General features: G+C 41.7%; 2 protein-coding genes and 2 pseudogenes across 8 annotated transcripts; 3 read left to right on the forward strand and 1 right to left on the reverse strand.

Moving 5' to 3' along the window:
• Window positions 1-10,519: 10,519 nt before the first annotated feature.
• On the reverse strand, window positions 10,520-15,931 carry LOC102143690 (heat shock cognate 71 kDa protein pseudogene; annotated as a pseudogene).
• Window positions 15,932-45,691: 29,760 nt separating this feature from the next.
• LOC102144076 (uncharacterized) lies at window positions 45,692-68,689 on the forward strand. Of its 7 annotated transcripts, none has more exons than XM_015430275.4 (5): window positions 45,692-45,849; window positions 54,388-54,529; window positions 56,504-56,630; window positions 57,165-57,260; window positions 65,050-68,689. In XM_015430275.4, the coding sequence occupies exons 2-5, from the start codon at window positions 54,515-54,517 to the stop codon at window positions 66,084-66,086; spliced, it is 1,275 nt and encodes a 424-aa protein (XP_015285761.2). In that variant the 5' UTR covers window positions 45,692-45,849; window positions 54,388-54,514; the 3' UTR covers window positions 66,087-68,689. The 7 variants fall into 7 exon arrangements, with proteins under 7 accessions (XP_015285761.2, XP_015285793.2, XP_073884558.1 ...); XM_015430307.4 differs by having other exon boundaries at window positions 54,432-54,529; XM_074028457.1 differs by adding an exon at window positions 56,735-56,793 and having other exon boundaries at window positions 54,450-56,630.
• Window positions 68,690-68,875: 186 nt separating this feature from the next.
• LOC102145193 (peroxisomal targeting signal 1 receptor-like) lies at window positions 68,876-82,648 on the forward strand (annotated as a pseudogene).
• A 2,698-nt stretch (window positions 82,649-85,346) lies between these two features.
• ZNF124 (zinc finger protein 124) lies at window positions 85,347-109,170 on the forward strand. Its single transcript, XM_065534471.2, is given in 5 exon segments — window positions 85,347-85,518; window positions 104,604-104,730; window positions 105,350-105,410; window positions 106,988-107,004; window positions 107,007-109,170. Coding segments are annotated over 5 exon segments (1,053 nt in total). The 5' UTR covers window positions 85,347-85,488; the 3' UTR covers window positions 107,825-109,170.
• Window positions 109,171-121,896: the final 12,726 nt, after the last annotated feature.

Consider the following 121,896-nt stretch of genomic DNA (forward strand, 5'->3'; position numbering starts at 1 on the left):
ATATTTAAAGGGGATGCAGAGCATAACAGTTTGGAAAATTTGCAGCATGGTCATGTGGTAAACAAGAAAAGCCCCAAAACTGGCTAGCCATATGCAGAAAACTGAAACTGGACCCCTTCCTTACACCTTATATAAAAATTAACTCAAGATGGATTAAAGACTTACATGTAAAACCCAAAACCAGAAAAACCCTAAAAAAAAACCATTTAGGACATAGGCATGGGCAAAGACTTCATGACTAAAACACCAAAAACAATTGCAACAAGAGCCAAAATTTACAAATGGGATCTAATTAAACTAAACAGCTTCTGCACAGCAAAAGAAACTATCATCAGAGTGAACAGACATCTTACAGAATGGGAGAAGATTTTTGCAATCTACCCACCTGACAAAGGTTTAATATCCAGAATCTACAAGGAGCTTAAACAAATCTACAAGAAAAAAACAAGCCCATCAAAAAGTGGGCAAAGCATATGAACAGACACTTCTCAAAAGAAGACATTTATGTGGCCAACAAACAAGGAAAGCTCAACATCACTGATCATCAGAGAAATGCAAATCAAAACCATAATGAGATACCATCTCATGCCAGTCAGAATGGCAATTTTTAAAAAGTCAGGAAACAACGGATGTCGTAGAGGATGTGGAGAAATAGGAACAGTTTTACACTGTTGGTGGGAGTGTAAATTAGCTCAACCATTATGAAAAACAGTATGGTGATTCCTCAAGGATGCAGAACCAGAAATACCATTTGACCCAGCAATCCCATTACTGGGTATATACCCAAAGGAATATAAATCACTGTACTATAAAGACACATGCACACATATGCTTATTGCAGCACTGTTTACAATAGCAAAGACATAGATCAAACCCAAATGCCCATCAATGATAGACTGGATAAAGAAAATGTGGCACATATACACCATAGAATACTGTGCTGCCATAAAAAGGAATGAGATAATGTCCTTTGCAGGGACATGGATGAAGCTGGAAGCCATCATCCTCAGCAAACTGACACACAGGAAGAGAAAACCAAACACTGCATGTTCTCACTCATAAGTGGGAGTTGAACAATGAGAACACATGGACACAGAGTGGACACACACCAGGGCCTGCTGGGGGCTGTGGGGTGAGGGGAGGGAACTTAGAAGATGGGTCAATAGGTGCAGCAAACCACCATGACACACGTATATCTATGTAACAAACCTGCACATTCTGCATGTGTATTCCTTTTTTTTTTTTTTTAAAGAAGAAATCAAAACAGAAAAGTCCATTTTCATGGGAGAAATTCAAGCATGCTATAGAAATTTGCATAAGTAAAAATGAGTCAAGTGCTGATAGCTAAGACGATAGGGAAAAGGCCTCAAAAGCATTTCAGAGACTTGGCAAGAGGCTCTCCCATCACAGGCCCAGAGGCCTAGGAGGGAAAAATGATTTTATGGACCATGACCAGGGCTCACCCTGCACAGCCTTGAAACACAACTCCCTGCATCCCAGCCATTCCAGCTCTAGCCTTGGCTCAAAAAGGCCCAGGCACAGTTCAGGCCACTGCTTCAGAGGGTGCAAGCTGTAAGTCTGGTGGCTTCCACGTGGTGTTAAGCCTGTTGGTGTACAGAATACAAGAGTTGAGGCCTGGAAGCCTCCGCCCAGATTTCAGAGAATATATGGGAAAGCCTGGGTATTTAGGTAGAAGCCTGCTACAGAGGCAGATCCCACATGGGGAACCTCTACTAGGGCAGTGTGGAGGGGAAATGTGCAGCCCCCACACAGAGTCCCCTCCAGGGCACTGCCTAGTGGAGTTGTAAGAAGGGGGCCACCGTCCTGTAGACCCTGGAATGGTAGATCCACTGGCAGCTTGCTCCCTGCATCTGGAAAAGCTGCAGGCAATCAACACCAGTTCATGAGATCAGCCACTGGGGGCAAACCCTGCAAAGTCACAGGTGGAGCTGCCCAGGGTCTTGGGAGCCCATCCGTTGCACCAGTGTGCTACGGATTTGAGACATAAAGTCAAAAGACATTATTTTGGAGCTTTAAGATTTATGACTGCCCTGCTGGGTTTCAAACTTGCATGGGGCAAGGAGCCCCTTTCTTTTGGCCAATGTCTCCCTTTTACAAAAGGAGTATTTACCCAATGCCTATATCCCCATTGTATCTTGGGAGTAACTAACTTCTTTTTGATTTTACAAGTTCATAGGTGGAAGAGGCTTGCTTTGTCACAGATGAGAATTTGGACTTTGGACTTTTGAGTTAATGCTGGGATGAGTTTAGACTTTGGGGCACTGTTGGGAAGGCATGATTATGTTTTGCAATGTAAGAATAAATTAACACAGATGGCATTTCTGGATGTGCCCTGGACCAGAGGGGAGCCTGTTGCCCTGAAGGGTGAGTCTAGGTCAGGCAAAATTTACCACAAGCTGAATGGAGAGCCCTTGGGCCTTCAGGGAACATCAGTGGCAGTCTTGCAGTACTGCCCATAGGCCAGTGGCAGTGGCCATGGGGTGAGGCTCCTCTGCCTTTGGAAAAGAGAGGAAGAGTGGGAAGGACTACATCTTGTGGCTGGAGTGCTAGCTCAGCTGCAGAACAATTTCACACTAGGTAGTCTTCTAAGGTTTTTGACATTAGTTCCTGCCTCCCAGACAGCACCTCTGGACATGTCCCTGGCCTGGAGGAGCTCACCACGCTGAAGGAACAAACACAGGCTTGGCTGATGTTGCCACATGCTGATTGTGGAGCCCCAGAGCTTTGAGCAGACAAAGGCTGTAGCAAGAAAGGGGTTACAGCAGGCCTTGGGTAAGACCCAGTTGTGGGCTTGTTTTGGGACTGACCGAGCACAGCTTTAGAAGTGGTGGCCATAGGGGTACTTGTGTCACTTCGCTGCCAGCTCCAGGTGGCTCAGAACAGAGAGAGACTGTTTAGAAGAAAGTAAGAAAAGAAAACCAGAGTCTTTGCCTGGTAAATCAGAGAATTCTTCCAGATCTCGTGCAAGACCATCAAGGCAGTACTTCCATGAGTCTGCAAGAACCACAGCATTAGTGGGCTTAGGGTGCCCCCTAAAGCAGATACAACTTAGATCATAACACCCAAGTCCTTTTGAATATCTGAAAAGCCTTCCCAAGAAGAATGGGAACAAACAAGCCCAGACTATAAAGATTACAATAAATACCTAATTATTTAATGTCTAGGCACAGACAAACATTTACAAGTATCAAGATCATCCAGGAAAACATGACCTCACCAAATGAACTAAGTAAGGCAACAGAGATCAATCCTGGAGAAACAGAGATATGTGGCCTTTCAGACAGAGAATTCAAAATAGATGTGTTAAAGGAATGCAAAGAAATTCAAGATAATACAGAAAAGGAATTCAGAATTCTATCAGATAAATTTAATAAAGCGGTTGAAATAATTAAAAAGAATCAAGCAGAAATCCTAGAAGTGAAAAATGCACTTGGCATACTAAAACATGCATTAGAGTTTGTTAATAGCAGAATTGATCAAGCAGAAGAAAGAATTAGTGAGCATAAAGACAGGCTGTTTTAAAATATGCAGTCAGAGAAGACTAAAGAAAAAAAGAATAAAAAAGAATGAGGCACGTCTGTAAGATCTAGAAAATAGCCTCAAAAAGGCAAATCTGAGAATTGTTGGCTATAAAGAGGAGGTAGAGAAAGATAGAGGTAGAAAGTTTATACAGAGAAACAACACAGAACTCCCCAAACCTAGAGAAACATATCAGTATCCAACTAAAGAAGGTTACGTATTAGAACATCAAGCAGACTTAACCCAAAGAAGACTACCTCAAAGCATTTAATAATCAAACTCCCAAAGGTCAACAATAAAGAAAGGATCCTAAAAGAAGCAAGAGAAAAGAAACAACACTCAATAGAGCTTCAATATGTCTGGCAGCAGACTTTTTAGTGGAAATCTTATAAGCCAGAAGAGAATGGCATGATTTATTTAATGTGCTGAACAAGAAGGGGAAAAAAAAAAAAGACTTTTATCCCAGAGTAGTATATCTGGCAAAGATATCCTTCAAATATCTGAAGAATATTTGGGAGGGAGAAATACGACTTTCCCAGACAAACAAAAGCTAAGAGATTTCATCAACACCAGAACTGTCCTCCAAGAAATGCCAAAGGGATTACTTCAATCAGAAAGAAAAGAATGTGGCCGGGCACAGTGGCTCACACCTGGGAGGCCAAGGTGAGTGGATCACCTGAAGTCAGGAGTTCAAGACTAGCCTGGCCAACATGGTGAAACCCCATCTCTACTAAAAATACAAAAAGTAGCTGGATGTGGTGGTGGGCACCTGTAATCCCAGCTACTCTGGAGGCTGAGGCGGGAGAATTGCTTGAACCCAGGAGGTGGAGGAGGTTGCAGTGAGCAGAGATCATACCACAAAGAAGGAAGGAAGGAAGGGAGGGAGGGAGGGAGGGAGGGAGGGAGGAAGGAAGGTAGGTTAAGGGGCAATAAGAAATCATCTGAAGGCACAAAACTTAATAGTAAATACACAAAGAAGCACAGAATATTATAACACTGTTACTGTGGTGTGTAAATTACTATTTTTAAACATTTATTTATTTTTACTAGAAAGTCAAGAACAATGTGTAAATTATTCTTAAGAAGAAAAATTAAATGATGTCCCAGCACCTACATAGCACCAGCCTCTCCCCAACAGTCTCCCCAGCAAAAAGGGCCTCCCAGACCATACTATTGTTGGTGAGTTGTTTTGTCTTCATATATAGGATGGACTTCATATTCTCATTTTCAGTGGTTGTAACATGGATAAACAACCCTCTATTGGTATGGTTCCATATGCTTGTGTTCAATAGCTATGCCACAATTAGTCCTTTAGTCTTAATCTATGCTGATAAGCAAATATTCAAGATTGTTTAGACTCTTTGGAGGAGAATAATTAAGGTTTATCAAAAGTGATGAAAATTTACAACTAGAAATGCATTTGATAGTCCCTCAAATAGTTTTACATGTTGCATAGGGTATTTCTCTGAATACATTCATTCAAGGTTATTACTAACCCTGTGTTGTATCAATTATAACAATCTTTGTAATATGATTAATATGATTAGCAAATGGAATTGAGTAAATTGTGCACATCAATCATATGTCTATAAGGATTTTGTTTCTTTGCTTTCTTTCTTTTTTTTTTTTGAGACGGAGTCTTGCTCTGTCACCCAGGCTGGAGTGCGGTGGCTCCATCTCGGCTCACTGCAAGCTCCACCTCCCGGGTTCCCACCATTCTCCTGCCTCAGCCTCCCGAGTAGCTGGGACTACAGGCACCCGCCACCACACTCGGCTAGTTTTTTGTATTTTTAGTAGAGACAGGGTTTCACTGTATTAGCCAGGATGGTCTCGATGTCCTGACCTCATGATCCACCCGCCTCGGCCTCCCAAAGTTCTAGGATTACAGACATGAGCCACCGCGACTGGCCACACTATTCTCGATTGTATATAAATATCCCGTTTTATTTGTCACACTTTTTTGATCTCCCATATGTATCTCTAATTCCCAACTTTGTTATTTCTTTGTTTTTATTTTTACTTATATATATATATATATTTTTTTTTTTTTTTTTTTTTTGAGACAGGATTTCTCTCTGTGCCCCAGCCTGGGGTGCAGTGGCACAATCATGTCTCACTGCTCCCTCGACCTCCTGGACTCAAATGGTCCTCCCACCTCAGCCTTTGAATAGCTGGGATTACAGGCACACACCACCACACCTGGCTAATTAAAAACATTTTTTTGTAGAGACAGGGTCTCACTATGTTGCTGAGGCTGGTCTCAAACTCCTCGGGCTCAAGTACTCCTCCTGCCTCGGCCTCTCAAAGTGTTGGATTATAGGTATGAGCCATCCTTCCTGATCTGATTTTATCATTTCTATAAAATTCAAAGTCTTTATTTCAAATATTGTATCTTTGTTTTCCCTCTTCTCTACTTTTGAATTTTCAACATGATTTAAATTAGACCTGCTCATTTGATTATTTGTATCTCCTAATCTCTTTCATATATTTTAGATCTCTCTGCTTTCTCAGCTGCATTCTAAATATTTTATTCAGCCAAGTAGCTTAGTTATCATTTTACCTGAAGTCTGTATCAACTGCCATTTAACAATTCAATTTATTTTCATGGCTTTGATGCCAGTTTATTTCTTTTTTATATTTTTATGTTGATACATAATATGTGTACATATTTATGTCATATGTATAATATTTTGTTATATGCATACAATGTATAATGATCAAGTTGGTGTATAGGGTATTCATCAACTCAAATTTTTATTTTTAATTTTACAAAAATTTTTTGGAGATAGGTTTTTGGAGATAGGTTTTTTGGAGATAGGAGATAGAGTGAAACCCTATCTGGAGTTTCACTCCAGATAGTGGAGCCTGCACTCAAGGCTGGAGTGCAGTGGTGTAATCATGGCTCACTGTAGTCTCAACCACCTGGGCTGAAGAAATTTTCCCACCTCAGCCTCCTAAGTAACTGGGACTGCAGGCGCATACCACCACACCTGGCTGATTATTTTTTTTTTTTGTAGAGTTGGGATATCACTCTTGCTCAGGCTAGTCTCAAAATCCTGGCCTCAAATATCCCACTCCCTTGACCTCCCAGAGTGCTGGGATTACAGGAATGAGCTAGAGTGTCCAGCCTGTTTATTATTTCTATGTGTTGGAAACCTTTCAGTTCTCTATTCAAGCTATTTTGAAATATACAATACATTGTAATATATAGTCAGTCACTCTGCTATCAAATAATAAAACATTTCTTTTATCTAACTGTATGTTTGTGCCCATTAACAACCTCTCTTCTTCCATCAGCACCCATCTACACATACTTCTCAGTCTCTGGTAGCTATCATTTTTCTCTCTATCTCCATGAGATCAACTTTTTTTGCTCCCACATATAAGTGAAACTATTCAATATTTGTCCTTCTGTGCCTGGCATATATCACTTAACATAATGACATCCATTTATATCCATGTTGCTGCAAATAACAAAATTTCATTTTTTTTAAAGGCATAATAGTAGTGTATTGTGCACATACACTACATTTTCATTCATTGATGGACAATTTGGTTGATCTCATGTCTTTGCTATTGTAAATACTGTTGTGATAAACATGCAAATGTAGGCATCCCTTTGATATATGGATTTCCTTTTCTTTCAATAAATACCCAGTAGTGGGATTGCTAGATGCTATGGTAGTTTTCTTTTTTTTTTTTTTTTTCTTTTTTTTTTTTTTTTTTTTGTAGAAATCTCTATACTCTTTCTCCATAGTGGCTGTACTGACTTACATTGTCACCAACAGTATATAAGTTTTATTTTCTCCACATTCTTGCTAACATCTCTTATGTTTTCCTTTTAATAATAGTCATTTTAACTGGGGTAAGATGATATCTCATTCTGGTTTTGATTTATATTTCCCTTGTGACTGGTAATGTTGAGCATTAAAAAAAAAACCTGTGGCCGGGCGCGGTGGCTCAAGCCTGTAATCCCAGCACTTTGGGAGGCCGAGACGGGCAGATCACGAGGTCAGGAGATCGAGACCATCCTGGCTAACACGGTGAAACCCCGTCTCTACTAAAAATACAAAAAACTAGCCGGGCGAGGTGGCGGGCGCCTGTAGTCCCAGCTACTCGGGAGGCTGAGGCAGGAGAATGGCGTAAACCCGGGAGGCGGAGCTTGCAGTGAGCTGAGAACCGGCCACTGCACTCCAGCCTGAACGGCAGAGCGAGACTCCGTCTCAAAAAAAAAAAAAAAAAAAAAAAAAACCTGTTAGCCATTTGCACTTCTTCTTTTGAAAAATGTCTATTTATGTTCTTTGTGCACTTTTTAATGTGATTGATTTTTACTATTTGAGTATATTTTGGATGTTAGTTCTTTGTCAGATGAATAGTTTGCGAATATTTTCTCCCATTCAACAAGTTGTTTCTTTGCTACATTGATTGTTTTCTCTGCTTTGTAGGTTTTTTATTTAATAATATTTTCCCATTTGTCTGCTTTTGTTTTTGTTTTCATTGTGTGTGTTTTTGATGTCTTAGCCATAAAATATTTGCCTAAACTAATGTTCTGAAGTGTTTTCTGTGTATTTTTATCTAATAGTTTTATAGTTTCAGGTCTTATGTATAAGTTCATAATTCATCTTCAGTTGATTTTTGTTTATGGTGAGAAATAGGGGTCCAGTGTCATACTTTTGCATGTAGATATCCAGTTTTCCCAGCACCATTAATTGAAAATAATGTCCAACACCCAGTGTATGTTCTTGGAGCCTTTGTAGAAAACCAGTTGGCTGTAAATACATGGATTTATTTCTCAGTTCTATAGTCTGTTCCATTGGACTATGTGTCTCTTTTAAACTCAATACCATGCTATTGTTGTTACTTTTGCCTTTTAATATATTTTATTTACTTTTCTTTTTCTCTTTTTCTTTTGCTTTTAATTTTTGTGGGTACATAGTAGGTATACATATTTATGGGGTACATGAGATGGGGTGTGATACAGGCATGCAATGTGAAATAATCACAGCATAGAGAACGGGGCATCCGTCCCCTCAAGCATTTATCCTTTGAATCACAAACAACCCAATTACACCCTTTAAATTATTTTAAAATGTACAATTAAATTATTATTGACTATAGCCACCCTGTTGTGGCATCAAATAGTAGGTCTTATTCATTGCTTCTAATTATTTTTTGTATCCATTAACAATCCTCACCTCCCCCCAACACACATCCCTCAGTGACCCTTCCAGTCTCTGGAAACCATCCTTCGACTCTCTATCTCCATGGATTCAATTGTTGTGATTTTTAGATTGCACAAATAAGTGAGAACATATGACATTTAGCTCTCTGTGCCTGGATTATTTAATTAAACATAATGATGTCCAGTTCCATTCATGTTGTTGCAAAGGACTGGATCTCATTCTTTTTTTTTTTTTTTTTTTTTTTTTGGTTAATAATACTCCATTGTGTATATGTACCATGTTTTTTAAAATTTATTTTTTATTTCAGTATGCCTTTGGGGAACAGGTGGTGTTTGGTTACATGAATAAATTCTTTGGTGGTGATTCGAAGATTTTGGTATACCCATCACACAATTAGTATACACTGTGCCCAATGTGTAGTCATTTATCCCTCACCCTCCTTCCACCCTTTCCCCCAAGTTCCCGAAGTCCATTGTATCATTCTTATGCCTTTGTGTTCTCATAGCTTAGCTCCCACTTATGAGTGAGAACATACGATGTTTGGTTGTCCGTTCCTTAGTTACTTTACTTGGAATAATAGTCTCCAATTCCATTCAGGTTGCTGCAAATGCCATTATTTCATTCCTTTTTTATGGCTGAAGTAATATTCCATGGTATTTATGTACCACATTTTCTTTATCCATTCGTTGGTTGATGGGACATTTTTTTCTGCAGTTGCAAATTGTGCTGCTATAAACATGCATGTGCAAGTATCTTTTTCATATAATGACTTCTTTTCCCCTGGGTAGATACCCAGTAGGATTGCTGGATCAAATGGTAGATCTACTTTTAGTTCTTTAAGGAATCTCCACGTTGTTTTCCATCCTGGTTGTACTAGTTTACATTCCCATCAGCCATGTAAAAGTGTTCCCATTTCACCACATCCACGCCATATATTATTTTTTGATTTTTTTATTATGGCCATTCTTGCAGGAGTGGGGTGATATTGCATTGCAGTTTTGATCTCCATTTCCCTAATAATTAGTGATGTTGAGCATTTTTCCATAGCTTCTTGGCCATTTGTCGATCTGTTTTTGAGAATTCATGTCCTTAGCCCACATTTTGATGGGATTATTTGTTTTGTTCTTGCTGATTTCTTTGTAGATTCTGGATATTAGTCTTTTGTCAGATGTAGAGATTGTGAAAATTTTCTCCCACTCTGTAAGTTGTCTGTTAACTCTGCTGATTCTTTTGCTCTGCCAAAACTTTTTAGTTTAATTAAGTCCCAACTATTTATCTTTGTTTTTGTTGCATTTGCTTTTGGGTTCTTGGTCATGAAGTTTTTGCCTAAGTCAATGTCTAGAAGGGTTTTTCTTTTTTTTATGGTGCCAATTTTAAACAGTTTTTATTTAAGACACTGATTTTCTGGTTAAAATACAGTATTTTAAAGTGCAATGTTTTTTCCTTCCCCTGTGCATATGCTCCATATTCAAGTATTGAGAATGCCAGGCCGGGCGCGGTGGCTCAAGCCTGTAATCCCAGCACTTTGGGAGGCCGAGACGGGTGGATCACTAGGTCAGGAGATCGAGACCATCCTGGCTAACACGGTGAAACCCCGTCTCTACTAATACAAAAAACTAGCCGGGCGAGGTGGCGGGCGCCTGTAGTCCCAGCTACTCTGGAGGCTGAGGCCAGAGAATGGCGTGAACCCGGGAGGCGGAGCTTGCAGTGAGCTGAGATCCGGCCACTGCACTCCAGCCTGGGCTACAGAGCGAGACTCCGTCTCAAAAAAAAAAAAAAAAAAAAAAAAAGAGAATGCCAAGTAACTTACTATAGTAGCTGGACTTTTAAAAACTGCCACAGAATTTGCTACAAATTTAGGTCCTTCAGTGTTTTAAAATGTGTGGAACAATGCTACATCTATACTTAGCTTAATCAACCTCTTCAATGGTGGGCCAGGAAGCACCATCAGAGGGAGGAGCTCCACCACCAGGGATTCCCCCAGGCATTCCTCCTGGCATGCCTCCTGCACTCCGGTACACTTGGTAATGATGGAGTTACGGACTTTCTCCAGCTCTTTCTGCTGATGTTCAAATTCTTCCTTCTCGGCAGTCTGATTCTTATCGAGCCAGTTGATAATTTTATTACACTTGTCCAGAATCTTCTGTTTGTCTTCATCATTAATCTTGCCTTGAAGTTTCTCATCTTCGACAGTTGCTTTCACGTTGAATACATATGACTCAAGTGAATTCTTAGATGATACTTCATCCCTCTGCTTCTCATCTTCAGCTTTGTACTTCTCAGCTTCCTGGACCATACAGTCAATGTCTTCCTTGCTTGAACGGCCGTTGTCATTAGTGATAGTAATCTTGTTCTCTTTTCCTGTACTCTTGTCCACAGCAGAGACATTGAGGATGCCATTGGCATCAATGTCAAAAGTGACTTCAATCTGAGGAACATCACAGGGTGCAGGAAGTATGCCTGTGAGTTCACACTTGCCAAGCAGGTTATCCCTGGTCGTGGCACGCTCACCTTCATAAACCTGAATAAGCACACCAGGCTGGTTGTCAGAATAGGTAGTGAAGGTCTGTGTCTGCTTGGTAGGAATGGTAGTATTACGCTTGATGAGGACAGTGATGACTCCACCAGCAGTTCCAATACCGAGGGAAAGAAGAGAGACATCTAAGAGCACCAAATCTTGGACATTTTCAGACTTGTCTCCAGATAGGATGGCTACCTGGACAGCTGCACCATAAGCAAGAACTTCATCAGGATTGATGCTCTTATTTGGTTCTTTTCCATTGATGAAGTCTTGGAGAAGCTTCTGAATATTGGGGATATGAGTAGAACTACCAAACAGGACAATATCATGAATCTGTGACTTATCCAGTTTGGCATCTTGAAGGGCTTTCTCTGTGGGGTCTAGGGTACTATGGAACAGGTCGGCATTCCGTTCTTCAAATTGGGCATGGGCACTGGACGTATAGAAGTCGATTCCTTCACAGAGAGAATCAATCTCAATACTGGCCTGGGTGCTGGAAGAGAGAGTATGCTTAGCATGTTCACAAGCAGTATGGAGGCATCTTACAGCTCTCTTGTTCTCACTGATGTTCTTCTTATGCTTGCACTTGAACTCAGCAATCAAATGGTTGACATTCAGTTGTCAAAGTTTTCTCCATCCAAGTGGGTGTTTCTGACAGTAGATTTGACCTCAAAGATTCCATCCTCAATAGTGAGGACTGACACATCAAAAGAGTCACCTCTCAGGTCAAAGATCAGCACGTTTCTTTCAGCTCCAACCTTTTTGTCTAAGTCATAAGCAATAGCAGCAGTAGTTGGCTCATTGATAATTCTAAGTACATTGAGACCAGCAATAGTTCCAGCATCTTTGGAACCTGACGCTGAGAGTCATTAAAGTAAGCTGGCACTGTGACCATAGCATTGCTAACAGTATTGCCAAGGTATGCTTCTGCAATGTCCTTCATCGTTATTGGAGCCATAGAGGGCACCTCCTCTGGGTAGAAGCTTTTGGTCTCTGCCTTGTATTCCACTTGGACCTTGGGCCCACCAGCATCATTCAACATGAGGGGGCAATGCTTCATATCAGACTGGATAACAGCATCATCAAATCTGCATCCAATCAGACATTTGGCATCAAAAACCATGTTGGTGGGGTTCATTGCAACTTGATTCTTTGTGGCACCACGGATCAATCATTCTGTGTCTGTAAAGGCGACATAGCTTGGAGTGGTTCCGTTTCCCTGATCATTGGCAATTATCTCTACTTTTCTGTGCTGGAAAACACCCACACAAAAGTAGGTGGTGCCAATATCAATATCAACTGCAGGTCCCTTCGACATGGCTGCTGGTGTGTAGACCTGGCTCCAACTACAAAGAAAGACACAGAAACCCTGAGAGCTGCAGGTGAGTTCAGTGACAGAAGAGTTTTTTCTGATGTCATCTTGTAGAAGCTTTATGGTGTCAGGTCTTAGATTTAAGTCTTTGATCCATCGTGGATTGACTTTTTTTATAAGGGGAGAGGTGAGGATCCAGTTTCATTCTTCTACATGTGACTTGCCAGTTATCCCAGCACCATTTGTTGAATAGGGTGTCCTTTCCTCACTTTATGTTTTTGTTTGGTTTTTTGAAGATCAGTTGGCTGTAAGTATTTTGTTTTACTTCTTGGTTCTCTATACTCTTCCATTGGTCTATGTGCCTATTTTTATACGAGTACCTTGCTGTTTTGGTGACTATGGCCTTACAGTATAGTTTGAAGTTGGGTAATGTGATGCTTCCAGATTTGTCCTTTTTGCTTCATCTTGCTTTGGCTATGCAGGCCCTTTCTTGGTTCTCAAGTGATCCTCCTGCCTTGGCCTCCCAAAGTTCTTGGATTACAGACATGAACCACTGCACCCAGCATTTGCCCACTTTTAAATGAGGTTTTGGGGGGTTTTTGTTGTTGTAAATTTGTTTGAGTTCTTTATAGATGCTGAATATTAGACATTTGTCAGATGCATAGTTCACAAATATTCCCTCCCATTCTGTAGATTGTCTCTTCACTCTGTTGATAGTTTATTTTGATAGACAGAAGCTCATAAGTTTAATTAGATCCCATTTGTCAATTTTTGCTTTTGTTGTGATTGCTTTTGGCATCTTCATCATAAAAATTTTGCTCATTCTTATGTCCAGAATAGTATTGCCTAGGTTGTCTTCCAGGGATTTTATAGTTTGGGTTTTACATTTAAGTTTTTAATCAATCTTGAGTTAATTTTTTTATATCTTGTAAAAAAAAAGAGGTCCAGTTTCAGTCTTCTACATGTGGCTACCAGTTATTCAAACACAATTTATTCAATAGGGAGTTCTTTCCCTGTTGCTTGTTTTTGTCAGCTTTGTTGAAGATCAGATGCTTGTAGGTGTGTGGCCTTATTTCTGGGCTCTCTATTCAGTTCCACTGGTATGTCTGTCTATTTTTGTACCAATACTGTGCTGTTTTGATTAATGTAGCCCTCTACTATAAAGTTGAGTGGTTTGATCCCTCCAGCTTTGTTCTTTTTGCTTAAGATTGCCTTAGCTATTCTAGTTCATTTATGGTTCTATATGAATTTTAAAACAGATTTTGTTCTAGTTCTGTGGAGAATGTCATTGTTAGTTTAATAAGAATAGCATTGAACCTGTAAATAGCTTTTGGCAACATGGCCATTTTAGTGATACTGATTCTTCTTATCCATGAGCAGGGAATTGTTACTGTTGAGGGTTGTTGTCCAGATTCTTGGCATTTTGAACAAATAATTGGACAAAACACACAAACACAACAAGGCAACAAAAGCAGATTTATTTTAAATGAAAGTACACTCCACAGAGTCAGGGGAGGCTCAAGCAAGCAGCTCAAGAGCATTGGTTACAGAATATTTTGGGGTTTAAACGCCCTCTAGAGGTTTCCCATTGGTTCACTCTATGCAAATAAAGTAGTGGGCCATGACCAGTCTGATTGGTTGTGGGAAGGGACCAATCAGAGGCACTTATATTTTCCAACTGCCACGCAGCAACTGCCACAAAGAAAAAGGAGGAATTGAAAGCGGAATAGCCTGTGATGTCCAGTCAGCATGAATCAGCCTTAGGTTCCCTGCCTCCAGACCCTATTCTCCTGCCTCAGAATGTTTTCCCGTTTGTTTGTGTCATCTCTGATTTCTTTGAACAGAGCCAAACCATATCACGTGGGGTGCATGATTGTTCTTGGTGTCCATTGATTTTTTTTTTCCAATGCATCTGCTGGTGCAATTTTCACATTACCCTGTGATAACAGCTTGGATCTTGTAAGCTAACACCAAGAACAACCATGCACCCCATGTGATATGGTTGGGCTCTGTGTCCCCACCCAAATCTTATCTCCAATTGTAATCCCCACATGTCAAGGGAGGGATTACAATTGGGCAGAGGGATCATTGAATCATGGGGGTGGTTTCCCCCATGCTGCTCCTGTGATAGTGAGTGAGTTCTCACAAGATCTAATGGTTTTATAAGTGTTGGAAGTTCCTCCTTCACTCCTTTCTCTCTCCTGCTGCCATGTAAGACATGCCTGCTTCCCCTTCCACGATGATTGTAAGTTTTCTGAGGCCTTCCCAGCCATGTGGAACTGTGAGTCAATTAAACTTTTTCTCTTATAAATGACCCAGTCTTGGGTAATTCTTTCTAGCAGTGTGAAAATGGACTAATACCACACGTGAGTATTTGGGACCTCACAAGCACACCTGGTGAGGGCTCAAAGCCAGATGGTTTCATTTCCTCTCTCTTGTGCTTCTCTCTGACTGGTAGAAAATTGGTGAATCACAAAAACATATTTAAAATGGCAACTATGTGAGGCTTGCAAATATGGGGAGGTGAACAAAAAAAGTAATATTTAAAAAGTAGAACACAAAAGAGTTTGCACAGTCTTATTTAAGCTGTGCCATACATGTTCATAAACAAGTTTGCAAGATAATTTGAAAATTATTACAATTTTCAAATACAACGTATTCTTTCAGTTTAAGTTTAAAAGCATGCATTTAGAAACAAATCGATACTAAAAAAAAAAAAAAAAAAAAAAAAAAAACTTAGCCATCCAAAATCTTCAAATATCCCGAACAAGTCTTTTTGTAAAGGTGTCTATAAGTCAGATTTTACTATACTTTGAAAACTTGTAATAAATAATGCAGTTGACAAAATAATCTACACCGACATAGAAATAATCAATTTATTTTTATTATTATTATTATACTTTAAGTTCTGGGGTACATGTGCACAATGTGCAGGTTTGTTACATAGGTATACATGTGCCATGTTGGCTTGCTGCACCCATCAACTTGTCATTTACATTAGGTAATTGTCATAATACTATATATATAAAATCACTCATAGTTATATAATATTGTACATATTATTACATAGGTATGCAGGTCCTCAACTAATGTTATTTTGTTCAGTGTCATTTAGTTATGTGGATGAGAAAAAAAAATCAATTCCTGGCCAAGGCCACTGTCTGTGTAGAGTTTACAGGTTCTCTCTTTGTCTCTTTGTGCGTGTTTTCTCCAGGTATTCCAGTTTTCCCCTACAACCCAAAGATGTGCACATTCGGTTAACTGGCGCATCTACATTGTCCCAGTAAGAGTGAGTGTCGGCCAGGCATGGTGGCTCACACCTATAATCCCAGCACTTTGAGAGGTCCAGGCAGATGGATCACCTGAGGTCAGGAGTTCGAGACCAGCCTGGCCAACATGGTGAAATCCCATCTCTATTAAGAATATAAAAAGTAGCTGGGCACAGTGGTGTGCACCTGTAGTCCCAGCTACTGGGGAGGCTGAGGCAGGAGAATCGCTTGAACCCAGGAGGTGGAGGTTGTAGTGAGCTGAGATCATGCCATTGTAGTCCAGCTTGGGTGACAGAGTGAGACTCCATCTCAAAAAAAAAAAAAAAAAAAGAATGAGTGTGGGTGAGGGTGTGAGTGTGCCTTACAATGAAATGCAGTCCTGTCCAGGATTGGTTCCTACCTTGCACCCTGAGCTGCTGGGATAGCCTCTGGCTACTTGTGACCCTGAATTAGAATTGGTAAGGTGGGAAATGAATGAATGAATTTATAAAACATATTATAACATCAATATGTGTAAAGTGCTTAATAACCATGCAAATACACAACAATGAACAATGCAGTAATGGAGTATAGACGCGCTCGACAAGGCTGACATTTTTTTTATTTTGAACCCTGAGGTGGTAGGAGGTGCTCTTTGCAATGTTTGGTTTCCAAACATGTATTCGTTGATTTAACCCATCACCACTATGACCACCATCACTTACTGACTAAGAATTGGGTAAGTAATTATCTTACATGTTCATAGTGGCATGTTCATAGCTCACTGTAACCTCGAACTCCTAGGCTCAAGAGATCCTCCTGCCTGAGCTGCACAAGTAGCTGTATTAACCTTTCTTAAATGTCTCCATAGCTCTCATTTATTTCAATGTTTAATATGAGAAGTGTTTTGGATCTTTATTTAGAAACTTGGTGATGTTTTTGTGACCAGAAATATGCTATAGGAACTTAACTCTTTTCAATATCAATTAGCTTTCAGTAAAATTGGTTTAATGATACACATTTTTGCTTAAAGTCCCAGTTTCTGAGAACCTACTGATGATTTAAGTAAGAACTTACTGTACCACGGAACATCTACAATGAGTCAGGCATTGCTACAAGCACTTTTCATCCATTACCTTTCAAGAATTCTCTCTGAGGTAGGTTTTAGTGTCTTCAATTTAGAGGGTTAAATCATAAACAATATATAGAATTAAATAAGAAACTAAACCATCCAAAACTACAATGTTGAATTAAAAAGGAAGTTAACAGTAGCATAGATAGTGGACACCTTTGTAGAAAATTTTAAAACTTAAAAGGCTAAACAAGGCATTATTTAGGGATACCTACATAAGTAGCAAAATTATGATGAAAGTCAAAGGTATTATGATTTTTCAGAATTTAAAATGAACGATGATTCTTTTTGGAGAGGCAAAGAGTTATACTTGGGAAGGGCAATAGAGTGGGAAAGTTGCATTAAGCAGATGTTGGTTTTATTTTTCACATATTTATGAAAAATAAATATATGCAATTGACCCTCTGTGTCTGTGGTTTCCACATCAATGAATTCAGCCAACCTTGGATCAAATATGTAGTTAGGCTTATAATGGCTGTGTCTGTACTGAACATACACAAGCTTCTTTTTGTCATTACAAAAGATACAGTACAAAAATTATTCACATAGCATTCTAAATGTATAGGTAATCTAGAGATAATCTACAGTGTGCAGGAAAATGTTCATAGGTTATATGCAAATACTACATCATTTAATATAGACCCTTTGGCATCCAGAATTTTGATATCTGGGGGGAATTCTAGAAGCAATTCCCTGTGAATACCAAGATGATTGTATGTGTGCATTTGTATGTATAAAATAGTTTGTAATAATTTTTTAATTTTTTTAAATAAAAAACTTTGAGATGTAATTCGTATACATTTATTATTCAAAGTGTAGAATGTAAAGTTTTTAATATGCTCACATACATGTGCAAGCAACACCAGTCATTTTAGAATTTTTTTATCACATTATATGTACCCTTTAACTATCACCCTTCTATTTTTCCCACACACCTTCCCTTGAGCTAAGCAACTGGTAACCCACTTTGTATCTAGATGTCTCTGTGCTGAACATTTCATATAAATAAAATCATATACGTGGATGTTTGTGATGGGATTCTTTTACTTAGCATAATGTCTTCAAGTTTCCTCCAAATCATACCACAAATCCATACTTCATTCCTCTTTATAGCTATCATAATAATTTTTAAAAATTATTTTGAATACTGGTGTAAGAAAAAATAGCTTAATTAAATTAGAAGAAAGTGAGAAAGACAAATATTTCTCTGAAATTCCTAAAGAATCTTCAGCTACTTTCAACATTAATGGAGACGAGTGGTGCTGGTTCTCTTTCCAAAATGTCACTTTTCCCAAAACTAGAAATGCTAAACAGTGGGGGGTATATTTGGTTCCCAAGTGAATGTGAATATGGTACATAGTGGAATTGTTATTTTATTGAGGAAAGGAAAAAAGAAACAACAAAAAAGACATAGTAAGAGTAGGAGGAAATAAAGGAGGAAGGAAGTACAGCTTGTTAAAGTGGATAAACAGACCTCTGAGCAGAGAGAGGTAAAATAAAAGGCATCAGGACAGCTTGGGAACAGACTGAGAGTAAGGTGGCATATTTTTCATTTATTTGTATCTTCTTTAATTTCTTACAGGAATGTTTTGTAGTTTTCAGTCATTTGCCTTCTTGGTTAATTCCTAAATGTTTTATTCTTTTTGATGTTATTAAGGTAATATTTTTTTCTTCTTCTTCTTTTCTTGAGACAGGGTCGCACTCTCACCTAGGCTGGACTGCAAATGGTGTAATTATAGTTCACCGCAACCTTGAATACCTGGGTTCAAGCTATTCTCTCACGTCAACCTCTGAGCAGCTAAGACCACAGGCATATGCCACCTGACCTCGTCATTTTTTAAAATTTTTTGTAGAGATGGGGTCTTGCTATATTGCCTAGGCTGATCTTGAACTCCTGGGCTCACCTCAGCCTCTCCTCAAGCGTAGGGATTATAGGAATAAAGGAATAAGCCAGCATGCCTGGCCTGCTTTTTATTTTTATTTTTGAGATGAAGCCTTGCTTTGTCGCCCAGGCTGGAGTGCAGTGGTGTGATCTCGGCTCACTGCAAGCTCCGCCTCCCGGGTTCACGCCATTCTCCTGCCTCAGCCTCCTGAGTAGCTGGGACTACAGGCACACGCCACCAAGCCCAGCTAATTTTTTTTTTTTTTTTTTTTGTATTTTTAGTAGAGACGGGGTTTTGCCATGTTGGCCAAGATGGTCTCCATCTCCTGACCTCGCTATCAGCCCGCCTCGGCCTCCCAAAGTCCTGGGATTACAGGCGTGAGCCATTGCGCCCAGCTACTGACCTGTTTTCTTAATGTCTTTTTCAGATTAGTAATTGTTAGTATATTGAAATGGAATTGATTTTTATGTTCATTTATCCTACAAGTTTGCTGAATTCATTTATTAATCCAAATAGTGTGTGTGTGTAATCATTAGCATTTTCTACATGTAAGACAATATCACAAGATCATATCAGCTGCAAATTAAGATAAATTTATTTCTTCCTTGACAATTTGGATGCCTTGTATTTCTTCTAGCCTAATTGCTCTGACTAGGTCTTCTAATACAATGTTGAATGGAGGTAGTGAAAAGCCCCCGACAGGCCCCAGTGTGTGTTTTTTTCTCTCCCTGTGTCCATGGGTTCTCATTTTCAGTTCCCGCTTATAAGTGAGAACATGGGGTATTTTGTTTTCTGTTCCTGTGATAGTTTGCTGAGGATAATGGCTTCCAGATCCATCCATGTCCCTGCAAAGAACATGATCTTGTGCCTTTTTATGGGTGCGTAGTATTCCACAGTGTATATGTACCACATTTTCTTTATCCAGTCTATCATTTATAGGCATTTGTGTTGATTACATGTTTTTGCTATTGTGAATAGTGCTGCAGTGAACATGTGTGTGCATATATCTTTATAATAGAATGATTTATATTCCTTTGGGTATATACCCAGTAATGGGATTGCTGGGTCAAATGGGCAAATTGCATTTCTCTAATGATCAATGATGTTGAGCTGTTTTTCATGTTTGTTGGGTACATAAATGTCTTCTTTTGAGAAGTGTCTTCTTTTGAGAAGTTCATATCCTTTGCCCACTTTTTGATAGAATTGTTTCTTTTTTTTTTCTTGTAAATTTAAGTTCCTTGTAGATTCTGGATATTAGAGCTTTGTCAGATGGATTGATTGCAAAATTTTTCTCCCATTCTGTAGGTTTTTCTGTTCACTCTGAAGATAGTTTCTTTAGCTGTGCAGAAGCTCTTTAGTTTAATGAGATCCCATTTGTCAGTCTTTCCTTTTTTGCAATTGCTTTTGATGTTTTTATCATGAAATCTTTGCCTGTGTTTATGTCCTGAATAGTATTGTATAGATTTTCTTCTACGGTTTTTATTGTTTTGGGTTTTACATTTAAGTCTGTAATCCATCTTGAGTTAATTTTTGTATAAGGTGTAAGGAGGAGGCCTAGTTTCAATTTTCTGCATATGGCTAGTCAGTTCTCCCAGCATCATTTATTAAATAGGGATTCTTTTCCCCATTACCTGTTTTTGTCAGGTTTGTCAAAGATCAGATGGATGTAGGTGTGTAGTCTTATATTGGAGTTCTCTATTCTATTTCATTGGTCTATGTGTCTGTTTTTGTATCAGTACCTTGCTGTTTGGCCTTGTAGTATATTTTGAAGTCAAGTAGCGTGATGCTCCAACTTTGTTCTTTTTGCTTAGAATTGTCTTGGCTATTCGGGCTCTTTTTTGCTTCCATATGAATTCTTTTTTTTTTTTTTTTTTTTGAGACGGAGTCTTGCTCTGTCACCCAGGCTGGAGTGCAGTGGCCGGATCTCAGCTCACTGCAAGCTCCTCCTCTCGGGTTCACGCCATTCTCCTGCCTCAGCCTCCCCAGTAGCTAGGACTACAGGCACCCGCCACTTCACCCGGCTAGTTTTTTGTATTTTTTAGTAGAGACGGGGTTTCACCGTGTTAGCCAGGATGGTCTCGATCTCCTGACCTCATGATCCGCCCGTCTCGGCCTCCCAAAGTGCTGGGATTACAGGCTTGAGCCACCGCGCCTGGCCCATATGAATTCTAAAATAGTTTTTTTTTTAATTCTATGAAGAATGTCAATGGTAGTTTCATGGAAAAAGAATTTAATATATAAATTACTTTGGGCACTATGGACATTTTCATAATATTGATTCATCCTATCCATGAGCATGGAATGTTTTTCTATTCGTTTGTGTCCTCTCTGATTTCTTTTAGCAGTAGTTTGTAGTTCTCCTTAAAAAGGTTCTTCACTTACCTTGTTAGTGTATTCCTAGATATTTTATTCTCTTTGTAACAATTTTGGACAGGAGTTCATTCATAATTTGGCTCTCTGCTTGCCTGTTGTTGTATAGGAATGCTAGTGATTTTTGCACACTGATTTTGTATCCTGAGACTTTGCGAAGTTGCTTATCAGTTTAAGAGGCTTTTGGGCTGAGATGATGGGGTTTTCTAGATATAGAACCATGTCATCTACAAACAAAAATAATATGACTTCCTCCCTTCTTATTTGAATACACTTCATTTCTTTCTTTTACCTAATTGCCTTGGCCAGAACATTCAATACTATGTTGAATAAGAGTAGTGAGAGAGGGCATTATTGTCTTATGCCAGTTTTCAAGGGGAATGCTTCCAGCTTTTGCTCATTCAGTGTGATATTGGCTGAGGGTTTGTCATATATGGCTCTTATTATGTTGAGGTATGTTCTTTCAGTACCTTGTTTATTAAGAGTTTTTAACACAAAGTGATATTGAATTTTATTGAAGGTCTTTTCTGCATTTTTTTAATCATGTGGTTTTTGTCTTTGGTTTTGTTTATGTCATAAATAACATTTATTGATTTGCATATGTTTAACCAACCTTGCATCCTGGGGATGAAGCCAACTTGATTATTGTGGATAATCTTTTTGATGTGCTGCTGGATTCAATTTGCCAGTGTTTTATTGAGGATTTTTGCACTGATGTTCATCAGGGATATTGGCCTGAAATTTTCTTTTTGTTGTTGTTGTATCGGTCCCTCCTGCACCTGGAGGTATCACCAGTGAAGTTGTCTCCTTTGGCTGGGGTTGGGGGCTCCGCTGGCTCTGTACTGCTCCTGGGTCGGCTATTGCCCCACCCTGCTTTTCCTTACTCTCTGTGGGTTGAGCCAACTTCCTAGTCAGTCCTGGATACCTCAGTTGAAGGTGGAGAATTCACTCACTGTTTCACGAGATCCATGGACCACAGCTGCTTCTAATCAGCCCTCATGACTATTTCCCAGCCAACAGTAGAGTTTATCTGAGCAAAACATGATTCAGGAATTAGTCAACACTCACAACCAACATGTTCAGAGAGCTCAGAAGTAAAGTGTGAAAATAACTGGATTGATTACAGTAAGGTGTATGCCTCATTTAGATATGCTCTGATCTGCTGGCTGCCTGAAATTGGCTGAAGCTCAGTGCTTGTGACTAGCTCTTAACTATCTATATCAAAAAATATACTCCTAAGTTGGGTTTTTGTTTGTTTGCACACTAAGTTAGGTTGTAGTTTATTACACAGGAACTGAAAGACTAGGCCTTATAAAACTTAGAAACTAGGTCTCATATAAAAAAAAAAATTAACACCAGGTGGCTCTGGATAGGGTCCCACCCTGCCTCGATAGGGACCCACCCTGATAGGGTCCCACCCTGCCAATTCCGGGAAACAACCTCATGGGGTCCCACCCTGCCAATTCCGGGGGTCCCACCCTGCCTCGAAGTTCCCGGAATCAACAACTCCAGGAAAAAACCTCATAAGGTCCTGCTCTAACCAATTAGAACAAGACACCTTGCTCAGGCCATAGCTAGACCCAATTACCACGCGCCTTAAGCTTTGTTTGAATTTCGCGCCATAAGCTGTGTTTAAACTTGTGTTTGCCTATATAAACAGCCTGTAACAAGCAGTCGGGGTCCCAGGGCCAACTTAGAGCTTGGGACCCTAGCGCGCTAGTAATAAATAACTCTCTGCTGTGAATCTCGTGTCGGTGATCCTTCGCGGCGACCCCTGCCCAGGAGGGAATCGACAGTTCGGTTCCAACATTTGGTGCGTTGGCCGGGAAGTGGGGTCGTCCGAGGACCCCCGACCCATCCGGCGGAGACCCATCTGGCCCGGGCCACGGACTGCTGACTGAACGGACCCACCAGGTACTTTCGTTTTGTTCTGTCTGTCTTGCCGGCTAACTCTGAACTCTGGGGAGTACTCCTTCTGAATTAAGTGGGGAAGGGGGACAGACGTGTCTGGCACCTTCCCACTTACGCCCCGGGGGACACCCTGGCGGTAGTCTGGGAGAAGGCTGACGACTCAGTCAGCCTCCTTAAATCTGTAGGCAGGTCGCCCCTGCCGTCTGAATATTTTGTGATCTTGTGGCGCCACTCTCTGGCCGCGCAGCTTCTCCTTACTTGTCTGGTCTTTATTTTTGTTACTTTCATTTTGTCCTTATTATACGTGGATGAAATGGGACAGACGTTGACGACTCCTTTGTCTCTAACCCTGACTCACTTCCCTGACGTCCGGGCTCGAGCCCAACACCTCTCTGTAGAAGTCCGTAAGGGACAATGGAAAACATTCTGCTCGTCCGAATGGCCAACCCTCCATGGGGAGTGGCCCCGGGATGGAACATTTAACCTCTCAATTATCTTGCAGGTTAAAGCAAAAGTGATGGATCCTGGGCCACTCGGACACCTGGACCAGGTGGCCTACATAATTATTTGGGAGGATCTGGTCCGAAATCCTCCCTCTTGGGTGAAACCCTTCCTCCATTCCCCTTCCCCATCCCAATCTACCCTCCTTGCCTTAGAAGCCCCAAAGAATCGGAATCCGGACCCGCCTAAGCCAGTCCTCCCAGATGAACCCCAGAGGGATCTCCTCCTTCTTGACCCCCTGCCTCCTCCACCTCAAAACCCCCTTCTGGGACCTCCACCTTACGCTTCACCCTTGCCCCCTGTCTTGTCCCCAGCTCTTTCCTCTACCGCCTCGGCCCCTACCCTTTCTCCAACTTCTCCCTTGGCCCCTCCCTCCACCCCGTCTCCTTCTCCAGCCCCACCCAAGCTCACCCCTCGGACGCCGCCACCGACACCTCCACGTCTCCGCTTGCGGCGGACTGAGGACCCAGATGGCCCTTCCACTTGGCAATCCTCCCTTTTTCCCCTCCGTACTGTCAATCGCACGGTCCAGTACTGGCCCTTCTCTGCCTCTGACCTCTACAACTGGAAAACCCATAACCCTTCCTTTTCCCAAGACCCCCAGGCCCTAACCTCGTTGATAGAATCCATTCTCCTCACTCACCAGCCCACTTGGGATGATTGCCAGCAACTCTTGCAGGTCCTCCTAACCACTGAAGAAAGGCAGCGAGTCCTCCTGGAGGCCCGGAAAAATGTGCCAGGACCAGGAGGCCTCCCAACCCAACTTCCCAATGAAATAGACGAGGGATTTCCCCTCACCCGCCCAGACTGGGACTATGAAACGGTACCAGGTAGGGAGAGTCTCTGAATCTATCGCCAGGCTCTGTTGGTGGGTCTCAAAGGGGCAGGAAAGCGCCCCACAAATTTGGCCAAGGTAAGGACCATAACTCAGGAAAGGGATGAAAGCCCGGCAGCCTTCATAGAAAGGCTTCTGGAAGGGTTCCGAATGTATACCCCATTCAACCCAGAGGCCCTAGAACATAAGTCTACCGTAGCTATGGCATTCATAAACCAAACTGCATTAGATATCAAAGGAAAACTCCAAAGACTAGATGGAATCCAAACCTATGGATTACAGGAATTGGTTAGGGAGGCAGAAAAAGTGTATAATAAAAGAGAAACCCCTGAGGAAAGGGAAGCCAGGTTAGCGAAGGAACAGATGGAGCGACAGGATCGTAGGGACCGAGTGAGGGATAAGCATTTAACAAAAATCCTGGTGGCAGTTGTGAGAGAGAAAGGACCAGGGAGAGAGGGAGAGAAGCGGAGGCGGCCAAAAGTGGAAAAAAACCAGTGTGCCTACTGCAAAGAATGGGGACATTGGATCAAAGATTGCCCCAAGCGTCCTAAAGACCAAAAGAAACCTGCCGCTGTCCTCACCCTAGGTGAAGATAGCGAATAGGGGTGTCAAGGCTCTGGAGCCCCCCCCGAGCCCCGGCTAACTCTCTCTGTAGGGGGGCACCCCACCACCTTCTTGGTGGACACAGGGGCCCAACATTCAGTTTTGACAAAGGCAGACGGGCCCCTGTCTTCCCGCACATCCTGGGTCCAGGGGGCAACAGGGGGAAAATTGCACAAGTGGACTAACCACCGGACAGTTAATCTTGGACAAGGAATGGTAACACATTCCTTCTTGGTGGTACCTGAATGCCCCTACCCCCTCCTAGGGCGAGATCTTCTGACCAAGCTCGGAGCCCAAATCCACTTCTCCGAGACTGGGGCCCAAGTATTAGATCAGGACGGTCAGCCCATCCAAATTTTAACTGTGTCTCTGCAAGATGAGCATCGGCTTTTTGACGCTCCGGTCATCACTAGCCTCCCCGATGTTTGGTTGCAAGACTTTCCCCAAGCTTGGGCGGAAACGGGAGGACTCGGGCTAGCTAAGTATCAAGCCCCAATCATAATTAATTTAAAGCCCATGGCGGTGCTGTGTCTATCAAGCAATATCCCATGAGCCAAGAGGCTCATATAGGAATTCAGCAGCACATTAACAAATTTCTAAAACTCGGAGTGTTGCGACCTTGTCGCTCGCCCTGGAACACTCCTCTTCTGCCAGTAAAAAAGCCCGGTACTCAGAATTACAGGCCTGTCCAAGACTTGAGAGAAATTAACAAAAGAACCATGGACATCCATCCCACGGTCCCCAATCCTTACAACTTACTCAGCACCTTAAAACCAGGCTATAACTGGTATACAGTATTAAATTTAAAAGATGCTTTCTTCTGTCTACCTATGGCCCCCCAAAGCCAAGAACTCTTTGCCTTTGAGTGGAAGGATCCTGAGAAAAGAATTTCAGGCCAATTAACCTGGACCCGGCTTCCCCAAGGATTCAAGAACTCTCCCACTCTCTTCGATGAGGCTCTTCATCGAGACCTCACCAACTTCCGGACCCAAAATCCAGAAGTAACTCTACTCCAGTATGTGGATTACCTCCTCTTGGCTGCTCCTACAAAGGAAATCTGTATACAAGGTACCAGGCATCTACTCCAGGCACTGGGTGAAAAAGAATACCGGGCATCCACCAAGAAGGCACAGCTCTGTCAGACCAAGGTAACATATCTGGGGTATATCCTGAGTGAAGGGAAAAGGTGGCTCACCCCTGGGCGCATAAAGACAGTGGCTCGCCTTCCACCACCACGAAATCCCAGGAAGGTACATAAATTCTTGGGAACTGCTGGGTTCTGTCGCTTGTGGATACCCGGTTTTGCTGAACTGGCCGCCCCCCTTTATGCACTCACCAAGGAGAGCACCCCTTTCACCTGGCAGACAGAGCATCAATTGGCTTTTGAGGCACTAAAACAAGCACTCTTGTCTGCCCCGGCCCTTGGGTTACCGGACACCTCAAAGCCCTTTACCCTCTTCCTGGACGAGAGGCAAGGGATTGCCAAAGGGGTCTTAACCCAAAAATTAGGGCCTTGGAAAAGACCGGTAGCATACCTGTCTAAAAAGCTGGACCCTGTGGCGGCCGGCTGGCCCCCGTGTCTTCGTATCATGGCAGCCACCGCTATGCTGGTCAAGGACTCTGCTAAGTTAACCCTTGGGCAGCCACTGACTGTTATTACCCCACATGCTCTAAAGGCCATAGTGCGGCAGCCCCCGAACCGGTGGATAACCAACGCACGCCTAACCCACTACCAGGCCCTCCTACTGGACACGGACCGCGTCCAGTTTGGCCCTCCGGTCACCCTAAACTCTGCTACGCTGCTGCCGGTACCAGAAGACCAACCAAGCCCACACGATTGTCGGCAAGTACTGGCTGAGACCCATGGAACACGGGAAGACCTTAAAAACCAAGAACTCCCAGACGCGGATCACACCTGGTACACAGACGGCAGCAGTTACCTTGACTCAGGTACCCAGAGGGCGGGAGCGGCGGTAGTAGATGGCCACAACACCATTTGAGCACAATCACTACCTCCTGGCACGTCTGCACAGAAGGCTGAGTTAATAGCACTAACCAAGGCCCTAGAGCTGTCCAAGGGAAAGAAAGCTAACATTTATACTGATAGCCGGTATGCCTTTGCAACGGCTCATACTCAGAAGTATCTATGAAAGAAGAGGTCTCCTAACCTCAGAAGGAAAGGAAATCAAGAACAAAGTTAAAATAATTGCCTTATTAAAAGCCCTTTTTCTTCCTCAAGAAGTGGCTATAATTCACTGCCCCGGGCATCAAAAAGGACAAGATCCAGTCGCAGTAGAAAACAGGCCGACCAAGTGGCCAGGCAAGCCGCCATGGCGGAAGTACTAACCCTAGCCACAGAACCTAACGAAACCAGCCACATAACTATTAAACATACTTATACCCCGGGAGACCAGGAAAAAGCAAAAGCCATAGGGGCTATAGAGAACAAAAACACTAAAAACTGGGAAAAAGGAGGAAAAATAGTCCTTCCTCAAAAGGAGGCCCTGGCAATAATCCAGCAGGTGCATGCCTGGACACACTTAAGTAGTCGAAAGCCAAAATTACTGATTAAAAAAACTGACTTTCTAATCCCAAAGGCAAGTACCCATGTAGAACAAGTGACATCTGCCTGTAAGGTCTGTCAGCAGGTAAACGCTGGGGCTACCCAAGTGCCAGAAGGGAAACGAACTCGTGGTAACCGCCCTGGAGTCTATTAGGAAATAGACTTCACTGAAGTAAAACCTCACTATGCTGGATATAAGTACTTACTAGTGTTTGTAAATACCTTTTCAGGATGGGTAGACGCCTACCCCACCCGGCAAGAAACGGCACACATAGTAGCCAAGAAAATTTTAAAAGAAATCTTTCCTAAATTCGGACTTCCCAAGGTAATTGGTCAAATAACGGGCCAGCCTTCGTTTCTCAGGTAAGTCAGGGGCTCGCCAGGATATTGGGGATTAATTAAAAATTACATTGTGCCTATAAACCCCAGAGCTCAAGACAGGTAAAAAAAATAAATAAAACAATAAAAAAGACCCTTACTAAATTAACCTTAAAGACTGGTTTAAAAAATTGAAAACGCCTCCTCTCCTTAGCTCTGTTAAGGGCCCAAAATACGCCTAACCGTTTTGGGCTCACTCCATATAAAATCCTCTACGGAGGACCTCCCCCTTTGTCAACCTTGCTTAACTCCTTCTCCCCCTCCAATCCTAAAACTAACCTACAAGCTCGGCTAAAAGAACTCCAAGCAGTACAGGCCCAAATCTGGGCCCCCTTGGCAGAACTGTACCAACCAGGACATCCACAGACCAGTCACCCCTTCCAGGTGGAAGACTCTGTCTACGTTAAACGGCACCGCACTCAAGGACTAGAGCCTCAGTGGAAAGGACCCTACATTGTTCTCCTGACCACGCCCACAGCCATAAAGGTTGACGGAATCTCCACTTAAATCCACGCATCCCACGCCAAGGCTACTCCAGAGACGCCCGGACCAACACCACCTGAGACATGGAGACTCCGACGCTCCGAGAACCCGCTCAAGATAAAACTCTCTCGTATCTAGCCCCTTGCTTATTACTAGCCCTCCTTCCCTGCGTCGCTGGCAGTAATAACCCCCACCAGCCATATAACCTGACCTGGCAGGTAACTGATTTTAGTACTCATGAGGTCTTAGGTAAAACCTCAAAAATTGCTCCTATGGGGACTTGGTTCCCTAACCTCTATTTCAACCTAGACAAAGTAGCAAGGATAGATGACATGGAAGGGGGAGAATGGAGAAAACAGGCTAGAAGGGTGTCCGTAAGCCGGAACGGGTTCTATGCCTGTCCCGAATTCAGGACAGGAAAAATAAAAAAAACTTGTGAAGAAATAAATGCCCTGTTTTGCGCTAGTTGGTCCTGTATAACTACTAATAATAAAAAATGAAAATAAACCACAAAACCCTGGTACATAACCATGTCCTTTGTCCAGCGCTGCACCAGAACCCAATATTCAAAAACTTGCAATCTGGTCCGCATCAAGTTTAAAAATGCAGCAAAATCTAATAACCGTTGGATATCCGGGTTAATATAGGGCCTATATTTATACCAAAAGCCACTGTATAAAATCCCTATCCAAATCAAATTAATAGTCAACCCTATCACAGCCCCTGTCGCAGTAGGACCAAACCAAGTTTTATCAAAAACAAGGAAGCCCCTGGTTCCTGCACCAAGAGAGCCCCAACCAAGAGCTCCTAAAAGCACTTCCCCACCCTCAATCTCCACCTCCTGTAAATACACACCCTCAGCCCAAAACGTCACCCGTGGGCCCCTTAACCTGGGAATGGGTGACAGGCTCCTAAATCTCATAAAGGGCTCCTATTTCGCTTTAAACCAGACAAAGCCAGAATTTACCTCCTCTTGCTGGCTATGTCTGGCAACAGGCCCCCCTTACTATAAAGGCATTGCCTCCACTAATAATTTCACTAACTCTGCCAATCCTACTGGATGCGCATGGGAACAACAAAGAAAACTAACCCTGGCTGAAGTTTCTGGGTCGGGAACCTGCATAGGCCAAGTGCCCCCTAGTCATCAGCATCTTTGTAATGTAACCTTAACAGTACCCAGCTCCAATCACTATTTGGTCCCCTCCGAGACGGACTGGTGGGCTTGCAACACTGGGCTCACCCCCTGTGTATCCACAGCCGTTTTTAGCAGTGGCACCCACTATTGCGTGTTGGTACAAGTTGTTCCCCGAGTATACTATCACTCTGAAAACTCCTTTAATCTCCGGTATGAGCAAAAAACTCATACTAGACCAAAGAGAGAACCTATCTCCCTCACCCTCGCCGTCATGTTAGGAATTGGGGTAGCAGCTGGAGTTGGGACCAGGACAGCAGCCCTAGTGCATGGAAACCATCATCTGCAACAACTTAGAATAGCCATAAATAAAAACCTTAAAGCCATAGAACAATCTATCACAAAACTTAAAAAGTCCTTAACTTCCCTATCTAAAGTTGTATTACAAAACCAACAAGGACTAGAAATTGTCTTTCTGAAAGAGGGCGGGCTCTGTGCAGCCCTGAAAAAGCAATGTTGTTTTTATGCAGATCATTCAGGAGTAGTTAAAAATTCTATGGCAAAACTAAAAAAAAAATTAAACAAGAGAAAAAAAAAAGAGAAAATCTCAACAAAGTTGGTTTAAAAATTAGTACAACCAATCCCCTTGGCTTAGCACCCTAATCTCCACCATCTTAGAACCCCTCATCCTGCTCACGCTCATCCTGACTTTCGGGCCATGCATACTCAACCGCTTACTCACCCTTATTAAAAATAGATTAAACATAGTACATGCTATGGTTCTAACCCAACAATACCAGACCCTCAGGACTGAAGAAGAGGCTCAAGATTGAGCCTCTGACACAAAAAGAGGAGGCAATAAAACTAGGCCTCATAAAACTTAGAAACTAGGCCTCATATAAAAAAAAAAAAATTAACACCAGGTGGCTCTGGATAGGGTCCCACCCTGCCTCGATAGGGACCCACCCTGATAGGGTCCCACCCTGCCAATTCCGGGAAACAACCTCATGGGGTCCCACCCTGCCAATTCCGGGGGTCCCACCCTGCCTCGAAGTTCCCGGAATCAACAACTCCAGGAAAAAACCTCATAAGGTCCTGCTCTAACCAATTAGAACAAGACACCTTGCTCAGGCCATAGCTAGACCCAATTACCACGCGCCTTAAGCTTTGTTTGAATTTCGCGCCATAAGCTGTGTTTAAACTGTGTTTGCCTATATAAACAGCCTGTAACAAGCAGTCGGGGTCCCAGGGCCAACTTAGAGCTTGGAACCCTAGCGCGCTAGTAATAAATAACTCTCTGCTGTGAATCTCGTGTCGGTAATCCTTCGCGGCGACCCCTGCCCAGGAGGGAATCGACAGTTCGGTTCCAACAAAAGTAGAAAAGCAGCATCAGAACAGTGGTCTTCCACTTACTTCATTTAACAATTTCTCCCTTGTGGTCAGCCTCTCAATTCTAAGAGACTGACAAAAACTTTGGTATTGCAACCACTCTGTGACCATCATAATAGGCTTGTTTAGTCTCAGTATGGAATTCACAGTCACAATGATAGGTTGGTCACATGATCCCTGACATTCTTCCTGTTTTAATCACAGTGACACCATTTAACAAACAATGGAGGGCTGCAAAACAACATTTAAGACACTTGAGAGAATACAGTACACAAGAAAGACTATTACGATGACTGGCAGGATGATAGTACCAATAGATTGAAGTGTACGCCTTAATGGAATCCCCACAAATGAAACCGATTAAAATTTACGAAAGAATCAAGTTCATGCAATACAGGCAATTCATCAGTATTTGAGTTCAATTGGTCATCATCTTTGTTCAAGGTTTAATGCTGATTAAGGACCATAGTTCACTGTAGCATGGTCTGATTTAATGAGGATTCCATCTTTATCTTTAGCCTGGTAACACAAGTCATAGAAGCCTGGAGACCCACTAGAAAAAACATAAATATTAAAACAACTTTTAAAGTTAAGATTGTCATCCACCATTTAGGATGCCCACAAGCAAACTGTTAGCTTTTCCTATAAACACATCCTGTATTCCTTTCTCTTGATGATTTTATTTAGTGTATTTATTATCAGTGTCTTAAGAAACAGGGATATCAGCCACCTTTTAAATTAAGCTTTCTGTAGTAGCAAATCAGGGGAAGAAAAATACAACATTCAGTTTTGTTTTGCACCATGTACAGGTGTCCAACATAGTCCAAGAGGAGATCTAAAATTGTACCATGTCTCGTTAAGTGCTTCTGCTGAACACACGCTATCATTCATCTTTTGGAGGGTGGCTTCCACCTGTCGGAAGCCCTGGTTGACCACACAATTTAAGAATTTCACCAACGTAAAACTTAGTTTCAAATTCCATACAACTGGTAACCCACTGCCAACAGGAGTGAGCTGCCAGGTTCACCTCCACTGAAGCATCTTTCTTCAGTAAAAAGTAGCTCATCTTCCATCTATTTAAAGGTAGCTACTAGGAGGTGGCTCACACCTGTAATCCCAGCACTTTGGGAGGCTGAGGCAGATGGATTACTTGAGGTCAAGAGTTCAAGACCAGCCTGGCCAACATGGTGAAACCCCATCTCTGCAAAAAATATATATATATATAAATAAATATATATTTGTAAATTTTATAAATATATACACATATTTTTGGAGTTTCACCGTGTATTAGCTGGGCATGGTGGCACACACTGGCAATCCCAGCGACTCAAGAGGCTGAGGCAGAAGAATCACTTGAACTTGGGAGATGAAGGTTACAGTGAGCTGAGATCATGCCACTGCACTCCAGCCTGGGTAACAGAGGGAGACTCTGTCTCAAAAAACAAACAAAAACAAAAACAAAACAACAAAAATTAAGATAGTCTTTATTCATTCAGTTGTTGACCAATTTAACCTGAGGGTCAATTGTCCAACAATGGACATTCTCTCTTAAAATGCCCTGGCTTTCCACACTTGTAACATCCACTCATAGTCTTAGGAGCTTTTCCCTGCATTTCCCTTCTTTCTTGGTTTGAAGTCTATTATTGCTTTGTCTCTTCTGAGGCGGATCTTGATCTAATCTTTTTCTGACTACCTCTTCCATGGTGGAAACCGTGATTTTCACTTTCTATTTCTGCTTCTCTTCCTCTGTCCTTACAAAGACCTTCTGAGCTTCCCTCAGTAATTCCTCAATTGGTTTCTCATTCCATCCATCAATCTTTTGTAATTTTTTTGTAATGTCAGGCTAGCTCTTAGTTACAAAGTTGATCTTCAAAACGCCTTGCCCTGCTGGGTAATCTGGATCTAGCCTGCAGTATTTTCTTATCTCTGAGCCTCTGCAGGAATGCAGAGGGAGTTTTCTCTTTTTCTTGTTGAATCTCAAATGCCTTTGGGACATTTTATATCCTAGGAGTGGATTGATTCCTTGAATTATTATATCCCTGAGATCCTGCATTTGGGCCTGCTCCCTGGGATCATTATTATCCCATTGGGATTGACATTTGGAAATTTTTGTTTCGCTGGCAGCACTCCCTGCCCAGGAGGGTGTTGCCTCTCCCTGATGGTCATGGCTGCTCTCCTAATCATTCCCTTCTTCTCCTGTGAACAGGATATTCATGATAGACATCATTTCAGCCCAGGTGTAAAAGCTGGGTCCTAGGAATGGGTGCAGCTGGTCTGCTAAACCTAGGGGATCTTCTAGGAGTGCCTTCATTTCCTTCTTGAAATTCCGAACTTCAGTACTTGCAAGAGGAGCATTTACAAAGCCAATCTCTCCCTGTCCCACGGGAACTTCCCGAAGAGGGAACATGCTAGATGCCTGCTGTGCTGAAGGGATAGGGAAGTTCTCAATATCCCTCTGATACTCTTCTAATTCTTTTCTTAAATTTGGATAAGGATTTAAAGGAGCAGTTGGCTTGGCTCCCCCATGGTCTCCGGGTCTTTCTTCCTCTAACCCTCCTGCTGCCCCTTGATCTTCCTGTCCCCTTTTTTGTGAGCCGTATGGAGGGGCAAGCATGATAGGGGTCCCAGGACTTTTCACTGGGTGAGGGCTCTTCACCAGGCTCTTTTTCTTCTTTTTTGAGGGGGATCATGGGGGCTAATTCCTTGATTCAGCAGAGAGTAACCTGTCTCTTCTTGTGAGGATGGGGTTTTATTATTCACATAGAGAATTAAAACTTGGCACACCCAATCCTCATCTGAGCCAAACTTAGGCGAAAGACCAAAGGCTTAGGAATGGGGTCTTTGAACCAGACAAAAAAGCAAAACTCTTTTGCTTTTCCTTGTCCCTGGTTCGAGGGTTGTTCCACCAAACCTGCAGCAATCTCCCCAAAGGACTATCCGGGGGGAGGTCAGAGGGAGTCTCTTTGGCTCCCTTTTTCCTTTGGCTCCTAGACCTAGAATTCCTGTCTCCCATTTTCTGCCAGTCTCTGTGTCTGAGTTTTTTCCTGTGTATTCAACCCCCCTTACTGGAGGTTTCTTGCAAGCCCCGAAACCTCCAAAAATGCCCCACCACCAAGGCGGTACTTACAGTCCGATTTTCCTACCTTGGCTGGTGCATGAGTTTGCCTGGTTCCCGTGGTGCCTGCTTTTCTCCCTGTGTTGCTTCTGCTGCCTCCTGAGTAACAGTCTCCGGTTTGTCTATGGCTTCTGCAGGGAGCTGGGAGGGCTGGACCAAGCGGGCCACCTAAATCTGGTGGGACACATCTCCCCTCTTGGCCAAAGTCCCACTTCACACAGGCACAGGGATCCCAGATGGGCCCCCATGTTTGTGAGAAACACACTCACCCGTCCAAACCCAAAGAACGGACTTAGAGGCCTGAAGAACAGCCAAAGGGAGACTTTTAATAATGCTCTTGCAAGATGGGGTGTCTGGTGGGCAGACACAACCAGGCAGTCACAACAGGTAATTTATCTCCCAGCACACAAGTCCCTCCCCCAGTTCCTCACTGGTTGAGTACTGTGGGGTTACAATCTTCCCAGACATTGCCCAAGTTTCATTATCTCCCTTGTAAGATTATACCGCTGTCCCCTTCCCTGCTTAAGTTTCGATTTCCCGATAATGAAACTTTCTTCCCTTTTATGGGCTGACCCCTCCTCTACATTCTGTTCACTTCTCGTGAACTTCTAGGTGCATAAGCCGTGCGGTCTGTTACATTTGCAGGCTGGCTGCCAGTGCTTAGATTTATCATGCTGAAAATGGACCATTTAAAATGTTTTCTCACAAGTCTTGCATGTACAAACATGGAAGGCAACATTCACATTCAGAAGCACAAAAAGCAAACAAACTGAGATCAACAATGCTTCATAGATTCAGTAGAGAATTGAGTTTACAGGGCAAACCACTGCTCTAAATTGGAAAGATAGAGAGACACTTTCAGACAATCATAACTTACTTGATCAGAAAACTATAATAAACCTCTGTGGGAAACAGTACAAGTGAAAGAAAATCTAAACTCTAATTGGTGAGTTGCTTAAGTTTGAGAGTTAAAATCTCCAGAGTATCCATTCTCAGGGGTCCTCACAGATGGATGAGTTCTTCTCCAGAAACACTCTCAACCCTGTCCTCATGAAGAACACAGCATTGCCTCCTGCTTCCAGCAGGAGAAAAGTAACAATTTTTAAATATGTCCAGATAATTCTGTTCTTAAAGTTCCAGCCTTCAAAAACAAACAAACAAACAAACAAAAACAAAAAAACCAACCACCTGTTTCTCAAAAGCCAAACTAACTGACATTTTGCCAGAGCCAAAATTCTTGGGTTAATGGAAATACCTAATTCTGTCTCCCTCTAACATTCTTGAGCCAACTAATGTCAGTAAAATTGACAAGTACTTATGAAAGTCATAATCCAGGGAGACACAGACTTCCCACAAAGGAGGCCAAATTATAGGTCAGTAGACCATGTCCCGTCACCTTCTACCTTACCACAACATCAACAACAGCAGAACACATACATAATCAAAGCAGAACCCATCTTAAAAGCTATATGCCTCAGACGTTGTTTAAGAGGCCTCTAAGGGTACAGCAGAGGATAACTGTAAATTGGATAACATTGATGAGGTGAACCAACGTCTATAAACACACAATATACAGAAACTGAATAATAAAGAAAAAATCTAAACAGACCAACAGTTGTGGGAGATTAATGGAGTAATTAAATGCTTCCCAACAAATAGAAACCTATGACCAAATAGTTTGACTGCTAAAATCTATCATATGTTAAATAAGAATTATCATGAATCCTCCTCAAGCTCTTCCAAAAAAACTGAAGAGAGGGGAACACTTCCAGACTTATTCTACGAGGCCAAAACTGTGCTGATGCCAGAAATGGACAAAGACGATACAAAAAAAAATGTTGATAAATGTCCTTTATAAATATTGGTGCAAAAATTCTCAAATACATACTAGCAAATCATATTTGGCAGCATATACAAGAATTACAAAACATGACTAAGTGAAATTTACCTCTAAAATGAGAGAATAGTTCAACATACAAAAACAACCAATTTAAACAGCACATTAGCAATACGCCCAAAACATTACAACAATCTCAATTAAACCCTTAAACAAGTGGAACTAATAAATGAATTCAGCAGAGTTGCAGAATACATAACCATATGCAGAAATCAATTGCACTTGTATACAATAATAACAAATAATCTGAAAAGAAAATTAAGAAAACAATTTATTGAGCAATAGCATAAAAAATAAAATACCTAGAAATTAGCCAAAAGGCAAGAAACCTGTACAATGAAAACACAAAATATCACTGAGAGAAATTTTAAAAAATACAAATAAGTGGACAGACGCCTTGTGTTCATGAGATGGACAACTTAATATTGGCAAGATGTTGATACTACCCAAAATTGTCTACAAATTCAATGCAATCCCTATAAAAATCCCAAAGTCTTGTTTCACAGAAACAGAAAGCACCATTATACAATTTATATGGAATCTCAGGAAATTCCGAATAGCCACAAATAATCTCAAAAGAGCTAAGCTGGAAGTCACACTCTTCCTGATTGTAAAACTTGCTCAGACTTACAGTAACAAAAAGGCTGGCACCAGCACAAAGACAGAAATACATACAAATGGAGCAGAACAGAGAGCCCAGAATATACCCTCACATGCATAATAAAGTGAGTTTTAACAAGGTTCCAGTATTACACCATGAAAAAAGGAAGTCTTTGGAAAAAATGGCATGGGGGAAAATAAATATTTACCATTTAGAAGTATGCAGTTGAACCCTAAACTTCACCACATACAAATGAAATCAAAATGGATTAAAGACTCAACAGCAAAAGTTAAAATTAACAACTCTTAGAAGAAAATATAGGGCAAAATTTTACAATATTGAATTTTACAACGATTTCTTGGATATGACACAACAAGCATGGAAAAGAACAATAAAACCAAAATTTGACGTCATCAAATCAAAAGCATTCATCCCTTAGGGGACATTGTCAATAGAGTGAAAAGGCAACCCATATAATTTTAGAAAATATTTACAAATCATACATCTGGGCAACGTGTTGATTTTCAAAACTCGCAATGAAAAGGCATTTAACAAAATTTAACACCCTTTAACAATAAAACACACCTCAATAATTTAGGAATAAAAGATATCTTCTTCAAGATGCCATAAGGCATCTTTAAAAACCCCATACGTAACATCGTACTTGATGATAAAAGACTGCTTTATCCCTAAAATCAGAAACAAACAAGAATTTCTGCTCCTGCCACTTCTACTCAACAAGGGAAGGGAGGTGCTATCCGGTAAATTAGGCAAAAAAAAAAAAAAAAAAAAAAAAAAAAAAAATATATATATATATATATATGCCAGTTTTATTAAAGGACAAACATACATAGTTCCCCAGACACAGATTACACAGACTTTGTTACTCACTAACCTTCAGAGACAATCACTCAAAGACACCAATAGATGCTCAGATAGACCACACAACCCAGGCCTCTGCTTTCTTTAACACTATTCTCATTTAACAGTAACTACCATCTGATACACTTGTATTCTCCTTATAGCTCTCATTTCCTGTTTTCCAGAATGTCCGCTTTAAGTGGACAAAGAGAGTGGGTCCATTTTATTCACCTCAAAACCTACTAGAAGATCTGTTACACAGGAGATAGTTTATACTTAATAAATCACTGGACACGCACGTGCGTAAGCACACACACACACAAATGGGTTTTACACAAACTTCCTCACAGGCTCACATCCACTTGATTTTTTACACAGTGAATTATTCTCAACCCATGTGGCAGAGAGCTGTCTCCTGGACTCCAAACCAATTCCCAAAGGTTAGTTTACCAAAATGAGTTGAAAATGTGTATCCACACAAAAATCTTCACAGGGGCCGGGTGCGGTGGGTGGCTCATGCCTGTAATCCCAACATTTTGGGAGGCTGAGGCGGGTGGATCACCTGAGGTGAGGAGTTCGAGAACAGCCTGGCCAACATGGTGAAACCCCATCTCTACTAAAAACACAAAATTGGGCCGGGCGCGGTGGCTCAAGCCTGTAATCCCAGCACTTTGGGAGGCCGAGACGGGCGGATCACGAGGTCAGGAGATCAAGACCATCCTGGCTAACACGGTGAAACCCCGTCTCTACTAAAAATACAAGAAAATTAGCCAGGCGAGGTGGCGGGCCCCTGTAGTCCCAGCTAAACGGGAGGATGAGGCAGGAGAATGGCGGGAACCCGGGGGGGGGGGGGGGGGGGGCGGAGCTTGCAGTGAGCCGAGATCGCGCAACTGCACTCCAGCCTGGGCGACAGAGCAAGACTCCATCTCAAAAAAAAAAAAAAAAAAAAAACCACACACAAAATTAGCCAGGCGTGGTGGCTCATGCCTGTCTGTACTCTCAGCTACTTGGGAGGCTGAGGCAGGAGAATTGCTTGAACCCAGGAGGTGGAGGTTGCAGTGAGCTGAGATCACGCCATTGCACTCCAGCCTGGGCAACAAGAGCGAAACTCTGTCTCAAATATATATATATATATTTGAAATATATATAGCTATATAAATATATATATATATTTGAGATATATATAGCTATAGATATATATATAACAGAGATATTCTTAGAAACATTCATAATATAAAACCTGACAGCAACTAAGATGAAAATGTGTTTACCAACACGAGTTACAAAATTAAAATACAAAAATCAATTTCACTTTTATACACTTGAAAAGAAATATCTAAAAATGAAATTAAGAAAAAAAGTCATTTATAATAGCATCCAAAGAATAAATACATAGGAATACATTTAATGGTAGAAGTACAAAACGTAGACTCGGAAAACTACATACCTTGTTGAAAGAAGCTAAAGCTGTAAATCAATGGAAAACAATCCCACATTTATGGATTAGTAGGCTTAATATTATTAAGATGGCAATAACTTCAAAATATCTACAGATTCAATACAATCCCTATCAGAATTCCAGGTGACTACCTTGTGAAATTTTAAAGTTGATGCTGAAATTTACATATGAAATTACAAAAAACTCAGAATATCCCAACAATCTTGAAAAAAAGCAAAGCAGAGGGACTCAAACTTCGCAATTTCAAAACGTGCATCAAAGCAACAAAAAACAAGATAATGTAGTTAGTAAAGGCACAAGGAAAAGTCGTTTAGATAAATGATACAGGATAGAAAGTCCGGAGAGAGTGACATCAGCAAAACGGCAGAGTGAGCTACTCCACACACCTGTCACTCTACAGAAACATAAACAAAAAGCACAACTAGGCCAGGCGCGGTGGCTCACGCCTGTAATCCCAGCACTTTGGGAGGCCGAGACGGGCGGATCACGAGGGCAGGAGATCGAGACCATCCTGGCTAACACGGTGAAACCCCGTCTCTACTAAAAATACAAAAAATTAGCCGGGCGAGGTGGCGGGCGCCTGTGGTCCCAGCTACTCGGGAGGCTGAGGCAGGAGAATGGCGGGAACCGGGAGGCGGAGCTTGCAGTGAGCTGAGATCGGGCCACTGCACTCCAGCCTGGGCGACAGAGCGAGACTCCGTCTCACAAAAAAAAAAAAAGGCACAACTATCAGCAACAACTTTGTCAATACTCTTGAAAACCATCAAAGCTTTACAGTGATCATGTGAATGCAGACTCAAGGAAAACAAAGAAAAATAGGAGAAAAGTACTGTAGAGTTTTTACTTGTCTTTGCCCAAACCCCTCCCTTTCTCAGGGTCAGTCTTCGGCAGCAGCTTGGGTTCCCTATGCAAGAGTCTGGATTCAGAGGGAGAAAAACAGATCTTATTTGCAAATTATTGCATTTGTATGTTACAATTTCTCTGTGTGCTGAAGAATTGAGAAAGGCCCTTGCCTGCCCAAGAAATACACATTTTCAGAAAAGACTAGAGAAGACTCATTTGCAGCAGTGGTTGATCTCTAGGCTTAGCTCAGTGGGAAGGGAAGGCTGAAGCAGAGTTTTAAACAGCTGAAGTGTGAAAGAAATACCCCTCCACAGAACCGTTTACACAAACCAGAAGAGGTAAGGCTTTTCTCTATTTCTTCTTCTCTTTTCTCATTCAAGGAGATATGTGTCAAAACACTACTGAACACAAGCAAAAAAAAATCAGACTTTAGTGACTATATACGAGTAATGCAGTCCCTGCAAAAATATTTTGGAAAAGTCACTTTAAAAAGTAGACAACTACATTCTTCCACAAACAAGAATAGCAAATACTAGAGAAGAGGGAATAATTTCCTGAGTTATCTCATTAAAATATTTAAATGTTCACTCTTCAACTACTAAAATTACAAAGCATATGAAGAAACAAGAAAATATGACTGAGGAATGAAAAAGATTATTTGAGCTAAACCATTTCTGAAAAACCCCAGACAGAGTTACTAGACAAAGACTTGAAGTCAATGTATTAAATCTTTAATATGTATATGCCTAAAACAGAAGATCAAAATATATGAGGCAAAAACTTTTAAAACTGTTAAAAAATTATTTACAATGATAGTGGCAGACACCAACACACCTCTATCAGTAATTGACAGATCAAGGAGGCAGAAAATTAGTAATAATATAGTTTAACACCACAGTATCAATCAACTGGATTTAATTAGTATTTGCAGAATATTTTAACCAACAACAGCCAAGTACACATTCTCATAGAAAATCAATGAATATTCACCAAAAGAGACCACACTCTGAGCCATAAAATGCATCTTAACAAATGTAAAAGACTAGTTAACATATAAATTATGCCCAAAAAACATATTAAAATTAAACTAGAAAGCAATAACAGAAACAGTTGTAAAGCCCTCAAATAATTGTAGACAAAACAACAAAGTTCTAAATAACACAAAAGTCAAAGAAAAATCTCTAGAGTAATTTAAATATTTTGAAAGAAATAAAATAAAACTATATCATATGAAAATTTGTGGAATACAGCACAAGCAGTGCATAGGGGGAAATTTAGTGCACTGAATGCATATGCTCGAAAGGATGAAAGATCTAAAATCTGTAACCTAACCTCCCACATTAGGAAACTAGAGAAAGAAAGTAAATCTAAATCAAGCACAGAAAATAACAATGAGAGAAGACATCAATGAAAATGCAAACAGGAAATCAATGGAGAAAATCAACATACAAAATGCTGGGTTTTCATAAACATTGATAAAATTAATAAGCCTATAGTGAGGCTAGAAAAATAGAAAAAGTATAGAAATGACTAATTAGAAATAAAAGAGGGGCCATCACTACTAATCTCATGGACATCAAAAGGCCAGTTTCATAACCAGAAAGTTGATAACTTAGTTGAAAAAAACCAGTTCTTTGAAAGATGCAATCTCCCAAAAGTCACACATGGAGAGATAAACAATATGACTAGGTCTATATGTATTAAAGAAATCGAATCAATAACTAATAATTGCTTACATAAGAAAAAGAGGTCCAGATGGTCTCACTGGTGAATTGTGCCAAATAGTGAAAAAAGAAAACAGAAAAACTGACACCAATAAGCCACAATCTCTTCCAAAAAATGGAAGTAGGGTAAATACTTTCTAAATTCACTCTATAAGGTCAACATTACCCTACTACCAAACTACATGGATACATTACAAAAAAAGAAAATTATAGACAAAGAAGTCTCATGGTCATAGATGCAAAGATTCTCAACAGATACAAGCAAAGTGAATCTAAAAATGTATTAAAAATTATACACCACAACCCACATGGGAATTATCACAGGTGGAAAAGGCTGATTCAAAATCCAAAAGTCAAGTAATATAAACCATCACATCAGAAAACTAAACAACAAAGATTATTATATTAATAGTTGTAGAAAAACCATAGGCAAAAAAAGGGAAAATATATTGAAATTAAGGAAAAAGAAATTAAACTGTCTTTGCTTTTAGATGATATGATTGTCTATGTAGACGATTCCAAATAATGAAGAAAGAACTGCTGGAATTAGTAAAAGATGATAAAAAGGTTGTAGAATATGAGGTTAATATACAAAAGTCAACCATTTTCTGTACATTGATAAAGAACAATTGGATTTGAAATTACAAACAACACCATTTTTATAGCACAAGAAAATAGACAAAATATATATATATACACATATATATATGACAAAGATCTTCATGACAAAAACTACAAGTTTCTAATGAAAAAATCAAAGATTTAAATAAATGGAGAGATGTTCCATGTCATGGAAAAGAAACCTCAATATTGTTAAGATGTTGGTTTGCCCCAATTTGAATTATATATTCAAAACAATCCCAATAAAACTCTTTATAAGTTATGTAGTCAATAATGAAAAATTGACCCTGAAAATTATATGGAAAAGCAAATGATCCAGAATGGTTAACAGAACAAGGAAGAGTAAATTTCCAGTACTCACACTACATGACTTTAAGATTCATTATAAAATTATAGTAATCAAGACAGTGTGGTATTTGGGAAAGAATAGACAAATAGGTCAATAGAACAGAATAGAAAATTCAGAAATAAACCCACAAAATACAGTCAACTGATCTCTGACAAAGGAGTAAAGGAAATTTAATGAAAACTGGTTTTTTCCAACAAATATGGCTTGACAACTACACGTCTATACGCAAAGAAATAAATGAGACAAAGACCTTGCCATTTTCACAGAGTTAATTCAAAATGAATCAAAAACTTAAACGTGAAATGCAAAATTTGAAACTTCCAGAAGATAAGACAACAGAAACTCTAGGACACCTTGGGTTTGACAATAAGTTTTCAGATGCAACACCAGAAGCATGATTCTTGAATGACAAAATTGATGAATTGGACTTTAATCTTGTTTTGCAAAAGATAATGTTAAGACAATGAAAAGACAAGCTGCTGAATGAAATGAAATAATTGCAAAAACATAGTTAATAAAGAACTGTTAGTGAAAATATATAAAGAAGTCTGAACAACCCAGATGCCAGTCACAAGCCCTGTGGGACCATCTACACTTCTGAGCTACTGCCTATAAATTGGCCAGTTTATAGGCAGTTAAAAATCTAAGGGAAACTTTAAGACATACTCAGATACTTTGCTGAATTGCAGCAGGAGAAAATGTCTTATCAGCAGACCTATCTTTACGTCACTTGCTTTCAGAATAAGAGGCTATTTCAGGCACAGCAGTTTTAGTCTGTGTTAAAAATCATAAGCGGCCTAAAAATACCCAAAAATGATGAAAAGAATTTGCAGATATACGGAATACATTATATGTTTTCAAAGTCTCCTGTGATGAAAAATAAATAATGTGTTGTTTGGCTTTGATTTCCTGAACTCATTCCTCAGCTATTTTCCAAAATATTCCATATCCTTCCGACATGCTTCTGCAGTTCCTTGAGGGGTTATGCCAATGATAAACAGTACCATATGGGCACAAATATCAAAGAATTCTGCTTCGACAGCAGAAGTATAACTCTCTAGAACCTTGTTGCATGAGTAGTATGGTCTATGGAGGTACACAGGCTTTGGAGTTACAGTTGATTGTGTATCCCAACCCAGCTGCTTAGTAGCTGTGGGGTTTTGGAAGTTTCTTGACTAGGAACACTTATATAAACCTCATCTGCAAGAAAAGGCATAATGATACTGATTGCAAAAATTCTTCATTCCTCCCTGTATACACGTACTTTGCAAAGTGCTTTTATAGCTGCTCCCTTCGAAAGGCAAAATCTGTATTTCAAAATGTTTAGAGTCTTACTTGCTCTGGTCAACAGAAAACTGAACATATAACAGTGTGCTAGTTTGGGACCTAGGCGCAAAACTTGAGTGCTTTTGTTTTTCTTTCAGAATCCTGTTATCTCTGTGATAATAAGCATATGTTAACTTGCTGGGAGATGAGATACCACATGGAGAAGAAGAAGGTGCCCCAGTTGACAGGCAACTCACCCCTAGAAACAGCTGCAATCAGCATCTGACCACACATGTCTGAAGGATCCCAGCTGAGACCAAAAGAATTGCCCAGCTGAGTTTAGCTTAAATTGCTGACCAGCTGAATCATGAGCTAGTAAGTTTCAGGTGGTTTTTATGCATCACTAACTAACTAATACACACGCCCATTACAGACAGGTTGTCAGAATTCAATGAGAGATTGATTACTAGTTACCTGCAAACAGTAGACACCCTATAGGTATTGATTTTCTTTTCCCTTTATTTAAATTTGGATCTCTTGTTAGACGGTGGTGAGTTATGTAAAGATACAGGTAGACATGTGTACATGTGATTGGTGCATAAATTCACCCAGTCTCCCACACCATAGGGGGAAAAAGACAACCAATAGCCTGTTCATTAGGGCCAAGGCCAAATACCAATATCAGAAGTTTGTTTAATCTATTTTCTCTATATCTAAACTTTGGAAGGCAAAGCTGTGGAAGACCTGAAGACTTGAGGTTAGGTCCTCCTGGGGGCTCCATTGTTCTTTTTTTCACTGTCTGATTTTTGGAAGGAAGATGGACAGCAGGCGGGGCAGCAGTGGTCCACCTGCGGACACTCTTTTTGCAGCCCTTGCTGTTTCTAGGGCCTTGTCCCTTCAGCCTTTGGCCTGGGGAGAGATGATAAGGAGGCACCGATCTTTCACTTCTGGAAGGAAATGAGGGTTCAGACCCTTCACTTCCCTCAGGGCTGCAGGTCAGTGTGACAGCCACTGGCCCTGTGTGCGTACTGAGGGCCTGAAATGTGGCTGAACTGACACGTGCTGGGAAGGTGAAATACAGAGTGAGTTTCACAGATTGACTACCGAAAATTATATAGTTCATTAATATATTGATCATACATTTAAATGATAATATTTTGAATATATTGGGTTAAATAAATTATTACAATCAGTTTCACCTGTTACTTCTAATGTTTAAAAGGTGGTTATTAGGAAATTTAAAATTCACACGTGGCTTACATTTCATTTCCTTTTTTTTTTTTTTTTTTTTTAGACGGAGTCTCGCTCTGTCGCCCAGGCTGGAGTGCAGTGGCCGGATCTCAGCTCACTGCAAGCTCCGCCTCCCGGGTTCCCGCCATTCTCCTGCCTCAGCCTCCCGAGTAGCTGGGAGTTTACAGGCGCCGCCACCTCGCCCGGCTAATTTTTTGTGTTTTTAGTAGAGACGGGGTTTCGCCGTGTTAGCCAGGATGGTCTCGATCTCCTGACCTTGTGATCCGCCCGTCTCGGCCTCCCAAAGTGCTGGGATTACAGGCTTGAGCCACCGCGCCTGGCCGCTTACATTTCATTTCTTAAAGGATTGCCTCCTTTTTGAAATTTCAGGCTGCCTGATCAAACTACCAGAGGCCAGAAAGGTCATAAAATCTGAAACGTTAAAATCATTGCCATTATATTGTTTTCATTTGTGAATAACATATATATTATTTATAAATGGATATAACCTTATACAAAATACCCCTGGGCTGGGCCACAAGCAGGAAGCCCCGCATGAAAAGCCTGCAGCCAAGAACCCGTCACTTCGTCGCCTTCAGCCCAGCGTCCGATCACGTCCTCCGTCACTCAGCGACTGAGGGGCGGGGCCTGGAGCCCTACCCAATCAGGGGCGCTGACGCAGGAACCGTCCAATCAGGCGCGCAGCCGGACAGAAGGGCGCGGCTTCCGGGATCTGGCGGGGCCTTCGTCTCTCTCTTTGCAGCACTACTGGGTCTTCTGTGCTCGGCGTGCTCGGCGCTGGGAAGCCCGGGTGGCCGCCACAGCCTCTTGCCCTTTGACCTGCAAGTATCAGGAGATCCATAGCCAAGAAGCCTGGACACCCGGGAAGCTGGGAAATGGTGAGTATGTGGGCGAGGTCCCGAGGTGGGCAGGGGGCTGATGGAAACGGGCTGGAACTGGCTGTGGCGGCCCCAGGCCTCCCCACAGCTCCCTCCGGAGTCTGCAGACTCGAGACCCCGCTGGACCCGGCCCCAGCTTCCCCTGGCCTCAGGATGTGGGCTTCCGCCAGCCTCACCCGGCGTCCGGTCCGCATCTGTGCTCGACTTCCGCCCGGCCCGGGCCCTGGCTGGCAGCTGTGCGGTGGCGGCGGCAGGGGCCTGGGGAGCGCCCGGACCCAGGAGGAGCCACTGCGTGGGAGGAGCTGTGGGGCCTGGGGTTCCAGGCCTCCCTTCTCCTGGTAAAAATGAAAAGGGAGTCAAGGTTTTAACGTTAAAGAGATTATTTGAGCAAAGAGCTGTTCATCAGTGCAGAGCGCCCAGTCATGGTTTGTGGGTGCTTGGAGCAAAGGCTTTTGTAAGGGGCATGAGGAAGCGAACCAAATTCAGAAATTACAGTGACAGTTGTGGAGTCGCCTCATTTGGACTGTCCAGGTGGAAATTTCCTGATTATGTAATGAGAGGTTAATTGGAGGTCTGCGGTTGGTTCAACCTGAATATCGTTTCCCCCTAAGGTAGTAATTTACAAGACATGTATTTGAGCTGGATTTTTTTCCTTAGGAACCAATGGTACTAGTGCTACTTCAGTCTAACTGACTGCTAGTTAATTATTTTAAACACTCCAGTGGGGGACTGGTTTTCCACTGCGTTTCCAAATGTGTGACAAGCAGGGTCTCACATCCACCATCCTGTCCCCCCAGCCTATTTGTCCCTTATTGTACATTTCACACACAGTATTTTAATCATTTTTTCACAAAGCATTGGATGGCACTTTTTTAGACATCTGTTTTCTGTTTGTAAACGTTTTATGTGAGCAGAGAAGAATCCCCTGACACACTGCTTTAAAAAAATCTTTGCGTCTCTTCTTTTATCTTCCCCAGGCACAGACACCTTATCGGAATGTCTTTGGTTTGAGGTTCTGCTTTGGAAATTGTACAAGGTCATGTGTCCTGAGCCACCCTCCTGTCTTTTTCTGTGCCTAGGTTTCATAATTGTCTGCGGGTGACCCAGGACTGTCTCAAGGCGTGTTTAGTGACCATTAGCACCTTGTTCCTTTCCTCCCAGAGGACAGCCTCAGTGATGGAGGTGGAGCCTCTTAAGGGAGCAGATGGATGCCCTGGGGCTGAGAGGAAGCTGGTTCTACCCATCAGTTACAAAGCTAACCCCTTAGGATATGCAGATTGTCTTCACCCAACTCCAGCTTCTGTTCCTTGGAGACACATTGCTGGTCAGCCAGTTGGATGCTGATATTGAGAAGATAAGACAGAAATGATTTCTGACATCTGGGTTCTCTCAGACTTGTGAAGGGGAAAAAACTGTTCCAAAGGACAAGGAAAACCCACTCCAGTGAGGGGGTGCAAGAATCTGCAGAGTCAAACCACTTGGGGCACAGTGTGGTGGCTCCTGGGCAAGGGGGGAAGGTGGTCAGTGAGCAGTTCAGGGAGCAGTATGGAAACAGAGGAATGTCCCAAGTGATAGGATGGCCTGACTTGGCGCTTGAGTCAGATTTGTCAGCATTGCCACTTCCTGGGTTTTACACCTTGACAAATTTTTTTCACTTATTTCAAGCTTAGTTTTTTTATTAACTGTCAATTGCATTTTAGCAGTAGAGCTTCAAAGGTAAGAAAATGTTTAAGAGGTGGATTTCAGAAAAGACATTAAATATATAGTCAAATATTCACTTGTTAAAAATTCTGATTTACCTTTTTCTTCACTAGAGTGAGTGTAGTGAGTTTGTCAGGCCTGTCCTTTTTTAGGGGGTGATTTTAAACAGAATCCCAGGACTTACCTGTGGGAATGCTACCAGGGAAAGTAATAGGGAAAATCCTCTTCCAGTATGGCTATAGGAAATGAATACATTTCCACAAAAAAATAGTAGATTAATTTGTGAATTACATTGATTCGTCAAAATATGAGTTCCTCTTTTTTGCAGGGTGGAGGACTTGTGGAGTTGGTATCTCTGTTATCTAGATGTCTGAGTTTAATACTGAATTTTAGAAGATAGGACTTGGCATCTCCTAGATATGCTCATATGTGATTGTTTACTGAATAATTTGAATTATTGAAATAATGTGACATGTTTATTGTCTGAAACTGATAGTTTTGCTTTTTCTATTGAGGTATACAATGTAAGTGCCTTTTAATTTTATTCTCTTAAATAAACATTCTGTTTGAGTGATTTTGCTGGATCCTTCAAACACTGGGCATTTTCTCATTTACAACTAAGTAACCCGGACTGGGAAATAGAAGTCGGAGCCTAGTGACTCTAAGCTAAGGCCAATCTTGAGCCTGCAAAAGGAGGTCATTGAAGGCCCAGTTAGTTCTTCCTGGGGAGCCTCCCCTGCAGGTGTCCCAGCCTGCACACCCCAGCATGAAAGGAGCACTTCATACCGACAGGAGCTGTATAGCCCTGGAGAGCTGGGATCCACAGGCGGATGCTGTTGGAGTCGGAATGGAAGGAGTCTGGAGGCTCTTTCTGAGGATGGAATTGTTATTGTTCTGGGACTGTTTCTAGACTTTGTCAAATAAAACAAATTCACATTTAGGTAAGAAGTTACTTAATTCTAAAGGAGTATTACAACAGAGGGAAAGCACCAAGTATGATATCTTCCAGGATCTCAAAGGGTAAGGCAGACAAGGACTTGCTTTCATTTGGAGGAACAAACCAGAGTACAAAGGTGAGAGTGAGAGGACAAGATACAGGGTGGCAAATCAGATCCTAAATCAGAGAAAGTTCAACTCCCAAATCAGCCTTAGGAGGGGCGTAAATAGGAGCTGTATGTTAGCTCAAGCAGAGGGTGGTACAAATTCAGGGGCCTGGGAGGAGAGAATCTTAAGCAGTTTGGTTAATAAGTATTTTGTTCTAACAACTGAAGACAAAATTGTTCAGCTGACTGTTTATAGGGGGAAAAAATGGGAATTTGAGAGTCTGTGCCTGGCCTCGTGATAGGTATAAGAAGGAACTTCATCGAAGTTACAATGAGAGGGGTGTTGCTTTTTATTAAGCTATTCTTGGAGAACACAGAGCTGAAGGATTTCATTAATCACAGCTGTATTTACCCGCTCCATCTTCCCCCATGACTTTCCATTGCCATATTCAGCTCTTCCATTTGACTGTTCCTGAGTTGTGTCTTTTACAGTAAACTGGTAAACATAAGTACAGTGCTTTGCTGAGTTCTGCGAATAGCTCTATCAAATTATTGAACTTGAGGAGTGGGTGATGGGAGTTTCTGATATATAGGCAGTAGCCCAAAAGTATTGGTGGGCCCCCAGGGACGTGTGACTGGCCCCTGCCGTGGGGGCAGTGTTGTGGGACTGAGTCCTGAACCTGTGGGTCCTGTGCTCACTTTGGGTGGTGTCAGAATTGAGTTTTTGGACACCCTGTTGGTGTTGGAGAATTGGTTGGTGTTCAGCAAACTCCACACATTTGGTGTCAGAAAAAAAGACATCACAGCCTGTAATCCCAGCACTTTGGGAGGCGGAGGCGGGCAGATCACGAGGTCAGGAGATTGAGACCATCCTGGCTAACATGGTGAAACCCCATGTCTACTAAAAATACAAAAAATTAGCTGGGCGTGGTGGCGGACGCCTGTAGTCCCAGTTACTTGGGAGGCTGAAGCTGGAGAATGGGTGAACCTGGGAGGCGGAGCTTGCAGTGAGCCCAGATTGCGCCACTGCACTCCAGCCTGGGCAACAGAGTGACACTCTGTCTCAAAAAAAAAAAAAAAAAAAAAAAGACAAGACATCACAGCGGCCTGGGCTGGAGGCATCTCAGGGTGTCCCAGGATTGGGAAGCTCTGTTATGCTGCACGCACATTGCACATTCTCCTGGGATTCCAGCTTTCCTCTCAGGATCAGACAGGACTGAGGACTTAGAAGCAGAGTTCTGAAGACAGACTCCCCTCTTTACTCTGCTGCCACTACACGATTTTCACCCCCTTGCAAACATACCCACTAGGCACTGACATGGCCATATCCCTCCCAGAACAAGGCTTCACCCTCAGGAATCCCGTCACAGCACCTTTGCTTCTAGTTTCCCGTAGAAAACCCACACAGGTGCCTGGAAGACTCCTGGCCTATCCCCGCCCCCAGCAACCTGGTCTCCAGCCACCCAGGCTTTTGGATGATATGACCGTCATCTCATCTGCCTGCATGGACACAGGAGTGAACCGGAGCATAGCCCCACTTGGGCCAGTACCTGTAGGCACAAACCACTTCTTCACTAACCCTGCGCTGAGTACTTAACATGGGTACTTGCTAGCACTTTTCTATTTTTTTCTTTCCTACAAACCCTCTTTGATATGCAGTTTGTCCAAGGCTAACCCTCAAGTGCCTGAATCTAGACCTACTGGAGTTCAGATATCCATGAGTCCAAGACGATGGCCCTTGACTTAGCTGTGGAAGGTCACTGAAGGCCCAGTTACTTCTTCCTGGGGAACCTGGGCTGTGGCAAGTCATTGAAAGCCCAGTTACTTCTTCCCGGGGAACCCGGGCTGTGGCAGGTCATTGAAAGCCCAGTTAGTTCTTCCCGGGGAACCTGGGCTGTGGCAGGTCATTGAAAGCCCAGTTACTTCTTCCTGGGGAGCACCCCCTGCAGGTGTCTGTACACCCCAAACATGAAAGGAGCTCTTTATACTGAGAGCAGCTAGAAATAAGAGGCTTAATTCCCCCACCAGAAAATAGGAGAATAAATTTTGCTCTTCTCCCCTTTTTTAAAGCTTTTATTTACTTTTTTTTTTTTTTTTTTTTTTTTTGAGATGGAGTCTCGCTGTGTCGCCCAGGCTGGAGTGCAGTGGCCGGATCTCAGCTCACTGCAAGCTCCGCCTCCCGGGTTTTTACGCCATACTCCTCCCGAGTAGCCGGGACTACAGGCGCCCGCCACCTCGCCTGGCTAGTTTTTTTCATATTTTTTAGTAGAGACGGGGTTTCACCGTGTTAGCCAGGATGGTCTCGAACTCCTGACCTCGTGATCCGCCCATCTCGGCCTCCCAAAGTGCTGGGATTACAGGCTTGAGCCACCGCGCCCGGCCTTATTTACTTTATTTTATTTTTTGAGACATGGTTTCATTCTTTTCACTCAGGCTAGAGTGCAGTGGCACATTCATAGCTTACTGCAGCCTCAAACTTCTGGGCTCAAGTGATCCTCCTTCCTCAACAGCGAGAACTAAAGGGACACACCACACCACATGGCAAATTTTATTTTTTATTTTTTGTAGAGGTGAGATCTCACTTCTGTGGCCCTGGATGGTCTCGAACTCCTGGCTTTATGCTGTCCTCTTGCCTTGGCCTCCCAAGTGCTGGGATTACAGGCATGAGCCACTGTGCTGACACAGACGTCTTAAAGCCCCAGTTTCAGAGTGGCACCCTTTGAGTTTTCCAAGTCCAGTGACCTGTTACAGTTGTGTAAGTAGCTCTTGGTATAAAAAGAGCCTGGTGGCCAAGGTGGGCAGATCACCTGAGGTCGGGAGTTCAAGACCAGCCTGACCAACATGGAGAAACCCCATCTCTACTAAAAATACAAAATTAGCTAGGGTGGTAGTGCATGCCTGTAATCCCAGCTACTCGGGAGGCTGAGGCAAGAGAATCGCTTGAACCCGGGAGGCAGAGGTTGCGTTGAGCCGAGATTGCGCCATTGCACTCTAGCCTGGGCAACAGGAGTGAAACTCCATTTAAAAAAAAAAAGAGCCTAGTGACAGAATCTGTAAATGTAAACAAGAACCTCAGCAGGATGAGGTTAGGGCCACAAAATAGGCAGAGCCATGGTCACAGTCACACTCACCTGTAAAGTGTCATATGGAAGCACTGTTGTCCTTTCTCTTACTCAAGATTTAGCTAATTAGGGACAGGTGATATCTCCTCTGGATTAAGAATCTGCCACTCCACCATGGCAGTTTTGTGTGTTTTTTGTTTTGTTTTGTTTTGTTTTGAGATAGAGTCTCATTCTGTCACCCAGGCTGGAGTGCAGTGGGGTGATCTCAGCTCATTGCAACCTCTGCCTCCTGAGTTAAAGCAATTCTCCTGCCTCAGCCTCCCGAGTAGCTGGGATTACAGGTGCCTGCCACCACGTCCAGCTAATTTTTTTGTATTTTAATAGAGACAGAGTTTCACCATGTTGGCCAGGATGGTCTCGAACTCCTGATCTCAGGTGATCCGCCCACCTCAGCCTCCCAAAGTGCTGGGATTACAGTTGTGAGCCACCGTGCTGGCCTGTTTTCCATTTTTGCCCCACAGAATCAGCCGAAATCTCTCTTGCCTAGATGACCACGGGGACATGAGCCCAGGGTCACTGAGGACCCTGTCACAGGTGCCAGGGGGTCTTTAAACATTAGTGCAGACTAAGGTCAGGCTGACGAAAAGGTCTAAATCTGCTTCCAGTCTATGGCCATACCACTCCGAACATGCCCAGTCTCATCTCGTCTTGGAAGCTAAGCAAGGTCAGGCCTGGGAATACTGGATGCTGTAGGCTTTTTTCCTGTTTTCTTTTTCCATTAAAAATAAATAAATAAACAAAGCTGCTTCCATCTCAGAGGAAGAGAAATGAGTCATGCATGTTTCTTCTTCCCCCCCATCACAAAAGGAATCTCTTTGATTGATATCCAGATGGGACTGGCTCCAGTTTCTTGGTATTGGGGAAAAAACAAGGAGGAGATCTCGAGACTCAAACTGATAAACCAGTTGCTTCCATTTCATATGGCCGTTACAAAAACATGACACAGTCATGGATCCTTACCAACCAGGCACTTTCAGTCTAGAGCCAGTGGATAAACGGTGGAATTCAGCCTCCTGTGGTCAGTACAAGGAAGGGAGGTAGGGAGGTATACAGGGGATTGTGGCTTCACTGGGGCCACTTCTGTTTTCTTGTTCTTTTGTGAGTTCTGGTGTTGCCATCTGAAGGGCTATCCATGGACAAAAGAGTGGTTATTATCTTTGTTTCTATTGCATTTTGCTTGCCAAGAATAAATATTTAGTTTCTAATGTATTTGTCCTAGAAAGCTCGACGGGTGTTGGTTAAATTGGTCGTTACTGCATCTTATAAAATAGACGAGGAAGTGGCTAAAATTGGTTAAAATTACACAAACTCTGGGAGTCAACTGTCTGTTGGGCAGGCTTAGGAAAAACAGAACCGATAGTACCCAGATGCATAAAGATGAGAAGCTGAGGGCCTGCTTCTTGGCCCCACTCTGCCAGATCAACCTGCTTCCCAGGCCTTCTCCCACCCTGAAATCTCCCGCACAGAATTCATTAGAGGACATCAGAGTTTTGCATGGTGGTTCCTGTGCTCTCTCCAGAGGAGGTGCTCACAATTTTCCCAAATCCAAAAGCAGATAAATGAGAACAAAGAACTGTGTGATTGAGGACCTTTGTTTTTCGTTGAGACCAGTGCTGCTGGAGACATGCCACTCAGCAACCTGTTCATTCCTGCAGATCAAATTGTTTTTCATTCCTGCAGATCCAGTAGTTCCTACTTATAAGAAAGTAAATACAAACACGACAACGAAAAATCCTTGTCAACTACATTTAACCCCTTCTTTCTGTATCTCTCCCATCTGTCTGTATTTGGCTTTTATTCTATATATTTTCTTTCTAAAACTCAGTGATGGAGAAACAGATAAAGAACAGCTGGGCCCTTCATGTAACTCCTGGGGATTATGGAACATTGCATTAATGCCGTGTCCATGTTGTTCTCCCAGTGCAGGCTGGTCTTGAACTCCCGACCTTAGGTGATCCGCCTGCCTCGGCCTCCCAAAGTGCTGGCATTACAGGCGGAAGCCACTGCGCCCGGCCAAAGCATTTCTGTTGTGATACCAGTGTTGGGTACAAGGGAGTTTGTGCTGTGTTTACCTTCTCTCGCTGAGTGCTGCTGATAAGGAGTCCGGGGGAACAGTATCAGAAGACTTGTTATAGAAGCCAATTTGCAGACCCCTTTCACACCTGCGGAAACACATTACTTAGAATGGGGCCTGGAATACCAAATTAGAATACCAGATTATTTATATGTACATTGAAGCCTGAGAGACAGTATTCAGCTATGTGGTTCTCAGCCCAGGCTTCCAATTAGAATCAAATAGCCAGTTTAGAGAACTACCATCACATGTGCCCTCTCCAAAGATCCTGTCTGTGGTCTGAATGGAAGCATAATTGTTGTTTTAAGTAAGTGCCCCCCAACGATCCTCAGGTGAGATGAGAGTCAAGCTTGAGGGCTCCCAGATACAGTCACGAGACTTGAGTTCCAAAAGGAGGTCAGAGGGCTCTACTTGGGTTGGATAGGGGTAGGTCACCAAGGTCCATATTTCCTTTGCTGTACCAGAAATTGCTAGAGTTCATGGCAGGGGAGATCACCTGAAGGCAGGAAATTTTTGGTCTTTATGTGGTAGCTCATTTTTCCTCTCTCCTGTGACAAAGAATAGGGGAGTATTCCCTTTTCTGCACTTCTACCTGTAGGTGTGCTGGTTGCAGTTGAAAGGGTTGTGCTGACACCTTTAAAGGCATATTCTCAAATGCAGGTGTGATTTGTCCAGATAATCTCACCTGAGAAGGAATCCCAGAGAAGAAGGAAGAAGAGGAAGAAATGGCTGGTTCTCAGGTGAATGTGTCTGGGTTCAGGGGATGTGTCCTCTTTTCTTCTGGGACGTTATGTGTTTAGAACTTGCAAACCTTTATTTCTGTACTTCTGATGTACCTGCCTAATGTGTTTCTTTCCAACTACTTCCCCCCCTGGCTTTTTCTTATGATTGATAATCAAGGACCTCTGTAAAATCCTTCCTCCTGTGTACCAGAACCTTCTCTCCATTGTCTCCATCCAGGCTTCTTATATGTCATGACCAAATCTTACCATTAATGTATGATGGGCAGTATTGAAATGTTCTGTGACATATCAACATGGGAAAGTGTGGATCCCCAGGATTACCCCTGGGAATGGGTCTGGGTCTTGGGGTGTCAATGAAGAAGGGGACCATGTACTGTTTAGATTTCATCCACATGCTCCATCATCTCTATGCAGAACAGAATTAAGAAAAGAGACATTTAAAGAGGATGGCATTCATTGCCTGGAATAACTTAAAGTTCTGAAAAGAGAATAATTAGAAGACACTTGCTGTCTAGGATGCTAAAGAAACACTATTGAAAAACACTATTATAGATTGAAGAACCAGGGAAATATCTATAGCTTGAACTTTGCATAAAACTGATGTTTCTGATGCAACTGGAAACCATCATTCTCAGCAAACTATCGCAAGAACAGAAAGCCAAACACCGCATGTTCTCACTCATAGGTGGGAATTGAACAATGAGATCACTTGGACACAGGAAGGGGATCATCACACACCGGGTCCTATTGATGTTTCTGGCCAGACACTGTGGCTCATACCTGTAATCCCAGCACTTTGGGAGGCCAAGATGGGCAGATCACTTGAGGTCAGGAGTTCAAGACCAGCCTGGCTACCATGGTGAAACCCCATCTCTACTAAAAATACAAAAATTAACTGGGCGTGGTGACGTGCGCCTGTAGTCCCAGCTACTTGGGAGGCTGAGGTGGGAGAATCCCTCGAACCCAGGAGGCAGAGGTTGCAGCGAGCCGAGATTGCACCATTGCACTCCAGCCTGAGCTACTGAGCAAGACTGTCTCAAAAACACAAAACAAAAAACCAGATGTTTCTACATGATTAGATTCAGATTGTAATTTACTATTTTTGTGGCCAATAATATCAGAGCAGTGATGTTGTGTCCTTGATGTCATGTGATCCTTGTATGTGATCCTTGATGTCATTTTATCCTTGACATCCTTGATGTCAATTTATCCTATTATAGTTGATGTTAATTTTGTTTACTTGTTAAGGTGCTCTCTGTCAGATTTTTGGCACTATAGAGTTATTTTTCTCATTATTATTTAATACCTTGGGGAGATTTACTGACTGATATAAATAAGCCATCACATTTAATTGGGAAGCTCTTCTTTCTTTTTAGATTCTCCTTGCTTATAGCTTGCTTTGGAAAATGAAGGCTCTCATGTTTATTGGTTAGATAAACTGAAATAACCACAGGCTCTGCCACTTCCTGCATGTTCGAAAGAATATTTTCCTTGGCCCAGACACAGTGGCATCACTGTATAGCCCACTTAGAAATTCAGAAACTCAGGCTTCACCCTAGGTCTGGATCAGAACCTGCATTTTAAGAAGAAGATCTCTAGTTTATTGTGTACACATTAAAATTTGAGGGGTACCTTCTGATGAATCTACATATGAGAAATATTTACAACTTATCCTGTGTGATGTGAATATAGCAGGAAAAAAAATATATGTGCCTGTGTTGATACCCTTAATTTTATACTGTATTATTCACGAGAGTAGAATATCTACACTGGTTATGTGGAGCTTATGCCATCCTTTTTCTTCAGAATTAAGAGAATACGTTAGAGAATATTTCTGTGTTTACAATTATTTGATCATTTCAGTCTCTTGTGTAAGTAAGAACTAGTTCTCTCTGTCTCTCTTTGTGCCTGGAATCAAATTAAGAACTCTACCCATGGCCACTTGATAAGTATGTGTTTTCTCTTTTCCAGGGACTGTTGATATTCAGGGATGTGGCCATAGAATTCTCTCCGGAGGAGTGGAGCTATCTGGACCCGGCTCAGCAGAATCTGTATAGGGACGTGATGTTAGAAAACTACAGAAACCTGGTCTCTCTGGGTGAGGATCACTTCAATGCACAATTTCTATTTTACGCTAAAGATTTTATTTCCTTTGTTGTAGAATATTTTTGGGAATTTCTGCTTTGCATGAATGAGTTTCAGATTTCTGCTTTCAAGGAAAACTTGGGGATTTGTTGGTGTAGAAGAAAATAATCTTGAAGGTATTTTATCTTGACATTATCTTTCCTTTCTTGAGGTGATGTGCATACTCTAGTGGTGGTAATTCCAGAAATTTCGTGGCATAAAATAGTGTTGCTACACCCTAAAAAATCCAGTTACTACCACCAATTTTTGATTTAGTAGCAATAGGTAGTGAAGCTAGGGACTCACAAATTTAAAATACTTTCTAAATATTCTAAAGGTTCTGTGAGGAAATAGTATTTTGGGATTAATTTTCTAGAATCTGCTATTTCCTCATTTCTCTACTGAGCACAGTACTAGGTTGGTAATTAGAGAATCCAAGCAAGAGTCATGCTACTTTTTAAAAAATAAAACAGGTCCTTTTAAAAAAAAATTTTTTTAAATAAAACAGGTATTGCTGTCTCTAAGCCAGACCTGATCACCTGTCTAGAGCAAAGGAATGAGCCGTGGAATGTGAAGAAACATGAGACAATAGGCAGACACCCAGGTAGGTGGAGTAAATGAAGTAGATGATACAGATGAGAGGTTCAAAGATCAAGGAGGAAGCCAGACCTTAAAACGTGGTTTGGGAAGCTCTGCTCCAATGGAAATGGTTTCTGAGAAGCCTGCGTTTCTTTCCCTTGCTCTCACAAAGCAACGCCTCTGTCCCATGCTCTGAAATTCTTTTAGGGCTCTGCTTTCCCTTCAGTGATCTTTCTTCAAGATGACAGTGAGAGCCAAAGTCGTCTTCATAGCTTGGAACACACCATATGATCTGATTGTTCTTCCATTGCTTTGGGGACACAGGAATATCTGTATTTTTGAAAAGCTGTGTGTTAAACTATTTTTTAAGTTCCCTTTTTGCATTATGTCTAAGGTGTGTGAGAGGAGTGGGATTTGGCTCCGAATCCCAGGAACACTAGAACAGATGTTACGTGTTTTCTGCTGTGTGATTTCCCATTCTAGAGAGGTTTTAAATGTCAGTCTATAGAAATTTATACTCCGTAATTTTATAAGAACACTAGACATCTCCCTAAATGTAAGAAACTGTTATTTTTTATTAAACATTTATTGTTTTAGTATAAACTGAGATTGGTAATTTAAACTCTGCCCAAAATTCTCAACTGTAGTATAGTTTAGTGTATCTATTCACTTCTGTATTAGTTGGTTTTCACACTGCTAACAAAGACATACCTGAAACTGGGAAGAAAAAGAGGTTTAGCCGGACTTACTATTTCCACATGGCTGGGGAGGCCTCAGAATCATGGCGGGAGGCTAAATGCATGGCAGCAGCAAGAGAAAATGAGGAAGAAGCAAAACTCCTGAGAAAGCCATCAGATCTCATGAGACTTACTATCATGAGAATAGCCCGGGAAAGACCAGCCCCCATGATTCAATTACCTCCCCCTGCATGTGGGAATTCTGGGAGATACAATTTAAGTCGAGATTTGGGTGGGAGCACAGCCAAACCATATCAACTTCCTAGATTTCTTAAATATGCTATGTATTTGGGTAGCTTAGAGCAGTGCTAAGCATATATTTAACTTCCACTTCCTACCTTAGTTTATAATAACTATAATTTTATAATTTTGTTTGCTATGATCGGAACTGTTATTCATATATATGTTGGTGTGTATACATTTGTGTATATATGTACATGTGTGTAATGTGGATTTTTTCACAAATAAAAATTGTGTAAGTGTTGTGTACAATGTGATGATTTGATGCAACTATCTTAGCAAATTTTAAGCATACAGAACACTATTATGAACTACAGTCACAATGCTATACACTAGATCCCCAAAATGTATTTATCTTATAATGGAAAGTTGTACTCTTTGAACAACAGCTCCCTATTTTCGCTGCCTCCAGCCTCTGGCAATCATCTTTGTACTCTCTGCTTCTATGAGTTCAACCCTTTTTGATTCCCCTTATAAGAGAGATTATGCAGCATTTTTCTTTCTGTGCCTGGCTTATTTCACTTAGCATAATTTCCTCCATGTTCATCCATGTTGTTGAAATGGCAGGATTTTATTATTTGTAATGACTGAATAATATTCTGGAGTGTGTGTGTGTGTGTGTGTGTGTGTGTGTGTATGTGTACTTTTATTTTTAGTGTCTGCAGACATTTGGGTTGTTTTCATATCTTGGCAATTGTGAAAAAATGTTGCAGTGAACATGAGGGTATAGTTTTTTTTTTCTTTTGAGATAATTATTTTATTTCTTTTGGTTATTTACACAGAAGTGGGATGGATGAATTATATGGTAGTTTTACTTTTTCATTTTTTAATTAAGAACCTCCATACTGGTTTTGCTAATGACTCTATCAGTTTACAGCACAGCAACAATATATGGAATTTATTTTTCTTCACACCTTTGTCAGTACTTGTACTGGCTTATTTCAGTTAACATAATATTCTCAAGCTTTATCCTTATCATACAATATTTCCTTCTTTAAGGCTAAATAATCTCAATTTTATGTATATGCCACATTTATTTTTATTCATCAGTTGGGGGACATCAGGGTTGATTCTGCATTTTGGCTTTTGTGAATAATGCTGCAATATATCTTCTAGGTTCTGAGTTGCATACTTTGAATATATACTCAGAAATGGGATTGCTGGATTATATGATAATTCCATTTTTAGTGTTTTGAGGAATCTCTATACTGGTTTTTAATAGTGGCTGTGTCATATTTTTAATAGTGACTGTTGTCATATTTTTTCATCAACAGTTCACACAGGTTTCCATTTCGCCACGTCCTTGACAGATCAGTTTCTGTTAGTCTTTTTTTTTTTTTTTCCAGACAGAGTCTTACTCTGTCACCCAGGTAGGAATGCAGTGGCGCAATCTCAGCTCACTGCAACCTCTGCTTCCTGGGTTCAAGTGATTCTTGTGCCTCAGCCTCCTGAGTAGCTGGGATTACAGGCATGCACCACCATGCCCGGTTAATTTTTGTGTTTTTGGTAGAGATGGGGTTTCACCATGTTGGCCAGACTAGTCTCGAACTCCTGGCCTCATGTGATTCACCCGCCTCAGCCTCCCAAAATGCTGGGATTACAGGTATGAGCCACTGTGCCCGGCTCTGTTCGTTTTTAATAGTGACCATTTTGATGGATGTGAGGTGATACCTCATTGTGATTTTGCTTTGCAGTTCTCTACAAATTAGTAATTTTCAGCATTCTTTCAAGTGCCTGTTGTCCATTTGAGTATTATCTTTTAAAGAAAAGTCAGTTCAATCCTTTGTCCATTTTTAAATCAAATTATTATTTTTTGGGGGGCTGAGTTTTAGGAGAGATACATTCTGTACATTAACTCCTATCAAATATCTAATAGGTAAATATTTTCATCCATTTTTAAGGTGGCATTTTCACTCCACTAGTTGTTTCCTTTAATGTTCAGAAATTCTGAAGTTTGTGTAGTTCAGTTTTTTTTGTTCTTTGTTGCTTATGCATTTGACATCATATCCAAGAAAACAGTGCAAAGACCAATGTCATGATCTCCTCTATATTTTCTCCTGAGAGTTTTGTTATATTTTCACATTTAAGCGTTGAATCCTTTTAAAATATTGTTTGCATATAATGCAAAGGAAGGGTCCAACTTAATTTTTTTCATGTAGATACTCAGTTTTCAACATGATTTGTTGAAGAGTCTCCTTTCCCTATTGTATGGTCATAGCAACCTTGTGGAAGATCATTCAATTGTATACAAAGGGTTTATATCTAGGTTCTCTCTTCTATTTCATTATTTATCAATGTTTATCTTTTTATAGCTTTGTGTAATATGTTTAAACCAGGAAGTGTAAAGCCTCCTCTTCTTTTTATTTTATAGTTTTTGTTGTTGTTGTTGTTGTTGTTTTTGTTTTAATAATAGAGGCAGGGTTCAATCTGACTTCAAACTCCTGGCCTCAAGTGATCCTCTCATGTTTACCTCCCAAAGTGCTAGAATTACAAGCGTAAGTCACCATACCCATCCTTTTCTTTTTTTGAAATGGTGTTTAGCTAGTCATAGTTTCTAAGCAAATTTTAGGATTTGGAAAATATTTCTGCAAAAAAAGTACCATTGGGATTTTGATAGAGATTACGTTGAATTTGTATATCACTGTTGGTACTGATACCTTTTTTTTTTGAGACGGAGTCTCAGTCTGTCACCCACGCTGGAGTGGAGTAGCACGATCTCGACTCACTGCAAGCTCTGCCTCCCGGGTTTACGCCATTCTCCTGCCTCAGCCTCCTGAGTAGCTGGGACTACAGGTGCCCGCCACCACACCCAGCTAATTTTTTTGTGTTTTTAGTAGAGACAGGGTTTCATCGTTTTAGTCAGGATCGTCTCCATCTCCTGACCTGACCTCGTTATCCACCCGCCTCGGCCTCCCAGAGTGCTGGGATTACAGGTGTGAGCCACCATGCCCGGCCAGTACTGATATCTTAACAAAAAATCATCTGACCCTTGAGCAAGAATATGTTCAACAGTGTGTTTAATTTCTACATATTTTGGATTTGGTTAGGAAAAAATACATTGTTTGATTTCAGTCTTAAATTTGGTAAGTTGTTATGTGTCCTAACAGAATGAATACACAATTGATAATATTGTGTATTCTGCCTTTTTTCCTGGAGAATTCTGTACATGTCTGTTAGGTCTAATTAGTCTATAATCCTTAAATTTTCTGTTTTCTTACTGATATTCTATGTGATTTTTCTATTCATTATTGAAAGTGGAATCTTGAAGTCTACAATTGTGTTGCTGTGTATTTCTTACGTCATTTCCGTCAATATTCACTTCGTATATGTGGCAGCAAATATTGCTCCATATATACACATACACACACACACATATATATATATACACATATATATATGTATGTATGTGTGTGTGTGGAGTGTGTGTATATAAAACTGTTAAAGATTTTTGGTAAATGGGCCTATTTTACCATTATATCAATCTTTGTCTTGTGTGACAGTTTTTAATTTAAAATGTATCTTGTATAATTGTGGCCACACCACCCAATTGTAGTTACTATTTTCATGGAATATATTTTTTTCATTCTTCCAGCCAATTTGACTCCTTTAGAGCTACAGTTGAGTCTGTTGTATACAGCATATTTTAGAATCTTGTTTGTTCTTAATCCATTCAGCCATTTTCTTTTCATTAAGGAATTTAATCCATTTATATTTAAAATAATTCCTAAAGGAAATGACAGTACTATTACAATCTTGTTTGTAATTGTTTTCTGTTCCTTGTAGATACGTTGTCCTTCATTTCCTCTCTCACCTCTCTCACTGCCTTCCTTTTTGTTTTGTTGACTGTGTAGTGACATGCTTTGATTCTTTTCTCATTTTCTTTTGCATTACTTCTATAAGTACTTTCTTTGTGATCACCTTGAGAAATGGACAGTTCATAAAACTTCTTAAAGTTCTGATAATCTATCTCATAACTTCCCTACAATTGAGTATGAGAATTATTTATCTTTATATCCCCCATTTGATATTAATGTCAAAAATTATATCATTTTATATTGTGCATTTATTAATAGATTTATGGAGATTTATGTTGTTTTTCACATTGTACAAAATTTTTGGTTTTATGTAACATTTGGCAATTCTATATCTGTGTATATATTTACCTTTAACAGCTTTATATTTTCATATGAATTTATGATGTTGTCCAGCATCATTTTACTGTTCAACATAATGGACTGCTTTTATCATTTCTTGTAGGACCGTACTAGTAGCAGCAAACATTCTCAGCTTTTGTTTATCTTGGAAGCCTATTTTTCACTTATTTTTGAAAGTAAATTTCTTTTAGATCAAGTATCCTTAGTAATATTTTTGGTTTTATCTCATTGAAATTTTAGAAGTTCTCAGCACCACCCCCTTTTTTAAAAAAATAACTTACCACTTTTCACCTATATCTTCTTGGTATCTTTTTATTGGTCTACTGAATAGTTTCCATTACGTCCAATATTTCATCTTCATTTTTTTCCATTTTTAAATGTTACATACAACTCAATATTTATAAATGATATGTCTTCAATTTGCTGATGTTTTTTCTGCCTCATTAAGTCTGCTGTTTTAGCTCTTTAGTAAATTTTTCAACAGAGTGTATTTTCCAGCTCAACAATTTTAGTTAGGTTTTTGTTTTTGTTTTTGTTTTTGTTTTTTTGAGACAAAGGCTTGCTCTGTTGCCCAGGCTGGAGTGCAATGGAGTGATCTCTGCTCACTGCAACCTCTGCATCCCAGGTTCAAGCAATTCTCCTGCTTCAGCCTCCCGAGTAGCTGAGATTACAGGCGCCTGCCATTATGTCTGGCTAATTTTTTTGTATTTTTAGTAGAGATGGGGTTTCACCATGTTGGCCAGACTGGTCTTGAACTCCTGACCTTGTGATTCACCTGCCTCAGCCTCCCAACATGCCGGGATTACAGGCGTGAGCCACCACACCCAGCTTAGTTGGGTTCTTTTTTATAGTTTTTTTTTTTTTAATCTCTTTGTTGATGTATTATTTTCCTCATGCATGGTTTTTCTGTTTTGTTTTGTTTTTTTTAAACAGGGTTTCACTCTGTCATCCAGGCTGGTGGTATGCAGCAGTATGATCATAGCTCACTGTAGCTTCAAACTCCTGAGCTCAAGTGATCCTTCCACCTCAGCCTTCTAAGTAGCTGGGACTATAGGCGTATACCACCATGCCTGGCTAATTAAAAAAAAAAAATTGTAGAGACAGCCTCACTGTGTTACTCAAGCTGGTCTTGAACTCTTGGTATCAAGCAGTTCTCCCACCTCAGCCTTCCAAAAGCTGGAATTCCAGGTGTGAGCCTCTGTACATAGCCAGGATTTATTTTTAAATGAATAAGCAGAGTATTTTACTTTATGTAAACCATATTGCTCTTGTCACCATGCCCAGCCTGATTTTGTATGGTTATCTATATGTGTTCTACTTTTGGTCATTGAACATGTTTAAGATGATTACTGTAAATTCTTTGTCAAAAACATGCAAAAATCTCCCTTTTTTAAGGGTCAGTTTCTAGAGATTTGTTTCTTCAAGTAGGGCAGATTTCCTATTTTCTCTGTGTGCCCTGTGATCCCATACACAAAAATTTCTGTAGTACTAGAATGATGATATATGAAACAACTATGCTCTGGTAGTCTCACAGAAGCATGCTTATAGATGACACATTGCTTTTCCCTTTCTGTATTTGAGATTCTCTTCTCATCTGTAATCTTTTGAAACTGCTTATAATGTATCTTGTTATGGGTCTGTCTGTGTTTATCGTATTTGAAATGTGTTGAGCTTCTTAATTTATTTTTTTACATTTGAGAATTTGTCAGGGTTTTTTCTTTTATTCTTCAACCTAACAATTTCTATTTCTTTTTATACTTTTCTCATTTTCTTAATTTCATGTGTTTTCCCATTTTACTCATTGGCCATTATTCAGATGGTTATCTCAAAATTTTCAGGTAACTTATATATCTCCATTTCTTTAGGGTTGATTTCTGGATATTTATTTATTTATTTATTTTTTGATTGAGCCATGTTATCCTAATGTATATGTAGCAATCTTTGGTTGAGATTTGGGCACTAAAATCCACCTGTCAAAATCTTTATAAAATGGCCTTGTCCTGGGTAGTCCGACACCAAGTGACTCAGGTTAGGGTTTCCATGAGCCTCTCAAACCTATTCTCAGGATGTATGTTCTCTGGAATTTTGTGTTTAATTTCCAGTTAAAGAGGTTTACCCTTGTTTCTTCTTTCTTTCTTTCTTCTTCTCTAATCAATTATTTGCTAAATCTGTTGTCTGTCTGTGGTACTGCAGCTTCTCTGCTGCTATAACAATTATTTACCTTTGGTCTCAGCAGAACCAACCTATAATTCAAAGGTTGGTTCTATTCTACCACTATTCCTATCAGCACTTTGGGTCATGGGAGACAGAAACTAGTCTTTGGAAATTCCATCAAAAGTATGGGCATATGTGCCACTACTGTTTCTACTGAAGGAGAAGCTAGGAGTTGGGAGTTTATTCCTGAAGTCATTATGCTGTATTGAGGGGAAGAAAGAGTTGTGGTGGGTAAATGTAACAAGCTTTCCTTCTTGTCTGTGGCTTTTAATATGGTTTCTAGAGTTCTCACAAAGACATTTTGTTCAGTATATTTTTGTTAGATTATGTTCATGAAAAAATCAGGGCCTGTAGTATTTTATTATGTTATCTCGCTAATGTGTTTAGTATAATTTCATACATTATCTTTTTAGATTATATTCACCGAAGTCCAGTAAGTTGGATAATATGTTATTTTAATTTTTTTCAGCTATTTCTTCTCATTTCACCCAAGACCTCTTGCCAGAGCATGGTATAAAAGATTCATTTCAAAAAGTGATACTGGGAAGATATGGAAGCTGTGGCACTGAGAATTTAGACTTAAAGAAAGATTGGGAAAGGGTGGGTGAATCTAAGGTGCAGAAAGAATGTTATAATGGACTTAACCAATCTTTATCAACTACTCATACAAAAATCTTTCAATTTAATAAATGCATGAACGTCTTTAGTAAACCATCAAATCTAAATAGACATAAGATAAGACATACTGGAGAGAGATCTTCCAACTGTAAAGAATGTGACAGTTCCTTTTACATATCCTCAATTCTAACTCCACTTCAGAGAATCCACACTGCAGAGAAATCCTACAAGTGTAGACAATGTGGGGAAGCCTTCAAGCACTGCTCATGCTTTATTGAACATAAGACAGTTCATAATGAAGAGAAACATTTCAAATGTAAAGAATGTGGCAAAGTCTTTAAATCCTTCACAAACCTTTCTAATCACATTATAATTCATACTGGAGAGAAACTCTATAAATGTGAAGAATGTGGCAAAGCTTTTAACCACAGTTCAAACCATGCCAAACATAAGAAAATTCACACTGGAGAGAAACCCCATAAATGTGAAGAATGTGGCAAAGCCTTTAACTGGTTCTCATACCTAACTCTACATAAAAGAATTCATACTGGAGAGAAACCCTACAAATGTGATGAATGTGGCAAAGCCTTTAACCAGTGTTCAAACCTCACTAAACATAAGAGAATTCATACTGGAGAGAAACCCTACAAATGTGAAGAATGTGGCAAAGCTTTTAACCGGTGCTCACACCTTACTGAACATAAAAGAATTCATACTGGAGAGAAGCCCTATAAATGTGAAGAATGTGGTAAAGTCTTTATATCTTGTTCAAGCCTTTCAAACCATAAGAGAATTCATGCAAGAGAGAAATGCAACAAATCTGAAGAATGTGGCAAAACCTTTAACCACTGCTCAGACCTTAATGAACATGAGAAAATTCATACCTGAGAAAAATCCTACAAATGTAAAAAATGTGGCAAAGCCTTTAATACCTGTTCATGTCTTACTCAGGATCAGAGTTCATGTTGAACTAAAGAATTATAAATATAATGACTGTCAAAACACCTTTCACAGAAAAAAATAATTTTACCACAGATTAATTTGTTCATTAATGAAACTTTAATTCTCCGTCTTTTTTTTTTTTTTGGTCTACATAAATCTATCCTTATGCCAGTACTATATTGTTTAATTACTGTAACATTGTAGTAAGAGTTTATATCAGGAGTGTAAGTTACTGAATTTTGTTATCGTTTTTCAGAATTCTTGTGTGTTTGATTTTCTTTACATGTTTATATGGATTTTAGGAAGAGCTTGTCAATTTCTATTAAAGAAAAGCTACATTGGAATTTGCATTGAATCTGTAGATAAATTTGTTGGGTATTTTGATCTTCAAATTCAGTATTGTTATCTTTGAATATTGAGTATATCTCAGTTTATTCAGCTCTTTGATTTCTTTCAGCATTTTAAATAATTTTCAGTGTATAGTATGTGCAGTTATTTTGTTAAGTTTGTTTCTAATTTTTTTTTCTAGGATACTATTAATGAAATTTTAATTTAATTCTTATTTTGTTTATTGCTATGATATAAAAGTACTATCTAACCTTGCATGTTGATCTTGTGGCATTGATGAACTTTATTAGCTCAAGTAGGTTTTTATTTATTTATTTATCTATTTATTTAATTTCTTTGTTTTTGTTTTTGAGATGGAGTCTCGCTCTGTCACCCAGGCTGGAGTGCAGTGGCCGGATCTCGGCTCACTGCAAGCTCTGCCTTCCGGGTTCACGCCATTCTCCTGCCTCAGCCTCCCGAGTAGCTGGGACTACAGGTGCCTGCCACCACGCCTGGCTAATTTTTTGTATTTTTAGTAGAGACGGCGTTTCACCATATTAGCCAGGATGGTCTCCATCTCCTGACCTTGTGATCTGCCCGCCTCGGCCTCCCAAAGTACTGGGATTACAGGCGTGAGCCACTGTGCCCAGCCTCAAGTAGGTTTTTAATGAATTTCTTATACTTTTAAAATACAACATTATGGCAATAAAAGACTATTCCACTTCTTTTCTAATCTGGAGAATTGTGTTGATTTTTCTAGTATAATTTTCTGGCTCATATCTCCAGTACAATGGTGAATAGTGGTGAAAGTAGAAATTCTTGTCCTGTTTTCAAACTTGCATATAAGGCCCCCAGTCATTCACCATTAAGTATATTAGCTTTTGGTGTGGGGTTTTCCATCTTGGCTCACTGCAGCCTCAACCTCTTAAGCTCAAGTGATATTCCCACCTTAACTGCCTGAGTAGTTGGGACAACAGGCATGCACCACCATGTCCAGATAATTTTTTTTTTTAATATTTTGTAAAGATGGGGTCTCCCTATATTGTCCAGAATGGTCTTGAACTCCTGAGTTTATGCAGTCTTTCCACCTCAGCTTCCCAAAATTCTGGGTTACAGGTGTGAGCCACTGCACCTGGCCGATTTTGGGTTTTCATAGAGGCCTTTTAGCAGGTCTCAAAAGTTTTCTTCTAATAGTTTTCTTGATGTTCTGTCATTCACAGGTGTTGAATTTATCAAGCTTTTTCTATTTAAATTATTACATTTTTACTTTGTTCAAGTAATATTGTATCATATTAAACCAACATTGCATTGTGAAAATACCCTGCTTAGTCATGGTATGTAATCACTCTTATACCTTTTTATATTCATTTTTTAAATATTTCTTGGAATTTCTGTGTCTATATTTAAAGAGGATGTTGTTTCATAGTCATCTTGTGATTCTTTTGTCTCATTTGAGTATTATGGTATTACTGGCTAATAGATGAATTAAGAAGTGTTACCTCTTCTACTGCTTGAAGTTTTTGTGAGAAATTGATGTTTGTCATTAAATGTTTATGAAATGTACAACTTAAGCAGTTTATAACAGCTAGTCTATCTAAAAAGATTTTAATTAATTTTTTGTTATATGGATATAAGTATATTCTTGTGTGTGTGTGTGTGTGTATATATATATATATGTATAATGAAACAATTCATAGGATGTTTTTTCAGTTTCCTTTGTAATCCATCCCTATCAATATTTTTTTATTTCATAGTATGTCATGAACAATTACTCTAGGCACTTGACATGGAATAATTTGAAAAAATAGAGAATGAGTCCTGTACTACAATCAACAAATAACTCAAAATTTTCTCCATTTTTAGGATGAAGAATATGAATATAGTTCTGTTACATAATATTTGTGTTTACTGTGTGAGACAAATGAGTTACTGAATGTAAAAATAATTAGTGAAACTGCCCTTTGATTTTGGAATGTATGAAACAGGCAAATGCCCTACCTTCTATTTTTATCAATATTTAGATAAGACAGAAAAATAAATTTTAATAAGATATACAGAATAATCTTGTATTTGAAGAATGCTATGAAAAAGATAATTTGGAGTAGTAGTTAGCGTATGGCTCATATAATGTGTTAGGTACTATTCTAAGCCATTAAACATTTGTATGCTTAATACCTAAGAGTTTAAAGTGAAGAAATCAAAGATTCATTGAAAAAGAAAAATTGAATTTAAAAAAAATTGTATTTTTAATTGAAAAATAGTAGTATATATCTACAGTGTAATATTTTGATATATGTTTATGTTATAAAATGATTAAATCAAGTTAATGTTTATAGCTTCATATAATTTTTGTGGTGAAAACATCGAAAATAGTCTTTATAGCAGTTTTGAAATACACATTATTTATTACAGTCACCATTCTGTGCAATTGATCACTAAATCTTATTTCTCCTAATTGAAATTTGGTACATGTTGAAGAACATTTCCCCTCTTTTTATTCACTCCATCTCCTAGCCTCTGTCACATTTTCATTCGTATTAGGTAACATTAAGGTCATTATAGAAATTAACTTTTTGGTGTCCCACAACTAAATGAACATAAATAATGTTTACTTTGTTAGTAAGTTATACTAATTAGGCATAGGAAGAAATGGCAGCTGTTTTTGCCAGTAAACAAAGGATGCCCATTATTTTAAAATATTAGATATGAGTATTTTAGGTGGTAAAGTTTTAGGCCTAAAATATGTCATTGAATTTATTATCCCAGAAACCCAGCAGGTCATATTTTCTGAACATTGTAAATAACAATAGAAATTATTGACTAAAATGTTACCAGCAAGTACTATCTCACCACATGAAAACTGCATTGAAATTTTTAAATTTGTAGTTCAAATGGAAGACTCAAACAGATTCTTTTCATGGATTCAGGGAAGTGCTCATGAGGAAGCATGGTGATTGAAGCCAAAAATCTGAATTCAGGTAAATAATTCTGCCAATATGATCTCAATGGTGTAGAAAATCAGTAGTTTTGGCCATATATAGGTACTGTTCTCTGACATAGAGTACATTTATTTCAGAAATTTGTGCTAAATGTAAAATCAGTTCCCTAGTATTAAAGTTAAACTCTACAAATTATTATTACTTTACAGTATGTTGAGGAAAGGATATGTTCTATATAAAGTAACTTGAGATTTATTGTCTATTACAAAAAAAATTGTGTGAAATATATTTCACATGTACACTGTTGACATTTGTGCTTGTTGGAAAAATACTATAGATTCTACACATTTTAAATGTAGAAAGCTAAAATCCTCAGAAAGTTACAAGAATCTTTAAACGACTGTATAGCATTGAAAGTGAAAGTAAAATATGAGAATTTTCCAACTAGAGAAGCAAACGAAAGAAATCATTTAGGAAAATAATCGACTGAGAAGTAAGCGCTCCTGTTAGATATGGGTGGTCAGAGTTGCCAAATCCATGTGGGTTGCCCAACTTGCCATAAAGCAAATTTAAAAAACAGACATAAACTGCAGATGTCTGAAATGTAATATCTCCCATAAGTGAAAAGAAAGTTAAAACTTATGTTACACACAGTTATAGGACTTATTTTTTAAATGTTTAAGTCAACACAATGAGAAAAATAGGAAAAATATATATATATTACAGAGCAAAAGACTACAAGCTTGACAAGCCATATTTGAGAAAGAGCCAAATACAAACAACCTACTTAATACACAACGTATGGGTTAAATATTAAATTAGTCTCAGCTGATGAGATTAGTGAACCAAAATACTGAGCATGATTAATGTAGTTAAATACAGTGAAAAGGGAAAACAGCCCCCGACCTCAGCAGAAGGTCTAAGGCCTGGCCCCTGCCCCCCATCCCTGCCCGGAGCCCTAACCTCTGAGGCAGTCTCCAAGCCTTTGGGAGTAGCTTCTGAAGATGAGTTGGTGGTTGAATTCCTGCAGGACCACAATGTAGCCCTTGTATCCCATGCCCCTCAGACATTCAAGATGGATGAACTGGCTGAGATGCAGCAGATTGAACAGTCAAACTTCCTCCAAGCCTCCCCAGAGAGCCCCTGGTGTGGCCGACTTGGCCTTGTCTGAGAACTGGGCCCAGAGTGTCTTGCAGCTGGAGATGCTGTGGATGTAATTAGGATTGTAATGAGACAGACTGGTCCCAATCATTAATTTCTGAAGTTACAGACCCCTTGGCTGTTTCCCCCACCTGTTGGACTGAGGCATATTTGGAGCAATCAGGGGAGAAGCTGTGGTTGGGAGAGCCTAAGGGAGCAGCAGCTGCTGATTGTTGGACCATGAATGAGAAGGATCGGCAGCACATGGCCAATGACTTTGTGGCCAAAGGGGATGACCCCAAATTGGCTAATTCTGAGTACATCAGATGCCTGGGTTGACCATTCACAAGACCAGTAAACACAACTGCCCTTGATAGGGAGTTTGAACGTGCCAAGTCAGCTATAGAGTTGCAGGCTGAGTTGGAGGAGATGGCAAAACGAGATGCTGACGCTCACCCCTGGCTTTCTGACTATGATGACCTCACATCAGCTTCCTTTGATAAGGGGTACCAGTTGGAGGAGGAGAACCCCCCGCGTGATCACCCTCAGCCTTTCAAAGAAGGGCTGCAGCGACTTCAGGAGTGGGCCCTGTTGTGGGAAGTCAGGGACCCCAAACGGAGGGACCGGCTGAAGCCACGGCAGAAGAACATAAATTGTGAAGATTTCATGAGCATTTATTAGTTTCCCAAATTAATATTTTTATAATTTCTTATGCCTGTCTTTACTGTAATCTCTGAACATAAGTTGTGAAGATTTCATGGATATTTATCACTTCCCCAATCAATATTCTTGTGATTTCCTATGCCTGTCTTTACTTCAGTCTCTTAATCCCATCATCTTCATAAGCTGAGGATGTATGTCGCCTCAGGACCCTGTGATGATTGCATTAACTGCACAAATTGTTTAAACAATATGAAATCTGGGCACCTTGAAAAAAGAACAGGATAACAGCGATCGATGTTCAGGAAACAAGGGAGATAACCATTAGGTCAGGCTGCCTGAGAGCCAGGCAGAACAGAGCCATATTTCTCTTCTTTCAAAAGCAAATAGAAATATCGCTGAATTCTTTTTCTCAGCAAGGAACAGCCGTGAGAAAGAGAATATGTTCCTAGGGGGAGGTCTCTAAAATTGTCGCTCTGAGAACGTCTGTCTTTTATGGTTGCAGATAAGGGATGAAATAAGCCCGGGTCTCCCGTAGCGCTCCCAGGCCTATTAGGATGAGGAAATTCTCACCTAATAAATTTTGGTCAGACCAGTTGTCTGCTCTCAAACCCTGTCTCCTGATAAGATGTTATCAATGATAATGCATGCCCGAAACTTCATTAGCAATTTTAATTTCGCCTGGTCCTGTGATCTCACCCTGCCTCCATTTGCCTTGTAGTATTTTATTACCTCGTGAAGCATGTGATCTCCGTGACTCACACCCTATTCGTATACTGCCTCCCCTTTTGAAAATGACTAATAAAAACTTGCTGGTTTTGTGATTTGGGGGGCATCATGGAACCTGCCAACATGTGATGCCTGCCCTGGACACCCAGCTTTAAAATTTCTCTCTTTTGTACTCTCACTTTATTTCTCAGATTGGCCGACACTTAGGGAAAATAGAAAAGTACTCATGTTGAATTATCAGGGACAGGTTCCCCCGATAGTCCCTGCCAAATGCTGTGCTGCTTTTTGAGGCAGCTATGCAGCAGAATCCTAAGAATATGGAAGCTTGGCAGTACCTGGGTACCACCCAGGCAGAGAATGAACAAGAACTGTGAGCCATCAGAGCATTGCAGAGGTGTCTGGAGCTAAAGCCAGATAACCAACAGCACTGATGGCGCTGGCTGCAAGCTTTACCAATGAGCCTCTGCAGCAGCAGGCCTGTGAAACCCTGCTACACACCAGCCTGTGCCTATCTGGTGACACCTGCTGAAGAAGGGGCTGGTGGGGCAGGACTGGGCCCCAGCAAACATATCTTGGGATCTCTGTTGTCTGACTCCCTGTTTCTTGAAATGAAGGAGCTCTTCCTTGCAACTGTGCAACTGGACCCTATATCCATTGACCCCAATGTGCAGTGTGGCTTGCAGGTCCTTTTCAACCTGAGTGGAGAGCATGACAAGGCCATGAACTGCTTCACAGCTACCCTCAGTGTTCGTCCCAATGACTATTTGCTGTGGAATAGAAACCAGAGTGAAGAAGCAGTAACTGCATACCGCCAGGCCCTTGAGCTCCAGCCTGGCTGTATCCAGTCCCACTGTAACCTGGGCATCGGCTGCATCAACCTGGGGCTCACTGGCAGGCTGCAGAGCACTTTCTGGAGGCCCTGAACATGTGGAAGAAAAGCCAGAGCCCTCAGGGTGAAGGAGGTGCCATGTCAGAGAACACTTGGAGCACCCTGCGTTTCGCATTCTGTGTTAGGGCCAGAGCGACGCCTGTGGGGTGGCTGATGCCCGGGATCTGTCCACCCTCCTAACCATGTTTGGCCTGCCCCAGTGACAGTGGGATGGGCTGCCCTGTGAGTGTCTGCCTAGACAGTTCCCCCCTCTGGATGTGATGTGAGTCCCTCTCCCCAAATGCACCTACCAAGCGGGTGGGCTGATGACCATAAGTGGTAAGGCCTTTCAGAAGCTGCCTCCACATAGGGCTGGGTAGTCCGTGTTCTAGTTCCTACATAATCATAGGAAAACACGGCTTGTTTTCTCTGCGTCCTTTCATAATTGAAGGGCTGTACATCCAGCTACGGAGCTCTCTGCTCATCATTCTTGAGGATGCTTTTTGCGGAGGACCCAATGATCTAGGCTAACTGTTGTCATCAGCTGCCATTTCTGATAGGGTCTACCGCATGTGTCATGTCTCTCCTTTCCCCACTGTTACTGGGAATTGGTAATAGTTCAGTTTAAGTAGGAGCTTCATCTGCTGTGGCCTCCAATGATGACTGGGATCAGGTGTTAGGAGTTGGCCGGTCAGATGGAATTGTTTATTTGGCTCTGCAGAGCTGAGTTTTGGTAGGGGTGCTCATAGTTCTGTCATTCTTGGACCTCTCCTGGCTGAGCTCTGATTCCCTGTGAGTACGATGCTGATGCAGAAATGCTGTGTCGTCATCCCAGCAGTCCTCAGGAGCTGCCAGGGCCAACTGTTACAGAGTGTCTGGGTGTGGGGTGGGAGGAAGGTTCACTTGTGAAATGAGGCTGGGTGGGAGTGGGGAGGGACTAGATCAGATGATATCAAGAGCTCTGTTTTGGGGCCTTGGTGGGAGAACAGAGCAAGTGGGAAGGGGGTGTGATGAACGCAGCAATCCCTCCTCCTCTTAGAAGTACCTGTGAATAGGAATTGGGCTAACTCTTCTACTAGGTTGGTTCAGAGATTGCAGTCTTGCCAAATTTCTAGCAAAGAGCAGGTTCAGTGTTACCATAAGCCTTTGCTGTACCTCTTAAAATGTTTCTAGGGGAAAGCATTGGAAAGTCCCCTTCCCCCATATTGTCTTCAGAAGGTGAAAACTGAGGGAAGATGAAGGAGCAGCTTGGATTCTTCTCAATTGTCCCCTGCATGGGGAGATACACTAACCCCCAGAAATGACTGCTAAGCCTCTTGCCTTGTCTTTAGTGGCTAATGATCCGACATATATATATATGTATATTTTAACTACCATGGTCCCAAGATTCCTTTCTGAAATTTATTTTTCTTCGTAAGAATATGTATAAATGATTTACAAATAAGACTAAAATATTTGTTTAAAAAGAAAGACAAAGAAAGAAAGACACAGAAAGAAAGAAAAAGAAAGAAAGAAAGAAAAAAGAAAAGAAAGAAAGAAAGGAAGGAAGGAAGGAAGGAAAGAAAGAAAAGAAAGAAAGAAAGCAGCCAGGCACGGTGGCTCATGCCTGTAATCCTAGCACTTTGGGAGGCCAAGGCAGGCGGATCATGAGGTCAGGAGTTCAAGGCCAGCCTGGCCAACATAGTGAAACCCTGTCTCTACTAAAAATACGAAAAATTAGCCGGGTGTGGTGGTGGGCGCCTGCAATCCCAGCTACTACAGAGGCTGAGGCAGGAGAATCACTTGAACCTGTGAGGCAGAGGTTGCAGTGAGCCAAGATTGCACCATTGCACTCCAGCCCAGGTGACACTCCAAGACTCCATCTCAAAAAAAGAAAACGTAAAACAAATACATATATCTATGAAGACTAGAATGCTAGAATGAGAAGGAATAGGACAAATTTCTTTTTTTACGGGATATATTAAAATAATTTGAATAATGCCTTTAAGAGTTGGTGGTTTGTAAGTTTCTACACTGAAAACCTGACATAAATGCTTGAATTCAGAAATGCAGTGTGTCAAAAAGTGAAAAAAAAAATTACTTAAAAGAAATAAGCTGGATAACACCAAAGAGAAGAAAAATACTAAAAATCAGTGTAATGATGAGAGCAAAATTTCTACAGCTTTTATAAATCTCAAAACATAAATAGGAATAGTGCTAAGAGAAATTATTTATTAAAGCTAGAAGTAGATACTAGGCTAAAATACCTTTAACAAAAAAGGGTAAATTAAAATATATTTTTAAAACCCTGAGTGATTTGTTTACCAATAGGAGCTTTTTAAAAGTGTACTTCAAGAAGAAAAAATAATGTTTTGTGTATAAGATTAAAAATGAAAGTGTGGCCAGACTCGGTGGCTCACACTTGTAATCCCAGCACTTTGGGAGGCTGAGGCAGGTGGATCACGAGGTCGAGATCAAGACCAGCCTGACCAACATGGTGAAACCCGTCTCTACTAAAATACAAAAATTAGCCACACATGATGGTACGCGCTTTTAATTCCAGCTACTCAGGAGGCTGAGGCAGGAGAATCGCTTGAACCCAGGAGGCAGAGGTTGCAGTGAGTGGAGATCACGCCACTGCACTCCAGCCTGGGCAACAGAACGAGACTCCATCTCAAAAAAAAAAAAAAGAAAAAAAGTGTAAGAGACTTGTTTTGGAAATATCAAACCCTGATGGACATTGAACTAAAGAAATTAGACTTTGGCAGCATCGAGTAAACTATTTAAATATAATGCAATTGCTATTTAATTGATTGCATTTAAGTCAGTTAACAAATCCTGTGCTATTTGCATAGTTTAACTGGTGGCAGAAAAATCTATTTCTCTTCGGAAGATTTTTGTCCCAGTACAACCTTGTTAAAAACGGGTGGGGCACTTTGATAGAAATATTTTTTAGGATATTGATGATTCTTCCGTCAGGACTGATTTGTACCAAAAGACAGACAGTGGCACAGAGAGTGACCAGAGGCATCTGGACATCCTGGATGACTGGGCCATGAACCCATCACGTGCTTAAGGAGGATGAAGTAATAATGTCCACTGAGTACATGACCACAGAGCAACTCACCAGAAGACACAGGCTGGTCTGCGTGGCCCTTTTCTCTGGGGAGGCTCTTGGGGAACGGCTGGTGTTGCAAAGGCTCCGGTATCACCTCTCATGCCTGAACAAGAGAATGACCACGTACATACTGGAGAGCAGCATGATTCCTACAAAGAAAATATTCTGAAATAATATTAGAATAAAAAACAGTCCCCTGAGAATGGAGCTCATTGGAGAAAGTGAGCAGAAGTCACTGACACTCGGTAAATTGAATTGGTCTGGGTCACACTGAAACAAGCTACAGTGCAGATGATCATGCTACTACTGGAAGATAATTTATGTTTTTGTTAAGTCTCACCTACCACAAGATGCTAGGGCTGACGGTGGTGGCCTGGAGCATGCTCAGGAGGCAGGTGGTGGTGACGGCCAGACCCCTCATCACCTTGTTCATGTAGAATAGTGCTTGACATTTGAGGTCCTCCCAAAAATTCAGTGACTCAAACACTGTCTAAAGAGAAAAAAATCCACTACAGTGGGGTGCGTCATTGAGTGAACAAAAGTCAAGTGACAGGTGATCAGGTCGTGCTTCGGCCTGTGATCCAGGAGTGTGAAGATGAAGAAGAAAAGGAGAAAGGTGTTGACTGGGACTGCAACGTCAGCTTGAAAATAACGTGTTCTTAATAATGAACTTTATGTATTTTTCATGTTTTACTTTTTTTTTTTTTTCAAGACAGGGTCTTGGTCTGTCACCCTGGCTGAAGTGCAGTGGTACAATAATAACTCATTGCATTCTGGACCCCCTGGGCTTAAGTGGCCGCCTGCCTCCCTCTCCCAAACAGCCAGGATTCCAGGTGAAGCTAACTGTAGTGCTGTTGGAGTCTCGCGATGCTGCCAGGCTTGTCTTGAGCTCTTGGCCTAAAGTGATTCTCTTACCTTGGCCCCCCAAAGCACTAGAATTACAGGTGTGAGCTACTTCACCTGGCCAGAAACTGGCTTTGTACATCAGAAAAATCCCAAAAGATCTCACATCATCATTGTTAATTCTGCATTAGTGAAAATTATCACAAATCACTTTTTTTTTTTTTTTTTTGAGACGGAGTCTCCCTCTGTGGCCCAGGCTGGAGTGCAGTGGCGCGATCTCAGCTCACTGCAAGCTCCGCCTCCCGGGTTCCCGCCATTCTCCTGCCTCAGCCTCCCGAGTAGCTGGGATTACAGGCACCCGCCACCACACCTGGTTAATTTTTGGTATTTTTAGTAGAGACGGGGTTTCACTATGTCAGCCAGGATGGTCTCGATCTCCTGACCTCGTGATCCACCCGCCTCGGCCTCTCAAAGTGCTGGGATTACAGGCTTGAGCCACCGCGCCCGGCCACAAATCACTTTTATTGTTTTACCCTCTTAATCTTGATAAGCCGTATCTCATATAAATTATTGATAATCCAGCCTCTGCATTATTTTCTACACCAATTAGTATATGAAATACCAACACATTTCTTATAAGATGCATACTATGTATCTGTCTATTCCCGGGTATAGTTACCCATGGTACCTGAGCATCCCTCTTTAGAAATTGTATCTTTTTTTTTTTTTTTTGAGACGGAGTCTCGCTCTGTCGCCCAGGCTGGAGTGCAGTGGCCGGATCTCAGCTCACCGCAAGCTCCGCCTCCCGGGTTCACGCCATTCTCCTGCCTCAGCCAAGAGTAGCTGGACTATAGGCGCTATAGTAGCTGGGACTACAGGCGCCGCCACCTCGCCTGGCTAGTTTTTTTTTTGTATTTTTTAGTAGAGACGGGTTTTCACCGTGTTAGCCAGGATGGTCTTGATCTCCTGACCTCGTGATCCGCCCGTCTCGGCCTCCCAAAGTGCTGGGATTACAGGCTGAGCCACCGCTCCCGGCCTAGAAATTGTATCTTTGTTCTGCATTCTCATTTTATATTTATCACATTGATGCTACAAATTAAAAAAAAAAAGACCCAATCATATGTGCACAGTGCAACTGAATAAAATGTATGCTAATAGGAAAAGAATCACCAAAACAATTGAAAAAGTAATATCTAGTTGTCTTTCTGATATGCTGACCTTTCAATGCTTTTAATTCTTTGTCTCTCACACTTTGAATCTTTGTGATTAGACGTTTGAACCTACCATAGTAATTCAGGATAGTATCCTTATTTTTCGCCAATAAATTAGCAATTTTGATCCCATGTGCAGCTTCTCATACCCATTGCCATGAAGTGTATATTTGCTGTATCTGAGAATTAGAACATGGACACCTTTGGAGGGCATTACTGTGCTTACCAAACCCTATTAGCTGTATCACATAAAAATGGCTCTGGCTCTCTTACAGTTTAGTTTCCATCTCAAAAATAAATATTCTACATCTCAACAGAGGACCCCCAATGTCCAGCTGTGAATTGTCAAGAGAATAACACTAGTTGTAATCACTTTATGACAACCATAAAGTTGCATCAAAATGATCAAATGTTGATCCTTTTCTTGAGATTCCACTTAATAGAGAGATCCCCTCTTTTGCTTTGAAAACACTTATTTCTCCAATAATAAAGGTAATTTCCCTCTAGTTTTGTTAGGATACCCATAATATCAGAACACCTGGCATAATTTCACTGAGCAATTTTGAAATTACTCTCTAATGTTATTGGCCAAGATGCAGGCATAATTGTTTTATCAAATTAGTGATTAGAACAAGTCAACTTAATGACACAAAAAATTAGAAAACCATTCCACACCACTCAGTTTTTTCTGAGATGACAGCTGTCAAAATTATATTTTAAAGGTCACTTATCACAGTGCCATCCCATGTATGTATGGAGCAATAGATGATAGATTAGATAGATGTAGATATCTCAATGCAGAAATGGCGACAATTAGTATTTTTGCCTCTTACTCAGAAATTAATGGTTAAGGTAGAAAATTTCTCTAAAACAACCTCATATGTATGAGCTAATCATTTCAACCTCATATGTTGAAATGATTGTTAATAATTCTTCAAAATCTTAGTAAAGGAACACACTTCCAGAACCAAACAACGGACAGTTCCATGAACATGCACCTTTACCCTCAGCACAACTTGATTTTGCTGTCATGATAAAACCAGGAAAAGAGCCAGGATATCATCGATTTAAAGGCTTAATGGTCTCTCTTTGGAGGAGTATAGCTCCAGTAAAAGAATACTTGGACTTGGACTATTAATATATGTGCAATTATTTATAAACTACATGTCCACATAATTTCGTTAATAAAACACATGTAAGCCATATAACAAAAAGAGATAAAATAGGAAATCTGATGTTTTATTCTCTTACCCTAAGATATATTTAGCTCACCCCACGTATTTCACACCCTTCTCTCTACAAGTAACCATCACATGCTGAAAAATACTTTATCTGCTGAATCACCAGATGGAGTCCCTCCAACAAGTCTCTTGAGGTCATTGGTGTTGAGACTACACAAGAAAGGATCACAATACTGTGGATTAGAATTGACAGCTAAAGTGTATTTATTTTCATTATTTCTTTTGGAAATTTATCTCTCAGAATCTAACTGCTGATCATTGTCAAAGACATGTGTGTGCACCCAAAAGTCATTTGTCATTTATTTAAATTTTAAAGTTCATTTTCTGTCCTATTTTTTACTTGATGAATCTGGCAACTTCACTACGAATCCCAGGATTTGCAATAATATGGTACTGACCTGGGAGAAACAATATAGAAGAACATAAGCAGAGAGCGTATCTCTAGGTGGATCACAGTGCAAAGGACTATTGGGTCTTACATGATACGTTGAAAACTGATCAATTTAATGCACATCTCAGCCCTCCCTATGGGAAGTGACAGCCATGGGTGGCTGGGTCTGAGGGTGAAGCTCCCAAGCCCTCTCAGGAAACAGATAATGCAGATCAAGTTCATCCTCACGTTGGCTTTTACCTCAGACTATTCGAAGTATTGTAAGTCCCAGGTATTTATGTAATTATGAATAATGATGGAAAAAATTTACCATTAAATGAACAAGACACAAAAGACTGATGATAAAATCTGTGAGCTTAATCGACACATCTGAAGAAAAGAGGAGCGTACTAGAATGAAAAAGCCATTTACATAAATCCAGAAGCAATTTTACATGCAACTTTTACATGCAACTAATGTGTTCTTTGAAAAAAAAAAGTTTGCTGAGAACTCTCTCCTCAACTCTATTACAATATATAATTTTTACTGTTATTTGTGATAGATGGTGTCATTTTATAAATGACTGTACAGTGATCATTGTGGTCATTTAAGAATATAATCTTTATGATAAAAGTATCCCGTGTTTTGTTTTATTAATAAAAATGTCATTGTTATTACATGCAAGTAACAGCCAGCATTTTAAAACCTATGACTGGTCATTGATAACATAAAATGATTTTAAGAATTTCACGTTAAAAGTCAAAGAGGAGATGGCTAATGCATGCTGGGCTTAATACCTAGGTGGTGGGTTGATAGGTGCATGGGCCCAGACTCCCCTTTTCTCTGTGATTGGAGTGGATGCCAACAGTGAGGAGAAGCCAGACAGTGGGAGCAGCACTTCTGAGCCTGTGGGGGTGAGGGGGACCTCCCTGGGCCCTCCAGAGTTCAGAGATGCCTGGGTCTGCCGCTGTGGCGGCTGCGCCCAGGAGGGTGGGGCTCCTGCCTGCTCCAGCTCCCAAGAGCACAGGGATGCCCAGCTCACCGATGGGTCAACCCCCAAGAACATTTATAATTTCTCTAGAATGGCATAACCCTTCTGAAAGCTGACGGGGACCTTGGGAATCTTCTTCCAGAGGGCCCTGGTCAGGGATGTTGGCCTGGCTGTGAGACAGACAACCTCCTACCCTCCCTGTGCCTCCTGGGCCAAGATATGGAAACCTCACCACGATGCCCTGCCAGTGGCAACAGGCCAAGGACGGGGTCCGCGTGGGAGGCGCAAGCGGTTCTGGGGCTCCCAGGAGAATTTAGAACTTCCTGCAGACAGATGCCTCTTTTCTTCACTTGTGGTCCAACTGATATACCGGATGGCGAGATAAACCGTACGTTTTAATTTTTACGTATTTTTTTCATTATATGCAAAATGTATATTTAAACAATCAGACACTGGATTTGAAGGGAAAAGTATTTGAGGTTCATTCTTTTCTTTCAAATGTCATTTAGTCCTGTGTATGAACAGATTCACCCTATGTGTAGCAACTATGTAGATAAAAGAGTTATGAAATTGTTTTTGGTTTTACAATGCTATATTAAAAACATTAAAATTCACCAATCAAACAATCTATGCAAGGGTATTATGTTTTTTTTGTTATTGTTGTCAAAGTCCTGAAATACAGAGATAAGAGCCGAGTGAGTAGCCACTGGTAGAGAAACAGTCTTCACAGGGCCAGTATTTTTCTGCCCCATCTCATCTGGCTGCTGATCAACACGTGTCATTTAGTACAAACAAGCACACAAAAACAGTAATATGCTTGTGTGCCTACCCCAGATGCTTTATGTGCAATAATGGAATGAGGAAGGGGAAGATAAGAGAATGGAGAAAAGGATACTGTACCAGTCAGAACGTGGAGTCAGAACGTGGTGAAATCACATGGTGGTTTTGTACACGAGAATGTCTGCTGGAGCTGTAGGAAGAAGTTCTAGGGGAAGGAGCAGGTGTGTTCTTAGAAGACCCTCCTGTCTGCTGCTGGACACATCACCTGTTATTTGTCCTCCATTTCCCGCTTTGCAGGTGTGACAGTTTCACTGAGTAACCAGTCCTAAAATCCACATCTGATTTGCTTCATGGCCAAGCCCTGCCATTCGCCAGAGGCTTCCACCCCTTCATTCAGTGATGTGTGCTTCTTCCCCTTCAACTGCACCCCAGACCCATCCTAGCCTCCACCTTCAAATGCACAGAATTGTTGTTCTGTCTTGATTCAAACGTTTTTCCTGCCGCAGCAGAGCACTGAAAGTCTCTTAAGTTACAGCTTCACAACAGAGGTCCAAAGTCTGCACAGAACCAGCAAATCTGCAGCCGCAGGAGCAGCAGCACGATGAGGCAGCAGAGCTTTATTCCACGTTTTCATCACCGTTCCTACAACAGCAGTGGCAGCAGCAACAACGGCTACTACTGCTAATTGTGGTAAAAATACTTAGAATAATGATGCATCATAATAATTGTAGTTGTCGACACTTTTGGTTTATATATGATTATTTGTTATGTTCTACAATTTACTTTTAGTAATATACACATAACTTTTGTCATCAACATCAGGACCCTAAAACACCACACCTGGTGAATGAATGTCACCTATGGACCTAAGGCCTTCACCTGCTGGTGCAGGCCCTCTCACCACTCCATCTCCAGAGGATCTGGTCCACCTTCTGAGTCAATATAGTAGCCCTGACACTCACATGATCTATTTGAAGTCTTGGAAAACAACCTTCCCTTGTTAAAAATCAAAGGATGGGCCAGGTGCGGTGGCTCACGCCTGTAATCCCAGCACTTTGAGAGGCCGATGCAGGCTGATCACAAGGTCAGGAGATGGAGACCATCCTGGCTAACATGATGAAACCGCATCTCTACTAAAAATACAAAAAACTTAGCCAGGCGTGGTGGCGGGCGCCTGTAGTCCCAGCTACTCGGGAGGCTGAGGCAGGAGAATGGCGTGAACCCAGGAAGCGGAGCTTGCAGTGAGACAAGATCGCACCACTGCACTCCAGCCTGGGCGACAGAGCGAGACTCTGTCTCAAAAAAAAAAAAATCAAAGGATGGCTTCAAATTGTATTCAGCTGTTTTGTTAAATGGCAGCAGGAAGAAATTTTTCTCAACAGGTCTATTTTTATGTCACTTGCTTTCAGAGTAAGAGGTTATTTCAGACACAGTGGTTTGATTTAGTCTTTGTTGAAAATAGCCTACAAACAACAAAAAGGGAGGAACAGAATTTGTGTTCATGTGGAGGGCATCATCTCTACTTTTAAATAAAAAATATATATCGAACGTTGGTTTCCTAAATTAGGAAATCAACCATTTCCTCAAATTATTTCAAGTTATTCCAAGATGCTTCAGAAGCATTCTCTGGAGGCAACTGTTCCAAATGGTGAAGAGTACTAGATGGATCAGAATCTCACAGGATTCTTACTTCTATTGCAGAAGATTACTTTCCAGGACTTCAAAGGTTTAGAGAAGCTGCTTGATTTGTGTGGCTTACAGAGGTGCTTGGGCTTTGGAGTCAGGAAAAGTTAATCCTGAGGCCCAGCCCAGCCTCTTAGTAGCTGTGAGGCTTTGGACAAGTTCCTTGTCTTGGAAAGTTATATAAACCTCATCTGCAAGAAAAGGCATGATACTGATTGCAAAAATGACAGCAATTCTTCATCCCTTCCTGTATTTATGTCCTTTGTGATATGCTTTTATAGCTGCTTTCATTGAGAGGCAGAATCTGGTTCCCAAACCTTGAATCTCACTGGCCTGATTTGCCCTGGCCAATAGAAAGCTGTGAATATGACCGTGTGCCAGTTTGGGGCCGAGGCACAAAGCTCTTGAATGCTTCTGCTTTTTATTTCAGAACCCTGTCATCTCCATGATAACAAGTCCCTGTTAGCCTGCTAGAGGATGAGATACTATAGGGGAGAAACCAAAGTGCCACAGTTGACAGGCAGCTCACCCTCAGAAGCAGCATTGCCTAGTCAAGCAGCAGCTGACCACACGTGCCTGAAAGGGCCCGGCTGAGACCAAAAGAATGGCTCACCTGAGCCCAGCCTAAAAGGTGGACCAGCTCAATCTAATAAGTTTTGGGGAGTTTTACTGTGAAGCAGTAGGTAATATGTACACCTAGCGCAGACAGGGTGCCAGGATTCAATGACATGTTGATGACAAGTTACGAGGCAAACACATGGCACCCTGTATGCACTGATTTCCTTTTCCCTTTATGTAAAGTTGGATCTCTGGTTAGACAGGGTTGAGCCATACAGAAGTGCATGCAGACATGCATGCATGTGATCAGTGCTTCAACTCACACACTTAAATTCCACACCACAGGAGGAAACAGAAAACCACAGCTTGCCCATTAGGGCCAAAGCCAAATTGCATAATGAGAAGTTTGTCTTGAAGGTATTCCCTCCACATCTAAAGTCCTGAGGTTAAGGCTGTGGACAAATCTGAAGACATGGGTTTTCTTCTCCTGGGGCCCCTCGTCTTTTTTCACTGTCTTATCTATAGAAGAGGCTGGGCCCCTGGCAAGAGCAGGTGGGAAATCGTAGACTCCCTCTAGATACTTCTTTATTGCAGCCTACTTCTCTCTCTGGGCACTGTCTCTGCCACCCTTGGGCCCAAGGAGAGATGTTAGCAGAAAGAGGGCGTTCCCTCACTTCTAGCAGAAAAGAGGGGTTCGGGCCCTTCACTGCCTGAGGTCAGGGGAGCCAGAGCCCTCAAAACTGCACTTCAGTGTGACAGTCACTGCCCAAGGGGTCTACATAGCGCCTAGAATGTGGCTGGTCTGAATTGGTACGTGCTGGAAGTTTAAAACGCAGAGTGACTTTGAAAGATTTAGTACCAAAAAACAAATAACGGGCGGCCGGGCGCGGTGGCTCAAGCCTGTAATCCCAGCACTTTGGGAGGCCGAGACGGGCGGATCACGAGGTCAGGAGATCGAGACCATCCTGGCGAACACGGTGAAACCCCGTCTCTACTAAAAAATACAAAAAACTAGCCGGGCGCGGTGGCGGGCGCCTGTAGTCCCAGCTACTCGGGAGGCTGAGGCAGGAGAATGGCGTAAACCCGGGGGGCGGAGCTTGCAGTGAGCTGAGATCCGGCCACTGCACTCCAGCCCGGGCGACAGAGCCAGACTCCGTCTCAAAAAAAAAAAAAACAAATAACGACTAAAAATCCTTCATTAATATTATATTGATTATATATTTAAATTATAATATTTTGTATATATTGAGTTAAAGTATTACAATCAGTTTTGCCTGTTTATTCCTCTTTTCTTTTGCTACTAGAAATTTTTAAATGACACCTGTGGCTCGCATGTGATTTCTATGGAAATTGCTGCTTTGGAGGACTGCTTCCTTTTTCAAAACTCGGGCTCCTCGGACTGCTTCCTCAGAAGACCAGAGGCCATGAAGGTTAATAAGTCTGAAATGTTAAAAGAATTATTATTATATTGTTTCCTATTTTAAATATCATATATATTATTCACAAACGAATGTAACGTTGTATACAAGGTTAAGTGTATATAAATGAATGTCCCCTAGGCATGGCTGGGTCCCAGCCCCAGAGAGGAAGCCCTCCCGGAAAAGTGCTGTTGCCAAAACGCTGCCTCATTCAGACACGCGTGGGAGCGTGTCACCTGTCACTCAGGGCCTCAGGGGGCGGGGCCTGAGACCCTACCCAATCAGGGGCACCGGGGCGGGGACTGCCTAATCAGGCGCTCGGCTAGAAAGCCCGAGGCGGCTTCCGGGTCTGCCCGGCCTTTGTCTCTCGTGTCCGCACGTGCGTGGCGCGGTCAGTAGCCGGCGCTTCTCCGTCGCTCCTCGGGTTTCAGGAGGCTGTGCCGCAGCCTGGGTCCTCCTGTGACCTGCGTGTACTGGGGGATTCGCAGGGAGGATGTCGGGACACCCCGGAAGCTGGGAAATGGTGAGTTGCGCCGCCGGGGGTCTGGAGAAGGGAAGGGGCTGTGGCGGTGCCCGGCGCCGGGCTCCCAGCGGTCGGCTCCCGAGGGAGGACCCGGGTCCCTGCTGGCGCGGCGCGGCCCCCGGTCCTTTCTGGAGCCCGGCGGGGCTGGGCGGGCAGCGGCACCCCGGGCTCCCGTCCCATCTCTGCATGGCGACTTCTGTCCTGCCCGAATCCGCTGCCTCTCCAGCCCCGCACCCGCAGCCCCGTTTCCCCGGGATCCTGCAGTGAGACCCGAGGGTCCTCAAGGGAGAGGCCCAGCGCGGGGTGCGAGCTCGCGCCTGCGAGGATCTGTGGCCACCGGCGTTTCCAGTCCCTCTTTAATCCTGTTGAAAATCAAACTGAGGTTTAATTAAAGCGTTGCAGAGTTTGAGCAAACAGCGATTCATGAGTAGGGGAGCACCCAGCCACGGTTTTTGGTTTGTGGGCCACCGGACGGTCTTGATGGAAAGGCTTTTCTAAAGTGTGTAAGGAAGCAAACCAAATTTATTTTTTCTTTTAATTATTGGGCGGGTTGGGGGGGGGTCTCTCTATGTTGCCCAGGCTGGTCTTGAACTCCTGGTCTCAGCCTCCCAAAGTGCTGGGATTACCCTGCCCAGCCCAAAGCGACCCCAATGTAATAATTGATTGGTTGTAATTATGTAGTTCTGTTATTCGGATTATTTAGGTGGATGGTTCCCGGTTATGTAATCAGAGGTAAATTGATGATTTGGAGTTGGTTAAGTTTTGGTTCCCTTCAAGTGACTTACTTTACAACGAAGGCATGAAGTTCCTTTAGGTTTTCTCGGTGAGGAACTCAGGGCACTGTAGTCACTTTAAGGGAGGAGACCACCCCTCATACTGTCTTATGCCCAGTTTCTGCCTCCAAAGAAAGAAGAAGTAAAAACTAAAAGGCAGAAATGAAATCCACAGGCAGACAGCCCGGGCGGCGCCCTGGGCCTGGTTAAAGATCGACCCCTGACCTAACCGGTTATGTTATCTACAGATTCCAGACATTGTATGGACAAGCCTTGTGAAAGTCCCTGTCCTGTTCTGTTCTATTCTGTTCTGATTACCGGTGCATGCAGCCCCCAGTCACGTACCCCCTGCTTGCTCAATCGATTACGATCCTCTCACGCGGACCCCCTTAGAGTTGTAAGCCCTTAAAAGGGATAGGAATTGGTCACTTGGGGAGCTGGGTGAGTCTTGCCAAAGCTCCCGTCGGAATAAAGCCCTTCCTTCTTTAACTGGGTGTCTGAGGGGTTTTGTCTGCAGCTTGTCCTGCTATAACTTCAGTCTAATTTCTTCCTATTTAATTATTTCCACAGGGGTACTGGTTTCCCCTGCATTTTCCAAATGTATGGCAAGCAGGGTCTCAAATCCATGACCGTATTCCCCAGCCTCTCTTCTAGAACTTGAGTAAAATTCTAAATTTCCAGTTTCTTCCTCATACTCTCAAACTCCAGCTTCCCCTCTGCAATTTACAACATTTTTAACTATTTGTTCTTTATTGTGCATTTGAACCAGATGCAGTCTTTTAATGGTTTATCATGTTTTCACTGAGCAGTGAGGAGCTGTTTCTGAGCATTTCACATGAAAACAGAGAATAATCACCTGATCTAGTCCACTAGAAAAAATTCTTTGTGCCTCTCCTCCTCTTGTCTTCCCTAGGCACACACACTTGACCAGAACGTCTTTGGATGGAGGTTTCCCTTTGTGGCGATGTGTCCTCCGCCACCCTCCTGTCTTTTCTGGGTCCTGGGTTCAAAAACTGTTTGAGGATGACCTAATGTGCCCACACTGGCCATGTCTCTTGGAGTGTCATAAATAGTGAATGTCAGCCGTTGGGTCCTCTTCTCCCAGAAGACAAGGTGAGGTTTGGGGGTAGAGCCTCTCAGGAACAGCTGGATGGCATGAATCCCCTGGAACTGAGAGGAGTCTCCTGGGATACTCTTCTATACTCTTCCTCTAAAAAGCTAATCCAGTGGGTCTTAGATTTTTTTTTCTCTCACCCCTGTTATCACTCCTTAGAGACAAAATGCTGGTCAGGCAATCAGATACTGGTATTAATGGAAGAAAGAATTTCTGCCCTCTGAATTCTCTCATACTTGTGAAGGGAGAACAGCTATTCCAAAGTGCAAGGAAACACCCTCCCCGCCCGCCACCCACTGCAGTGAGGCAGGAACCTAAAAAGCAAAATGCATTTGGGGCACAGTGGGGACACAGCGCAGCTTTTTGCGGGAGGATGGGCATTGAGTACTGTCCTGACCAGGATGGGGTGGGAGGGCACGGTGGGGACACAGCGCAGCTTTTTGCGGGAGGGTGGGCATTGAGTACTTCCCTGAGCAGGATGGGGTGGGAGGATTCAGGTGATGAGATGGTCTGACTTGACCCTTGAGTCACCCATGTCCGTGTCAGTCAGTACTGCTACTCCTTGTGTTTGTCACCTTGAAAATATTTGTTCACTTATTTTAACTTCAGTTTTTCACTGATTGAAAAATACATTTTATCAGTACAGCTTGAGAGATAAGAAAATATTTTCAAAAGGCCAAGAAAGAGGTGTATATCAGAAAAATATTAGATATCTAGTCATATATTTCATTTGTTAAAAATTCTTAAATGCTTTTTTTTCTTCCCCAGAGGGAGTGTAGTAAGTTTCACAGGTTTGCTCTTTTCTAGGGGATCGTTCCAATCCCGATTCCGGGGCTTAGCTTTGGGAATGCTGCCAGGGAAAAATAGGGACACTGTCTTCCATTGTGGCTACAGAAAAACACATTTTCACAAGAAAGTATAGTAGATAAATTAGTGAATAACACTCACTAAAGCATCAGCTCCACCTTTGTGCCGAGCGGAGATTTTGTGACAGTGGATGACTCTGTTTCCTGTTACCTGGATGTCCAAGTTTAATGGTAAATCTGTGGGTGGGGACTTGGCATTTTTAGATGTGTTAACATAGAAATAATTTCTTTATGAAATGATTTGTTATCATGGAAATAATTAAGTGACTTGTTTATTGTATGAAATAAATACTTCTGCTTTTCCTGTTGAGGTATAAAATGTAAGTGCCTTACAATTTTATTCCTTCCAACAAACATAAAAACTGAGTTTGAGTGATTTTGCTGGACTCTTCAAACACTGAGTATTTTTTCATTTAAAACAACGTGGGGGCCGGGCGCGGTGGTTCACGTCGGTAATCCCAGCACTTTGGGAGGCTGAGGTGGGCGGATCACTTGTCAAGAGTTGGAGACCAGCCTGACCAACGTGATAAAACCCCGTATCTCCTAAAAATACAAAAATTAGCCGGGTGTGATGGTGCACACCTGTAATCCCAGCTACTTGGGAGGTGGAGGCAGGAGAATCACTTGAACCTGGAAGGCAGAGGTTGCAGTGAGCAGAGATCATGGCACTGCACTCCAGCCTGGGTAACAGAGAAAGACTCCGTCTGAAAAAATAAAATAAAATATAAATAAAATATAAATAAAATGTGGGCTGGATGTGGTGACTCATGCCTGTAATCCCACCCCTTTGGGAGGCTGAGGCAAGAGGATCACTTGAGCCCAGGAGTTTGAGACCAGCCTAGGCAACATAGCAAGATTCTGTCTCTACAAAAAATAGAAAAAACGCCACGTTTGGTGGCACATGCCTGTAGTCCCAGCTACTTGGAAGGCTGAGGTGGGAGGATTGCTTGGGTCCAGGAGGCTGAGGTTGCGGTGAGCCATGATTGCACCACTGCAATCCAGTCTGGGTGATATTGAAACCCTGTCTCAAGAATAATATAATAATAAAGAATAATAACAATTCTTTTAAATCATAATCATTGTTTTTAAATCATCATATACATATTGATATATTAACAATATTATTAAATATAATTATTATTATGGTTTAAAAAATGAATAACCTTTACTGGGAGAGCAGAAACATGAGCTTAGTGACTTACAGCTAAGGTCAATCGAGCCTGTAGGAGGAGGCTATCGAAGAGCCTGTTCGTTCTTCCTGGGTAGCCTGTCCTGCTCACACCAACCATGAAAGGAGCCCTTTATACTAACAGAAGCTACAAGGCCCTGGAGAGCTGAGGATCCACAGGCAGATGTGGCTGCTCTTGGGATAGGAGGAGGGTTGTGATGCCCTTTCTAAGGGTATAATTGTTACTGTCCCGGGACTGTTGCAGTTAAATTCTATATTTCCGGTTCCTTCCTCACACTCTCAAACTCCAGCTTCCCTTCTCCTATTGACACCATTATTAACTTATTACTTATCAAATAATTTCAAATTTAGGTTAAAAGTAACTTTAAAGGAATGTTGCAATATGGAAAAGGACCAAATATAAGATCTGTAAGCCTCTCAAAGGTCAGGCAGAAAAGAGCTTGCTCTCATAGGGAGGAGCGAACATGATTAGAAAGGGGTTGGGAGGGAGAGAGCAGGATGGAGGTGGCAAAATCAGATCCTAGATCAGAGACTGTCTCACCCCGAAGTCAGCCTATTCTTAGGAAGGATGTAAAAGGGGTTATATGTTGACTGAGGCTAAGTAAGAGTCAGAGTTTGGGGGGCCTGGAGGTAGGAGAGAAAGTTAAGCAAAGTTTGGATAACAGATTTTTTTTTCTTTTTTTTTTTTTTTTTTGAGACGGAGTCTCGCTCTGTCGCCCAGGCTGGAGTGCAGTGGCGCGATCTTGGCTCACTGCAAGCTCTGCCTCCCGGGTTCACGCCATTCTCCTGCCTCAGCCTCCCGAGTAGCTGGGACTACAGGCACCGCCACCTCGCCCGGCTAGTTTTTTGTATTTTTAGTAGAGACGGGGTTTCACCGTGGTCTCGAGTATTTTTAGTAGAGACGGGGTTTCACCATGTTAGCCAGGATGGTCTCGATCTCCTGACCTTGTGATCCGCCCGCCTTGGCCTCCCAAAGTGCTGGGATTACAGGCGTGAGCCACCGCGCCCGGCCAACAGATATTTTTTTCTGACTACTGAAGAGAAAAATGTTCATCTAATTGTTTATGAAGCAAAAAAAAAAAAAAGAATTTGCGGAGTTTGTGTCTGGCTTTGTGAGAGGTAAAAAAGGAAGCATCATCTAAGTCACAATGAAAAGGATGTTTCTTTGCAGTAAGCTGCTCTTGATACATGGAAATGGTAGCGGATTTCTTTAATCACAGCTGTTTACCAGGGTTACCCACCCACCCTACCTTTCCCTGCCTCTTTTGCTCACCCTATACATTTTTTCCCTTTGACTGTTTCTGAGTTGTGTCCTTTATAATAAACTGTAAATATAAATAAAGTGATTTGCTGAGTTCTGTGAGTAGTTCTGTCCAATTATTAAACTTGAGGAGGGGGTTACGGAATTCTGTAGTTCATAGTGGCTCAGAAGTACAAATGGCCCTGGGGCTTGGGACAAGCATCTGTAGTGGGGGCAGTGTTGTGGGACTGAGCCCCAAACATGTGGAGTCTGCGCCGACCCCAGTGGTTCCGAATTGAGTTGCACGTTCAGTTGTGTTGGAGAATTGGTTGGTGTTCAGCAAACTTCACACATTTAGTGTCAGAAGAAAAGACATCACATGTCAGAACCTCAGACTGACTCCCAGTGACTGGTCAGTGGTGAGAATTGAGACCCTGGAGGAAGGAGCATTTTCACCCTGTGAGGAGGGGACAGTCAGGAGTGTGGAGCTCCCAGCATTGAATGTTGTGGCTGCTCAGATTTTCCTCATTCACTGCCTAGGAGTGAGCCACCCGGGGCTGCCTCCCCACAGTGAGTGTGAGCCCTACGCTTATGAACGTGAGTATATAAGATTTGTATTTTCTTATTTGAAAATCCAAGTTAATAGATGTGATCTGAAAAAGCAAAGATAATTATTGAAATAAATTGTTTTATGCTAAATTCAAATAATAAGAATGTGAAGAGTCATGGACTCACCACCCGGGGAATAAAGAGGCCCTGGGCAGTTCTGGTGTGTCTCCCTGATCCCACCTGTCTTCTGCCCACAGAGGTGATTGCGGTCCTGATTCTTTTTTTATTCTTTTCTTTTTTTTTTTTTTTTTGAGAGGGAGTCTTGCTCTGTCACCCAGGCTGGAGTGCAGTGGTGTGATCCACCTCCTGGGTTCAAGCAATTCACCTGCCTCAGCCTCCTGAGTAGTTTAGATTACAGGTGCCCGCCACCATGCCTGGCCAGTTTTTGTATTTTAGTAGAGACAGGGTTTCACCATGTTGGTCAGGCTGGTCTTAAACTCCTGACCTCAGGTGATCTGCCCGCCTTAGCTTCCCAAAGTGCTGGGATTACAGGTGTGAGCCACCATGCCTGCCCTCTTTTTTTATTCTTTGTGGCTTCTTTTTGTGGTTTCTTTGCCTCAATCTGTTGCACACATACTGCTGCCTGAGGGTGGAGGGGTCAACCAGTTTACTCACCCATTCTGTTGCTTACGGGACTTGAGTTGTTTCAAGTTTGTTTTTAATGTGACAATGTTATTCTTGGTTTTGTCCCCAAGTGCTAACAGTTTGTAAATGTATTACTTATTGGGAAAAAATTGCTGGGTTGTAGATGATGGATACATTCAGATTTACTAAGAACGGCCAGTGGAATGTATAGATTTGCTGCTTGACTATTCATGCCTGTGCTTTTATTCCTTTTCAATATTTATTCAGGCCAGATGTGGTGGCTCACGCCTGTAATCTCAGTGCTTTGGGAGACTGAGGCAGGAGTTTGATACCAGCCTGGCAACATAGCAAGACCCCCATCTCTACAAAAAAATTAAAAATAAACATGAGTTGGCATGGCGGCACCTGCCTAGCTACTGGGGTGGCTGAGGCAGGAGGATTGCTGGGGTCTAAGAGTTTGAGGTTGCAGTGAGCTGTAATGGAACCACTGCACTCCATCCTGGGTGACGGAGATACCTCGTCTTTAAAAAAAATTATTCTTGTTTATTTCTGTGTGGTTGTATATTGCTTCTTGCTAATTACCATTTGCTTTGAGCATTTGTGTGTGTGTGGTCTTTCATCTTCTTTGAAATAGTTTTTCATCATTTTCTCACATTTTACCTGTTTGCATGTTTATTGCTTTTGTCGTTTGTGTGTGTGTATGTTTTTGTCAAACACACTCCAAACACTAATCCATATTCGTTTGTAAAGACTGTAAATACTTTTTCCCAGGTTGCATTTTGTTTTTCACTTCATTCTACAAGTTGATGGACAGTTCTTAATTTTAGAACCGTCAAACTTGTCAGTCTTTTCTTTGGGGCTTTATTTTCTCACATAAGAACCTGATAGATAGGAGGGCTTGCTGAGCTCCCAGAGTTAACTCTTAGGGTCTCCGTGCCTCATCACCAGGGAACAGTCCCCACTGAAGTCAGAGTCTGGCTTCCAAGCATGAAATATATTTAACTTTCCAAATGTGGGTTTTCATTGTGAACTGTGGGTGAAGCAGAGTCCTCTTCTGAGCCAGTTTAAACGTTTGGTTTTCTTCTCTTTTAATTTCTGTATAGACTGTTGCTGCCATATAACTCTAGTTTTTCCATATATTTCATAAATTTAGTTCTTTGTCAGTGTCTTTTTATTTTTTATTTCTGTGGCCGAATATGAGCAGGTTGAGGAATGGGGTTTGAGGAAGCCTTGGCTATGGGCCAGCAGCCTCCTCCCAAATTAAAAGCCTGGTCCGGGCAACCATCCTTCCCTTAGGTCAGGATGGCTCTGTTGGTCACTGAGTCTGTGCTTCCCTGTGCACACGTGGGATCCTGTGTTCAGGAGGAAGAAGCAGGAAGAGTTTAAGGACTGCAGGAAGACAGCAGGGCCCACTGTGGAAAGCCAAGGCCAAGTCTGGCTTATAGGCGAATGTCCCCTGGCTGGGGCCCTTCCCTCAGCTCTCAGGTGGAAGCCCTGCCTGAGTAGAGCTGTAGCCAAAAACCTGGGGTTCAGACCTGATTTAGTCACATGATTGGTAGCATCCCCTGTCACTCACAGATGGAGGGGGCAGGGCCGGGAGTCCTGTACAGTCAGGGGCACTGAGTTGGGAACTGTCTAGTCAGCTGCACAGTCAGAGAGGAGGCAATCTGCCTGGGCCACTGTCTTTGTGCCTCCCGCTGAGCTTGTGGTCTGATCTCCGTGGCTGTTTCCTGGGCTCTGGGAAGCCCCAGGTGACTCTGCTGTGGTCTCTGTCACCTCGTGACTTGCAGGAACTGGAAGAGCCCTAGGAAGAAATTTAGGATACCCCAGAAGCCAGGAATGGGCAGAGCCAGGCCTCCCAAGAAGTGGGCGAGGTGGGGGTAAAACCTGCTAGAAACGGCTGTGGCAGGACCCAGGCCACCCTGCAGTCAGCTCCAGAGTCTGCAGCCCCTCCTGCTTGCTTGTGCAGCCTGGCCTCAGTATCCCCTGGCTGTAGGGCGGGGACGGGGTCTGCAGTGGGGACCCGGGCATCCTGCAAGGATAACAGAAGGGTCATCAGGGGAGAGTCCCTGCTTGCTGGGGAGGGGTGTTCATGTGTGGGAGGAGCTTGTGGTTCCTGGGATTCTCAGTCCCTCCTTTCTCCTGTCAAAAATTAAACACAGCACCTTTCCATTTTCAAGAGTTTATTTGAACAAACAGTGATTCATACATCAGGGAGCACCTGGCCATGGTTTGTGAGTTGAGGGTCCACCAGAGGGGCCTGATGGGAAGGCTTTTACAGAATAGCTGATTGGTTGCAGTTATGTAGTCCTCTTATTTGGACTATTCCGTAGATATTTGCAGAGATTAATTGGAGGTTTGTGGTTGGTTAAACCTGAATTTTCTTGTGAGTAATTTACAAGAGTTGCATTTGAGTTAGACTTCATTAATTCACAACATTATCCACTATTTGTCCTTTATTATACATTTCAAACACAGACATAGTTTTAATTGTTTGTTATTTTTTCACTAAATAGTAGATGTTACTTTTTAAGATTTGCTTTTTGGTTGTGAACATTGCACATGCGGGGGAAGCAGAGAATCATCTCCCACTCTTGCACTGTAAATGATCTAGTTGCCTCTCCTCTTTTTATCTTCCCTAAGTGCAGATACTTTATCAGAATGTCTTTGGGTTGAGGGTTGTTTTGGGAAACTACAACAGCGATGTGGCCTCAGCCACCCTTCTGTCTTTTCATGGTCCTGGGCTTCAGAACTGCCTGGTGATGTCCCAGGAGCCCACAGTGGCCATGACCCTGCAGCATCCAGGGAAGCCAGACCATGAGTCACCTCCAAGGACAGGTGAGTGATGGGAGTGGAGCCTCACAGGGAGGCCCTGGAGCTGCTGTGCCCTTCATTTAAGAAGCTCATATCTTAGGACAATTCGAGTGTCTCTCCTCAACCTGTTTTTTGTGTTTTTTGTTTTTTTGTTTCTTTTTAAATAAAAACTGGCAGATTTATTCCACAGGGGCCCATTTTCAAGAAGCTGAAGGTGGGAGAGAAGTTTCCTCCCCTTTTCCTTTCTCCCTCATCTTATTTTCTCCACAAGATTAAAAAAAAAAAAAAAATGGCCTGGAGCCTCAAACCTACCCCCACAAAAAACACGAAGAAACTGAGGTTCCAAAATGTTACAGCATTTTAATTTCACTTAGAAAAGGGGGAGGAGCCAGAGGGAAAGGGAGTCCCTGGAGTTGGGGGAGGTACCCCAAGCTGGTGGGACACCCCCTCCCCTTAACTAGCTGCCTCAAATGGGGCGGGCCTATAGCATTTAAAAACTCCACAGCCCATTTTATAAAACCAAACAAAAAAAATCCCTTTTTCTCTGAGACTCAAATATATATATGTAAAAAATATAATATATGTAAAAATATATATTTAAAATTATGTGTGTGTATATATATACATATATATAATTTTTAAAATTATATATGTGTGTGTATATATATGTGTGTGTGTGTGTATATATATACACACACATATATATAATTTTTTTTTCTGGGACAAAAAACAAATTTGGAAGCATTAAGCATTAAAGTGATTCTGGAACAAGAAAATGTGAAATTCCCTCCTTCCTTCCCCGTCATTGTGGGTTAACTGGTGCATCCTAAGCCAGGGACCAGCCCCCAGGTGATGGCAGAAGGGAAGGAAGCAAAGGGTGAGGAATCCCCAGCCAATCAGCAGCCAGTATGGGTGTGGGCAGCTGTGCCGGAAACCCACATGCACTTAGGGTTTTTCACGTGGAATGGGGTGTGGGGAAGATGCATTCCTGTGCGGTCTTCGGCCAGTTTCAAGTCAAGTGGAGGCAGGAAAGCGGGGTGACAGGCGGGGTGTGCAGAAAGGAGATGCGGGTCTTCTGGATCCCTGTGGTCAAGAAGAATCCCGCTTCCTCAGCTCCTGCACAAAGCCTTCAGTTACTTCCTCTTTGACTTTGTGCATTGTTCCTCACCTCTTTCAGAGTCTCCTGTTTCACTCTTTCCAGGTGTACATTATCACTGGAGCTGGGCATACAGGCTCAACCCCAGTTTTTATTCCTGGGACAGACACTGGTGTCATCCAATCCAGTGCTGGTATTTTGAGGGAAAGACAGAAATGATTCCTGCCCTCTGAATTCTTTCACACTTGTGAAGGGAGAAAAACAATCTTTAAAGAACAAGAAAATTTCTTCCCAGTGTTGCAGGAAGTCAGGGACCTGAAACAGAGGGACCAGCTGAAGCCATGGCAGAAGAACGTAAATCGTGAAGATTTCATGGACATTTATTAGTTCCCCAAATTAATACTTTTATAATTTCTTAGCGCCTGTCTTTACTGCAGTGTCTGAACATAAAGTGAAGATTTCGTGGACACTTATCACTTCCCCAATCAATATTCTTGTGATTTCCTGTGCCTGTCTTTAATCTCTTAATCCCATCATCTTTGTAAGCTGAGGATGTATGTCGCCTCAGGACCCTGTGATGATTGCATTAACTGCACAAATTGTTTAAACAATATGAAATCTGGGCACCTTGAAAAAAGAACAGGATAACAGCGATCGATGTTCAGGGAACAAGGGAGATAACCATTAGGTCTGGCTGCTTGAGAGCTGTGCGGAAGAGAGCTATATTTCTCTTTTTTCAAAAGCAAATAGGAGAAATACTGCTGAATTCTTTTTCTCAGCAAGGAACAGCCCTGAGAAAGAGAATGCGTTCCTAGGGGGAGGTCTCTAAAATGGCTGCTCTGGGAACGTCTGTCTTTTATGGTTGCAGATAAGGGATGAAATAAGCCCGGGTTTCCAGTAGCGCTCCCAGGCCTATTAGGACAAGGAAATTCCCACCTAATAAATTTTGGTCAGACTGGTTGTCAGCTGTCAAACCCTGTTTCCTGATAAGATGACAATGCGTGCCCAGTGGGACATGAAACTTCATTAGCATTTTTAATGTCATCCCAGTCCTGTGATCTTAACCTGCCTCCATTTGCCTTGTGATATTTTATTCCCTTGTGAAGCATGTGATCTCTGTGACCCACACCCTATTTGCGCACTCCCTCCCCTTTGAAAATCATTAATAAAAACTTGCTGGTTTTGCGGCTTGCGGGCATCACAGAACCTGCCAACATGTGATGTCTCCCCTGGTCACCCAGCTTTAAAATTTCTGTCTTTTGTACTCTTTCCCTTTATTTCTCAGACCGGCCAACACTTAGGGAAAATAGAATAGGACTCACGTTGAATTATCGGGGGCGGGTTCCACTGATACCCGGGAACATGACACAAAAACCTGCCAAGCAAACTGCACCTTAGGCACACAGTGGGCCACAGCACAGTGCACTGGGAAGGCGGTCCTTGAGTACCTAGTCTCCGAGGAGAATGGGACCAGAGAATCTCCTGTTTTAGACATGGTCTTTCTTGATATGTGAGTCAAACATGCCTGTGTTCCAGTTAGCACTGCTTCTTCCTGGGCTGTCCTCTTGCAAAGATTTGTTCATTTATTGGTGCCTTAGGTAAACATGAAATGTATTTCATCATTAGAGCTTTAAAGATAAAATATTTTTTTTTTTTTTTTTTTTTTTTTTTTGAGACAGAGTCTCGCTCTGTCGCCCAGGCTGGAGTGCTGTGGCTGGATCTCAGCTCACTGCAAGCTCCGCCTCCCGGGTTCACGCCATTCTCCTGCCTCAGCCTCCCGAGTAGCTGGGACTACAGGCGCCCGCCACCTCGCCCGGCTAGTTTTTTGTATTTTTAGTAGAAACGGGGTTTCACCGTGGTCTCGATCTCCTGACCTTGTGATCCGCCCGCCTTAAAGATAAAATATTTACAAAAAGGCAAAGAAAGAAGTGGATTTAAAATATCTACATTTGTATGTAGGTATTTTATATACACATATGTCAATATTTTAAATCCACTTTGTATATATATAGTTTTTCTAATTAGAAATTTTTTTTAATGTTATATCAATAAATTTGGGGTAGCAGGTGGTTTTTGGTTACAAGGATAAGCTCTTTAGTGGGGATTTCTGAGATTTTGGTCCTGTCACCTGATCAGTGTATGCTGTACCCAGTATGTAATCTTTTGTCCCTCACCCCCTCCCACCCTTGCCCCCAAATCACCAAGGTCCATTGGATCATTCTAATGCCTTTGTATCCTCATAGCTTAGCTCCCCCTTATGAGAACATAGAATAATTGGTTTTCCATTCCTGAGTTACTTCACTTAGAATAATGGCCTCCAACTCCATCCAAGTTGCTGCAAAGCCCATTATTTCATTCCTTTTTATGGCTGAGTAGTATTCCACCACATTTTCTTGATCCACTCATTGGTTGATGGGCATTTTAGGTTTGTTCCATATTTTTGCAGTTGCAAATTGTGCTGCTATAAACATGTGTGTGCAAGTGTTTTTTTCTTGCCTTCTCTTTTTTTTTTAAGTTGAGACGGAGTCTCACTCTGTCACCCAGGCTGTAGCGCGGTGGCACCATCTCAGCTCACTACAACCTTCCATCACGTGGGTTCAAGGGATTCTCATGCCTCAGCCCACCAGTAGCTGGGACTACAGGCATGCACCACCACACCCGGCTAATTTTTTTTTTTTTTTTTTTTGTATTTTTAGTAGAGACAGGATTTTGCCATGTTTGCCAGTCTGGTATCGAACTCCTGACCTCAGGTCTTCCACCCGCTTCAGCCTCCCAAGGTGCTGGGATTACAGGCGTGAGCCACTGCGCCCAGGCATGTTTTTTTCATATAATGACTTCTTTTCCTTTGGGTACATACCCAGTAGTGGGATTGCTGGATTGAATGGTAGTTCTACTTTTAGTTCTTTAAGGAATCTTCATACTGTTTTCCATAGCAGTTGTACTAGTTTACACTCCCATCAGCAGTGTAGAGGATTTTCCTTTACACCACATCCACACCAGCATCCTGGCATCTATTATTTTTTATTTTATGATTACGGCTGTTCTTACAGGAGTAAGGTGGTATCTCATTGTGGTTTTAATTTGTGTTTCCCTGATAATTAGTGATATTGAGCATTTTTTTTCATATTTATTGGCCATTTGTATACCTTCTTTTGAGAATTGTCTATTCATGTCCTTTGCCTACTTTTTTTTTTTTTTTTGAGACAGAGTCTTCCTCTGCCAGGCTGGAGTGTGTGACCTTGGCTCACTATAACCTCTACCTCCCGGGTTCAAGCCATTCTCCTGGCTCAGCCTCCCAAATAGCTGGGATTACAGGCACCCACTACCATGCCCAGCTAACTTTTGTATTTTTAATAGAGTCGGGGTTTCACCATGTTGGCCAGGATGGTCTCGATCTCCTGACCTTGTGATCCACCTGCCTTGGCCTCCCAAAGTGCTGGGGTTACAGGTGTGAGCCACTGCGCCCGGCCCTTTGCCTACTTTTTTGATGGAATTTTTTCTTGCTGATTTGTTTGAGTTTTTTGTAAGTTCTGGTTATTAGTCCTTTGTAGGATGCATAGTCTGTGAAGATTTTCTCCCACTCTGTGGGTTGTCTGTTTACTCTGCTGATGATTTCTTTTGCTGTGCAGAAGCTTTTTAATTTAATTAGGTGCCATTTGTTTATTTTTGTTTTTGTGAATTTGCTTTTGAGTCTTGGTCATGAATTCTTTGCCTAAGCCAATGTTTAGAAGAGTTTTTTTGATATATGTTATTTTCATTCCCCTGAGCATATGTAGTAATTTTTTGAGGTCTCTTCTTTTGGGTAATTTCAAATGAAATTCTAGGGCTTTTAACCAGGAATCCTACTAGGGAAGAGAAATAGGAAAAATCTCTCTTCCTTTATGGTTACAAAAAGTGAATACATTTCCACACACAAAAGTGTGATACATAAATTGGTGAATTACAAAAATTAACCAAAACATCAGTTTGTTTCTTGCAGGATGAAGAATTTGTTAGAGTGGATAAGTCTGTGCTATTTTCTGTTGCCTGTATTTGGCACATTAATGCTAAATCTGTACAACAACCTTGCCCGATCACTGTGCCCCGGATTTCCAATACTGTGTTGAATGGGAGTGATAAAAGCAGGTGTTCTCTATAGCTCTTTCCTGATCTTGGGAGAAAAGGGTTTTTTGCTTGTTTGTTTCGGTATTTCAGCATTGGTGGTGATGTTAGTGCTGGTTTTTCATATTGTAGTTTCCTTTTAGTCCTCGTTTATTGTGTTTGTATCATGAATGGGTCTTAACAATTTGCCAAATACTTTTCCTGCATCAGTTGCAATAGTTATGATATTTCAGTCACTTTGCTAATGTTATGTATTACACTGATTGATTTTTCATATATTGAACCATTTTAGGAATAAATCTCACTTGGTTTTGGTGCATAATCCTTTTACTATGATGCTAAATATGGTTAGTACTTAAGTGAGGATTTCTGCACTAAGTACTTAAATGAGGATTTCTGCGTTAGTACTTAAGTGAAGAGTTCTGAGTTAGTAGTTATAACTGTACTTCATATAACTGTATTTTATAGTTACATCTGTAGCTTTTGTAGTGTCTTTGTCCATCTTTAGTGTAAGTGTAATTTTTTGGCCTCATAGACTGAGTTTAGAAGTGTTGCTTTCTCTTCATTTTTTTTGGAAGAGTTTGAGGAGGCTTGGTGTTAATTTTTTTTTAATTTTTTTGAGATGGAGTCTTGCTCTGTCGCCCAGGCTGCAGTGCAGTGGCGCAATTTCGGCTCACTGCAACCTCCGTCTCCCAGGTTCACGCCATTCTCCTGCCTCAGCCGCCCGAGTAGCTGGGACTACAGGCGCCCGCCACCGGGCCCAGCAAATTTTTTTTTGCCTTTTTAGTAGAGACGGGGTTTCACCATGTTAGCCAGGATGGTCTTGATCTCCTGACCTCATGATCTGCCTCATGTTAGCCTCCCAAAGTGCCGGGATTACAGGCATGAGCCACCACGCCCAGGTATTAATTTTTTTAATGTTCAATAGATGTTGTCAGTAAAACAATTTGGTCTTGGGTTTTTATAATTTAGGGGTTCTGATTACCACATCAATGTCATATAACTGTGAGTCTGTTTAGATTTTCTAATTCTTCATGATTCAGTCTTGGTACTCTGTGTATTTCTAGACGTTTGTTCACCTCATCAATGTTATCCAACTTGCTGGTGTGCCCTTAGAGACTTTTGACGGAAGATTTAAGACACAGATTTCCTTTATATGTGTTTTACTCTTCTTGTCTATGTATTCTGCTTGTTTTGTAAATGTTTATTTTAGGTTCAGGGGTACAAGTACACAATAGTAAATACATGGAATCAACCTAGATGCCCATGAACAGTAGACTGGACAAAGAAAATGTGGTATATACACATTTGTGAACAATGCTGCAGTGAACCTATGCATGCGCATTTCTTTACGGTAGAATGATTTCTGTTTCTTTGGATATATACTCAGTAAATGGGATTGCTGGGTTGGTGGGAGTTCTGTTTTAATTTCTTTGAGAAATCGCCACAGTGCTTTCCAAAATGAGTGAACTGAATTCCCACCAGCAGTGTATGAGCATTCCCTTTTCTCCACAACTTTACCAGCATCTGGTTTTTTTGTTTTGTTTTGTTTTGTTTTCACTTTATTATTTTTTTAGGGGCAATGTCTTGTTCTGCCCAGGCTGGAGTGCAGTGGCATGATCTCGGCTCACTGCAGCCTCTGCCTCCTGGGCTCAAGCAGTCATCCCACCTCAGCCTCACGAGTAGCCAGGACTATGGGCATGTGCTAACAGGCCCGGCTAATTTTTTTATTGTTTCGTAGAGACAATGTCTCACTATATTGTCCAAGCTGGTCTGGAACTCCTGGCTATTTATATGTGTGGATTTGATCTTGTTATTGTGTCATTGGCTAGTTATTATGCAGACTTGTTTGTATGGTTGTTTTATAGTGTCACTAGTCGATGTACTTAAGTGTGTTTTTGTGGTGGCTGGTAATGGTCTTTCCATAGTTAGCACTCCCTTTAGGACCTCTTGTAAGGCAGAGCTAGTGGTAACAAATTATCTTAGTAGCTGCTTGTCTGAAAATGATCTTATTTCTCCTTCGCTTATGAAGCTTATTTTGGCTAGATGAGAAATTCATGGTTGGAATTGCTTTTCCTTAAGAATGCCGAATATAAACCCCGATAAGGCACAATAAATTTTCTGGACATTAGAGAAAAATTACTGGACTGTAGATTGTGATAAAGTTCAAATTACTGGCAATAGCAATGGAGTCTATCCACTGCCTTGGCCTTCATTTCTGCATGTTTATTTGGTGTGGTGATCACCACTTGAGATTGTCTAATTTTCATTCTTCTAAAGAATGTGAACTATTGTCTATATGCCATACTATTTGGCTATCTTATTACCAAGAAAATGGATCTCTTTCCATAAATGGTCTTTTATCTTGTTATGTATCTTTTGCTTATTTTTTCCCCGTTTTTAAATCATGTTTTCATTCATTTTTACTGTGCACACTAATTTATTTTATATTGCATGTATTGCAGATTTTTATTTTACTGTTTTTTGTCTTTTAATTCCCCTAATTTTAATATATTAGAATTTGTCAGTCTTGCCGGGCACGGTGGCTTAAGCCTGTAATCCCAGCACTTTGGGAGGCCGAGACGGGCGGATCACGAGGTCAGGAGATCGAGACCATCCTGGCGAACACGGTGAAACCCCGTCTCTACTAAAAAGTACAAATAAAGTAGCTGGGCGTGGTGGTGGCGCCTGTAATCCCAGCACTTTGAGAGGCTGATGCAGGCTGATCACAAGGTCAGGAGATCAAGACCATCCTGGCTAACACGATGAAACCGCATCTCTACTAAAAATACAGAAAAATTAGCTGGGCGAGGTGGCAGCGCCTGTAGTCCCAGCTGCTCAGGAGGCTGAGGCAGGAGAATGGCGTGAACCCGGGAGGCGGAGCTTGCAGTGAGCCGAGATCTGGCCACTGCACTCCAGCCTGGGCGACAGAGCGAGACACCGTCTCAAAAAAAAAAAAAATTTTGTCAGTCTCTGTTGTTTGCTCCTTTTCTCCTATTCATTTGTCAGAAAAAACCTTGTCTGTGACTTCTACAAGCGGTCTATTTGTACTTTTTACATTTGAATATACAACAAATTGATTATTGTCTACCTAACAGAGGGCAATGCAATCCATTTTTTTTTCCAATTAAATAACAGCTTTGTTCCATGTTTAAAGTGCTTGGTACTTCCTTCCCTGTCCTGCAGTGCCTCCTCTGTTCTTAGTCAGCTTTCCGTATCAGTTCCAGCTCATTAAAGACTGTGCCTTTCTCTCGGCCTAGTTCTTCATCCTCTGCTTGTACCACACTGCCCTGAATATTACATCTGAAAATCACTGATGGATGTTAGACAAGCCATCACACTGCTATTCAGAAGACTTTGACGGGTGTTAAGCACTTATTATTTCTGTAGGTTTTGAAAAGTAGTTTCTGCTGAACTGCTAGAAAGTCTGTTTCAGGCATCTACAAAATTTTACATGAATATCATTTGTGAGAGGTGACATCTAGATGACATTGAGCTTTTTTCTTTGAACGCATGCCTTTTCACTTATTCCATTCTGCGTTGACATTTTTCAATAGAAATTGTAAAATAATTATTTTTAGATTATTGAATATTGATTATTAGTGTTAATTACCTCTTGATTAAATTTGGGCTTGAGTGAACCACTTATAAGCTTCTACACGTTTTCTCTTGGTGTAACCACATGGATTGGGCTCAATTTCCCAATTAAAAAGTTGTGACATCATATATGAAATATTGTCTCCCAGGGAAGCTCATCGGATACTCAGTGCTCAGAGTGTGTTTTCGTTTGTTTATTGAGGCTGATCCCCTCAGTGAGGCACCACTGCTACAATAAAACAAAATAATAGACCTTTGGAAGGAAAACAGGAGTTCAGCAAATTCCAGATTGTTTCGATAAACTATTTAGCAACAGTGAGCCACTTTTATCACTTAGGTTGTTGGGATGCCTCTTAAAATTTAAGTGCCCTGATACCAGCAAAGTTTGAACTTTGTAGCAGGTATTTCTAAGGATAAGTAATCTTGTGACTGCTAATATTAACTCTCCTATGCACACCAGATAATAAGACTTTGTTATGATATGTGCTACAGGTATATTCTATAAAGAAAAATCATAACAGCAAATATTATTCCCTGGACCCACCAACAAGAAGGGTGTTCCTTCTCTGCGGCTGCCTTGCTGAATAATTCAACTTTAGCATAAGACCTGCTGGCTGGGCGCTGTGGCTCACGCCTTTAATCCCAGCACAGACAGGCGGATCACGAGGTCAAGAGATTGAGGCCATCCTGGCCAACATGGTGAAACCTCGTCTCTACTAACAATACAGAAATTAGCTGGGCGTGGTGACGCGCGCCTCTAGTCCCAGCTACTTGGGAGACAGAGGCAGGAGAATCAGTTGAGCCCAGGAGGCAGAGATTGCAGTGAGCTGAGATCCGGCCACTGCACTCCAGCCTGGGCGGCAGAGCGAGACTCCGTCTCAAAAAAAAAAAAAAAAAAAAAAAAAAAAAAAAAAAAAAAGAAAAAAAAAAAAAAAGGACTGCTGTGTGGGAGAAAGTAAGTGTAGACAGAGTCATAGTTCTAGGGACCACATTGTGGAATCAGTGTTCACCGCAGAATCAGGTTAACATCTTATGAATTGACTACAGATTTCCAGTGCTTTCAGTCTCATCCATCCTCTACAAAAATGTGAAATGTTTTAGAACTCGGTTGCCTTTGAGGATGTGGCTGTGAACTTCACCCAGGAGGAGTGGGCTTTGTTGGATCCTTCCCAGAAGAATCTCTATAGAGATGTGATGCAGGAAACCTTCAGGAATCTGGCTTCCATAGGTAAGAGTCACAATATTTCCTTACTTAGTCAATCAGAGAATAAGTGTTTCATGGTTTGCAGTGTCATTCCATGATTTGGAATATGCAAAGGGAACACGTTGATGAATGAATGAGGCATGGACCCAGCGTGCAGTGACTCTTGTTTCTTAGTTTGTTTTTTAATTGTTATAACAATACCTGATTCTGGGTAATTTACAAAAATAGTTTTATAATGATTTATGATTCTAGTGGCTAGAAAGTCCAGGTTTGTGTCTGGTAAGGACCTGATGCTACTTCAGCTCAGGGCATGAAGCAGAAGCGAGTGGGCATCTGCAAAGGGATCACACAGTGAGAAAATAAGAGCAGTGCTTGGCAGCTGAACTTGCTTTTGTGACAGCCTGCCCTCTGGCAACTCATTCAGTCTCGCAAGAGTAAGAGAAAACATGCATTCCCAAGCAAGGACATTAATCTGTTAATAAGGAACCTGTACCCATAACATGAACGATGTTGCCATATTGGTGACCAAATGACAGCATTCATTTTGGTGGGTACAAACCATATCCCCAACATAGCACCTAGAATCTGTAATTTTTCTATCATTTCAAATAATTTGTAATCTATTTCTGGGTCTACATTTTAGGAAACAAAGGGAAAGACCAGAGCATTGAAGATCAGTACAAAAATTCTTCAAGAAATCTAAGGTAATTTGCACTCACAAGAGGAAGCAGTCCCCTTTGGGGACAATTGTAGTATATAATCATATGTTTAAAGCAAACAAGGCCAGGCATGGTGGCTCACACCTGTAATCCCAGCACTTTGGGATGCTGAGGTGGACGGATCACCTGAGGTCAGGAGTTTGAGACCAGCCTGACCAACATGGCGAAAGCCCGTCTCTACTAAAAATACAAAATTAGCCTGGTGTGGTGGTGCATGCCTGTAATCCCTGCTGTTTGGGAGGCTGAGGCAGGAGAATTGCTTGAACCTGGGAGGCGGAGTTTACAATGAGCCAAGCTTGCGCCATTGCGCTCCAACCAGGGAAACAAGAACAAAACACCATCTCGGGGGAAAAAAAAAACCAAGCAAACAAAATAAATTAAAGACAACATCAATTTATTCCCAAAGTTTTTACCAAAAATACATACGTCAATGTAACATAGATGTTAAGTGTTTGCAAAATAGTTCACTTGAAAACAGTATTGTTTTAGTCCACTTGCATTGCTATAAAGGAATATCTAGGCTGAGTAATTTATTATGAAGAGTTTTATTTGGCTAATGGTTCTGCAGGCTTTATCAGAAGCATAGAGCCAGCATCTGCCTTTGATGAGGACCTCAGAAAGCTTCCAGTCATGGCAGAACGGGAAGGGGAGCTGACATGTCACATGGGGAGAGAAGGAGCAAGAGAGAGAGAAAGGAAGTGCCAAAGTTTTTGTTTTTTGTTGTTTTGTTTTTTTGAGACGGAGTCTCACTCTGGTATCCAGACTGGAGTGCAGTGGTACAACCTTGGCTCACTGCAACCTCCGCCTCCCAGGTCCGAGCGATTCTCTGGCCTCAGCCTCCCAAGTAGCTGGGATTATAGGCACACACCACCACACCCAGCTAATTTTTGTATTTTTAGTAGAGACAGCATTTCACCATGTTGGCCAGGCTGTTCTTGAACTCTTGACCTCAAGTGATCTGCCCACCTCAGCCTCCCAAAGTGCTGGGATTACAGGTGTGACCCACCACACCCGGCCATTTTTTTTTTTTTAAAGCAGTCGGATCTTTCCGGAACTAATAGAGTAAGAAGTCACTCCTTATGTAGAATCTGCGCCCATGACCCAGACACCTCACACCAGGTCACACCCCCAACATGAGGATCAAATTTCAGCATGAAATTGGAAGGGAGTAAATGCTCAAACTGTATTCAATACTAAGAAACTGCATATAAGAATGTTACTGTTTTGTTAATAGCTCTAGGGGAGGGAACCATGCTGTGGACTAATCAATCCATTCATGTTCAGTTTGTGTATGTTAGAAAACCTGCACTTTCTCTGATATTGGTAGCAGTGTAAGTTCAGACTTAGTAATAAAAGAAAATAACTAATAAGCCATTAATGATGGGGTTGTCGTTTTTTGTAGAAGTCATATGATAGACATACTATGTAAAATTAAGTAAGTCAGTGTAGAAAAACCTTCAGATGCCAAATTTTAATCTGAACAAAATAATTCCTACTGGAGTAAAACCACGTGAATGCAGTGCGTGTGAAAAATTCTTCGTATGTCATTCATCCCTTCATAGACACATCATATCTCACTCTGGAACAACCCATGTGGGTGTGAGGAATGCAGAAAGAAGCCATATACATGTAAACAATGTCAGAAAACTTTCCTTTCTGTCACAAGCATTCAAAGAGACACAGTAATGCACACTGGAAATGGACATTATAGTTGTACAATGTGTGAGAAAGTTTTTAATATTCCCAGTTCATTTCAGATGCATCAGAGAAATCACACTGGAGAGAAACCCTATGAATGTATGGAATGTGGGAAAGCCTTAGGTTTTTCCCGTTCTCTTAATAGACATAAAAGGATTCACACTGGAGAAAAACGCTATGAATGTAAGCAGTGTGGGAAAGCCTTCAGTCGTTCCAGTCACCTTCGAGACCATGAGAGGACTCACACTGGAGAGAAACCCTATGAATGTCAGCACTGTGGGAAAACCTTCCGTTATTCCAATTGCCTTCACTACCATGAGAGAACTCACACTGGAGAGAAACCGTACGTGTGCCTGGAATGTGGCAAAGCGTTCAGTTGTCTCAGTTCCTTGCAAGGACATATAAAGGCTCATGCTGGTGAAGAACCCTATCCATGTAAGCAATGTGGGAAAGCCTTCAGATATGCCAGTTCCCTTCAGAAACATGAGAAAACTCATATTGCACAGAAACCCTATGTATGTAACAGTTGTGGTAAAGGCTTCAGATGTTCCAGTTCCCTTCGTGACCATGAAAGGACTCATACTGGAGAGAAACCCTACGAATGTCAGAAATGTGGTAAAGCCTTTAGTCGTGCTAGTACTCTTTGGAAGCATAAAAAAACTCATACTGGAGAAAAGCCCTATAAATGTAAAAAAATATAAAGGCTTTAATCACTACAGTTTTTGTCAAAAACATGAACGATCACATACTTGAGAGAAACTCTGAATGTAAGGTGTAGGAAAGTACTTAATTTCCCCAGATTTCTTCAAATACATGAAAGGAACCAAACTGGAGATAAACCCTATGACTATAAGCAATAATGTAAAGCATTCAGTTTTCCATTTCTTTTTGAAAACTTGAAAGGACTCACTGAAGAAAATCCGTATGAATGTATAAAATGTGGCAAGGCCTGCAGTTGTCCCAGTGGTATCTGATGGTATAAAATAACTCATTCTAGAGAAAAACTTTATGAATGTATCTAATGTGGGAATGCCTTCATTTATCCTGTAACTCACTCAGAGACACATGGTAACACATACTGCAGTTTGACCTTATAAAGAAAAGAATGCCCACCAGATTGAAACCCTAGTAGTCTGGAAAATACAGAAGATTCTGAATTTTAGCAATTACTTTAAAAGTCATGTGAAAACTCCTACTGGAAATAAATCCTATAAATGTAAGTATTATGGAAAACCTTATGTAAAATAATTATAGTACAATTCTCAAGAAAATTCACTATGTGAATGAGATGTTTTAGGAGCTATGAATAAATTGAATATATCAGTTGCTAATTTTTAAAGAGAGTCTCTAGAATATAGATTTTCACTTCTTTTGAAAAAAAAAAAAACATTGAGGCAAGACATCTGTTTTTTTTTTTTTTTTTTTTTTTGAGATGGAGTCTCACTCTGTCACCCAGGCTGGAGTGCAGTGGCACAGTCTCGGCTCACAGCAAACTCCACCTCCCAGGTTCACACCATTCTTCTGCCTCAGCCTCCTGAGTAGCTGGGACTACAGGTGCCGCCACCACACCCGGCTAATATTTTGTGTTTTTAGTAGAGACAGGGTTTCACCGTGTTAGCCAGGATGGTCTTGATCTCCTGACCTCGTGATCCACCCGCCTCAGCCTCCCAAAGTTCTGGGGTTACAGGTGTGAACCACCGCACCCAGCTGAGGCGAGACTTCTGTAAGTATTCTTCAAGCAGTAGTACAAGAGTTAATATGTGTTCTTCTTTTTTAAGCTGGTAAATAAATTTCCTTTTTCTCCCCATTTTAAAGTGTGTTGGTTATATATGGGTAAATTGAAATGTATTTCTTTTCCTTTTTTTTCTTGCATAGCCATTTTTAAAAATATTTTTTAAATATTTAAAATATAAAATATTTTTTAAAAATTTTTGTGGGTTACATAGTAGATGTGTGAAATGTATTTGTAACATGTATGTAGGTTTAACTTCTGTGTAGTTTAATTGTTTTGTTATTAATTGATAAATGAGTCTTTTCTTTGCTAATAGAGTTGCTGTCAATTTGTAAGTATGTAAAGTTTATTATAGAGTATATTCTCACGTGAATTATTATTTTCATCTGTTGTTCTTTACATTGTCATTATTTTTGGCTATTTGCACCAGTCACATTGGTTTAAGGAGAGACACCTGTGATCGAACAGTGTCTTGTGTCTAATCTGGGAAAGAAAGCATCCAGTCTTACCATCATGTATGATGTTAGCTGAGGATTTTTAAAATAAATTCCTTAAAGTAGATTGAGAAAGTTTCCTGCTGTCCATTTTTTTTTTTTTTTTTTTTTTTTTTTTTTGAGATGGAGTCTGGCTCTGTTGCCCGGGCTGGAGTGCAGTGGCCGGATCTTAGCTCACTGCAAGCTCCGCCTCCCGGGTTTACGCCATTCTCCTGTCTCAGCCTCCCGAGTACCTGGGACTACAGGCGCCGCCACCTCGCCCGGCTAGTTTTTTGTATTTTTAGTAGAGACAGGGTTTCACCGTGTTCGCCAGGATGGTCTCGATCTCCTGACCTCGTGATCCGCCCGTCTCGGCCTCCCAAAGTGCTGGGATTACAGGCTTGAGCCACCGCGCCCGGCCTCCTGCTGTCCATTATTATTGACGATTTCATTGTCAAGTATTGTTGAAGTTTTTCTCATGGTTTTTGTGCATCTCTTGGAATGATCTTGTGGTTTCTGAAATTTATTCTGTTAACATGGTGTATTACATTAATTGACTTTCTGAAGTAAGAGATTGGGTCTAACTTTGTCACCCAGGCTGGTCTCAAACTCCTAGGTTCAAGTGATTCTCCTGCCTTGCCCTCTCAAAGTGTTGGGATTACAGATGTGAGCCACTGTGCCCAGCCAAATTGACATTTAGATGCAAAAACAACATTGCTTTTCTGGGGGATTAAGTCTCTCTTGGTAATGAAGTATAAGTCTTTTTATGTGTTGGTAAATTCAGTTTTGTAGTATCTTTTGAGACTTTTTGCATCTATATTGAAAGAAATTTGGGTACCCTAGCGTAGTTGATAGTGGTGTATACTATATAGCATACTATATAGTACTATATAGTATTATTTCGTATATATGTAGTTCGTTAGTTCATTCTCACGCTGCTATGAAGAAATTCCTGAGACTGGGCAATTTACAAAGGAAAGAAGTTTAATTGACTCACAGTTCAGCATGGTAGGGAGTCCTCAGGAAACTTACAATCCTGGCAGAAGGTGAAGGGGAAGCAAGGCGCCTTCACAAATTCACAAGGTGGCAGGAAGGAGAAGTACAAGCAGGGAAGATGCCAGATGCTTATAAAACCATCAGCTCTCATGAGACTCACTCACGATGAGAACAGCATGGGGGAAACCATCCCCATGATTCAGTTACCTCCACCTGGTCTTGCCCTTGACACATGGGGATTATTACATGTCAAGGTGAGATTTGGGTGGGGACACGGAGCCAAACTATATCTGTGTGTGTGTCACACGTGTGCGTGTACAAGGAGACATCCACTCTGGGGAGAATTAGGCATCTCTGACAGTTGCCTGACAAGTGATTGTTGTGTAGGAAAACTTAGTGACCTTGTGTTTTCTGTGCTGCTTTTTCTCTTGCTGCTGTTATGTGCACTCTTCTGATGAGGTGCATATGCATAGTTCCTCATGGTTTAGGTGCAGATGAGCAAAGAGAAGGGAAATAATCATTTTATATTATTCCCTCCCAAAGTATGGGAGAGTACCCTTCCCAATACTAAACTCCTAGCCAAAGTGTGGGCTTTCCTTAGCATTGCTGCTCACCAGCATTCTCCTGTGACCACAAGTCTTGATGAACTTAGACAAAATGACCTTCTTATGGACGCTAACTTCAGCAAGATATAGTAGACCTCACTGGAGGCTTAGGTGATCTTCTCCACTGTGAGTTGCCGGGCTTCTGAACTCTTTCCCTTAACCACACAGATGGTCTACACCGTTTGTTACCAGGTAGCGATAGTACCTGAAACCTGAAACCTGTAACTTTACATGAGTAGAAATCCAAAATGTTATAAGGCAATTGTTACAGCGAGAAAGGAGAAGGCTAGTTATGTGATGTGCTCACATCCAAAAATCTAACAGCAGATGACTCACCAGTCATAATAGAGCATGTCAGTTAAAGGCACTCCGTGACTTCAGTCCAGACAGGATCAAGTCCCCACTCTACTCCTGTCCAGTGTCTGAATTTAGACAAATCACTTACCGTCTGCATGTTTAAGTTCTCATCCTGATAATGGCAGCACCTACCTCATAGACTTGTGAAGAATAGAAAGTTACTACATGGCTGCTCATCATAACAGTGATGAATACATTGCAGGGACACTTTAAATGGTGTACAACAAGTAATCTATGAATTTACTAGGGTACCCACATCCTTGCCAACACATGGTATTTTCTTTTTCTTCTTCTTCTTCTTTTTTTTTTTTTTGAGACGGAGTCTCGCTCTCTCTCCCAGGCTGGAGTGCACTGGCCGGATCTCAGCTCACTGCAAGCTCCGCCTCCCGGGTTCCCGCCATTCTCCTGCCTCAGCCTCCCGAGTAGCTCGGACTACAGGCGCCCGCTACCTCGCCCGGTTAATTGTTTGTATTTTTAGTAGAGACGGGGTTTCACCGTGTTAGCCAGGATGGTCTCGATCTCCTGACCTTGTGATCCGCCCGCCTCGGCCTCCCAAAGTGCTGGGATTACAGGCGTGAGCCACCGCGCCCGGCCCAACACATGGTATTTTCTGTCATTTTCATTTAGTCTTCTGGTTGCTGTGTGATGGTCTCAGCCTTTATTTACATTTCTCTGATTGCTAACAGACTTGAACATTTCAGCACACTTTTTAGTTATTGGATAACCTCTATTTTGAAGACTTATTTTGCTCATCTCCCACTATTTTAGGGGTCTTTTTCTTCTTGATTTATAGTGGTTCTTTTTTTTTTTTTTTTTTTTTTTTTGAGGCGGAGTCTCGCTCTGTCGCCCAGGCTGGAGTGCAGTGGCCGGATCTCAGCTCACTGCAAGCTCCGCCTCCCGGGTTCCCGCCATTCTCCTGCCTCAGCCTCCCGAGTAGCTGGGGCTACAGGCGCCGCCACCTCGCCCGGCTAGATTTTTGTAGTTTTTGGTAGAGACGGGGTTTCACCGTGTTAGCCAGGATGGTCTCGATCTTCTGACCTCGTGATCCACCCGTCTCGGCCTCCCAAAGTGCTGGGATTACAGGCTTGAGCCACCGCGCCCGGCTATAGTGGTTCTTTACATGAAGCTGGGTAAGAGTCCTTTCTTTGGTATTGCTCTCACTCAGTCTCTCTGTATTTTGATAAGCTCTTAATTTTAATAAATTGTATTTGTTATTTTCCCCAGTATATTAAATACTTTTTATTTAAGAAATATTTCTCTTAAGGCCACAGAAATTTTGTTTTTTAAATGAGGATGTATATTTAAAATTTTATTTTGCAATTCATTCAGAATTGAGTGTTTTTGTGGCTAGGAATTCAATTTTTCCAGTAAACTAACAAAATTAATTTATTCTGTATTTTGATAAGTTGTTAATTTTAATAGAATGTTATTTATTCTTTCCCCCAGCATATTAATTTTTTTTGTTTTATTTAAGAAATCGTTCTCTATTTTAAGGCCACAGAAATGTTTTTGTTTTTTTAATCAGGATGTGTATTTAAAATTTGATTTAGCAGTTTATTCAGAATTGAGATTTTTTTTGTGGCCAGGAATTTTTTTCCAATAAGCTAACAAAATATAATGAATTCTTTTTTATTTGCTGTCACCTGTCATTGTCTCACCCAAGTTAGTATCATCTCACCCTCAGAGCTGGCTTTTTGGTGAAGACATATAATCCTGCTCCTTTCTTCATCTTTCAGTTCTCAGCAGCCCCACAGCACCAGAGTCAGTGGTGGTTTTGGTCAGAAATCTTCAGTGGGCCTTTTTTGCTCAATGGATAAATTATTTTCATATTTTATTTGTATGTTTAATTTTAAAATATTAGTTGACAGATAATATTGGATATATTCAAGATATCTCCAAAGACACATTGTGTGGTAATTGTTACAAAACCAATGTCTACCATGACTTACAAGTTTGTCCTCCACCTAAATTTGTGTTGAAACTTTAAACTCCAAAACAATAATATTAAGAAGTGGGGCCTTTAGCAGGTGGTGAGGTCACAAAGGCTGTGCCCTCATCATTGAGATTCATGACTTCATAAAAGAACTTGAGGGAGTGAGTTCTGCCCTTTCTGCCCTTCTGCTATCTGTGAACGTAACATTCAGGGAGTCATCTTGAAGGCAGAGAGCAAGGTCTTCACCAGAGACAATCTGCCAATGGCTGGATTTTGCACTTCCCGGCCTATATAACTGTGAGCGATGAATTTACGTCACATATAAACTACCTAGTCAGGTATTTTGTTAAAGCAGCAGGAATGGACTGAGACAACATCTGTTGCCACCCGTGCTGTACATTAGATTGCCAGAACTTATTCATCTTAAAACTGAAAGTTGGTACCTTTTGAGCCATGTCTCCCCATATCCCCTACCTTCCGGCCCCTGGAAACCACTATGTAGTCTGTTTCTATGAGTTCAATGTTTTTAAGCGCCATATAAGTAAAATCATATAACATTTGTCTTTCTGTATCTGACTTATTTTACTTAACATTCTCCAGCTTCATCCATATTTTCACAAATGACAAGACTTTATTCTTTCTTATGGCTGAATAATATTTCATTGTGTGTGTGTGTGTGTGTGTACATCTCACAATTTCTTTATCCGTTCACCTATGAATGGGCATTTAGGTTGTTTCCGTGTCTTTGACTATTGTGAAAAATGCTGCAATAAACCTGTGATTGCAGAATTCCCTCTGAGATACTGACTTTATTTCCTTTGGATGTAATACCCAGACGTGGGCTTGCTGGATAATATGGTAGTTCTATTTTAATATTGTGATGAGCCGCCTTACTGTTTTTTATAAGGACTGTATCAATATTCTCATATATGTAAGGGAATGTTGCTCCCTTTTGGGAGACAATGCTTCATGGATCTCTCACTTCATTTTCCCACATCTTGTGTAAGCGTTTCTTCCGGGCTGTCTTTTTCAGAATTTTTTTAAATGAAAGAAACAGACTTGAAGGATGTGTCTCGTCAGGTCTGTAAATAAATACTTGGACAATTGAATAAAGATTATGCCTTTCTCTGAGGCACTGGTTGGCAGGTTTTCTTTGAAACACATGTTAAAGCACTGGGATTTCTTAACCTTGAGATTCCTCAGCTGTGATCAAAATCTACTGTGCAGAAAGTATCCAGTTGGGTCTCTTGGTATCATCCCTGTCACTTGGAGTGGAATGGGGAACAAATGCAAATATGGAGCTCTTGCTTTCATTTGTGTGGTGAATCATCAAATATTTTCATCAGGCCCAGGAATCTCATGCCTTCTTTTAATATCCATGAAGTTGACAGTCTTAATTTTTTGGCTTGTAAATAGAAAAAAAAAAATCCAAGAATGTTCACATTTTTGACAGCTTGGGTGATGATGAGATTGATTCTGAGAGATCTATAACCTTATAACTTTGTATAAGAGGAAAGTAGAAAGACTCTTCACAGACCTGGCCAGGGCATATGAGAAGGCTTCCTGGAACAAGCAGCAAATTCTCTCACCCAAACGAGAGTGAAGTGAGAGTAAGATCCCTCCATTCTCCAACCTGTTAGCGAGGCTGTTGTGTGAGAGGGAGAATTGAAAGGAGCAGTCTAAATGTGCCTCATATGTTCATTCTCCTAGCCAAGGTAGGAAACAATAAGGAGTCCCCAAAGCTGATAGAAGACTTAGGATAAATAGAAAATATTGTAAGTTCTTGTGGTTTTGCTGAAAGCAGTCAACAGGCTGCTAGCAACTAAAAGAAAATGTGGGTGTTGGTACCTTGCTTATAAGCAGAGAGTCTCTCTATGTACTTGCTGATACCAAAACTCCACTGACAGGGCTTGGGCAGGGTTCACCATGAGGGCAGAAATGCCACAGAACAATGGAGGTGGGGCCTTTGGGGCTAACTCAGTGTCCTCTGTGTTTCTACACCAAACTTCACAGTTAGAATTGTGTTACCTGTGTTTGTGCTTCCCTGTCCCCTGAGTGCCGGCGGGGATTATTCCAGTCTGGGTGAGAGACAGACTTCTCCATTTGCCACAGAGGGCAGGTCAGTCTTTATCATGAGAACCTTTACATTCTGATGTCCAAAATGTTCACCCTGCATGAGCTGTTAGCTGCAAAGACAAAGGTGTCTGTCTCAGTGCTCCTGTCTAGAATGGTAATATCTCTCTGCTAGTAGATGTAGCTGATAATTGAAACCATGCTTCAGAAAGTTAAAGAAGCAGCCAGGCGCAGTGGCTCACCTGTAATCTCAGCACTTTGGGAGGCTGAGCCGCGTAGATCATGAAGTCAGGAGTTCGAGACCAGCCTGGCCAACATAGTGAAACCCCATCTCTAATAAAACCACAAAAATTAGCCAGGCGTGGTGGCACGTGCCTGTAATCCCAGCTATTCTGGAGGCTGAGGCGGCAGAATGGCTTGAACCCAGGAGGCGGAGGCTGCAGTGGGCCGAGATCAGGACACTGGACTCCAGCCTGGGCAACAGAGCAAGACTCTGTCTCAAAAAAAAAAAAAAAAAAAAGTTAAGCCAATGACTAACAGAAATCCTTGAGTTTACAGGATGGCAAATTAAAACAAAACAAAACAAAACACACACACACAACTTCTTAAAACACTGAAATTCCCTCCACTTATGGGATAAAGTAACTGGCTGAAATTGGTTTGAACAAATATGACCAATGGGACTGTGCACAGAGTGAGCTTGCTGACATCATAGCCTGAATTTCTACCACGTTTCCTACTAACTCCCCCAAAATTTGCACATATGACCCATGAGGAAGCATGAAGAACTGGGCATGCCCATGGGTGTTCCAGACCTCCCGTTATCTGCTAGTCACCTCCTAAGCTCAGAAGCTACCCCCGTACCTTTTCTAGTAGAAATTCTGCTGTGATGCCAGCAGAGGGAGACAGATTCGAGCTTGGGACTCCTGTCTCTTTGAGAGTGAACTTTCAATATAAAACTTTTCTCAAAAACAAAAAACCAATGACAACTCAATGTATTGGCCCCTAGCATATTGGGTAGTAAGCCCTGTTTTCTCAATAACAAGAAGACCTGAAAAAAACCCAGAGCTCCGCTTTCCAAATAAGGTTTAGTGAAGCTAAGTGGGCATATTTTCATAGCTCAATTCTTCCAACAGTCAAGAAAAACGTGATCACTTTGCCATTTGGAGCCTTTGACAAAAAGAGCCTGCACCTAAACATATTCTTTGGCGTGTTTGACTCATAGCCACCCTGACACTACTACAGGTTACACTAATGTGCAAGTCAGTTATAAGCTTGCTACAGAACTCCAGTCAAACTGAATCCCAACTCAAGGAGGGCTGGGGGCTGCCTAGCTTTGTATTCCAATTTTGAGGTGGGTCAATTTGAACTCTTATGAAAGACCTCAAAAGACTACTTGTTAAATATAAGTAATGTGTTCTAGAAGGAAATTGGACTGACACAGAAATAGTTCTAAAGGGAAAATCGGAGTCTCTCTGTGGTGGGAATTTTATGCCCTGCTACACTATCTGGAGCAAAGCTTCTGGCTCTGTGGGGCCCCCACCTCACTAAGTATTCCCTAAATTTCTTCCCCGGTTTACCGATAGGTCGGGGAAACTGATACCTCATGGTGTTCACTGAGCTACCGTCTACGGTGGCTTTTGAACTTCAGTGCTAGCCATGCGGAACTTGAGTGGGGTGGTCATGCCACTCAATGCTCAGAACTCAGGTTTCATTGCTCACATTCTAGCTGTTTGGTCTTTTGCATTAAAAACTACAGACTGTCTGAAAAAAGGAAATCTTTCAGGCTGCAAACTGGAAATAACCTCAGCAGCTGATTTACTGCTGTGTCAGGTCACTCATTTACAAGTTTTTGGCCGGGCGCGGTGGCTTATGCCTGTAATCCCAGCACTTTGGGAGGCTGAGGCGGGTGGATCACCTGAAGTCAGGAGTTTGAGTTGGCCAACATGGTGAAACCCTGTCTCTACTAAAAATGCAAAAATTATCCAAGCATGGTGGCAGGCATCTGTAATCCCAGCTACTCAGGAGGCTGAAGCAAGAGAATCGCTTAATCGCTTGAACCCAGGAGGCGGAGGTTGCACTAAGCCGAGAATGCACCACTGCCCTCCAGCCTGGGCGACAAGAGTGAAACTCCGTCTCAAAAAAGAAAAAAAAAAAACCCAGAAGTTTTTTTTTTTTTTTTTTTTTTTTTTTTTTTGAGACGGAGTCTCGCTCTGTCCCCCAGGCTGGAGTGCAGTGGCCGGATCTCAGCTCACTGCAAGCTCCGCCTCCCGGGTTCACGCCATTCTCCTGCCTCAGCCTCCCGAGTAGCTGGGACTACAGGCGCCTGCCACCTCGCCCGGCTAAGTTTTTGTATTTTTAGTAGAGACGGGGTTTCACTGTGTTAGTCAGGATGGTCTCGATCTCCTGACCTCGTGATCCGCCCGTCTCGGCCTCCCAAAGTGCTGGGATTACAGGCTTGAGCCACCGCGCCCGGCCATGCCCCCCCCAGAAGTTTTTAATAAGAACCTCTTCTCTGAAGAGACTGACTATAACCAGGCTGTGGGTTGAGTCTGAATCCATGTCTAATGCCGAGGGCATCACCGCGGCCAGACTTGTGGTTCTTGGTGAAAGGTGATCTTTCTATCTCACAATATGGGAGGCCCCCGACTGTTCTCAACAGAATGACTTCACCGACCTTTTGACTCACTTCGGAAAGTATTGTTAATACCTCATCACTGCGCACACCGTCAGCATAAAAACTGACTCCAGACACACCGTGTGTCCCTCAAAACTAATCTCTGTCACCTTTTCAAATTTCAGAACCATTTGCACTCTGACAATGTTGTGTCTCTTATCATCAAATCTACTAGAAATTGACTGACTGATTTTACCATCTTTTCCTTCTCCTGATCCATATGTTACAATTTGTTGATTGAATGTAATTCTTTCTAAAAAGGAATAATCTCTTTTTGACTGCCTCCAGGATAAGAATGAAATGGTTGAGGGCTGTAGAGATCTGTTTCCCAAATTTGAGATTCCACGCTGACTACTTGAAAAGATACATCTTACTGGCTGGGCATGGTGGCTCATGACCATAATCCCAGCACTTTGGGAGGCCAAGGCGGGTGGATCACAAGGTCAGGAGTTCGAGGGCAGACTAGCCAATATGGTGAAACCCCGTCTCTACTAAAAATACAAAAATTAGTCAGGCGTGGTGGTGGAGGCCTGTAGTCCCAGCTACTCAGGAGGCTGAGGCAGGAGAATTGCTTAAACTCAGGAGACAGAGGTTGCAGTGAGCCGAGATCAGGCCACTGCACTCCAGCCTGGGAGACAGAGTGTGACTGTCTGAAAAAGAAAAAAAGAAAAGAGAAAGAAGGAAAGACAGTGAAACCCTGTCTCTACCAAAAATACAAAAAAAAATTAGCCGGGCGTGGTGGTGGGCGCCTGTCGTCCCAGCTACAGGGGAGGCTGAGGCAGGAGAATGGTGTGAACCCGGGGGGCGGAGCTTGCAGTGAGCAGAGATCACGCCACTGCACTCCAGCCTGGGCGACAGAGTGAGACTCCGTCTCAAAAATAAAAAAATTAAAAAAAAAAGAAGGAAGGAGAGGAGGAAAGAGGAGAGGAAAGGGGAAAGGAAAGGAGAGGAGGGGAGGGGAGGAAGGGAGGGGAGGGGAGCAGAGGAGAGGAGAGAGGAGAAAGGAGGGGAGGGGAATGGAGGGGAGGGAAGGGGAGGAGAATACATCTTCCTTTCCCCTAAGTGCAACCCTCGCTTAGTTTGTACTAGACTAGGGTTTAGAGCTAGTCTTTTGCAGCCTTTCATAGAGTTCCAGTTGACCCACCTCAAACGTGGAATATAGAGCTACACAGCCCTCAGTCCTCCTTGGGTTAGGATTCAGCTTGACAGGAGCTCTGTAACAAGCTTTTAGCTGACTTCCACATAAGCTCTAACTAAATGCTAGCTTTCCCCTAACTGCTCCAAGCCTAGTTTGTAGCAGGCTGAGTGGCAGCCTAGCCCAAAGTGGGATTATGATACTCCAACTTAGTTGTGGTTGAGTTTTATGTGAACATTTGTGTCCCTATTTTATCTGGCTTTTCTAGATAAAATGTCTAGGAGAAGGTAGGAAGTGACCAGAATCAAGGTGAAATTCTTGGTGCTGGAATGAGATACACTAATTTTGTGGATGTAGTTGGAGAGGGATAGCTACCCGAAACCTGCAGAGTAAACAACTCAGACCTCAGGAGATACGGAGAATGGAGGGCATTAATAACTTTTTGTCTTTCTGAGTCACCCTTAGTGAGGGCCAAAGAAAAATCTGGAAATCATCTTGGGAAAGGACAGGGTTAGTATTGGAGCAGATGGTAGGGCAGGCGCTGTGGGTTCATATCCTTTTGGTCTCTCCACATCACCCTTCAGGGTCCTTTGGGACTGTTCCGTCTCTGTGATGTGGATGTGGAGTTTTATTGAGCATGCATGCTCACTGCCTCGCTGTCTGAGGCTACAGGTGTAGATGATGGGGAACTATTACTTTTTTTTCTGAGAGATTTAGTATCTCATGGCCGAGCTTAAGCTGAATCTATGGAGCATTGATCCGATTCTCTACTTCTGTGAGCTGGAGCTCCTCCATCTAGTTTCTACCATCTAGAGACGAATCTTGTCAATACTTGGGTAAACCAAAGACATAAGTCAGGTAAGGGAACCCTAGACATAGCCTGACTCTTGCCTTGTTCCTCTTCTCACTTGAACTCTTGTTGGCTCAGAGAGATCCCCCCAGATGAAATCTCTCAGGAGTGATTAGAACATTGTATTCTAGAGAAGCTGGGGGAACAGGGCAGGGTCCCAGTTCAAAGATTCTGTCAAAAGCTTCCAGTCTGTGTGTAGTAAGTAAATCTAGAAACGATCCTAGAGCTCTGGATGGATCACTAAGAGAGGGGAGGATTTCTGTAGATCAGAATACCAGGACACACGTCCCTGAGTCACCTTCTGGGGTCAGATTCTTGGTTAAACCTGTGTGGTAGGGCTGTAGAGCAGCGTATGCCTGGGAAAGCCTCTGATCACACATTTCCTCAGGGATTTTTTAGGCCTGATTTCCCTTTGAATTTACTTTTACAATCCTTTTGTAATTTTATTTTTCACGTCAATTGTAACTTATAAATTGGTATTATTATACATATGTAGGCATTTGGGTGTGTTTTGAAGGCATGGCCTACTTCAAACTGATTTGTGGTATATTGAATTACGCCCATTTACTGGAATTATCAACTGCTTTCCTCCAACTACACCAAGAGCTGAGGATTCTGGGGAGGTCAGGATGGAGATGAAATAGAAGAGAGGAGAAAACAGCTCTCTATTCCACATGCAGATTCTTTATGGATAAAATGCATAATTACCTAAAATGTAAAATACTCAAAAAACTATCTAATCAGTATGTAATGGAAATTGTACAGCAAAGAACAAAACAAATACCAAAATACTTTTCTTTTTTCTACATAAACATTAAATAATTTATATAATGAAATATTGTGTGATCCCAGTGTAAAATGCCAATAGAATATATGTAAAAACAAAAGACAGTATCTGTATTAGATTTAAAATCTCCTACAATACATAAGATGAATTGAGACAAATTGATGGGTGCAGCACACCAACATGGCACAAGTATACATATGTAACAAACCTGCACGTTATGCACATGTACCCTAGAACTTAAAGTATAATAATTAAAAAAAAAAAAAGATGAATTGAAATTTTTAGAGTAGAAGAAAGTTTAAAATTAGGCAAATGGGCCAGGCGCGGTGGCTCATGCCTGTAATCCCAGCACTTTGGGAGGCCGAGACGGGCGGATCACGAGGTCAGGAGATTGAGACCATCCTGGCTAACACGGTGAAACCCCATCTCTACTAAAAAATACAAAAAAAAACTAGCCAAGCGAGGTGGCAGGCGCCTGTAGTCCCAGCTACTCAGGAGGCTGAGGCAGGAGAATGGTGTGAACCCGGGAGGCAGAGCTTGCAGTGAGCTGAGATCTGGCCACTGCACTCCAGCCTGGGCGACAGAGCGAGACTCCGTCTCAAAAAAATAAATAAATGAAATAAAATAAAAATAAAATAAAATTAGGCAAATGATATAAGCCAGGTGAAGAATAGGATCAATAAGCATTTAATATACCTTGTCTTAGATTCTATGTAAGAAAATGAAAAGTAAATAACAATGGCATGGCGATTTCATCAAACTGAACAAATAGAAGCATTTCTCCAGAGAGAATATGCTATTAAAGGTTGGTGAATATCAGTCTTCTGAGGACTTGGCCTGGGAGAGTGAAAAGCTACAGCCTTTTCTGAGTTCCAGTGGGGAGGATATAAATATATATTCATTTTGCTACTCTTTTTAATATACAAACATATATGAATGATTACACCCTAATGTATTTTCTGATTTACAGAAATGCGTGACTGTCATAAGACATCAGATGTCTTATATGAAATACAAAATGTGTCAGTAATCAGCCCTAAAGAAAATGGGGTTTACCATTTTCAGTGTATTGTTCAAGTTCCTTTTCTACAACCACCGCAGGTTCTGTTATTAACATGGTGTGTCTAAAGTTGTCACTGCTGGTCATCCGGAAGA

The sequence above is a fragment of the Macaca fascicularis genome, chromosome 1 (genome assembly GCF_037993035.2).
Source record: "Macaca fascicularis isolate 582-1 chromosome 1, T2T-MFA8v1.1".
NCBI lineage: Eukaryota > Metazoa > Chordata > Mammalia > Primates > Cercopithecidae > Macaca > Macaca fascicularis.

Bases quoted from the DNA above. Each gene is read 5' to 3' on its own strand.
- LOC102144076 (XM_015430275.4), top strand. The intron at 56,631-57,164 runs GTGAGGATCACT...TAAATAAAACAG, and splicing joins CAGAAACCTGGTCTCTCTGG to GTATTGCTGTCTCTAAGCCA. The intron at 57,261-65,049 runs GTAGGTGGAGTA...AATTTTTTTCAG, and splicing joins GACAATAGGCAGACACCCAG to CTATTTCTTCTCATTTCACC.